This window comes from Salmo trutta, chromosome 14, assembly GCF_901001165.1.
Source record: "Salmo trutta chromosome 14, fSalTru1.1, whole genome shotgun sequence".
Taxonomy (NCBI): domain Eukaryota; kingdom Metazoa; phylum Chordata; class Actinopteri; order Salmoniformes; family Salmonidae; genus Salmo; species Salmo trutta.
Genome location: NC_042970.1, coordinates 54,142,226 through 54,264,121, shown reverse-complemented (window position 1 = coordinate 54,264,121; position 121,896 = coordinate 54,142,226). Strand labels below are relative to the sequence as shown.

Below are 121,896 nucleotides of genomic sequence, written 5' to 3'. Positions count from 1 at the left end.
AATCTGGAGCGTACCAAAACATTTTTTTACATTTCCGTCAGGTTTGCCCAACTATTTGCAAAGAGTGCCACTTCAGTCTGAAAATATTAACACCTGTATGGATCTATCTAATCATTGTGATCCAGGTTGATGAGTCAGAAGTGCATGATGGGAAATGGATTTGTGTAGTCTGACCTATAATGGCCCTCTCACAGTGCTTTGCAGCATAGGGCCAACTAAGGCAGGTGTTTACCAAACAGTTTGATACTACAGTAATGAAAATCCCCAATGGGAGTAATGTTATATTTTTTATTTTGTCTTGTTACAATTTTGTATTCATCAATATTGTTGTCACTTTCATTCCATCTGTTTTAGCCTCAACACTTTGGAGGGGAAATGGGTTTTGTGATGGTAACGTGGCTGGTTGATTGTTGGCACTGAAATGGAGAGGACAGTCCTTTTATGGCTGACCTCTACATTGAGAACAGTCTTGTTAGCACTCAAAAAGGCTGGCCCTTTAAGAGACGACCACAGGGCCCTAATGTAGTGGTAAAAAAAATAAGTAGGTAAATTCTTATTGCCAGTCTCGGTGAAAAAAGTAACACTCCCTATACTTTTAATGTATTTTTTCCACAAAAAGTGGGTAAACTGTGTTTACTTGCATTTACCCTCCACTACACCACTGATTGGAAGGCGATCATGATTAGGGCCCTGTGGTCGTCTCTTAAAGGGCCAGCCTGTTTGAGTGCTAACAAGACTGGCAGTCACTAAGTGTGCGATATAACTTCTCAAACTGCTCACATTTACACTTTAATATTAGACCAAATGAGCCACTCGCTGGAATTCTGTAAATGAATTGCCCTGGAGTGCTTGGAGAATACTGCCAGCCTTTTTACAGTATTCATTGTGTTTCAATGTTTCTGAAATGGCATTTTAACTGTTTGTGTGAGTTGGCAACTCCGCCCGTCCTTGAGCTCTTGCTGTTTTTCTTTTATGACCGTTTTACAGGAGAGCGTGATTTTGTGAGGTCCTAACAATTCTTTAAATGTCCCATAAACATTTTTCAACTTTATTTTCTCATTCTTTTACAGAATATGCACTGGCTCACACATCCAATGTAGTTTTACTACCTGGCCTGAGATAAAAAAAAGGGCCATATCTAGAAACTTGACTTGTTCTGGGAAGAACTTGACTACACTCATCGATCTTAGATCTTTCTAAAGTAAAGGTTACACGAAGAGAACCAGGCACTGCGTTCCGTTGACATGCTGACCCGCTAATAAACCGTGCTCTCTCTTCCTCTCTGAATTATATGCTGTACTATGTAGACCGGTCTGTCGTTCCCCTCGCCCCTTCTTTCCGGCGCCAGCTGCCTTTCCTTCCATCCACTGTGATGCAAGCAATTAAGTCGAGCTTGAATATGGAGTGGAACTGGAACACCTTGTTCTGAAATACAGAGAATCATTGAAAGAACACTATGAGCAACATGTTCACTATGATGTCTTAAATTGCTCTTCTGTGTAGCACATTAATGTTAAGTCTCGTATGTTACAGTAGTGCATGAGCCATTGCTATTGCCATTTGACTGGCAATTTAGGGATAACACTTTGCACAGAGTTGTCAATGGAATTGTTCCCCTTTCCTTTTATTTCCTCTTAGTGGCTTTCCCTTTTGCCAAAAATACAGAAATGGGCCACATTTTAACACCAGTTGTAAACTGGCCACTATGCCTCCCAGTTGTCTGTCCTTTCTCCTAATGTGTGTATTTGTTCACTTCCCTTCATGGATTTAATGACTGGTCTAAGAAATGTGTTGGAAACTCTCTTTGTATGCATTGTACACCAATCTAATTCAGTTATTTTAAATGAGTGTGGAGGAATATTCAAGTGCACACCGATAATAAGTGGACCGATAATTGGAATGCAAGGTGGGTCTCTTGAGGTTAAGTTGTCTTAGTGGCTTGTGTCCTTGATTTTTTTTATTGACCATTGTGCATTTTAATAAGTGTTGATAGTGAGTTGTGTAAATAGCAGGGTAGACTGTACATTCTTCAGGAATTTGTTTTTACAACCATGTCAGTGCAAAAATTGTCTTTATGGCAAGGGTTACTGAAATGTGATAAACAAAAATTCCTAGGGATTAAGGAGATTTATAATATGGTTATGTTACTTTTAGGTGTGATGTGTTGATTTCTGATCATCAATTCTTCAAAAGGCCTTTAAAAGTTCAATGTTAATGATTTTGTGGCATTTGAAAGTGTTCCTCAATGATTTCCACTTGAAATGATATCGTATTTCGCAAGGACAATGCATTTTTTTTAAAGGGACATTTATTATAGCTCTGGTACTTCTACAACTGCACTTTCAGATCAAGTATTTGTATTGATTTGTGCACCGAACCCTATCACATTTCAGGTATATTATTCCTGGTAGCCTAGTGGTTAGAGCGTTGGACCAGTAACCGAAAGGTTGCTAGATTGAATCCCCGAGCCGACAAGGTAAAAATCTGTTCTGCCCCTTAACAAGGCAGTTAACCTACTGTTCCTAGGCTGTCATTGTAAATAAGAATTTGTTCTTAACTGACTTGTCTAGTTAAAAATATATATATATATTATATATAAAAGTGGATTAATTGCCATTTTTTCTGAAGCAAACATATCTGAAAAATACTAACCAGACAAGTCCCAATACATCTTGCACTGTTTGAGTGAATGACCTTGATTCATTGTTTTTGTAATGCCATTGCATCACATGCTGCCTTTGTATTCCAGCAGTAATTATTTTACAGTATAGCTTTTTATTTTGCACTCTGTTGTAGAAGGTGGTGCAGCTACTCTGTACCATTTAAAAAGTAATTTTAATAACACATCATAATATCACTATTTCATTGCTCACATTTGTTCTAATGCTTAACGGTTGGAAAAGTGGGTATTTGTAATACATAAATAACAATGCAATGTCTAAATTGTACTGATTATGTCTGGTATGTGACAAGATAAACTTACTGCATTTGGCATATTATGAGGCATTATAGTGTTTAGGGGATATCATAGAAAGACCCCTAGTCTTACATGATGTCACGTCCTGACCAGTAATAGGGGTTATTTGTTATTGTAGTTTGGTCAGGACGTGGCAGGGGGTATTTGTTTTATGTGGTTCGGGCTGGTTGTGTTATTAGTTGGGTGTTTGATTTATTATTCCGGGTTTTGGGCACTGTTCTATGTTAATGTATTTCTATGTTTAGTCTAGTTATTTGTATTTCTATGTTTAGTTAATTGGGGATTGGACTCTCAATTGGAGGCAGCTGTTTTCTAGTTGCCTCTGATTGAGGGTCCTATGTATAGGTATGTGTTTGTTTCAGTAATTTGTGGGAGATGGTGCTGGGTATAGCTTTGTTGCCTTACCGGCCTGTTATTCGTCGTTGTGTTTTTTTGTATACGTGTTGTTTTTTGGTTTTTCCTTCTTTGTTCGTTTAATAAAGAAGATGAGTGTACATTTCCCCGCTGCGTCTTGGTCCACTTTACCCTACGACAACCGTGACACATGAATTATGTTTTGGAAAAATACCAAGTCTTGAGCTGGTCCTGGGAATGTGCTGCTGCAAAATCTATGTTTAAATTGTCTGTTTTTTAATGTAGATACCACCAAACATGTACATTGCACAAAAAGCAATGACTATTTAGCCTGTAAGATTGAATATAATTTATTGTACATTGTCTGAGATGCTAGACCTGGCATAGATAGACAACCACATGTACACTGAACCAATATATAAACGCAACATGTAAAGTGTTGGTCCCATGTTTAGTGAGCTGAAATAAAAGATCCCAGAAATGTTCCATACACACAAAAAGCTTATTTCTCTCAAATTTTGTTCACAATCTTTTTTACATCCCTGTTAGTGAGTATTTCTCATTTGCCAAGATAAGACATCCTCTCTTTATAGGTGTGGCATAACAAGAAGCTAATTAAACAGCATGATCATTACACAGGTACACCTTGTGCTGGGGACAATTAAAAAAAACACTCTAAAATGTGCAGTTTTGTCACAACACAATGCCACAGATGTCTCAAGTTTTGAGAGAGCATGAAATTGGCATGCTGACTGCAGATATGTTCACCAGAGCTGTTGACAAAGAATGTAATGTTAATTTCTTTACCATAAGCCGCTTCCAACGGCCTCACAACCACAGACAGGCATAACCTACAGGCAGGCATAACCTACAGACAACGAACACAATTGCATTTTATCGATGGCAATTTGAATGCACGGAGATACTGTGATGAGATTGTGAGGCCCATTTTCTTTTAATGTATCTGTGACCTACAGAGGCATATCTGTATTCCCAGTCATGTGAAATCCATACATTAGGGCCTAATTAGGGATTTGGGACATTTGAATGGCGCCGGAGGAGATGTCTGCCGTTTTTACAGGCTCCTAACCAATTGTGCTGCTGTGTGTTTTTTCACGTTATCAGTAACTTATTTTGTACATAATGTTTCTGGATATCAGGACAGCGATTACTCACTTCGTACTGGATGAAGATTTTTTCTTTAAGGAGTCGGACACAAAGTGTTTACTTCAGACACCCGACAAGGCCCAAATCCCTGTCTTTCATATGAAGAAGAGACGGAGATATTGAGGACTTAGGTCGGGGTGCCTTGTAAGTATCCGATGGCAAGTGAGTAATCCGCCTTTACCATCAGTCCTATAACCAACATGCAATCATTGGATAATAAAATGGATGCGCTCCGATCAAGACTATCCTAACAACGGGACATTAAAAACTGTAATATCTTATGTTTCACCGAGTCATGGCTGAACAACGACATGGATAACATACAGCTGGCTGGGTTTTCGGTCCATCGGCAAGATAGAACAGCTGCCTCCGGTAAGACAAGGGGTGGCGGTCTGTGTATATTTGTAAATAACAGCTGGTACACGAAATCTAATATTGAGGAAGTCGCTAAGTTTCGTCTGAGGTAGAGTATCTGCTGAGGTAGAGTATCTCATGATAAGCTGTAGACTACACTATTTACCAAGAGAGTTTTCATCTATATTTTTCGTAGCTGTCTATTTCCACAACAAACTGATGCTGACACTAAGACGGCACTCAACAAGCTATATAAGGCCATAAGCAAACAAGAAAATGCTCACCCAGAGGCGGCGCTCCTAGTGGCTGGGGACTTTAATGCAGGAAAACTTAAATCTGTTTTACCTCATTTCTACCAGCATGTTACATGTGCAACCAGAGGGGGGAAAAAACTCTAGACCACCTTTACTCCACACACAGAGACATGTACAAAGCTCTCCCTCACCCTCCATTTGGCAAATCTGACCATAACTCTATCTTCCTGATTCCTGCTTACAAGTAAAAACTAAAGCAGGAAGTACCAGTGACTCGCTCAATAAGGAAGTGGTCAGATGACACAGATGCTAAGCTGCAGGACTGTTTTTCTAGCACAGACTGGAATATGTTCTGGGATTGTTCCTTTGACATTGAGGAGTACACCCCACTGGCTTCATCAATAAGTGCATCGGTGATGTCGTCCCCACAGTAACCGTACGTACATACCCTAACCAAAAGCCATGGATTACAGGCAACATCCACACTGAGCTAAAGGGTAGAGCTGCCGCTTTCAAGGAGTGGGACTCTAACCCGGACACTTATAAGAAATGCCGCTATGCCCTCCGACAAACCATCAAACAGAAAAAGATTGAATCGTACTACGCTGGCTCCGATGATCGTCGGATGTGGCAGGGCTTGCAAACTATTACAGACTACAAAGGGAAGCACAGCCACAAGTTGCCCAGTGACACAAGCCTACCAGACGAGCTAAATTACTTCTATGCTCGTTTCGAGGCAAGCAACACTGAAGCATGCATGAGAGCATCAGCTGTTCCGGACGACTGTGTGATCACGCTCGCTGTAGCTCGATGTGAGTAAGAGCTTTAAACAGGTCAACCTTCACATAGCCGCAGGGCCAGACGGATTACTTCACTGACATTTTCAACCTGTCCAAGACCGAGTCTGTAATACCAACATGTTTCAAGCAGATCACCATAGTCCCTGTGGCCAAGAACACCAAGGTAACCTACCTAAATGACTACCGACCCATAGCACACACATCTGTAGCCATGAAGTGCTTTGAAAGGCTGGTCTTGGCTCACATTAACACCATTATCCCAGAAACCCTAGACCCACTCCAATTTGCATACCGCCCAAACAGATCCACAGATGATGCAATCTATTGCACTCCACACACTGCCCTTTCCCACCTGGACAAAAGGAACACCTACCTGAGAATGCTATTCATTGACTACAGCTCAGCATTGAACACCATAGGGCCCTCAAAGCTCATCACTAAGCTAAGGACCCTGGGACTAAACATTTCCCTCTGCAACTGGATCATGGACTTCCTGACGGACCTCCCCCAGGTGGTAAGGGTAGGTAACAACACATCTGCCACGCTGATCCTCAACACGGGGCCCCTCAGGGGTGCGTGCTCAGTCCCCTCCTGTACTCCCTGTTCACCCATGACTGCATGGTCAAGCACGACTCCAACACCATCATTAAGTTTGCCGATGACACAACAATGGTAGGTCTGATCACCGACAACGATGACACATCCTATAGGGAGGAGGTCAGAGACCTGGCAGTGTGGTGCCAGGATAACAACCTCTCCATCAGTGTGATCAAGACAAAAGAGATGATTGTGGACTACAGGAAAAGGAGGACCGAGCATGCCCCATTCTCATCGACAGGGATGTAGTGGAGCAGGTTGAGAGTTTCAAGTTCCTTGGTGTCCACATCACCAAAAAACTATTATGGTCCAAACACACCAAGACAGTCATGAAGAGGGCACGACAACATCTATTCCCCCTCAGGAGACTGAAACGATTTGGCATGGGTCCTCAGATCCTTAAGTTCTACAGCTGCATGGGCCAGTACATTACTGGGGCCAAGCTTCCTGCCATCCAGCACCTCTATACCAGGCAGTGTCAGAGGAAGGCCCTAATAATTGGCAAAGACTTCAGCCACCCTAGTCATAGACTGTTCTCTCTGCTACCGCACGGCAAGAGGTACCGGAGTTTCTAGGTCCAAAGTCTAGGTCCAAAGGGCTTCTTAACAGCTACGGCAGAGAAAACTGACTGATTATTATCATTTTTATTTCAGTTTATTTTAGTAAATACTTTCTTAACACTTGTTTTTCTTAAAACTGCATTGTTGGTTAAGGGCTTGTAAGTAAGCATTTCACTGTAAGGTCTACCTACACCTGTTGTATTCGGCGCACATGACAAATACAATTTTATTTTTATTTATTTATTTCAATTGACTGATTTCCTTATATGAACTGTAACTCAGTAGTCTTTGAAATGTTTGCATGTTGCGTTTATATTTTTGTTCAGTATTAATAATTCCACTAGTATTTTGCCATATATATCTTTCATACTTCTCATAATGATTGTAAATATAAATAAAAAGCCTGAAAACATTTGTTAGCAGTGTGTTGCTAAATGTCTAAAAGGGTTTACTACTAATAAAAAAAGATATTAAAGGAAGGTGCGTGTGGATACAGTCTAATGGGCTGGGCTGGGAATACTTTGGTGGTAGCTCTGGTCAAGGGCGTAGGAGCACACTCCTCTTCTAAGACAGTAGAGGAACACACTACCTCCCTGGACCAGAGCTACACTATATATACAAAAGTATGAGGACACCCCTTCAAATCAGTGGATTCAGCTATTTCAACCATACCTGTTGCTGACAGGTGTATAAAATCGAGCACACCGCCATGCAATCTCCATAGACAAACATTGGCAGTAGAATGGCCTTACTGAAGAGCTCAGTGACTTTCAATGTTGCACCGTCATAGGATGCCATCTTTCCAACGAGTCAGTTCGTCAAATTTCTGCCCTGCTAGAGCTGCCCCATTCAACTATAAGTGCTGTTATTGTGAAGTGGAAACGTCTGGGAGCAACAGCGGCTAGCAAAGTGATAGGCCATACAAGCTCACACAACGGGACCCCCGAGTGCTGAAGAGCGTAAAAATCGTCTGTCCTCGGTTGCAACACTCTACCGAGTTTCAAACTGCCTCTGGAAGCAATGTCAGGACAAGATCTGTTTGTCTGAAGCTTTATGAAATGGGTTTCCATGGCCAAGCAGCCGCACACAAGCCTAAGATCACCATGCGCAATGCCAAGCATGGTTGGAGTGGTGTACAGCTCGCCACCATTGGACTCTGGAGCAGTGGAAACGCGTTCTATGGTGTGATGAATCACGTTTCACCATCTGGCAGTCCGACGGACTAATCTGGGTTTGGCGGATGCGAGGAGAACGCTACCTGCCCAAATGCATAGTGCCAATTTTAAAGTTTGGTGGTGGAGGAATAATGGTCTGGGACTGGTTCGGGCTCGGCCCCTTAGTTCCAGTGAAAGGAAATCTTCACGCTACAGCATACAATGACATTCTAGATGATTCTGTGCTTCCAACTTTGTGGCAACAGTTTGGGGAAGACCCTTTCCTGTTTCAGCATGACAATGCCCCCGTGCACAAAGTGAGGTCCATACAGAAATGGTTTGTCGAGATCGGTGTGGAAGAACTTGATTGGCCTGCACAGAGCCCTGACCTCAAATCCATCCGACACCTTTGGGATGAATTGGAATGCCTACTGCGATCCAGGTCTAATCGCCCAACCTCAGTGCCCAAAGTCACTAATGCTCTAGTGGCTGAATGGAAGCAAGTTCCTGCAGCAATGTTCCAACATCTAGTGGAAAGCCTTCCCAGAAGAGTGGAAAGGGGGGACCAATTTGAGAATGAGATGTTCGACGAGCAGGTGTCCACATACTTTTGGTCATGTAGTGTACCTTGGAGGGTGTGTGTGCTTATATGCTTCAGGGAGATAGTGACAGTGTTAAGTGATAGGTCCTCTTGCTCCAGTGACAGCCAGCCCTCTGGCTATATATATACACTTCAGGTATGTGTATCACTGGGAGATGGTTCCACACTGCAGTTTGAATAGTGCTGAGGGCTAGTAATTTTAGTTATTTCAAGTAAACCTGTGTTACATGCATGTTATGAATTCACTACATGAAGTGACAATTGTTTAGGGGGATACCTAAATAGGTGCACCACAGAGCTGTGTATTGGGACTGTGACTTTTCCCACATTTGCAGAGATGGTTTACAGACACACCTACTGACATACAGACACATCATAAATTATATATCTGTCCTTTCATGAGTAAATCATTTATCAAAGTATTTTAATTATTAAAGTGTTATCAATTTACACTTGTCTGATAAACTGTACAGGATTAACAAAACTTAAAACATTGTAGGTTGTGTTAGAACTAGAAGTGTATGATGTATGGGATTAATTTTATGAAGCCATAACGTGGCAGGTAGCGGTTAGAATGTTAGGCCAGTAACTGAAAGGTTGCTGGTTTGAATACCCAGCCGACAAGGTGAAAAATGTTGACGTGCCCTTGAGCAAGTCACGTAACCTTAATTTGCTCCAGGGGCGCCGTACTACTATGGCTGACCCTGTAAAAACAACACATTGTCACTGCACCTATCCATATGTGACAAGCATCAGTGTGTCGAAGGGAGATTCCTATATGTGAGAAGAAAAAGCTGTATGTGTTAACTGTAGGGTTACCCATGGTGCTGGAGTGTCCAGTGAGAGAAAGGCAGTTCCAATCGGTTGCCAGGATCAGAGTAGTACAGAAGGTGTCGTATGCTGAGGCAGTGAAGAGAGTAGTAGAGGAAGATGGGTCCAGGGCGAGGGATCTTAAGAGGCTCCCTGTGAGTAGGCCAAGGCCAACAGACAGTGATAGGAATAACGTGTTTCAGTAAAGCTGTGTTCTTAGCGTTCATAGCCATGATTATCAACTGTAACGCAGAAATGGAATGTAAATCACAGAAAATATATTTTGTGGTGGCAGCTGCAGAGAAGTTCTTGGGTGTATGAGATTTTACTGCAGAAGAGTGGGTTGAACGATAGTATCCCATCCTCCCAGGCTGCCGACCTGGTGTAAGATCAGATAGGGCCAAGTAGTAGAAAAGTGGTGAGGTTTTTAATGGGTGTAGGGTTATTCGATAGGAATATTTTTCTTCCCTTATCCCCATCCTTTTTCCCTCCCCTTTTTGTATAGATGTATAAATACAGTAGGTGGCAGTGTATGCAACTCTTAGTTGGATGCGATCCGCCAATACAATTTAAAGAAGAAGAATACTCCCTCTCGCTTGTACCACAGTTTCTAAACATGTACCGTCTCTACTTACCTACTGTCTTTGCCTGTACTCCTCGCATCCCCGCTTCACTCCTCATAGAGAGCAATAGTAATGGTGTATTTTTGTTGGCACTAACTCTGCCATGGTTCGTTGGACAAAGCCTATGTGGAAATTAATGGAGTTTTTGGATAAACTAAGAAAATAAGGTCTGTGGTAAACACAGGCTTAGGAAATCTTATAGGTTTTGTTCTATGAGACAATCTTCATCAGCTAACGTCACTTTTAGTGAATTTTTAAGCATTCAGGTAATCCAAAGAAGCACATAAAGGCTTCATAATTCATAAAGGTCATGTTAACTGACTGATATTATCTCGTAGAACAAAACATAAAAGATCTCCTAAGCCTGTGTTAACCTCTGACCTTATTTTCGGCGTTCATCCCGAAACCCTATTCTTTCCCCATTCATTTTCCCCATAGGAATGGCTGAACGAACCAGAGGTAGCCTTACGTCATTTCCGTTTTTAGGACTACAAGTTTGCGAGCTATATATCATTTTGATTATACAAATGCTTCAAAATTCACAAAAAGTGGCATTAGTTGATGAAGTTTATCTCATAGAACAAAACTTATTAGATCTCTTAAGCTTGTGTTTACCACAGACCATATTTTTGGCGTTTATCCCAAAACCCATTCATTTTCCCATAGGCTTTGACAAACGAACCATGGAGTTAGTGCCTACAAAAAGACGCCATTACAATTTTGTGGCTATGCAGGGTCAGTGACGTCGCACGAAGCCTCTCTCACTCCCTTCCTGCTGCATCATCATCATCATCATCATCATCATCACAACAGCCGCTAGTAGCACCCTGTCTAATTGCGGTGACCGGGGGACTGGATAGTCATAACCAATTAGCATAATACTAACTCTAAACATAACACTAGTTAACATCACATAGTAATTTACGGAAACCATTTACATTGAGCTATCCCTTTGGAACCGCTGGGACATGGCCAGGCAAGATCAGGTCCTGCTCTTGGAGCCACAGCACGAACTGAAATTCCGAGGTAAGAGACTGAGGGGAGGGCCCAACTCTGAAGGGAGGGGGAGGTAGTAACAGGCCCAGCGTAATGAGGAGGGGGCACATCATACCCTTCATTTGTACAATCTTAATAGTGAGTTAAGGAGGATAATAATTTCGAATGAACATTGACTTGCGTTCGCTAGCTAGCTAACGTTTTAGCCAGTTTACGTTACCTTGACCAGGCAGGCCTGCTGGAAAAAGCTAACTAACGTTCTAACTGCAGCGCCCTGACATGTCTTTGGCGCTATTAATAATGTCTAGTTGACCTAGTATTTTAACTACTTAGCTAACGTTGGGGCATTATGTTTCACGTGCATTGTGCAATTGGTTTCCAGTAGGTCAGTCAGTCGTTTTATTATCGTGCTTGACTGACAACATTATGTCAGTGTAGACAGCCCTTTGAGTTAGCAAGCTAGCAATGAATGCCAGCTGATTGTCCCTACTTTCAAGCATAATGATAGCACGCTAACAGTAGTTTGTTTCCTAGCTAGTGAGTAGCTAACTTGTTAATTCGCTAGCTGTCATTATAATGGCTTGCCAGCTTTCAGATGGAACTAGGCATGAAATACCATTTATATCTGGAGGTTTTTCTCATCGGTGACCAGGTGTTGTTCTTGACCAGGTGTGGTAAGGATCACAATATGGCTCAGGGTGCCATATGGACAGTTTGTACTGAGCATCCTAAGAATTACAATGTGTCCAGGTAAATATTAATTTATTGACCCACTGAGTAGGAGCTTCTGTATGTTTCCTGAAATTAATTCTAGGTCATTTTTGAGATCCAAAATAATAAATAGCCTTTCATCTGTGCCTGTTGAATTAGTGTCTTTCTACAGACATTTTGAGATGCCCCACGGCCTTGGTAGACATGTCAAGCCAATATAATCCATTGCTTAAACTGCTCTGCTTGTTGTGAGGGTAGGCTCTTTATTTGTCTTGGCTCATTGCAAGCTGAGCCAACTAAGATAATTGCTAATGACAAGAAGTAGGCTAGCCTAACCTCAAGGAAATACCAAGCCACACAGGCCAGTTCAGGAGTATTCCAAACTTGAGTCCAGGGGCCCCTGGAGGTCTGCAAGGGGGTTTCAGGGTCTTTGGCAAAGTGACACAATTTTGATTTTACTCATACCAATATTTCATTCACAAAAAAGTCAAGACTTCTGTCAGGCAATTCACAATCATAGGCCTCTCCTATAAGCCTGATGTTGTTCTTTTTGTTATTTAGGGGTCCTCTACATGAAAAAGTTTGGGAACCCAGGGCCTAAGAAATTATCGTCTATGTTTCCTTTAAATTATGGCCATGTTTCGAGAACATTACAACACACCTGAACTAAGCGTTTCATTTATGCATTTTTGATTAGGCCTACTAGTAGTGAATTTCTATTTATAGCCTAGTGGGGTGAGGTAGTCTGAGATGGAGGTTGACATGGGAGTGAAAATCCATTCCTGTCCCGTCTTGTCAAATTTTCCCGTACTATCCTGATCCCGCAACCGTTCTATAATCCTGGAACTTTCCTGTCCCATCCTGATAAAAATCACTCCCGTCCCTTGCTCATTTTTACGTGCAGAAATCAGAAATAACTTCCTCCATTAGCTGCTCGTTTGTCTGTCCCCCGCTCTGCGTGTGAGTAATGTTACCCAGAGAAACTGCTCTGTTTGGCTGCTGCTCAGCGCTCACGAGACAGTTTCCTGCCCTGCACACACAGCTGATAACAACCACATTACAAGATTTTGGCAGTGAAGGCCGCCGTTCTACTTACCCAGAGTTAGATGAGCTCAATTCCAGTCTTGAAGACTTCATCATTCACTGACGTACAGCACATTGGTAAAGTAGTGACAGCGCAGTGGCCATGGCTGTAACTGGAGCAGGGCATTAGTGAGCAGACGGAAGGGGGGAATTTACAATTTATTTGTGATAGATCTTTATTAAGGTAAACTATATTAGGCCTACACACAGTTTATTTTTATGAAATGCTCCACACATGGCATATTGATAAGCATGTCAGTTTCCATTGCGCTGTAACACGTAATTGATTGTGATTCATTAAAGTCTGACTGGACAGGGAATCACATCACCTAGCATCTTAGGCTAAAATTGCCCATTGAAAGGTAGGCCTTTGGTGACAACAAATTCTGCTGTTGTCCTTCTGGGCTCAAGTGTTCATCAATGAGCTAGAGCATCATTAAATACTACTGGTCAAAAGTTTTAGAACACCTACTCATTCAAGGGTTTTTCTTTATTTTTACTATTTTCTACATTGTATAATAATAGTGAAGACATCAAAACTATGAAATAACACATGGAATCATGTAGTAACCAAAAAAGTGTTAAGCAAATCAAAATATTTGAGATTCTTCAAATAGCCACCCTTTGCCTTGACGACAGCTTTTCACACTCTTGGCATTCTCTCAACCAGCTTCATAAGGTAGTCACCTGGAATGCATTTCAATTAACAGGTGTGCCTTGTTAAAAGTTAATTTGTGGAATTTCTTTCCTTCTTAATGTGTTTGAGCCAATCAGTTGTGTTGTGACAAGGTAGGGGTGGTATACAGACGATATCCCTATTGGGTAAAAGACCAAGTCCATATTATTTAAAGAACAGCTCAAATAAGCAAAGATAAACAACAGTCCATCATTACTTTAAGACATGAAGGTCAGTCAATCCAGAAAATGTCAATAACTTTGAAAGTTTCTTCAAATCAAATTTATTTATATAGCCCTTCGTATATCAGCTGAAATCTCAAAGTGCTGTACAGAAACCCAGCCTAAAACCCCAAACAGCAAGCAATGCATGTGAAAGAAGCACGGTGGCTAGGAAAAACTCCCTAGGAAAAACTCCCTAGAAAGGCCAAAAACCTAGGAAGAAACCTAGAGAGGAACCAGGCTATGAGGGGTGGCCAATCCTCTTCTGGCTGTGCCGGGTGGATATTATAACAGAACATGGTCAAGATGTTAAAATGTTCATAAATGACCAGCATGGTCAAATAATAATAATCATAGTAGTTGTCGAGGGTGCAACAAGCACGTCCGGTGAACAGGTCAGGGTTCCGTAGCCGCAGGCAGAACAGTTGAAACTGGAGCAGCAGCATGGCCAGGTGGACTGGGGACAGCAAGGAGTAATCATGCCAGGTAGTCCTGGGGCATGGTCCTAGGGCTCAGGTCCTCCGAGAGAAAGAAAGAGAGAATTAGAGAGAGCATATTTAAATTCACACAGGACACCGGATGAGACAAGAGAATACTCCAGATGTAACAGACTGACCCTAGCCCCCCGACACATAAACTACTGCAGCATAAATACTGGAGGCTGAGACAGGAGGGATCAGAAGACACTGTGGCCCCATCCGATGATACCCCCAGACAGGGCCAAACAGGCAGGATATTCTTCAAGTGCAGTCGCAAAAACCAAGTGCTGTGATGAAACTGGCTCTCATGAGGACCGCCACAGGAATGGAAGACCGAGAGTTACCTCTGCTGCAGAGGATACGTTCATTAGAGTTACCAGCCTCAGAAATTGCAGCCCAAATAAATGCTTCACAGAGTTCAACAGACACATCTCAACATCAACTGTTCAGAGGAGACTGTGAATCAGGCCTTCATGGTCGAATTGCTGCAAGAAACGACTAAAGGACACCAATAATAAGAAGAGACGTGCTTGGGCCAAGAAACACGAGCAATGGACATTGGACCAGTGGAAATGTGTCCTTTGGTCTGGAGTCCAAATTTGCGATTTTTGGTTCCAACCGCCATGTCTTTGTGAGACGCGGTGTGGGTGAATGAATGATCTCTGCATGTGTATTTCCCGCCGTGAAGCATGGAGGTGTTATGGTGTGGGGGTGTTCTGGTGACAATGTCTGTGATTTATTTAGAATTCAAGGCACACTTAACCAGCATGGCTACCACAGCATTCTGCAGCGATACGCCATCCCATCTGGTTTGGGCTTAGTGGGACTATCATTTGTTTTTCAACAGGACAATGACCCAACACACCTCCAGGCTGTGTAAGGGCTATATGACCAAGAAGGAGAGTGATGGAGTGCTGCATCAGATGGCCTGGTCTCCACAATACCCAGACCTCAACCAAATGGAGATGGTTTGGAATGAGTCAGACTGCAGAGTGACGGAAAAGCAGCCAACAAGTGCTCAGCATATGTGGGAACTCCTTCAAGACTGTTGGAAAAGCATTCCAGGTGAAGTTGGTTGAGAGAATGCCAAGAGTGTGCAAAGCTGTCATCAACGCAAAGTGTGGCTATTTGAAAATGTCAAATATATAATATATTTTGATTTCACACTTTTTTGGTTTCATAGTTTTTGTCTTCACTATTATTGTACAATGTAGAAAATAGTAATAATAAAGAAAAACCCTTGAATGAGTAGGTGTTCTAAATGATTTGCCGCGTAGTGTAAATTTCCTTAATCTGTAAAAATGTAAATTTGGAACTGCACATTCAAGGTACCAAACAGTCTTGCTCTCCCTTATGTGTGTTTTTTCAGACGACATGACAGCATCAAATATATGTCCTTCAGAACTCTATTTTTGTTGGTGTACTTTTTCTGCCAGTTGGAAAGTATCCCAAGGCACTTTCAGGAAGTTGTAGATCAACTACACAGGAGTTAGCTGAGTGAGTTGTTTAATTGAAACCGATGTTCCACCAATTGTGAGGGTCTGAATTTCACCTCTGTCTTGGCTCAGTGTGCAAAGGTAAGTGTCAGTTGCTGTGGACATTTGTGGGGTGAAACTTTATCTAGAATCTTAGTGTATGTGCTAATTCCGACTGAGGCAGCTCACTTCCACATTTCCATTCACAATGCATCCGTCTTTCCCTCAAATGCAAGGCCTTCCTCCTCTATACCAGCTAGAAGGCAGGTGTGTTTTATTTTGGTAGCCTGAAATGGAGTCTTTCAGACTCAGATATTAATTTATCATCCCTCGAATCTCCCATGTTCTTCCTTTTAGTGCAAAGTGTTCTCTTGAGGTCCTGCGGAATGTTTAAGGCTAGTTTGTAAATCCAGTTGAGCAGTTAAATCCTGTACAGCTGTATGTTGCTCAATGTCAAGTGGCCAAGTGCTTTCCAAAGGCTTTTGCTTCCTATCAAACTGGTTTCACAGAAACAAAAGTGTAGCTGACCGGAGTCATTCTGTTGAGGATATCATTTTGTGGTCTGGCTTGTGAGTTCACCCACTTAATGCAACCATCATTGTAGAAAAGGCCCATGATTCAGAGTTGTAAAACAAAAGTGGTTTGATATTGAGCAATTCCACAACAGACATGTGGAATTTCAATGGAAGGTCACTCTTCAGTGAAACAACTCGGGTGGTGCAATATCATTTTGAAATCAGATTTGACTTAGTGTTGGCATTCCTGTAGAATAGCGTTCTCTGTAAGGTACTTGATCAAGTTGGGTGTGAATTTGAAGTCTGTCTGTGCAGAGGGATTTGACAGAGATGGCTAAGTAAAAAAAGGATCTGGTTGGATGTAGTGGCTTGAGGCTGGTAGTGTTCCTTCCTATGCCCCTGGTGCCTCAAATGTCCTCATGTTCTTCAAGGACAGCCATTAGCCTACCTTGTCCAGGCTATTTGTAGACTATTAGAGATTATTAGAAACAAATTGAAGGTAGTTGGAATCCTCAGCGATTCAAAGTATTCCACATAGTGTTTTCACCAAATGAAATAAATCTGTTACAATTTACCAAATTCATTTGATCTATTTTAACTGCATCTGGTTGGGTTACCGTTACAACCAGCTACGTCCTTCCTAATTCTCCTCCATAGCCGACTTTTCTTAAGATGGGGGCCCAGGCTACATGTTTTAGACTATACGGTTTAAGCAACTTTTCTTTTTGATGGGCCTAATAAATTAAAAAGGCCACATTTCTGTCGATGTGGCACCAGTGCCTTCTTTCAAGATGCCACTGATGTTATTTCTCTACAAGATCCTAGGCCTTCTCTTAGATGCCACTGTTTTTTGTGAGGTGAACCTAGTAGGGCTAGGCTATTTGTTTATCTAGGCTATCGGTTAAAAGTCCATGTTTTATTGTTCTGTAGCACGAGAGCCATTAGTCATGATACCACTGATAGCTAATCCTTTCTTGAAGTTAAAAAGCTGCTCTTGTATTACTCTTGTTGATTTTTTTGTAACTTTTTTTTTAAGAGGACTTGGATATTGATTGTTCATTGTTCGCTACCGCCGAGGAATTAATGGAACTAGACGAAGGACCCAAAGATGTGGTTGGCATGAAAAATGCTTTCTAATTAGGCTAGTCATGGCCTTAATAGCATCAGCTGCTCTACTTATTAAAATTGAGGGGAGATGTCTTTGACGTGACACAATCTGTGCTTTCTCTTTGAAGGTTTTTGACAGTAGCAAGAATTGTTGTTCTTGACTGATTTTAGTGAGGTTAGTAGAGTGAGGTTACTGTATTATTATTCAGACGATGACAAAAGGTTGGGGGTGCAATTTGGTGTTCGTATCTGGCCTAATGTGTCAGGATCCATACACCTCAAATGTGTGAATCAATCACATTTATTTATAAAGCCCTTACATCAGCTGATGTCACAAAGTGCTGTACAGAAACCCAGCCTAAAACCCCAAACAGCAAGCAATGCAGGTGTAGAAGCACGGTGACTCGGGAAAAACTCCCTAGAAAGGCCAGAACCTAGGAAGAAACCTAGAGAGGAACCAGGCTATGAGGGGTGGCCAGTCCTCTTCTGGCTGTGCCGGGTGGAGATTATAAGAGCACATGGCCAAGATGTTCAAATGTTCACAGATGACCAGCAGGGTCAAATAATAATAATCGCAGTGGTTGTCGAGGGTGCAACAGGTCAGCACCTCAGGAGTAAATGTCAGTTGGCTTTTCATAGCCGATCATTCAGAGTATCTCTACTGCTCCTGCTATCTCTAGAGAGTTGAAAACAGCAGGTCTGGGACAGGTAGCATGTCCGGTGAACAGGTCAGGGTTCCATAGCCGCAGGCAGAACAGTTGAAACTGGAGCAACAGCACGGCCAGGTGGACTGGGGACAGCAAGAAGTCATCAGGCCAGGTAGTTTTGAGGCATGGTCCTAGGGCTCAGGTCTTCTGAGAGAGAGAAAGAGAGAATTAGAAGAAGCCTAGCCCCAGATAATAATTTGATGATGATAATTAGGACTACTGCCATTTCAGTGAAGCCGTCATTGTCGGGATGTGGGTCATTAACACAGTTCATTGATGTCCCCAGTGAAAAGCGTAGGCCATTATAGCTCAAAGGTAGGCCTGCTATTCCTTTGTTTTGAAAGCCTAGTATTCAGACTTGTTGTCCCGTGTGGCTCAGTTGGTAGAGCATGGTGTTTGCAACGCCAGGGTTGTGGGTTCGATTCCCACGGGGGACCAGTACGGGGGAAAAAATGTATGAAATGTATGCATTCACTACTGTAAGTCACTCTGGATAAGAGCGTCTGCTAAATGACTAAAATGTAAAAATGTAAATGATGTCCTTAAGATGTGTTCCTCTACCATTACGTAATGTGCATCGCTTTAAGCATGATGTTTGTATTGGCACTTCCCTTTCTCTCTTCAAACTCCCCCCTTCCTCAATGGTGATCCAGCACATTTTTATGCCTTTTGATGTGCTGATTCAGTAACCCTATTCATTTGATTAGCTCATCATGTTTTCTCTACAGTTTGCATCTTTCCCATGCAGTAGTCTGTCTGCTTGTGGCAATTTCATACTCTTCTTTTTCTGTCATCGTTACCACCCATGAATCCAGATGTTATAGAATGTGATAGCCTTGTGCCCCTCATTGCCCCTCACTGTCTCAAAGCAAAGAATGAGGCATGCCCCCATTGGTCAAATCCGGTAGTGGCAGTCTTGTCAGATTTCTATTGTGTTGTTTTAAAATTGTAAAATGCTATTACTGAATCTACTTTTTAAGATAGTCTCCAATATTTTCTCTGTCAGTGTATAAGCCTACCTCTGTAAAATATTTATTTATATTTGATGGGAAAAAAATATTGAGACTCCAGCTTCTCTAACCCTTCCACTTTTTGGAACCTTCTTCTCCCACCACAGGTCCCTTCTCGGATGTGGTCAACACAACCTTAAAGCTCGCCAACCCCACAGACAGGAATGTGTGCTTCAAAGTCAAGACGACAGCCCCGCGCCGGTACTGCGTCCGGCCAAACAGCGGTGTCATCGACGCCGGCACCTCAATCAACGTCTCAGGTACGTATATGTGGATCTCACCAGGAAGTACGGTAGCAAAATTACATAAACTTAACCAAAGTTCCCAGGTTTTTCATAAATCCTGGCTGAAGGAATTGTGCAACCCTACCAGGCCAGGAAGTTTGTAGGCCTGAATGAGTGTTATGGTTTACAACCGTTTTCCATGTATTTCCTATTTAGAAGTTACTAACAGGTACTTTATGTAAGGTCCTTCCTAACCTACCTTGTGTCCGAGTGAGGCGTCTAACACTAGAACTACATTTTTTAATTACTCTGCCATTTTTAAAGTCATGTCCCCCCTGTCCTTGACTTATCCTAAATAAGTCTATTCAACACACTATCGTTGTTAGAATCTTGATATCACAGAGTTTTAGGAGGACATGACATTTCTTTTCTCCCTGCCCTCCTTTCACCCGACAGTTGGCTGCCATCTGACAATGGCCCATTAAAACTACACCTAAACTATATCAAAACTAATTTCACACAGGCTTATAATAAAAGATGAAGGCTGAAGAGAAGATTAAATTGACAGTAGTTAAATGTGACAATATTATCAATTGTCTTGTGAATGAAGAGACTGCGCAGGGTGTGTATTTGACAGAGAAGGGAAGAGCGCTTACCAAAACTTTTTCAAATCATCCTACAGAGGTTCATGCAGGTCAGATGTTTTGATTTCGGAAAGAGCAGATTCTAAGGTTTCTAAAACGCCTACATTTGCCAAACAACTCTCAAAAATGAGCGGATGAATTATATTTCAAAATGTATATATTTTTTGTAGAATAACCGCAATTCCACACGTGAGCACACACGGCAGCATATAACCTAAGCTACTATGCACAGACTAGTAACCAGTGATTGGAGTAAGGGGTTACAAAGTAACGTGTTAGAGTACCCAGTTAATTTTGTGTTAACGAGTAACTTAACGCTTTAGTTTTCAGGGATGCAAACTAGTCATCTTTCGGCAAAATTTGCCGTTTTGAATCCAAAATAGGTGACCTACGTGATTTGTGTGGACCCGATGAGAACGTTTTTTTTGGGGGGGGGGCTTTGGATCACTACTGGCTGTATCCAAGGCTCAGCCAATCATTCACATAACAGAGTGCAGCACGCGACTGAAGAGACAACCAATTTTCTAGTTACAGCATCAGTGCGTGCTCTGAAAAGACCGCAGAGAGTGGAAAGGCAGTTTCCCAGTTGCAGCAGCGTGTCCCCTGAACGATAACGAAGAGGTAGGTGAGACGCCTGACCACAGAGACGGGGGTGAGAAGGTGATGAAGCGTACTTCATGAGCTGTAACCGAAAAACAACTGGCATTTGGAAAGTTTGATGTGAGGGAGAAAGTGTGGTGGAACAAGTATTGTTAGCATTAAGTATCTTGCAAGCTGGATTGAATTCTCCTTTAGCTAGCCAGTGAAATGTTGAGCAATATTAGCCAACTTAACTGATCAAATAATTGAGTTTATGGTGTGAAAGTAAGCTTGCTAATAAAGGCAGACAGCTAACGTTAGCTACAACATCAATGAGCTAACGATAGTAACCTTACCAATTCGCTAGAGTATTAATTGGTATACAACTCCTTGCCGTAACTCAAATTATAATGCGTTAGTTGCTTACTGGACCCTGGCAATCTGTGTGAAATGTTAATTAGCTAACGAACTAACTACTATCTGTGAACTCATGTACATACTGTAGAGGGAAAACAGGTGAAAATGAAGGTGAAAGCCAGGTGAAAATTAAGCCAGGTGAAAATTAGGTGAAAATTAAGTGTTGTTTGTTAAACAAGTGGATTCAGGGATCAAGTGTAGCTGGAGCTGGGCCTGGCTTAAGTTGGATGCCACTATAGAGGTGAAAGGAACACCACCACTTTCCCTCTTTCTCACTTTTCTTTACAGTGGATAAAAAGGGGTATGCCAGTTGTACTCTCTACCTGAAAGAGATCAATTATGCCAACAAAGGGTATCTGGCTCTGCTGGCACATTGTAGAACAGATGTCCACAGGCAGAAAGTGTTCAATGTAATAATATGCAGTGTAGCCCAAATATATTACTGTTGTGTTGAACTTGACAGTAACGTGTGTGTGTGTGTGAGTGAGGAATTATTTTACTCAGTGAACCTTATTTTTGCACACAGGTAGCCTTGTGCACTTGATTGATGTCTACTATAGTGGCCACTATAATAGAGCAAAAATAGAAGGCCTGTTTGTTTCAATCTATTTCTACTTTAAGACAGCATTTATAATAGAACAGTTGTTCTATATTAGTGTATTGTTTTTTTCCCTCAATACTTAATTTTTTTTGCTGTGAGTTAGGTTCACATTAACCACTTTTTATTTTACACACAGAGATGGATCATGTAGAGCATATTCTTTGTTGTTTAATTAGTTAACCTGCATTTCCCTAGCAGGGATTTTTTTGTATGTTTCAGTGCAAAAAAAAAGTGTCACCTTTTTGGGCCCTCACCAGTTTGCACCCCTGAGTTTTTTAATTCTTTGTTGGCGCAAATAAAAAAGAAAATTCCTCTCCTTATGTTTGCTGCGGTTCTCAGTTATCTATCAGTCCTCTGCTGTTGATAAAAACAGTGCATTTTTTTTGAGGAATTGCTGAATTATTTAAAAGAAGTTATTTTTTATTTTATTTTTTACAACCAAATCTAAATTCTTGATTGTAAATCTTATAGAAGGGTCCATGCACCTTTTTTTTGTGATTTCTGTTGTTTTTGATAAACTTACCCCAAACAGCGAATCACTTCCTCCTCATCCTTGTTGTGCAGTATGTGGGTCCTGAAAAACATGAACAAAGGCTCCAAATAAGGTATTTTTGAAACTGCAAAGCTCTCAGTATAGTGATGCAGGTCTTTAGATCAGTGGAGGCTCCTTAGAGGACGAAGGGGAGGTCCATCCTCTTCAGTGAATTTCATAAAAGTAGTGAAACATTAAAGCTATCCTTTTTAGATAAAATTATACCAAATAATTGATTAACAGTTTGCAATGAAGGTCTACAGTAGCTTCAACAGCACTCTGTAGGGTAGCACCATGTTGTTTCTGTCCTCCTCTGTGTACATTGACTTCAATTCAAAACCTAGGACGGTCATGGTTTTCACCCCCTTCCATAGACTTACACAGTAATTGTGACAACTTCCGGAGTACGTCCTCCAACGTATCAGAGCTCTTACAACATGAACTGACATGTTGTCCACCCAATCAAAGGATCAGAGAATTAATTTAGTACTGAAAACATAAGCTACAGCTAGCTAGCACTGCAGTGCATAAAATATGGTGAGTAGTTGACTCGGAGAGAGAAAGACAATAGTTGAACAGTTTTACAAATGTATTTATTTAAAAATGAAAAGTGGGAGAGAGCGCTAGATGCATATATTTATATTATTATTTTTTTCTCACTTAGCTAGCGAATGCCGCTAACTAGTTTAGCCTACTCAAACACCTGGCTCAAACAGAGAGGGATGCTATGTTAGCTAGCTGGCTATGGCTATCCACCACTGGAACTCTTGCAAGTCAATTTAAGCTTTTGGTAACTGCTAAACTTCTTGCTAATTGTACACCTGTACTGCATGATTGTAGTGTGTTTACTAATGCGTTAGTTTTAGTAGCTATGTTGACTATGACATTAGCCTACATTGTCATCACCATATTAGCTGTATGTAGCGGATATGGTGTGGCTTGAAAAGGTTTTATCTCCTGGTCACAGACAGTGGATGTGTTGTGCACTGAAGTCCACAAGCGAAGGGAAAAGATGAGGGAGAGGAGGAGAGTGCATGGATGCGAGTTGGAATTATACAATGAGCAAAAATGATCATGCTGTTTGTATGTGGCTGCTATGAAAGTGAACTGCATTTGCATGTGATCAGGGGTGTATTCATTCCACTGATTCTGTTAAATTGGTTCTTAAATGGATGCAAACTGAACGAAACGGGGATAAACATACCTGAATTTGTCCAATAGAAACTCTCATTTGCAACTGTTGGACTAATTATTACACCCTAGATCAGCTAGATGCAGGCAAGAGTGGCCGTATTGAATGTGTCACTGTTACCTTGATTTCTACATTTTCTCTCAACCTGTGCACCTACGTTGTAAACTTTCATTCATAAGCTAGGTTGTACCAACCTCATGATGAGTATAGGGACAATGAGTATCATGTAGTCGCCTAAACTAGTAATCCGGAGCCTAAACTATTTTACGACAGTATTTTTATGTTTTTTGAATAATAAAAGTTCTAAATGCTCTTTTATGAGTAGTGTGTGACCCTGGGGTGGCAACACATACATTCTAAGTGATCTCAATGGTTCTTTCTCCATTCTGATTGTTTTATACTGTACAATTCAACTTGAACTAAAATAAGAATATTTGGAAGAACAGGTTTTTTTCCTTCTAGTTAGGCTATCTTGATCTCTGGCTCCCTCTTGAATCATTTCTGTGTCTTTTAATTATTTAATCACTGTGTGCTTAAAGCATCAGACAAGCTCATTAGCCTACATATGTCTATATCGGGAAAAATACATATTTAACAGATGACTCTCGGTCTACCTACCAATGTAAAAAAAAGAAGTAAAAAAAAAAATAATACAAAAATTGGGGGACAGCCCTAGTGGGTATGCTGAACCTTGCCACTGTGGCCCCTCATGATGTGTTCAGATTTCTTGTGGCCCCCACCTCCATCATAATTGCCCATCCCTCACCTAGGTGAAGACAATGTGGCACCCACGGCAAAATTTGTTTGACATCCCTGCACTACTTGGAATTAAGATGTATTCCAATTTTAATACAAGTGGCCCTCAGTAAAAAAATAAGAATATTGAAATCATTTGAGAATCCAGGCAGTTCTGCAGAACATTTATGCAGAGAGAACGGCTAGCGGTATGGCCCTCTCTATTTCTCCCTGGGCCAACAGCTGTGTTCTCACCCCGGTGCTGTAATTTTGAGGGAGACAACTCTACCCAGGGCCTTCATTAACACAGCTATTTGCTGCCACAACTTATTTTTTACCGGTTGGACTGCAAGTCAGCAAGGGAATCAGTAGTGTGCGACAAACAACCCCTGTTCAGACAGTCACAGTACCCTGACAGAGGCTTTTCCCTGTAATTGTGAACAGCGCAGCACAAAAGGCAATGTGGAAATCCACTTTGGCTAGACTGAAAGGAAACACTTTACCACAGGATACCTAAAATCCCTAACGTGTCATTTACAGGCTTAGTTGGAGATCCACATGGAGCTTTTGAAGTGTGACCCCCGCAAAACATTTTTTAAACGCACACCACAGAAGTGCTCAACTTGATTTGTAATTGTGCTGCGTTGAATGGGAAATTATGTAGCATGGATGTCTCAATCAGAGAAAGGGGCCCTTGTGTCAACAAATGTATCTACTTTGGGTTGAAGTCATAGGTCTTAATTGTCTCAAAGGCCTTTTAACCTCTCTAGGGTCGGCGGGACGAAATCGTCCCACCTACGTAACAGCCAGTGGAATCCTGTGGCGCGTTATTCAAATACCTTAGAAATGCTATTACTTCAATTTCTCAAACATATGACTATTTTACACCATTTTAAAGACAAGACTCTCGTTAATCTAACCACACTGTCCGATTTCAAAAAGGCTTTACAACGAAAGCAAAACATTAGATTATGTCAGCAGAGTACCCAGCCAGAAATAATCAGACACCCATTTTTCAAGCTAGCATATAATGTCACAAAAACCCAGAAGACAGCTAAATGCAGCACTAACCTTTGATGATCTTCATCAGATGACAACCCTAGGACATTATGTTATACAATACATGCATGTTTTGTTCAATCAAGTTCATATTTATATCAAAAACCAGCTTTTTACATTAGCATGTGACGTTCAGAACTAGCATACCCCCCGCAAACTTCCGGTGAATTTACAAAATTACTCACGATAAACGTTCACAAAAAGCATAACAATTATTTTAAGAATTATAGATACAGAACTCCTCTATGCACTCGATATGTCCGATTTTAAAATAGCTTTTCGGTGAAAGCACATTTTGCAATATTCTAAGTAGATAGCCCGGCATCACAGGGCTAGCTATTTAGACACCCAGCAAGTTTAGCCTTCACCAAACTCCGATTTACTATTAGAAAAGTTTGATTACCTTTGGTGTTCTTCGTCAGAATGCACTCCCAGGACTTCTACTTCAATAACAAATGTTGGTTTGGTCCCAAATAATCCATAGTTATATCCAAACAGCGGCGTTTTGTTCGTGCGTTCAAGACACTATCCGAAAGGGTAAAGAAGGGTGACGAGCACGACGCATTTCGTGACAAAAAAATTCTAAATATTCCATTACCGTACTTCGAAGCATGTCAACCGCTGTTTAAAATCAATTTTTATGCCATTTTTCTCGTAAAAAAGCGATAATATTCTGACCGGGAATCTGCGTTTAGGTAAAAAGACGAAAGAAAATAAAGCACGGGGTCGACCCACTGGCCCAGAGAGGTTTTGTTCAATCAAGTTCATATTTATATCAAAAAACAGCTTTTTACATTAGCATGTGACTAGCATGTGACTAGCATTCCTACCGAACACTTCCGGTGAATTTACTAAATTACTCACGATAAACGTTCACAAAAAACATAATTATTTTAAGAATTATAGATACAGAACTCCTCTATGCACTCGCTATGTCCGATTTTAAAATAGCTTTTCGGTGAAAGCACATTTTGCAATATTCTGAGTAGATAGCCCGGCCATCACAGGCTAGCTATTTTGATACCCACCAAGTGTGGTACTCACCAAACTCCGATTTGCTATAAGAAAAGTTTGATTACCTTTGCTGTTCTTCGTCAGAATGCACTCCCAGGACTTCTACTTCAATAACAAATATTGGTTTGGTTCCAAATAATCCATAGTTATATCCAAATAGCGGCGTTTTGTTCGTGCGTTCAAGACACTATCCGAAGGGTAAAGAAGGGTGACGCGCCCGACGCGTTTCGTGACAAAAAATTTCAAAATATTCCATTACCGTACTTCGAAGCATGTCAAACGCTGTTTAAAATCAATTTTTATGCTATTTTTCTCGGGAAAAAGCGATAATTTTCCGACCGAGAGTCGTTGTTTTCGTTCAAAGAGAGAGAAAGTAAACATGGTGTCGGCTTGTGCCAGCGCCTCCAGTCTCATTGTCCTCAGATCGACCACTTACAAAATGCGCTACTGTTTTTCAGCCATGGCCTGCAAAGCCACCATTCATCGTTCTGGCACCTTCTGAGAGCCTATGGGAGCGTTAGAAAATGTGACGTTATGCCAGAGATCCCCTGTTTTGGTTAGAGATGATCAAGAAAGCCAAGATATAGTCAGAGAGAGCGCTTCCTGTTTGGAATCTTCTCAGGTTTTGGCCTGCCAAATGAGTTCTGTTATACTCAGACACCATTCAAACAGTTTTAGAAACTTTAGGGTGTTTTCTATCCAAATCAAACAATTATATGCATATTCTAGTTACTGGGCAGGAGTAGTAACCAGATTAAATCGGGTACGTTTTTTTATCCGGCCGTGCAAATACTGCCCCCCCATCCCCAACAGGTTAAGGAGGAAGCCTTTGCAGCCTGATAGGAGGATGTTTTATGTACAATCCGGTCCCCAGGGGATACGAGTGTATTAACAGCTGGGCTGATTGTATTGACACCTAGAGGTAATACACAATGTCAAGAAGAACTACGCCCTCTAGAGGTCTCGGTTCTAAGTGTCTGCCTACCTGACACTGTACCCGTTTAGCTGGGCCTGCTATTTTGTCAAGCAAGCCACACTCTTCTTTACACCCCAAAAAAGTGCTTGGGTAGAAAAGTGTCTTGATTGTATATCATTTTTAAAATCCAGTTGCGGATAAAACACAGCTATCCTGTTGTCACAGATGGATAGAGGATTTTCTCCGCTTTCTGTAGGTGTACTTTAGTGATGGGGGAAAAAATCAATAGTTACATATGTGACCGACCGGCTCTAATCAGTCTTAAGGGTTGATCCAAGCATTCTGTATTAACACCAGTCAAGCACCCAAGCTTGCTAGCTATTTCCAGACACAAATGAGAGCACCCCACGCCCTAGCAGAGCTGGTTAGGCAACAATTTAATTACGCTTTTTTTTGCCAATGTTGACTGACACCGGCCCTATTCACCGGGTGTTGAGCATTCGTAAATTCAACAGTTTTCTGTGCTCTGGCACACTCAGAGAGTCTTTTGTTAAGACATGTAGCTAGCTAGGTAAACAATGAACCATAATCCCAACTCATGACGTTACTACCCTGCATGAATCTGCAGGTACCTAACCAACCAGGTTCAATGTTAGTTAGTCAAGCAAATGGTTCTGAGATACGAATAATATCATACACATAACGTTAGCTAGCGAGCCAGCCAGCTAACATTAGCTAGCTAACAGTACACTTTAACTTGAAATGAAAATACTTTGGCAAAATAAGAAACGTGTCATATCTGAAAATGCTGCTAGCTAGACTATCTTACCTGTGGTCTGAAATAGACTTACTAGCTGGTAAATGTCACTGCAACAACAGTTGTTGCAGTGACATTGCAAGTCAACAGTTACTGTTGATAGCCAGAGTGAATTCTATTGAAATGGATACTTGCATAGTGGAGTCTTGTTAAGACATATAGTTAGCTAGCTAAACAATTAACCATAATCCCAACTCATGTTACTACCCTGCATGAATCTGCAGTTAGCTAACCAACCAGGTTCAATGTTAGCAAGCTAACATTAGGCTATAACTAGTCAAGCAAATGGCTCTGAGATACGAATAATATGATCATACACGTAACGTTAGCTAGCGTGTCAGCCAGCTAACATTAGCTAGCTAACAGTACACTAACTTGAAATGAAACCACTTTCTGTTGTTTTGAAACGTGTACTATCCTAATGTAGCTACCCGTAAACATAATGGATGGACACGTCTCCTGTCGGATGCCATGGTTACCCTTAGTTTGAAGATGTAATCCGGAGACGGGTGATTTTCCATCTCCTTAGTTATCATACTCGAATTCCACTGATTTCAAAACTCGGTCCTCCAGAAAGTGGAGAGCATACACTTCACATTAGCTAGCGAGCCAGCCAGCTAACATTAGCTAGCTAACAGTACACTTTAACTTGACATTATGCGTATGCAGTTTTACTACGCGATACATTTATAAAAAGCCACATTAGACAGGATTACTTAGACGTACTGACCAGCTCAAATAGACAGAAGCGTGCTATATGGCAGATCAATCCAAACTCATCTCTCGGCATGTCCAGCCCACTCATTATCTCAGCCAATCGTGGGGAGGTTGCTGAGTTTTTCTGTGGCTAAGCCAACTAGGCTCGTAATTTAACAATTGTATTAGTATTTACAGATGGCATACAAGTTTAAGGCACATGAAAGTTTACGTTAGAGAAGGCATTTCAGCCAAAAAACGCATTTTGAAAAAGAAAATCAAAAAGTTTGTTCAAACGGCTCCCCTGTGAAGTAGTGACCCGCGACATATGCCTAGTTTACTGAAAAGGGACACATATCAACATTCAGTTTTTCTAGGCAGCATTAGCTAGCGCTAGTCAGTTGTACCTGCACTAAAACAATAGTATTTTTCATCCTATAGCATATTCTGCATCTTTTTTTTAAAATGGTGAGCCAACATATTTTCCACACTCATGCGTGCATACATTTGATGTTTTGCGCCACGCATAACTTTTGCGCCACACAAATTTTGCGGCATGCATACATTTTACGCGTCGTACATTTTTATTTGCATGACTGATCATGCGCTCTCTTGTCCTTCTGCAGCAGACATATAGTGAGAAATGAACATCAAATTGCAGTACATATAGAATCGTGAGAATCGCAATACATTGTATTCGCGGCTAAGTATCGTGACAATATTGTTAAGTCCCTAGCAATTTCCAGCCCTTGAATACTTTTTCTTCTCAACTTTCCATTTTTAGCTCAACAGCAACTATTTTACAAACTATTTATTTGATATGGTTTTGAGATACTGAGCCTGTGAAATGTGCATTGGCCATTGCCTCATTGGGCGGTAGGTTACAACTGCACATTTTTGGGGGGGGGGGCATTACATTTGCTGTTAGCCCTGTATTAATCTGTGACAATACCACTATCTCAATATTTATTCCATGGCGAAAAAGAGAACACAAAGCAGACCAAAATATTGTCTGCTATGAAAATAAATAAATGTGACTCTGGATGACATGTTTTGTTTCCAAAATTAGGGCTGTTTTCTTAAAGAAGTTAAATCCACTTTGTGTTTTGTTTCCTTGCCACGATACTAACGAGTATCGCGATACTGGTATCATCCGACTCCAATGGCTACTAGCAGGGGTTATTATCTTTAGAGTTAGCTATCTAACTACTGTGTTTACACTTACCTAGGTGTTAAATTAGCCCTATGGTATTACAGCACATAAAGATGCAGGCAAATGTATCTATTGACAAAAAAATTTACTGAAAATTCTGGAGCCCTATTTTAACATTAAAATATAACAACAATAGCATAATTGTCTACCCAAAATGCATAAAACAATCACTGGATTAGGTTGCACGTTAACCCTTTGACGCATACCAACACATGGGTGTGAACTTTCTACAGTGGTGCCTGCAGCTTACGCTCAAACCAGTGTGACCCGCGGGACACACTATTAAACAGCCAGTGAAATAGCAGGGCGGCAAATTCAAAACAACAGAAATCTCATAATTACACTTCTCGTTAATCCAACCACATTGTCCGATTTCAAAAAGGCTTTACGGCGAAAGCATAACGTTAGATTATGTTAGGACAGCGCCGAGACAAGGAAAAACCACAGCCATTTTCCAAGCAAGGAGAGGCGTCACAAAAACCAGAAATACAGCTAAAATTAGTCACTAACCTTTGATGATCTTCATCAGATGGCACTCATAGGACTTCATGTTACACAATACATGTATGTTTTACTCGATAAAGTTCATATTTATATCCAAAAACCCCATTTTACATTGGCGTGTAATGTTCAGAAATGTTTTGCCTCCCAAAACCTCCGGTGAATGAGCACATCAATTTACAGAAATAAACGTTGATAAAATATTCAACAGTTATTCAAAGAATTATAGATACACTTCTCCTTAATGCAACCGCTGTGTCAGATTTCAAAAAAGCTTTATGGCGAAAGCAAATTTTGCAATAATCTCAGTACCGCGCTCATATCAAAACAAGCCATATAGATACCCGCCATTTTGGAGTCAACAGAAATGACAAAAATTATTTTATAAATATTCACTTACCTTTGATCTTCATCAGAATGCACTCCCAGGTATCCCAGTTCCACAAATGTTTGTTTTGTTCAATAAAGTCCATAATTTATGTCCAAATACCTCTTTTTTGTTTGCGCATTTAGTCCACTACTCCAAATGCAGGAAGCGCGCGCAAAATGTCACAACGAAAAGTCCAAAAAGGTTATATTTACGTTCGTAGAAACATGTCAAACGATGTATAGCATCAATCTTTAGGATGTTTTTATCATAAATCTTCAGTAATATTCCAACCAGACAATTCCAATGTCTTCAAAAAAGAAAAGGAACACAGCTAACTCTCACGTGAGTGCGCGCCTCTGAGCTCATGTCATTTTCTCACTCATCTACTTCCAGGAGCTCTTATTCTCTCCCCAGTCACAGAAGAAGCATGAAACAACGTTCTAAAGACTGTTGACATCTAGTGGAAGCCTTAGGAAGTGCAAAATGAACCCTAAGTCACTGTATAGTTAATCACTTGAAAAACTACAAACCTCAGATTTCCACACTTCCTGGTTGGATTTTTCTCAGGTTTCTGCCTGCCATACGAGTTCTGTTATATTCACAGACATCATTCAAACAGTTTTAGAAACTTCAGTGTTTTCTATCCAAATCTACTAATAATATGCATATCCTACCTTCTGAGCCTGAGTAGCAGGCAGTTTACTACAGGCACACCTTTCATCCGGACGTCAAAATACTGCCCCCTACCCTAGAGAAGTTAACTACACATGGTTGATAATATTACTAGTTTGTCTAGCCTGTCCTGCGTTGCATATAATCGATGCGGTGCGCATTCGCGAAAAAGGACTGTCGTTACTCCAACGTGTACCTAAACATCAATGTCTTTCTTAAAATCAATACACAAGTATATATTTTTAAACCTGCATATTTAGTTAATATTGCCTGCTAACATGAATTTATTTTAACTAGGGAAAATGTGTCACCTCTTGCAACAAAGTCAGGGTATATGCAGCAGTTTGGGCCGCCTGGCTCGTTGTGAACCGTGTGAAGACTATTTCTTCCTAACGAAGACAGCCAACTTCGCCAAACGGGGGATGATTTAACAAAAGCACAATCGTTGCACGACTGTACCTAACCATAAACCTCAATGCCTATCTTAAAATCAATACACAGAAGTATATATTTTTAAACCTGCATATTTAGCTAAAAGAAATCCAGGTTAGCAGGCAATATCAACCAGGTGAAATTGTGTCACTTCTGTTGCGTTCATTGCACACAGAGTCGGCGTATATGCAACAGTTTGGGCCGCCTGGCTCGTTGCGAACTAATTTGCCAGAATTTTACGTAATTATGACACAATATTGAAGGTTGTGCAATGTTTTGACTTAGGGATGCCACTCGTTAGATAAAATACGGAACGGTTCTGTATTTCACTGAAAGAATAAACATTTTGTTTTCGTGATGATAGTTTCCGGATTCGACCATATTAATGACCAAAGGCTCATATTTCTGTGTGTTTATTATAATTAAGTCTATGATTTGATATTTGATAGAGCAGTCTGACTGAGCGGTGGTAGGCACCAGCAGGCTCGTAAGCATTCATTCAAACAGCACTTTCGTGTGTTTTGCCAGCAGCTCTTCGCAATGCTTCAAGCATTGCGCTGTTTATGACTTCAAGCGTATCAACTCCCGAGATTAGGCTGGTGTAATCGTTGTGAAATGGCTAGCTAGTTAGCGGTGTGCGCGCTAATAGCGTTTCAAACGTCACTCGCTCTGAGACTTGGAGTAGTTGTTCCCCTTGCTCTGCATGGGTAACGCTGCTTCGAGGGTGGCTGTTGTCGATGTGTTCCTGGTTCGAGCCCAGGTAGAAGCGAGGAGAGGGACGGAAGCTATAATGTTACACTGGCAATACTAAAGTGCCTATAAGAACATCCAATAGTCAAAGGTATATGAAATACAAATCGTATAGAGAGAAATAGTCCTATAATAACTACAACCTAAAACTTCTTACCTGGGAATATTGAAGACTCATGTTAAAAGGAACCACCAGCTTTCATATGTTCTCATGTTCTGAGCAAGGAACTTCAACGTTAGCTTTTTTACATGGCTCATATTGCACTTTTACTTTCTTCTCCAACACTTTGTTTTTGCATTGTTTAAATCAAATTGAACATGTTTAATTTATTTGAGACTAAATAGATTTTTATTTATGTATTATATTAAGTTAAAATAAGTGTTCATTCAGTATTGTTATAATTTTCATTATTACAAATATATGAATGAATAAATAAATCGGGCGAGTTTAAATCGGTATCGGGTTTTTTGGCCCTCCAATAATCGGTATTAGAATCGGCATCGAAAAATCATAATCGGTCGACCTCTAATTTGTAATAAATTTCCCAAAATTTTATTTTGTCATTATGGGGTATTGTGTGTAGATTGCTGAGGATTATTGTACTGTAACGTAACAAAATGTGGAAAAAGTCAAGGGGTCTGAATGCTTTCCGAAGGCACTGTATGTGTCCATTACATCTATGCAAAAATCGGACTGCATGATTTGTCACCAGTACTTGAAACCGTGAATGAAACAGTAAATGCATTATGCTCCATACATACGTACGGTGTGCTACATTATAAACAACAACACGATATACAGAGAATAAGGCACTTACTTTGATTTGAACGCACACATGTACAAAGTTATTCTTTGTAAGGAAAACTACAATGAAGGCAATGTGTGTGCCAGGGGGGAAAAGTTTGTCCTAGACTGCGCAAATGTCTGCGTAATTGATCTAGGGAAGTACTGGGGAGGTGTTTTGGCTCTCATCAAACAGAGAAGTATGTCTGGTTCAGTAAAGCCTCAAACATAAATTGTCCGCTACAGTGAAATGGGCTACTTCTATGTGAATTAATGAGGAGGCGGAACACACCTCAATTCAAACTGTTAGAAAATAATTTCAAATAGACAAGTTGAAATATAGCCTATAGATAATTAGCAGGCAGCGTGTGTCTTGGTTTGAGGGCAGTGCGGGTTAATGGTTCTGTTGTGTAACAATCACATTTAGGAACAGTGAATCTATTCTGACATCACGCGCATAAAAAAACTCACGCTGACTGTTAAAGATATTTGGAATTCACATGTGAAAAGGTAAAGTGTAATTGACAGTATTTTAGCAACATGAAATCTTATTAAAATCTGTTCATATACACCCCCAGGAAGAATGACACATTTTCTGACAAGCGAGCACTCATTTTCACGTTTTCATAAATTCTTAGAATGTTTGGGATTACATATACTAAGGCATTTGGAAAAATTCTATAGCAATATAGAGTGGGAAAGTGGCTGTGCATTTGGACAGTTAATTGTCACTGCAGTATATAAAACCTAATAAAAACATAGTCAAAATGTGGACACCTACTCATTCAAGGGTTTTTATTTTTGCTATTTTCTACATTGTAAAATAATAGTGAAGACATAAACTATGAAATAACACATGGAATATATATATATATATATATATATATATATATATATATATATATATATAATATTTTGATTTGTTAAAAAAAAAATATATATATATATTTGACATTCTTCAAAGTAGCCACCCTTTGCATTGCCAGCTTTGCACACTATTGGCATTCTCTCAACCAGCTTAACCTGGAATGCTTTTCCAACAGTCTTGAAGGGGTTCCTACATGCTGGCCACTTGTTGGCTGCTTTTCCTTCACTCTGCGGTCCAAGTCATCCCAAACCATCTTAATTGGGTTGAGGTTGGGTGATTGTGGAGGCCAGGTCATCTGATGCAGCACCATCACTCTCCTTCTTGGTCAAATAGCCCTTACACAGCCTGGAGGTGTTGGGTCATTGTCCTGTTGAAAACAAATGACAGTCCCACATAGCGCAAACTAGATGGGATGGTGTATCGCTGCAGAATGCGGTGTTAGCCATGCTGGTTAAGTGTGCCTTGAATTCTAAATAAATTAGTGTCACCAGCAAAGCACCATCACACCTCCTCCATGCTTCACGGTGGGAACTACACATGCGGAGATCATCCGTTCACCTACTCTGCATCTCAAAGACACGGCGGTTGGAACAAAAAATCTCACATTTGCACTCCTCAGACCGAAGGACAGATTTCCACCAGTCTAATGTCCATTGCTCGTGTTTCTTGGCCCAAGCAAGTCTCTTCTTATTAGTGTCCTTAAGTAGTGGTTTCTTTGCAGCAATTTGACCATGAAGGCCTGATTCACGCAGTCTCCTCTGAACAATTGATGTTGAGATGTGTCTTACTTTATCTCTGAAGCATTTATTTGGGCTGCAATTCCTGAAGCTAGTAACTCTAATGAACTTATCCTCTGCAGCAGAGGTAACTCTGGGTCTTCCTTTCCTGTGGCGGTCATCATGAGAGCCAGTTTCATCATTGCGCTTCATGGTTTTTGCGACTGCAACTGAAGAATCTTTCAAAGTTCTTGAAACATTCTGGATTGACTGACCTTCATGTCTTAAAGTAATGGACTGTCGTTTCTCTTTGCTTATTTGAGTTGTTCTTGCCATAATATGGACTTGATCTTTTACCAAATAGGGCGATCTTCTGTATACCACATTTTCCTTGTCACAACACAACTGATTGGCTCAAACGCATTGAAGGAAAGAAATTCCACAAATTAACTTTTAAAAAGGCACACCTGTTAATTGAAATGCATTCCAAGTAGCTACCTCATTAATTTGGTTGAGAGAGTGCCAAGAGTGTGCAAAGTTGTCATCAAGGCAAAAGTTGTCTACTTTGAAGAATCTCAAACATAAAATATATTTTTTGATTTGATAAACACTTTTTTGGTTATTACATGATTCCGTATGTGTTATTTCATAGTTTTGATGTCTTCGTTATTATTCTACAATGTAGAAAATAGTAAAAATAAATAACCATTGAATGAGTAGGTCTGTCAACTTTTGACTCGTACTGTATGTCCGGTGCACCACAGCCAATCTGAGCTACAGTAGGCCTTTATACAACCAAGCCATTTGCCACACAGGCCTGCCATCATTCACATTGAACTGGACTGTGTGTTTACAGGCAGTTGCAACAGTGTGAATTTAGATAATTAGAACGCATTCGCCAAAATACACCTGAATGGTTTCCTGCAAATATGGCAATACCATGGAAGTCCTCGTACTTTTGGGACCTTTACAGTCCTATGATCAAACAACCATGAAACGGTAGGCTCTCTCTCCCTCAGTTATGCACAACAACAAGATCAACAACTAATGCTAGCCAGAGAAAGATGAGCTAAAATCTAATGAAGGAACATTAGATATAGCTCTTTGACTTTTGCTGATATAAAAAGGGCTTTATAAATACATTTGATTGAAATTCGCTACTCTTTTTCAGCAAGTTGGCTATCAAAATTGCACTGATTAACGATGGGAAATTGTAGCCTACTCGTCCTTCTGCAGCTTGCCTGCAACCAAGCACCCAAACAACTTGGCTAAAATTGGCTAGCTTGCTACATAGCTACTTCCAGACACAAATGAGAGAGCACCTCACTCTGACCATTTTACTTGCCCTAGCAGAGCTGGTTAGCTATGCTGTTTACATATTATTTAGAGCGTTCGTGACTAAGTCATTTTTTTTTTCATCATTGTATGATGCAAGGAACCACTTTACAAAATATAGTGGTATTTTACCATAGAGAATAAGACACAAATGTAGTCTACACCAGGCCTTCAATTGTGTGGCCGTAATGCCCCCCCAAAAAATCCATACCTTGCGGCAAAAGTGACCGTTGTGCCCTTGGGTTGAATTTAATTGTTATAATTATAATGATTATAATTTAATTATTATAATTCCCAGCTGCCAGTCACCGTGCTCCGAATCACTTCTCACTCACATGGCTCTCTCTGATATCTCAATTCTTATTAGCCAATACCAGTCATGTAATCAGGTCCTTATCACAGTGCCGAAGTACATATCGGGGATGCAACTGTGCGTATTCTTATTGAATTACGAGGCACACATTGAAGATGTTAGAATAACTGCCACAGGTACTTTTCCAAAATCTACTATCCCCCGTAGTAAAAAAAAGTTTACCATTCTGTGCAAGAAATACATATTCCAAACAACTGTGGATGTGGAACTGGAGACGAGTAAGAGTTGCTGGGCGGGGGATAGATGGACAGTCAAAGATAAAATCCAAAGTCAAAGTCGACCTCTAGTTACAAGTTAAGCCATTTTTCTAGAATCTACTTTTATCGAATGTAATATATATATTACATTGGATAAAAGTAGACTGTAGAAAAATGGCTTAACATACACTGCATTTGAGGAACAATGGGAAAGTAATTCTGCTTTCAATGTTGCTAAACTTGTAACTAGAGGTCGACCGATTAGATTTTTCAACGCCGATACCGATTTATTGGCGGACCAAAAAAAGCTGAAACCAATTGATATTTTTTTATATATTTGTAATAATGACAATTACAACAATACTGAATGAACACTTTTATTTTAACTTAATATAATACATAAATAAAAATCTATTTAGTCTCAAATAATGCAAATATGAAAGCTGGTGGTTCCTTTTAACATGAGTCTTCAATATTCCCAGTTAAGATGTTTTAGGTTGTAGCTATTATAGGACTGTGTTTCTCTCTATACCATTTGTATTTCATATACCTTTGACTATTGGATGTTCTTATAGGCACTATAGCCTAATCTCGGGAGTTGATAGGCTTGACGTCATAAACAGAGCTGTGCTTCAAGCATTCCGAAGAGCTGCTGGCAAACGCAGGAAAGTGCTGTTTGAATGAATGCTTACGAGCATGCTGCTGCCTACCACCGCTGTCAGACTGCTATATCAAATCATAGACTTAATTATAATATATTAAACACAGAAATACGAGCCTTAGGTCATTACTATGGTCAAATACAGAAACTATCATTTCGAAAACTAAACCATTTACTCTTTCAGTGAAATACGGAACCGTTCCATATTTTATTGAACGGGTGGCATACATAAGTCTAAATATTGCTGTTACATTGCACAACCTTCAATGTTATGTCATAATTATGTAAAATTCTGGCAAATGAATTACGGTCTTTGTTAGGAAGAAATGGTCTTAACACAGTTCACAACGAGCCAGGCAGCCCAAACTGCTGCATATACCCTGACTCTGTTTGCACAGAAAGCAAGAGAAGTGACACAATTTCCCTAGTTAATATTGCCTGCTAACATGAATTTATTTTAACTAAATATGCAGGTTTAAAAAAATATACTTGTCTATTGATTTTAAGAAAGGCATTGATGTTTGGTTAGGTACCTTGGTGCAACGACAGTGCTTTTTTCACGAATGCGCTTGTTAAATCATCACCCGTTTGGTGAAGAAGGCTGTGATTCGATGATAAATTAACAGGCACCGCATTGATTATTTGCAACGCAGGACAAGCTAGTTAAACTAGTAATATCATCAACCATGTGTAGTTAACTAGTAATTATGTTAAGATTGATTGTTTTTTTATAAGATAAGTTTAATGCTAGCTTGCAACTTACCTTGGCTCCTTGCTGCACTCGCGTAACAGGTGGTCAGCCTGCCACGCAGTCTCCTCGTGGAGTGCAATGTAATCGGCGTCCAAAAATGCCGATTTAATCGGTCAACCTCTACTTGTAACCCCACTTTGAGGAAATGACCCTTGAATATTTTGGTACACCTACTGGAGAGCTCTTCTTTGTCTATACCCATTCAGCATCATTCACACTCTTTTAAGCCTTAGCCCAATCCATCTCTTTAGCTAAAGCTAACCAACTAGGTTCAATGCTAGCTAGCTAATATTAGGCTATAACTAGCAAGGCAAATGGTTTTTGATTCTGATAATATTTCTACACAGATCATACACAACGTTAGCCAGCGAGCAATCAAGCTAGCGAACAGTGTCGTTTTAATTACAAGTTAAAGCGTATTCTGACAAAATTAGAAACGTATCTAAAAATGTAGTTGGACTCTTACCCGTATATATGGATGAACGCTTCACGGCAGACTGGAAGCATTTAGCTCTGTTTTGTTTGTAGCTACATCTTGTTCAACCAGCGTTGCTGACCATGGTGTGTGCAGAAAGTAGCCCATCACAACTTTTTCCAACTGATCTGTCAATGGCGCTTGCTAAATTCATGGCATCAATGTTGTTGAGAAAAGTAGCAAAACTTTTGAATGAATTAACTATTGATGAACTCACAAGTAATTCATTTCTTGATAAATTCTGTTAGGGAACTTTTTATTCAGGGGGGATGGATGTGATTCTGTTGAAAGAGAGATGAATGAATATAATGTTACTTTATATAATGTTAATGAACAAAGCATGAGAATAATTAGGGTTAATATAACTTCCAATAGCACGATAAATTATTTTAGAAACTACTTAACATTTAGTAAATTACTGTGTGTAAAGCAACATATTAATATAAAAAATAAATATAACAACAGTTGTAACTCCAACTCACCTCTGTCCTCTCACTCCTCCATCATATACACTGAGTGTACATGAACACTTGCTCTTTCCATGAAATATGCAATAAAGTTTTGTTGGATTACATGGAAATTATATCCACATTTGTGAGTCCATTTCCTTGGCACTATCTTAATAAATTATTTCCATGAACACCTGTGCACAATCGAGCAGAAAGAGAGGCAGGAATGTCGCGTCTCAATTTGGGTTAGAGCATGTAATTTGCTAATTAGTTTAATAGGTGGCACACGTGAGAATTTAGGACATGCGTTATTTCACAATTATTGAACACACAGCTCTCGTGAATAGGTTGGCAAAGGTATTTCAAAACATTAACACGGCAAATGTGAGAGCAAAAAAAACGACAGCGCTTTGTCAGCAGGTGATGGGTTTGCTTGTGTAAATGCAGATCAGAGGTTGGCGCAGTGGTATTCTTTTTAAGGTTCTGCACACCAAAGTCTTACGCATTTCATAATTGATTCAGTGTTTGTTATTGATAACCACATTGCTATTAGCAACCTACTCATGAAGAATTTGGTGAATATTAGCCATAATAATATTAATGCTGATGCTCATTTAAACGAAAATCATGAATAATGAAGGTTTCTTACAAGTGTATATGGTTAAGCATGTTTTTAATCTGCGAGAGAAGCGCTACTCCTGGTGGAAAGACGCTGTACAGCACAAGAGTTGCATAATGCGTGCCGTACGTTACGTCATGACACAACGTACAGTGTCAGAGGGGTCCGTTTTTTTTTTTTCATTTTTCTAATAATATGGACCCATTACCATGTCAATCAACGCTTGAATAGAAACGTAGCTTACAACCCTGACTTTGATGCCTACACAGTCGCTACAGTCCCAATGGTTTTCTTTGCAGCCTTGTTTGAATACCGCAGTTATGCAAAATGTGTACGGAACACACAACTCCGGAGTTGCCTATCACATTTAACAAACCAAACTCTGAAATACCGTTATAGAAGGTAAAGTTTAAAAACCCAAACCGGTCCATGTGTCAATACCAGTATATAGTAAAATACGGTATACCGCCTAGCCATACCTGGAGGTCCATCCATATGTAGTAAGCTCAACACAGAGTGCATTGGCCAATTCATTGACAACTTCAGCTTTAGCTTGCTAATATAGAGAGGGTACTATCTGTTTGCTGAAATGGGTGTGAGATGGTGAAGTTCGTAACGTGGTTCGAGCAATTCATGAGGCGCTGAAAACCCCTATTATTCTTGACCACTGAGAATGGGCGCATATCCGTGGCTATAAACATACCTATCGCTCTTGTAATTTCTTTGGCCCGGTCAGAATCAGCTGCGAAGGAAGCTTGAATCAGAGGGAAGAGACAGTTCCGTCTTGCTCCAGTGGTAGGAATACTGGGGTGATGTCGGCGTAAATGTGTCAACATGTTTGAGTTGTTGGCAGCTGCATAGGATGTTCTCGTTGAGCAGTGGCGACATACTCTCTCTGTCCATCGCTGTTGTAATCTACTGGGAAGCCAACATTTTCCCAAACTGGAGATTTAAACAATGATGGAGAGAATCCTCCTGGTTTGTCGACCCCACCACTCACCATCATACAGAACTAGTTCCCGGCTGCACCTCACAAAAGGACAGTTTGCAATGCACCAATTAAGATTTTGAATTTTGATTACAACATGCGTATAGGCTGTAGTTGTTTTAACGGAATGGCCTGAAATTGTTAGGTTTTTTTTCAGCTCCGATTTACTCGAGGCATAGCCTATAGGCCAAGATCCCCATACCAAACAGTTCAGTACTAATATGTGTACCGTTACACCCGTAATAGACATCCTATGTCTTTCCATTGTGAATGGATCCACTAGCAGACTGCTTGGGAGATTTTGAGGTTGAGATGAATAATTACTACTGTAGTTTACTGGGGTCTCCAGGGACCCAATTAATTACAGGGAGGGAAGAAAAGTACTTCTAACTTCCTCTCCCTCTTCTAATGGCTCCATTTAATCAACAACCATTCAGGGAAAACTAGCAAATGAGCATGTAATGTTTTACTACAGTACGTTGACTACAATTAACCTCTCTGAATGTTGGCCCCTGTATGAAGATATTCATATAGCACAGGATTAAAAGGAGCTCTGTCAGGACCGGTTTAATTCTGTAGTTCAAAGAGTTAATTTTTTAAATCTTATTTGACAGTTGGGACCTATTTTAGGTTATTCAATGCACCTCAAAGAATTTGCACGCTTTCCTTCCCTCCGTTCTCAAATATTGTCCCTTTGAACCCAAGGTGGATGGCGGTGCAAATTGGGGCTGACTGCAACAGGACGCTCTGTCTGTTTCTGGTTTGCGATATTGAACTCGCTTGAGGTTTTTCATACTCCGGGAAGAATTTCATGTGCCATATATACCAGACCCGTCCTAATAGCCACATCTGAGAGCGCGAGCACTGACTTTGAAATTAAGAGGTCATTTGTTTTTAATGAAAGTTATCCCCCCGAAATCACGCACACAGTCTGCATTGATGTTAAATGCACAGCCCTTTGAATCCGAACAAGCTTCTCTTAAAAGAGTAATGAATAGGAGAAAAAGATTACCCATCAATACCCATTTTATTCTCTGCAAGAGCTGTTGAGACGCCGACCTAAGAAAGCGATCATTGTAAATCATTGAAGAAGCTTGAAAATATATTTTGGTCATTGGAATGACATCAAATAACACTCCATTGGAGGATGTGACGAGACGATGGGTTAAAGAATATTCAGACTCAAACCTGTTTTTTGTTAGGCCAATATGTAACGTTACAATGAAAAACAAGTAAGCTGTTAGAAAAATGGGTGTTCTGTACATCCATCAATGTTTTGCAGTCATGGTAACACGAACATGTTGTGTCCAAAATGGCACCCTTTTATATTACACTACTTTTGACCAGAGCCCCTATAGGAAAAAGTGGTGCACTATAAAATAAATAGGGTGCCATTTGGGACGTACCCATGGCCATAAATTACCTAATATATGGGCATTTAATACTTAAAATACTTAAAATCTCCTTCTAATCCGAGCACTTCAACTGGAACTCCGAATTAGGGAAATGTGCTGAAGAGTGATTTCATGAATTGCCAACATTTCATTAACATACATTGACTTTGAACACGCACATTTTGAATGGTCTTTTTCTTATTTTCCCCCACCAATCAAGTTGTGTACATGCCTGCCCTGATTCAGAAAAATAATTATTTATTCATGCGTCAACAAAAATAGCTGTTATCTTAACTACAGGTTAATGAAAGCCAGAGACAACCAAGTTATAGACAACCTTGCTATGGTCTGGAAAGGGATGAAGTAATATCAAGTCCTATATGCATATTGAGCGATTTTAGTGCCAACAGCATTTTTTATTTTATTCCATCATTTAGAATTTGTATTAAGGTATTGAATTTACAAGCCAATATAAGCATTTCGCTACACTCGCATTAACATCTGCTAACCATGTGTATGTGACCAAAAATGTTGATTTGAATGTAATATTTTGTTGAATTTGTAATGCACAAATTTAATCATTGAATAAAACATTTAACTTGTATTTCATGATTTGAAATGGAATTAATATTACATTTCAGTTTTAAAATTCATTGATATATTCTGTTTCAATATGGTAGATATTGCATTCAATGTCTGTATCAAGTTTACAAATTATCATTTAAAGTTGATATAAGTTTCATATATTAAACTTATCAGATGCGTTCAGATTCAATTATGCGTTCAGATTCAGTTCTCTAAATTCAGATTCAAAACCAGAGACAACATCCTGGTACTTTGCCAACCAGGAAAAGTAGAGGAGAAGAGAGAGAATCAAACACTCTTTGTGGTCTGAAGCCAATGTGGCATGTTACATTTATTTTCTTTTTATTTGGCTCTAGCGTTTAAACCGTTTTGCCTATAAGCTATTCCTAAAAGCTAAGACTCTAGAACATGGGTGTACCTTCTGTTCCCATCCTATAATGAACACAGGCAGCGCAGGACACGTTAGAAGGGAGTGTCACAAAACACGCCATTTGCCCCCCATAAGAATATTAGCTAAAGCCTATAGGGATATATTCAGGAAGTTCATGTAAAGGACGACACGCTGCTTGCTAGCCTTGGGCGGTAAACCATATACCGGGGTATTTGCAAATGGTTTTCAAAACCGTTGCATCTATTTCTTATGTTTTTCTTTATATTTTAATATTTGTAGCTACTTTTTTAAGTAAATACCTGCAGTCAACTTGTGCAATATGTTAGAAGATAAAGCAGTTTGCATTCTTCATTTCACCTGTCACGTTATTTGACATTATGAAGCTTACCATAGTTTCCCAGAACAGTTGAGTCAGTCACATGTTTGTTTGTAAATGGCACAACTGGAGAAAGCGGGAGCATGTGAGTCCAACTTGTGTATTGACGGGTCACGTTTTATATTGAAAGTCAAGTGTTTTTTTGCTTGAGTAGAGTGATCAGGGACATGCAACTATAGTTTTCCTTCACAGAAAATACATTCATGCAGCACATTCAGCAGAAAATAGCATAATTTTAATCTGATGGCAACACTATTTGGCTGGCAGCCACAGAAGTAGGCTAATTGAGTGTACAATGAAAAAGCAAGGCGTTTTTGTGGCCCCTTATGTACTAAGCTGGTAATACCGTAAATCCTGTAACGACGATATGAACATCTGGATACCCTGTTGCTTGCTTAACTTCTTATGGATCAGTGGATCACCTCGACAACTTCCGGTGAAATTGCAGAGCGCCAAATTAAAATTAAATTACTATAAATATTTAACTTTCTTGAAATCCCAAGTGCAATACATCAAAATAAAGCTTAACTTGTTGTTAATCCAGCCACCGTGTCAGATTTCAAAAAGGCATTTACGGCGAAAGCAAACCATGCGATTTATCTGAGGACAGCGCTCAGCACACAAAACATTACAAACAGTTAGCAGCCAAGTAGATTAGTCACGAAAGTCAGAAATAGCAATAAAATGTATCACTTACCCTTGATCTTTGCATGGTTGCACTCACAAGACTCCCAGTTAGACAATAAATGTTTTTGTTCGATTAAAGTCCCTTTTTATATCCAAAAATGTCCATTGTGTTGGCGCGTTTTGTTCAGTAATCCAATGGCTCAAATGCGGTCACAAGAGGCAGACGAAAATTCCAAATAGTATCCGTAAAGTTCGTAGAAACATGTCAAACGATGTTTATAATCAATCCTCAGGTTGTTTTTAGCCTAAATAATCGATAATATTTCAACCCGGACAAAAGCGTCGTCAATATAAAAGAAAAACAAAGAAAGGCGCACTCTCGGGATTGCGCACCAAACAGGTTGGGGACTTTCCACTGGCCTCTCATTGAAACTGCTCATTCTCCCTAATTTTTCTGAATAAAGGCCTGAAACAATGTCTAAAGACTGTTCACAGCTAGTGGAAGCCATAGGGAACGGAATCTGGGTCCTATCCCTTTAAATGGTGGATAGGCTTTCAATGGAAAAACACCCATTTCAAAATAATAGCACTTCCTGGATGGATTTTCCTCAGGTTTTTGCCTGCCATTTCAGTTCTGTTATACTCAGACATTATTTTAACCGTTTTGGAAACTTTAGTGTTTTCTATCAAGATCTACCAATTATATGCATATCCTAGCTTCTGGGCCTGAGAAGCAGGCAGTTTATTTTGGGCACGCTTTTCATCCAAAATTCTGAATGCTGCCCCCTATCCCAAAAAAGTTAACGGGTAGGTTACTGCTTCCACCTGATTCAGCTCATACCGAGACTCGAACTCAGGACCTCTGCCTCGCAAACATACGACTGCCCTTGTGAAGCATTCCAACCCACCGCGCTATTGAAAAATACCTTATTCAATTGTGCAAGGAGTGACACTTCAGGCTGATGAGTGAGTTGCACAGATCCCCATCTGCTACATTCGCCCCCCCCAAACTCAGTCCACAGTGACCCCAGTGGTTGAGCTCAGCACAACTGTAGATCCGTGTCCAGTGGCACCATTGTAAAGGGCGTCACGCTGCCTGCATAGCGAGTACCGCTTCCCCATCTACTACACTAATACAAGTCTTCAAGATCCAGCAAGGTTACTCATCAAAACAGCGTGGTTTGGTGATCCATGCTTATGTAATGAGCAACCTGAAGATGTGTTAGTTAGACGTGTTAGTTTCAAGTCTCCAGCAAAGGTACTCATTGTAAGGGTAGTGTGACTGACTGGGTTAAGACTGTGCTAGTCTGTTGAGCTGCCTAGGCATTGGTCCTGTTACTTGGATGGAGTTCTTCAAGGAGGAGGTCAAAGGGGGGTGAAGTGTAACCGGTGGTTAGGTGACCACACTTGTGTGATGAGTAATTTGCTGAGACATGAACAGTTGCATTGTCTGGTGCACAGGAGACCTGGGTTAGAATCTCATCAAACTAACATGTCTTCAGGTCTCAGGCAAGGTTGCTCATCGCATGGATCTGCAAACCACCTCTGTTGCACTCTCATTAAATGGGGTGCACAGATCCTTATGCTTCTCTTTGCCACTGAAAGTGTTGTTGTGCAGTAGGCCGGATTTCGAACCCAGTCAGTTATATTGGTGCCGCGATCTCTGAGTATCAGTACAAAGGGGCGTGAAATGGTTCGATAAGTAACCTTGCTGGAACCTTGTGTTAGCTTCCTGAACTCTTCCCTATGCGCTTTAGCTAAGTGGGCTAACAGTCTTGTGACATGCAGAAGATGATTCGAACCCATTCAGTCACAAGAGCAAGAATAAATAGTAGGGATGTAACAATTCACCAATACGCATCGGTCCCCGGTTCAAATGTTGAGTGCATCGGTCCGCAAGACCTCAAACCGATCTAAATGTAGCATGCTTCCGTCAGAAAAATCTGTTAAAATGTTACCAATCGCGGGTTCACAATATTTTTTGCTAATATACTTTATTTTTATTGATCTGAAAATAAGTAATCTTTGACAATTGATGTGAACCCTCCTTCAGTGTCGAACTAAGTATGTAACTGCGTTGACAGTCATTGATCTACAAGTCATTTTGCATGTCGAATAACCCTAGGCAATATCAGTAGCCTAGTCAAACTGTGCTCTATGCGCTGCTTTGCTTGCTGACCAAAGAGAGGTAGGCATATTTCTGATCAGGCATATCTGCGTGTCACCTTCAGCATTCAAATGCTGTTAAAATGGCTTGTGCAATATTAGGCTTTATTAGTTGAGTGACAACCACTGTAATTTGCTAGGTTGTTATCAAATGCGCTGTTGAAAATGGTGTTTTACCGGAATAAAAGTTAGCTACCAGAGGCCCAACTCTTATCTGGCTATAAGCTACCTGATGATCATAGCTTAGCATAAATTAGATTTTTACATAGTTCAGGTTCACAATCAGCAATTGTTTTGGTAGTTTTGCTTTAAACAATCAGTGTATATAGTAATTTTTAGATATACAGGGTAAAGTTAATAATTTCATAACGAGGACAGCAATCACTTTTGCGAGCCGCACTGCATGGCCGTAGCCGGAGGAGAAGAGAAACTCACTCCGTAAAAATGTAGGGGGTGAAGTCCAAAGTTGTGCTATATATTCATTGGCTATGTCATAGCTGATATTTTTTAAGATGAATATTAATACATTATCTCAAATGCTTTTAATCTTCAAAAACGAAAAGTAATGCTTAAATATATAAACCCAACATGTAACAATTTCAAATATTTTACTGAGTTACATACTGTACAGTTCATAAAAGGAAATTAATCAATTGAAATAAATATTTTAGGCCCAAATCTATGGATTTCACATGACTGGGCAGGGGAGCCAGCCAATCAGAAAGAATTTTCCCCCACAAAAGAGCTTTATTACAGACAGAAATACTCAGTTTCATCAGCTGTCCAGACGATCCCGCAGGTGAAGAAGCCGAAAGTGGAGGTCCCTGGTTGGCGTGGTTACACGTAGTCTGCGGTTGTGAGGCCGGTTGGACATACTACCAAATTCTCTAAAACGATGGAGGCGGCTTGTGGTAGAGAAATTACCATTTAAATTCTCTGGAAACAGCTTTGGTGGACATTCTTGCAGTCAGCATGCCAATTGCACGCTCCCTCAACTTGAGACATATTTGGCATTGTGTTGTGTGACAAAATTGAACATTTTAGCGTGGCCTTTTATTGTCCTCAGCACATGGTGTACCTGTGTAATAATCAGCTTCTTGATATGCCACACCTGTCAGGTGGATGGATTATCCTAGCAAATGAGAAATGCTCACTAACAGGGATGATAACAAAACATTTCATATAAATAAGCTTTTTGTGCGTATGGAACATTTCTGGGATCTTTTATTTCATCATGAAAAATGGGACCAATGCTTTACTTGTTTATATTTTGTACAGTATAATTAGTGGTTAATCGGAATTTCAGATCAAAAGTGGGGTGACAAAAGGCATACATTGCACCCCCACTGATAGTGGGGTGGTAGATGTCCAGTCTCCCTTTTAGTTCTGCTCAGGAACAGACATACATAATTTACACACACACACACACACACACACACACACACACACACACACACACACACACAGATCCAGCTCAGAGAGGCCCAGCTCATGAGCTCAATCAGCAGCAGATTTGAATTTAGAATGAAAAATGAATGTGGAATGAGACAGGGCTATTCAACTAATCTTATGTGGGACAAATTCAAATGCTAGAGCCAAATTCAATGGAAGACAATAAAATCAGCATTCTACATTGGCTTCAGAAACCGCCATAAGTTTCTGTTTACCACAGAGTGTTTGATTCGATCTGTTCTCATCTACCTTTCCTTACTGGCAAAGTATCAGGATGTTGTCTCAGATTTAGAATATGAATTTAGAGAACTGCGTTTTTAAACCGAATCTGAATGCGTCTGAGAAGTTTTATATACACTGCTCAAAAAAATAAAGGGAACACTAAAATAACACATCCTAGATCTGAATGAATGAAATAATCTTATTAAATACTTTTTTCTTTACATAGTTGAATGTGCTGACAACAAAATCACACAAAAATAATCAATGGAAATCCAATTTATCAACCCATGGAGGTCTGGATTTGGAGTCACACTCAAAATTAAAGTGGAAAACCACACTTCAGGCTGATCCAACTTTGATGTAATGTCCTTAAAACAAGTCAAAATGAGGCTCAGTAGTGTGTGTGGCCTCCACATGCCTGTATGACCTCCCTACAACGCCTGGGCATGCTCCTGATGAGGTGGCGGATGGTCTCCTGAGGGATCTCCTCCCAGACCTGGACTAAAGCATCCGCCAACTCCTGGACAGTCTGTGGTGCAACGTGGCATTGGTGGATGGAGCGAGATATGATGTCCCAGATGTGCTCAATTGGATTCAGGTCTGGGGAACGGGCGGGCCAGTCCATAGCATCAATGCCTTCCTCTTGCAGGAACTGCTGACACACTCCAGCCACATGAGGTCTAGCATTGTCTTGCATTAGGAGGAACCCAGGGCCAACCGCACCAGCATATGGTCTCACAAGGGGTCTGAGGATCTCATCTCGGTACCTAATGGCAGTCAGGCTACCTCTGGCGAGCACATGGAGGGCTGTGCGGCCCCCCAAAGAAATGCCACCCCACACCATGACTGACCCACCACTAAACCGGTCATGCTGGAGGATGTTGCAGGCAGCAGAATGTTCTCCACGGCGTCTCCAGACTCTGTCACGTCTGTCACATGTGCTAAGTGTGAACCTGCTTCATCTGTGAAGAGCACAGGGCACCAGTGGCGAATTTGCCAATCTTGGTGTTCTCTGGCAAATGCCAAACGTCCTGCACGGTGTTGGGCTGTAAGCACAACCCCCACCTGTGGACATCGGGCCCTCATACCACCCTCATGGAGTCTGTTTCTGACCGTTTGAGCAGACACATGCACGTTTGTGGCCTGCTGGAGGTCATTTTGCAGGGCTCCTCCTGCTCCTCCTTGCACAAAGGCGGAGGTAGCGGTCCTGCTGCTGGGTTGTTGCCCTCCTACGGCCTCCTCCACGTCTCCTGATGTACTGGCCTGTCTCCTGGTAGCGCCTCCATGCTCTGAACACTACGCTGACAGACACAGCAAACCTTCTTGCCACAGCTCGCATTGATGTGCCATCCTGAATGAGCTGCACTACATGAGCCACTTGTGTGGGTTGTAGACTCCGTCTCATGCTACCACTAGAGTGAAAGCACCGCCAGCATTCAGAAGTGACCAAAACATCAGCCAGGAAGCATAAGAAGTGGTCTGTGGTCACCACCTGCCGAACCACTCCTTTATTGGGGGTGTCTTGCTAATTGCCTATAATTTCCACCTGTTGTCTATTCCATTTGCACAACAGCATGTGACATTTATTGTCAATCAGGGTTGCTTCCTAAGTGTACAGTTTGATTTCACAGAAGTGTGATTGACATGGAGTTACATTGTGTTGTTTAAGTGTTCCCTTTATTTTTTTGAGCAGTGTATGAAGCTTTGATAAGCCTGAAATCAGTAGAGGTTCCTAAGAGGAAGAGGGTCATCCTACAGTGTAAAGAAATGTGTGTGTGTGTGTGTGTGTGTGTGTGTAAATAGTGAAACATTAAAGTTATAATTTTTAGATAAAACTATACAAAATACAGTTGAAGTCGGAAGTTTACAAAGTCATTTTTCCAGCAATTGTTTACAGACAGATTATTTCCCTTATAATTCACTGTATCACAATGCCAGTGGGTCAGAAGTTTACATACACTAAGTTGACTGTGCCTTTAAACGGCTTGGAAAATTCCAGAAAATTGGTTCATCCTTGGGAGCAATTTCCAAATGCATGAAGGTACCACGTTCATCTGTACAAACAATAGTACGCAAGTAATAACACCATGGGACCACACAGGCCCATACCGCTCAGGAAGGAGACGCGTTCTGTCTCCTAGAGATGAACGTACTTTGGTGCGAAAAGTGCAAATCAATCCCAGAACAACAGCAAAGGACCTTGTGAAGATGCTGGAGGAAACCGGTACAAAAGTATCTATATCCACAGTAAAACGAGTCCTATATCGACAGAACCTGAAAGGCCGCTCAGAAAGAAAGAAGCCACTGCTCCAAAACCGCCATAAAAAAGACAGACTACGATTTGCAACTCCACATGGGGACAAAGATCGTACTTTTTGGAGAAATGTCCTCTGGGTGGCAGCATCATGTTGTGGGGGTGCTTTGCTGCAGGAGGGACTGGTGCACTTCACAAAATAGATGGCAGGAAAATTATGTGGATATATTGAAGCAACATCTCAAGACATCAGTCAGGAAGTTAAAGCTTGGTCGCAAATGGGTCTTCCAAATGGATAATGACCCCAAGCATACTTCCAAAGTTGTGGCAAAATGGCTTAAGGACAACAAAGTCAAGGTATTGGAGTGGCCATCACAAAGCCCTGACCTCAAGCCTGTAGAAAATTTGTGGGCAGAACTGAAACTGTGTGCGAGCAAGGAGGCCAACAAACCTGACTCAGTTACACCAGCTCTGTCGGGACAAATGGGCCAAAATTCACCCAATTTATTGTGGGAAGCTTGTGGAAGGCTACCCGAAACATTTGTCTTAAGTTAAACAATTTCAAGGCAATACAATCAAATTCTAATTGAGTGTATGTGAACGTCTGACCCACTAGGAATGTGATGAAATAAATAAAAGCTGAAATAAATCACTCTACCATTATTCTGACATTTCACATTCTTAAAATAAAGTGGTGATCTTAACTGACCTAAGACGGGACATTTTTACTAGGATTAAATGTCAGGAATTCTTATTTTACCTTTCATGTAGTTAATGCAGGTCATTTAGTATTCAACAACCTGACTCAGAGACGAATGCTATTTATGTCAGCTAACTGAGTTTAACCTCTCTTGGCGCATGAACCGCTAGCGGGACACCTATGACAATATCCGGTGAAATTACAGAGCACAAAAATCGTAATATTAAACATTAATGAAAAAGCTTAACTTCTTGTTAATCCAACCGCGTTGTCAGATTTCAAAAAGGCTTTACGGCAAAAGCATACCATGCGATTATCTGAGGACTGCGCCCCACACCAAAATACTTTTTCAACCAGCACAGGCGTCACAAAATCACAAATAGAGATTAAATGAATCACTTAACTTTTGAAGATCTTCCTCTGTTTGCAATCCCAAGGGTCCCAGCTACACAATGAATGGTTGTTTTGTTCGATAGTCCTTTCTTTATATCCAAAATAGTTTTAGTTGGCGCCAATGATCTCAGTAATCCACTCGTTCAACATGCATACAAACGAATCCAAATCTAAATAAACGATAATATTTAAGCTGGAGAATAGTATGTTCAATAGGGAAGATAAATGACAAAGCGTGCGCACCTCATTCACGCGTCAACAAGACTACTTTTCTAATGAGACACCTTGGAGTTCTTCGAACTACTTGCTAATTTTTCAAAAAACAAGCCTGAAACCCTTTATAAAGACTTGACATCTAGTGGAAGCCATAGGAACTGCAATCTGGGTCCTATCTATTTGTATTTCCCATAGGCTAGCACTGAAATGGCCTGTGACCTAAAAAAAAAATAATTGGGTGGATTTTCCTTGGGTTTTTGCCAGCTATATCAGTTCTATTATACTCACAGACATTATTCTTTTCAGTGTTTTCTATCCAATGCTACAAAGTATATGCATATCCTAGTTTCTGGGCCTGAGTAACAGGCAGTTTACTTTGGGCACGTCAGTCATCCAAAATTCCAAACAAAAACCAGTCTCCAAAACAGGTTAAATGCATTTGGCAAAGGTGTATGTAAACTTCTGACTCCAGCTGTATATTCATATCACCAAATAACTGACTAAAATACACTGTTTTACAATGGTCTATAGTAGCCTCAACAGCACTCTCTAGGGTAGCACCATGGTGTAGCCGCAGGACAGCTATTTTCCATCCTCCTTTGGGTACATCAATACAAAACCTAAGAGGCTCAGTTCTCACCCCCTTCCATAGACTTCCGTAGGACGTCATCCAACCTATCAGAGCTCTTGGAGTATGAACTGACATCTAGTCCATCCAATCAAAGGATCAGAGAATGAATCTAGTACTGAAAACATAAGCTACAGCTAGCTAGCAGTGCATAAAGTGTGGTGAGTAGTTGACTCGGAGAGAGAAAGACAACAGTTTAACTAATTAAAGAGAAGCAGCAGAGCGAGAGAGAGCTAGCTGTATTTCGTTAGATTTTTTTCTTCTTATTTTACCTTTCACATAGTTAATGCAGGTCATTTAGTATTCAACAACCTGACTCAAACAGAGAAGAATGCTATTTATGTTAGCTAACTGGCAAAGGCTATCCAACTCTGCAACTCTTCCAAGTTATTGTAAGCTTTCAGTTTTATTTATTTATTGCCATCGGGACCCACCGGTGTAACTGCTAAACTGCTTGCTGTACATGGATTGGATTGTGGGTTCACTAACGCGTTAGTTCTAGTTTGTTGACTATAACGTTAATATGGTGACAACCAGGGGTTGGAACCGGTTCAGGGAACAGAACCAAAAAACGGAAAATAACAAACATTTTCAAGGAACAGAATCAGAACTGTTTTTCAGTCCCACAAAAAAATGCAACACAGTGCCTATGCAAAGGCCCTCTGTCACTCAAACGTATTCCAGTGTCTGCCTCACTGCCTGAAAATCTGTGTGTGTGTAGGCAACCAGCCTCTCCCCCTCGGAAGCATAGTCTAGTAGCCTACTGACGTTACAAGCATGATACAGAAATTAGGGAGATTTTTAATTGGAAAATAATGGATTAACCTTTTCAATGCTAGTTAAAGATACTATAGTTATCACGTTTCACAATGGATTTATTAAGTACAAAAAGGTAAGACGTGTTTTTATTTTTATTCTGGTGCTGCTCTGCACACACAAGCTTGTTAGCTAGCTAGCTGGTCCAACGTTAACCTAACTTTCTGAAGTTCAGACATTCAAAGTTCATTCATAGAAGCCGCTCCTCTGTAGGTATAATTATGTGGGCCTAATTCAGATGATGCTGTCATAACAACAACATCCCCTGCACTTCATGCCAAGTGTCCTCCTCCACCCTCTCTCGCTCTCTCCCCAAAATTTCAGTCGTCTGTCCAATGTATGTTAAAAGCTTGCCTGCTCCATAGCAAGCTGCTCGATCTGCACTGAATAGAAACTAAAAAATTAAATAAACTTGTTATAGTTTTTGCAACTGTTTGGACTAATGCTTATGCCCCAGATCAGCTAGATGCAGGCAATAGTGTTCAAGGTGGTATTGAATGTGTCATTGTCTGTCACCTTGATTACTCCAACTTTTGTCTCTCGAGCTGTTTGTTATAAACTTAATGATGTGTATAGGGCAAATTAGAGTATCAAGTATCATGTAACCTATCGACGTTACATTGAGCTGGGTGGATTGAATATGAATGATAGTCATCCATTTTGCTCTATTAGAAATAAGAAAAAAATCCCTCATCTTAAACGGCACCAATCGTCAATGTTTTAAAATTATCGTTTGTAAACTTGATACACAGACACTACAGTATTGAAACTGAATATATGGAATTTCAATATTCAATTGAATTTTAAAACTGAATGCAAAATTTATGAATTCAATTTGTGCATTACAAATTCAATATCCTAATACAAATGAAAATTATGGAATTGGAATACAATTTCTGTTGGCACTGAAATCGCTCCATACATGCGCACTACTCAGCTAAAGTGGCGTTCTGTTGCCCAAATTCTCATAGACCTACAGAAGGTTGTGTTCATTAGGGCACACCATAGGAAAACATTTTAAAATTCTAAACAAAAATATGTGTTTAATGGATAGGTCCAGGTAGTCCCTCCCTGTTTGTCTGTTTTTTTCCATTTGGTACCTAATGAACACAATTCTGTTAATGTATTTGTTTCTTTCTGCTGTGCCCTGTATTCCAGTGATGCTGCAGCCTTTCGACTACGATCCCAACGAGAAAAGCAAACACAAGTTCATGGTGCAGTCCATGTTGGCTCCCCCCGAAATGACGGACATGGAGGGAGTGGTGAGTGTGTCCCATCACCCGTCCTCACACACGCACACAATGACACACATACACATACTAGGGAAGAGATGCACCAATCTGAAAATCCGGGCTGATAATAATAACAGATATTTACCTGACCACATATGCTCTTATGGCTGATATATCATGCATACCTGATCATTATCTACCGATATAATGAATATATCGTGCATACCTGACAGTTATCTGCTGATACCAATATGACTGATATATTGTGCATACCTGACACACACACACACACACGCTTTGCGTCCCATAGAACCCAGATATCAGCCTAGGACCTAAGGTCACACCCTGAGGGAGATAAGGACAAAGAAGGGATAGGGGATCCGTGACCCTAGGCCCACAACCTGAGTGAGGACCTAGCAACAAACCATACAAACAGTGCATGCAATATCCACTGTCACCGCTTTGTGTGTGGTTTTGTTCTCTCTCACACAATATCTGTCTGTTTGTCTTTCAGTCTCGTTTGCATGCAGTAGTAGGCCTAATCAATCTCTTGTGGGCTTTCTCTGCAGTGACAGGACTCTTGAGAATTTGGTTTCATATTGCGATTAAGAAACACACACAGGAACACACATAGGAATGGTGAGAAACTAGACACCGCCGAGCCTGAAATCAAGCCGACGCTTTTGCCAAGCCCTCTTGATTGTGACAGAACAGAAAGGTTAGATAAACACTTCACACAAGTGGAGGAGGACAATGGGAAACAAATCTCACTGCCGGTAAACCACTGTCCAGTGTGGTTTCCCTTGCCGTTGCTGACAAGTCTTGGCTGTGGTCTCTCTCCCTCCATGTTTCTCTTCTTTGTGGCCTGGTGGATATGGCAGTTGGTGCAGACGGGGAGATGCTTTTCAGGCACGACCTCAGGCCCAGCTGTACCTCTCCCTACTCTAACCCCCATTTTCTCTCTGTCTCTCTCCACCATGTCTGTCTGCAGTGGAAGGAGGCAAAGCCAGAGGAGCTGATGGACTCCAAGCTGAGGTGTGTCTTTGAGCTTCCAGCGGAGAACGAGAAAACGGTGGGTTCCATAGTCTCTCTCACCTCGCCCTCTTCGTCTTCTTCTCTCTTGCAGTGTTTCTATATGTACTTGTCTCTTTGTCTACCTGCCTTTCTCTTTATTGCTTCCCCCTCTTTTCTCCTTCCCTCTTTCAGTGCTCCTCTCTGTTCTCATCTCCTTCTGTCGTCCTCTCTTTCCTCTTCCGCCTCTCACACACACTTATTTTTCTCTCCATCTCAGCCATTACATGCCTGTACAACTGGTGATTTAGTCGAGTGGAGAAAATCCCTGTCGGCCTGTCATCGGGACAATGTGCCGTGGAGAAGAGGCAGAGCTCCCCTTGCCAAGCCATAGCCATAGTTCCCTGGGCCACTCTCACTTGTCACACACAGTTTATTATTGTTCTGATTACTCTGCAAACCACACTCGGGTTTTAGGAGATAATTTCCTCCCGGGATGAGCAGAAAATATAATCCCCATAAACAAAATGAAGAGGAAAATGTGCTTGGGCTGTTGTTTTTTGTGAATTATGAATAGCGAGATACAAAAGCTGGTTTCCATTTTCACTCCAAACTATGTGGCACAACGTTGCTGCTCCCAGCAATGTATCTCTTTTTGGAAGCTCCCCGGGTGGATTGGGGGATTGCACAGCGTAGGATTGGGTGGGTGGGTGGGTGGGTGGGTGTGTACGTCATGACTGCAATCACTACCAGCCGGGCCTGCAGCTGAAGAAGTTACCAAATGCAGTTTGTAACATTCACCTTCTCCATATTGATTCCCAATTGTATGACATCACATTTTAAGTATGTTTCTGCATATGTACCGAGATGTTTAAATAAACTTAAACCCTCCTACCCCTCCACCCACAGCACCATGACATGGACGCCAACAAGATGATGTCGTCCAACCTGCTCAAGTCGGAGTCATCCACACTGTCCATGAAGTCTATGAGCTCCACCCTGGACGACGGCGAGGTGAAGAAGATCATGGAGGAGTGTAAGAGGTTGCAGATGGAGGCACAGCGGCTACGGGAAGAGAATAAACAGATCAGGGTAAGTTATTCTGCGTCCCAAATGCCCCCCTTTGTAGTGAAAAGGGTGCTATTTGGGATGGGGCTGGATAAGTAACCACTATCAAATTCACTGACAGGGATATGGATGCAATGACTCAATCAATGGCTATGTATCAATAATTGAAGAGTAAAACGATGTATGAATCAATCCCAGATTGCCTCTTTAAAGGGGAAAGGCGACGAGTGACTCAGAAGCAGCCCACTTCCCGGCGCCCGCCACCTCCCCTTTTAAGTAGTGCCAGAGGCGGAATGGCTCTTGGCAGCTCCCGTCCCAGGGCCCAGATTAAACTAACAGAGCCCCCCCACCCGCTGTTGGGAAATGAAGTGTGTTAAAAGCTGGCGCTTGGCGGAGTCCAAAGGGGCTTTGGTGACGATTTAGGATGAGGATAATACTGATGGTCATTCCCCCCTCTTTCTCTCTTTCTATATTTTTTTTCTCTTTCTCCATTTCTACCTCTACCCCCTCCCCATTTCTATTTCTCCATATCTGTCCCTCTCTCCCCCTCTATCCATCTCGCTCTCTTTCTCCTCTCTCTGTCTCCCCCCCTCTTCCAGGAAGACGATGGCCTGCGGATGAGGAAGAGCAACGTGATGTCCTCCCAGCACTCCTCCCACTCCATGGTGAAAGAGGAGGGGCTGAGCCTGCGCACGGTGGCCCTCATCGTACTCTTCTTCGTGGTCGGAGTCATCATCGGCAAGTTGGTCTTGTAAGAGCGAGTGGCAAGCGAGAGACGGCCAACCGCATGCTTTCGGGGGATTGAAACAAACGACGGATTTGGGATTTTTGGTATTCAGAAATGCCATATCAATGGGGTAGTTTTGAAATCGTTAATTTCTGTACTAATAAAAAAAGGAGATGCGGGAAAAAAAATCCATCATGTTATGAACAAACCAACGAGAGAGTTAAAAAAGCAATTGATCATTACATAATCATTCTGGCCTTCCTCACAAATACTTGCACCACCGATACAAGATGACGAGTAGGAGGAAGAAAAATGCAGATCATTAACCAGGTTTCCATCCAACTTTTTTTATGCGAGTAAAGTACGCTGGATAAATGTCACGACAAGCCGGATGGAAACAGCAAATTTGTCGGTAAACTTTCCAAATGTCGACAAACCAAAATACACTAGACAAGGTGGGATCTTTTTGTGTCAGTGAAATGGTGGTGGAAATGCCTTTATGCACAAATATTGATATAATGACCATCATTTCGAAGTAAACTTGGAGTCACGCGATGATCTAGTATGTGGTCCTCCGACTATGACTCGGGAAAGCATTCAGTTTATTAGGCTACAGGTGAAATAAGTTATGATGAACTTCACAGGGTGGTGAAAGTGCACGGTGATGAGCTTGATGCTCCTTTCCAACAAATAGAGGGGGGTCTTATTCTGGTGACATGATCATCGATGCTTGGCTGCTGTATGACAAAAATAATCTTGTTCTTTTGTCCATAATAATCTCATCATGTAGTAAGCTATACCCACACTGTATCTGCAAGATTTTGGCTAGAGTGCACGTGCCAAGACCAGAGTGGGCACATTCGCTAGGCTAGGTAACGCAACAGTTTTTGTGACAAAAAAACCATCAGTAGATTTGAAAATGCGATGGAAACCTATTCAAAAATATATATATATGTACAGTATATTCGGTACATGGGGAATTTAACTGCAAAAGTTATTTTTATGTGCCCTATGTCATCACGCACAGCCTTTTATCCGTCAATTTGATGGAAACACATCTCTGGTGGGAAAATGTGCATAATTATTTTAATGCGGATTTTAGAATATTCGCATGATTATCTGTCGCCAATTGGATGGAAACCTAGCTATTGATAGTAATTCAAAGCAAAGGATTTTCTAAACACCGGTGGGTGCAGTTGAGTCAGTTTCCGTTGTGTGAATGTCGTTTTCACATATTGTTTATTTTTCCAAGAGGCCGTGGGCATACTCAGTGTAAAGAATCGATAGTAACCCTCTAGTAAAGTGATGCAAGGTGCGCAGCACTCTTTTTGGCTCACCTCCTGTAGAAAATTATTGACAGCGATGCTTCAGAAAGTAGGTAACCCCACCTATTTCTGAAGCATCTCTGTCAATCATTTTCTACAGGAGGTGAGCCAAAAAGAGTGCTGCGCACCTTGCATCATATTACTAGAGGGTCACTATCGATTCTTTACACTGAGTATGCCCTCGGCTTCTGACAAAGAAGAATAGCTGCTGCTTTGGCAAAAGCTAATGGGGATCCTTGTAAACCAATACGCACAGGGCTATTGTCAACCAAACTGACTCCTCCAATCAGAGGCTTTGTATAGACCGGCGATTGGGGAATACCCTTAATCCATACAGCAAACCCCTCCCCTTTGATTGCAAATACCCAAGTTGGCAGTAGATTCTTGATTGCATGCGTCCAAAAGAGTTACATTTTGGGACATTTTTTATTTAATTGAATAGCTTTTATCATTGTAATGTTTCTTTTCAGCTGTAGGTTTGCACAACTCAATCTTCAGATTATTATTATTGTTTTTTTTGTAGCGTTTTTATGATTTGAAAGTTGTTTTTTTGTAGGGATTGAGGCATTATTTAAAAAATAACGCAGCTAAATGAACTCTGGGTCGGTTGGGACTGGGTTACTGGATATAATCCTTTTGCCTTGTGACCGCTATTGGTAAGTTATTCTATGGCAGGAAGGAAGTGACGAAACGGTGCATGTAGAAGTGAATGAGTTTTGGTGAGGTCTAACCCAAAAGTAATGTGCAATACTGCTGTCAGATTTAGGCCTGTGAGTCATATGTCAGGGATATTGGTCTGTTCCTGCTTTTTTGTTTTGTCAGGTTTTTTCCTTCTCCAAGCCATACATTTGTTGATCTTGTCAGGCAAATGTGTGTGAGTCATCATTTGAATGGTTTATGCTGTCCTTTCACCGTGCTGTGACAGTCCACTTAACTCTTAAAGAACACTTCTCCAACTATATGGTCATTGTCTTCATCAGCCCCACTAGAGTCATCATCAATAGGTTTTGATGCTTGTTTTTTTTGTTTCTCATTGAACTGTTATACCCATCACTGCACTGAAGTCATGTTAATTTGAATGCACTATATTCTCAAGAATGCTTTTTCCCAGTATCTATCAATGTAACTGTTTTGTTAGTTAGCCAACTCACAAAAAAAATGAAAGCACACAAAAGCTATATCCTGAAGGGACCATTCTTTACTATTTAAATGTTTTGTCCTTAACAGGATTCATGTCATACACTCAATTTATTTCATCTCACTGTTGCCTATTATGGATTAAAGAATGGGTAACTTGCAGGTATAGAGTTGAGGAAAGCGAGAGAGTGTAACCTACTGTATCTATCTACGTGTGAGCGGAGTGAAGGATAACTTGCTGCTTAGGGAGAGGGCAGAACAGGCCTGAGCTAAGTCTTCCTGACCGTGAGTCACAGCTCGCTGTGTAGTCATGTGAGTCACGTGTTAGCCAGGCTAGAGCTGAGCTACCATCCCAGGAGTTGTGGAAACACTACAATTGACCTGTCCTGGAGTATCTGACCATCACCGTGATTGATGTAAACAGTCGGGCAACTGTTTTGTATGTATATAAATATCTAAGAAAAATGCATATTCCTAGTCAAGTAGTCTATGGTGTATAAAAACCAACCTTGTTGGACTATGTAGCATCTTAATAAATTCAATGAATAAACCCTCTACCAAATTATGTGTGAAGTTATTTCCAATTTGTTCAACGAGCCATCCAGCCCATACTCCATCTGACTGAGGAAGATGAGTACAATACAGCCCTGTTGACAGGTTTCATCTAGCTAACACATTAGGTTGTCACAAGTCAAAGTTCAAATTTTTCTGGTGTTTGGTGTCAAGTTCATCACTGTGTCCGAAGGAGGACAGTTGGAAGACACCACTTTCCCAGTCAAATAATTTCTTAAATATTTGAAAGGGGGAAATGTTAGCATCTGAAATTAGCATTCCCCTCACAGCCAATACATCACCACTGATATCTATAGCTACATTAATGAGCTTGTTCAGTTTTGCTTTATTTGGCTGCGGTTCATTTATTTTTTACTTTGAAAATAAGGGTTCCTTCTGGTAATTAATGACCACTTGGCCTTTAAAGTGGTGTTGAATAAGACGTTTTATTCATATATTATTGTATTTTTAACACCCTGCAACTTTCTGTCAGCACTTGAGGTTTCGGTAGTTAAGCATGAGTTAGGTGAAGTGTGCTCTCAGGACAACCTCTGAGGTGCACCTGAAGTCTGTAGCAGCTGTGGAGTTTAAGTTGGTGTGGCCTAGGTACATCTGGAGACACCGTTGTGGAAATTACCCCTAATTTAAGTGTTTCAATTCAGCTTGGGAATTGTGTAATTTATAATAAAAATCGCAAAGGAATGTTCTCAACTGTAATAATGATAATCGACCGCATGCGATGCACCTGAAAGCGGGAATCAGAAATTCCCCTTAGCATTGGCACTGTGGGTTGACGTGACAATTTTCCATTGAAATGTTTATATACACTTAAAGGAGGAATTTACAACAGAATACTTGTCATAGAGATTTAGGAGGCAATGGATGTTTTCCAATAATTGACCTCACAGACTCTGACCTTAAGCTAGTCTGGTGGATGAAACACTACAGATGTTTTTTACCCATTGTGACCACAGGTAAACCACAGATGTTCTGTGTTTGAGTTTTGGCCCTTGCTTGGGTAAGTTGCGGTGTACAACATGGCTATTTGAATGCTGGCAGACTGACGGAGTAGGTCCCAGAAAGTTCCCGTCTATGGCTAAATTGCCTTTTAGGTCTGAATTATCTCAACCCTAGATTAGGTTGTGCTAATGTCGAAACCCATAAGCAAAACTCTAGGTAGCTAGCTGACTCAATTTATATATATATATATATATATATATAGTCCTCCAAGAAAATGTATCCTCTGTAGGATGAGACAATGAGGTGTGTTGCAGATCAGGACTGTATCCACTTGTGCTCCAGTTCAATGATTATCCTCCTCCTCCCAATCGAGGATTGTGACTTCAACAACAATGCGTAAAATTACATGGATAGTCAGATTTATTATAAGTTTGTTTAAAATGTTTACATGCTTTGCAAGAACAACCAATTCACTAATAATCCTGTTTATATGGACACATCTGAAATCAGGCTACCTGATGAAATAATAGCTGAAAATCGGCAATTAAAATAAACATTCTACTTGTGTTTTTTTTGCGAAGCCTATATGATTCTGAGTTCGGACATATAAAGTTTGTATGCGAAAACTATTTCTAAGATGCATACTTAAAATGTTTCAAAACTCACTTCGCTCGTAGATAAGGAGGCTTACGCTACCGGTGCTGGCACATGCAAAGATCAAATGCACCGCTGGAACTCTGATTAAGCCATTTACATGTCTTAATAATTCAAAAGATTGCTCAGAAAACCAGGTGTTATTCTTACTTTGATTTTGACCTCACCGATTAAGAAAATCAGAGTAGTGTTTACATGACTATTGCCATAATCGGTATAATATTGAATGATTAATGTGCATGTAAACTGACTCACTGTCTCTCCCACTGTATTTCAATTAATCTGGTACACATTGAGGTGTGTGCTATAAAACGGATGTATGGCTGTGTTTCTAAGTTGGAAAACATATAAAACATTACTGTCCAAGTACACTGCATTCAACTCTGCATCAAGCACACTTATTCCCCATCAAATAAGTTTCTTGGTGTTAACTGTATGCCATAATTAGTGTTGGCAAAGAAATGACTATTGTTTAACTTTTGCTCAATCTCATGGGGAAAATAATCCTCCTTCCAACAGCTTGAGCAACAAATAAACTAGCATATGTTCAGCTTTTATTTGTTTTTCCTTGCAGACCTGTAAGCTTAACCCTGAACATTTTGAATGGCCCTCAAGGCAGAATTATTTTGTTTGACAAAGAAACAGATTGCATACATACAACCCATTTCAACCTGTAAATATGGTCAAGTAAAGACCATGTTAAGTTCTTTGTGCTGAAGCTTTCTCCATTAACAGTAACAGAGCCCTCACAATAGATTGCTATTTTGGGGGGTCCTTCAATCCACCAAGTTTGATCTTGTTTCTCAATCGGAGACAACAGTACTGGCTGTTGACTAGTGGGACCTAATAGATTTGTTGAGAGTAACTTACTGAGGATTTCTCCTCCATTTTTCCAGATGAACATTAGGTAATGTTATACAGGACCCTGCTCCAGGCAACCAATGAGACGAGTAGAGTACGCCTAGGGCAGCAGTTCTGTGGTCGAACACTGCACTTTCTTCATTTGTTTCAACGAGGAAAGGAGTTTACATTTTATAATAGCAATGCATTCTCCGAGCCAGAGAAGCTAACATACAGCTGATGTTATTTTTATGGGACAGCTGTAGCTCATATACGCACAAAAATAATTGGATTTTCTTAACAGAGCTTGAAAGTGTGAGAGAGGAAGCCTATGGAAATCATTGGTGCAAACAGTGACGTAAAGCTTTTCACTACTTTGGCTTTGTTGTAAGGGTTAATGTATGGGCTCTGCTGCATATAGAGGATTAAAGGCTGCCAACCATAATGAATATGAGGTGAGATGCTCCAAAAACAATTTCAGTATGTTGGCCCTTGTTGCACATTTTTCTCAGTAGTCTACAATCAAAAGACGGGATGAAGTATTCTCTTACCAGGGCATTAGTAAGACAAACCCACTGAAATGGTTGAGGTTTGGAAACCCTGTTTCGCTGAAAGGAAACCTTTCTCAGCATTGTTTTTCTTGTCTTTTTTCCATGTATTTTAAGGTGCATTATTTTCCTGTAGTAATGCAGAAAGTATGAGACTTAACTGAGACCCCACTTCAGAATCCAAACTTTCCCACAGTTGGTGAAGCTCTCCAGATAATTGAATGTCTGAACACATTTTTAGATGCCATTTAGATGCCATTTTTAGATGCCATTTTTAGATGCCATTGCATCACAATGGAGTTCTGGTTTTGCTAAGCTTTCATCCTAAATCAACCTCTCAACGAACAGGCCGTTCAACAAACTCTGCAGCCAACATTGGACACAATGACACATGTCCCTGGAAGCATTCGGGGCGCCGCTGTTTCACCAAATGGGGATCTGTTAAAACATGTTTTTTTGTTTGTTTTTTTAATCATTTCTGTTTAATGATGCCTTTAACGAGCCACTGACTTGATTGCAAACAGGTTGGCCCGTAATTTGCCCTTGCCTGCCGCTCAATTTTTATGACGTGCAACAGAAACCGCAAACAGATTTATGAAAAAGCGTTCGTTCACCCGTCCTCCTGCCCTTCCTCAAACATCACCACCCTCCACCCAGCCAAATCCGTACACAACCAGGGTGGATCCATTTTTTGTTATTGGCCCAGTGGTGGAACATGGATTTAGGAGGCTTTAGAGTCCATTTAATGACAGATCCTGCACATTCGTTTTCTGATAAATGCCAGTCATCTTTTCTCTCCCTCCCTCTCTCGGTTTTCGTTAGATTCTCAATCCAAGACTGGAGTACACTTGCTCAAACCCGAAAGATTACCTCATGGGGCTAGCAGCCACCATCACTATTCTGACGGGAGTTAATCAGAACAGTATGTTGCCTTTGGAAGTACCTTAAATGCCTCTTTTCTCCTCTTCGGCTTTTTCTGCACCAGCGGGGCCAGCTACCATCTTTTGTCCGTTCTTTCACAGAACAGCTACAGTCTTCCTATTTTATTATTCCAATGCTGATTTAAAAATAATATAAATGGACAGGTCAACTACCAACCAAAATGATAATCGTCACAGTATCTATAAATCCTATGGATAGAGGCGAATAGTGAGACTACATTGTACAGTTCAACTTGTTGTTTTGAAGACTTTCAACGTCAGGTCATTAAGTTCGGAGAGAGGGCCGTTTTGCAAACAATTAGAGTTCGTCTGACCCATAGTTAAATGAATAGGAACATACTGCATTCTCTATAGTGCTTAGTCTTTCTCATTCAGGCAGTCTAATACGCGGTGGGCTGTATGTAGCAAGCTATCTGCTTTAGTTTTCAAGATGATTGATCTTTGTTGAGGGAGGAGCTGGTTTTTGCTTATTGTGTATATTCTTCTCTACACATTTCCGTTTGTTGGCAATGTCAGTTATTGAAAGGTTCGTTAGCTGGACATGCAAACGTCGCAGAGTAGTACACTGTGAACCAATCAAAACCTATGTACTATCCATCTTTGCTGATCACGTTCCCTAATCACGTTATCCGTAACTAAGGTAACTTAGTAGACAGCTGGTGACGGGTCGAAAGAGATCTCTGTCCGACAAACTGCTGTCAAGTAAAGATTTTTTTTGTAATCTATCTAGTTATAGAAACATGATACCATCAATGCAAGCTGTACATTTACTCCCAATTTCGAACGCAGAAACCTTTGTAATGTAGCTAGATAGCTAACTAGCAAACTCGTTACATCAAGTAGATATGCTGCTAGCTAGCAGGTGCAAATACTAGCTAGCATGTCATTCCCGGACAAGGAGTGCTTTAACTATCAGTTTATTCCAAGTAATAATTTAAGACTATAGCGCATATAGTCATCAAGGCAGGACTCACTAATTTCATTCATCCATTCATTCATACTGACAAATAAGAAATGCCACATTATCCCTGTCAATAGTTGGAGTAGGATGATTGTTGAGCACCCGGCCTCTGACTGTCAATGTTCATTTTCAGAAAAGATAACTGTCACAGGGTTGATGCCTAAGTGAATACATTGCATTCAATGGGTGGAAGATGAGTATCACAGTGTTGTTGCTTATGTCAATAGGAAAAGATGTGACGGTTGATGGGTATGTCAATACATTGCAGTCAATGGGAAAAGGTAAGTGTCATAGGGTTGATGCCTAAGGGAATACATTGCATTCAATGGGGGAAGATTAGCATCACAATATGGACACATTTTTTATTTTATATATTTAACCTTTTTAACTACTGTAGGCAAGTCAGTTAAGAACAAATTCTTATTTACAATGGCAGCCTATATCGGCCAAACCCAGACAACGCTGGGCCAATTGTGTGCCGCGCCCTATGGGACTCCCAATCACAGCCGGTTGTGATACAGTTTGGAATCGAACCAGGGTGTCTGTAGTGATGCCTCAAGCACTGAGATGCAGTGCCTTAGACCGCTGCGCCGCTCGGGAGCCAATAGAGAAAGGAATCACAGACAGGACACCCTATTCTCCCTCTCTCTCTTCTGTCTCTTTCTCTGTCCTATCTCTCGACAGACAGACATATGAACTCAGACAGGAAGACATCCACAGGCAGGCAGACACAGACTGACAAACATATAAACTCACAGACATACAAACTCTAAACTCAACCCTAGAAATAACCCTAGCTTCATGTCCACATCCAAGCTCAACTCTAGCCATAACCCGAACCCTCCACATCTTGGCTCTGCTTTTGGAGTTAGGACAAGTAGTTAGTGTTAGGGTTAAGCCAAGATGTTGAGATGAAGTGAGGGTAAGGGTTGAGCCAGGAGTTGATATGAAACTAGGGTTGGGGCTAGGTTTTGGGTTGAGCTGGGAGTGGACATGAAGCTAGAGTTGGGGTTGAGGCTAGAGGCTAGGTTTCGGGTTGATCTAGGATGTGGACATGAAGCTAGAGTTAAGGTTAAGGTACGGTTAGGGTTGAGCTGGGAGTGGAAATGAAGTTAGGGTTAGGGCCTCAACCCTAACCTTAATCCAATTAATTAATGTACCCCTCCCCCCACTACATGGCAGAAAGGTAGGCCTAACTTGAAGCCTGACCTAGAGTTAATGTTATTTTGAGTGACATCAGCAGAAGAGTTGAACCAAGATGTGGAGATGAAGCGAAGGTTACGTTTAGGGTCATGGTTAGAGTTAGGAATGAGCTGGGAGTTGAAATGAAGCTAGGGTTAGGGTTGAGGCTAGGTTTAGCATTGGGCTGGAATGTGGACATGAAGCTAGGATTAGGGCCTCAACCCTAGACATAACTCTAACCTTAATCCAATTAACCATGAATAAATGTGCCCCTCCCCCCACTACATGGCTGAAAGGTAGACCTCACTTGAAGCCTGTTATGTGCTTTTGAATGACAACCACAGAAAGGTTGAGGCTAGAAACAAAATGCACCCATGGGATTGTTCAACAGACCCTCCCGATGAATGCAAGCCTACATCTGACCATGTGAATTTGACTCTTCACAGTGAAAACTTGGTCCCATAGAGAACAAGGCTTTTCTTTCATAGACAAGCAACAGCCCTCACATAACCTGTTGACTGCGATTGAGCTAGCTAACCGTCCTTGCAAACAACCAATCGGGACCTTATGGGGATGCCCTGTATTGAGGTTCAACTGTGGAAACAGGAAGCATCTTAATTCATCCTCAACATGGTCCTTCATTCTCTCTGCAGTTACACAATTTCCCACTTCTGCTGAGGAGGGTACATTGTGTTATAGGCTGGCTTAACTGTGAGCATTCTAATCAAATGCATCAAAATAGATATTGCTCTGTGTTTTACTCTGAGTTATGCTCCAAAAGTTGGAGATAATGTGTGAGCCATATGACAGTTTAGTTATCAAATAGCAGCACTCCTATCCAGTAACTGGGCAGTCAAACTTGGACCATTGTTTGGAAAGCTTCTTTAATGGAAGAATCCCACCTTTACTGTAGTACTGAGGTGACTATTTTATCTTAAGGATTAATAATTGAGTATGATATGAACATTAAACATGATTAATAATGATTATCATTCATTTCACAATCATTATTTATGACTAATTATTATTTTCACAGACAACTCTTTTTTTCTTTTGAAAGTTTGGCATTAATGTATCATGATATAAATGATTTCTCATGCAGCTCAATAGTTAATCAATATAACACATCTAGTGGAAATATTTAAAAAGAGAAAGAAGCTCCAAGGACAGAAAGTATTCATATATAACAGATAAAAACATAGACACGAGTATGCAATAATTACAGCAATATCTTCTTTTTTAATATCAAAATTAGTAAATCAATGACACAAACCATATTTATTATGTCTTCTCTCTACAATGAGTTCACCAATGTTATATTGGAGGATATTGGGCAGCAGTTCGCTTGTTGGCACGCCAACATCGTGAGGAAAATGTATAATAGCATTCTGAACTAGGGTCCAGTTAGTGCACTGGTCATGTCTGGTTTTCCTCCTATCAAAAATGGACACGTTAGATCAGGACCAATGAGAATCAATGTGTTTCTTGTCAACCTGTTGACAGACACAAGTTTGCATTTCCTCCATGATATCCAGTTCCTGATTTGCACAACCTGAAGTCGATCGGAATGTCTGTTGCTTGTGCTTTGAAGGCATTGGTCAATATTGGTCTTGTTTTTTTTGTGCTTTGTTTGTTAGAAAATATACTGCATTATTGGTGGAATTCCGACCTGAGTTAAGTGTGCGTAAATGGAACATACAGTACTTCTCTTTTTTGCACTTTTCTCTCTACCCGTATTCTGACCTTAAAGTTAAGCATGAGAATAGCTTGCTATTCACCAGCTATTCGTTTGGGGTGGAGATCAAATAACTGAAGGTGTTGCAGAGGTGTCTACAGATACGCTGTATTCTGACCTTGACTTAACTAATAATTCAACCACATTTACCTGTGAGGAAACCATGAATAAGGTCTAGCGAACCTACTGGTTCCAAGTGGAAAAAGCATCTACTAGATTTCTTCTGATTGAAATAACAACATTCTCCATGCACTGTAATTTACAACTTGATAAGAGCTTGGTAAATGAGTAATCTGTTGAATAAGGTACATTTAAATGTCACTTTTATATCTATTTAACCTTAAAATCGCTGGAGAGATGTGAAACCAGTCCTATGGCAGAAAACTGAAGCATATAAACTTTCCCACAGTAAAGTTTATGAAATGCTGTGCCTTTTTCGCAGAATTTAAATTGTACGGCCTTTTAACTTGCAAGGATGGCATCCTGGTCTCATAGACTAGATGTAACATAGTAAACGTAAATCCTGGACACTCAAAATAGAATGATATATTACGTTTGGTAGGTTACACAAGACAAAATGTTACTTGAGGCAAGCATTTTAGTGGGGTGGGTGTATAATGCAAACGTCTAGCAACCCAAAGGTTACATGTTCAAATCTCATGGACAAGTTTAGCTAATCGGCAAGTTTACACCTACTTAGCATGTTAGCTAACCCTAACCTTAACCCCTAGCTTAGCTAACGTTAGCCGCTTAGCTAACGTTAGCCATCTAGCTAACTTTATCATTAGCCACCTAGCCATCAAGCTACATTTAGCCACAACTAATTTAATTGGTATCATATCATATATATTGCAAATTCGTAACAGATCATACGAAATGGATGATGGGCATCCACCAATTAATACAGTGCCTTCAGAAAGTATTCACACCCCTTGACTTTTTCCCCATTTTGTTGAGTTACAGCCTGAATTTAAAAAATATATTACATTTAGATGTTTTGTCACTGGCATAGACACAATACCCCATAATGTCAAAGTGGAATTATATTTTTCAAAATGTTTACAAATTAATAAAAAATGAAAAGTTTAAATGTCTTGAGTCAATAAGTCTTCAACTGAGTAAATGGCTGTGATAGGAGAAAACTGAGGATGGATCAACAACATTGTAGTTACTCCACAATACTAACCTAATTGAGTGAAAAGAAGGCAGCCTGTACAGAATAAAAATATTCAAAAAAATGCATCCTGTTTATTTATTTAACTAGGCAAGTCAGTTAAGAACAAATTCTTATTTACAATGACAGCCTACCGTTCAGGGGCAGAACAACAGATTTTTACCTCGTCAGCTCAGGGATTCGATCCAGCAATCTTTCAGTTATTGACCCGAATGCTCTAACCCCTAGGCTACCTGCCACCCCTGTTTGCAACAAGGCACCAAGGTAATACTGCAAAAAAATGAGGCAAAGCAATTCACTTTTTGTCCTGAATACAAAGTGTTATGTTTGGGGCAAATCCAATACAACGCATTAAGGAGTACCACTCCCCATATTTTCAAGCATAATGGTGGCTGCATTATGCTGTGAATTCAGGCTGTAACACAACAAAATGTGGAATAAGTCGAGGGGTATGAATACTTTCTGAAATGTATCATACTAATTGGAGCGCTCCGGATTTACATTTACTATGTTACGTCTACCCATGAGTCCAGGTTGGGGATAAACACTCTCGAATGTCTTTATTTTAGGCTACCCTGACATTCTCAGTTTCATATTTTCCTCATGTTAAATATTAGCCACTATCAGTATCGACCGTCAGTAAGCCTAATAACCACACACATTCAACTGCCAATTTACTGTTAGTTCCCTTCAGTTGGTATAGCCTACATTATCATTCCAATGAATTACATTCTTTCATTTACCTTCATTTGCTTCCTCTGTTAATGCCGTCATGGATCATTAGTAACAGTTGAGAATATTTAAAAGGTAGGCTAATTAAATCCTTATGGAATGGAGTACAGACCAAGCTGTAACAGTTTGAACCCATGTAATCACACAATTCCATGGTTAATACAGGCAATATATGAGGGTATAGCCTACTATTGTACAGTATTCTCCCTGTTATAATTATATGTACGCTAATCTTCCAACATTAACATGGGTTGATGATATGAATGTGGCAACTTTCAGGGTGAATCAAACCATTCTATTTTTTATCAATCGGTATACAGTACCAGTCAAAAGTTTTGACACACCTACTCGATGGTTTTTCTTTATTTTTACTATTTTCTACATTGTAGAATAATAGTGAAGACATCAAACTAGGAAATAACACATATGGAAATAACACATAGGAAATAACACATATGGAAGGAATCATGTAGTAACGAAAAAAGTGTTAAACAGTAGCCAACCTTTGCCATGATGACAACTTTGCACACTCTTGGCATTCTCTCAACCAGCTTCAAAGGGTGGCTACTTTGAAAAATATAAAATATATTTTGGTTTGTATAACACTTTTTTGGTTACTACATGATTCCATATGTGTTATTTCATAGTTTTGATGTCTTCACTATTATTCTACAATGTAGAAAATAGTAAAAATAAAGAAAAACCCTTGAATGAGTAGGTGTGTTCAAACTTTTGACTGGTACTGTATTTTGTGTGTAAAGTCTCTCCAAACCTGTTTTTTAAAATTATTCATAGATTATTTCCTAAACCTAAATAATCTACAAAATCTGAATATTTTCAATCTACCAATTGGTGCTGAAACAGATACGAATATGCATGTATTTAGATGGCTTTCTCATTGATCACTAATATTCGGAGCCCGTTCTCGCAATATGTTCTAGTGAGTCTGTTGACAAAATTCTAACTAAAAGGTACACCCAATTTAAAGGGATGGCCAGGGTTGGATAGGTTACTTTCTAATTGTAATCCGTTACTGTTACTAGTTATCTATCCAAATTTGTAATCAGTAACATAACTTTTGTATTACCCAAACTCAAACATTGTTACTTTTAGATTACTTTCCCCTTAAGAGGCATTAGAAGAAGACAAAAATGTATGTTACCAATTGAACGACATCTTTTGCCGGATAAATCAATGTTAAAGTTTACATAGCTGGCCATATATGGATGTTAAATTTTACTTTATGGGTTGGTTATGTAGGTTTCTTCTAACCCATCGCTTTCTACTACATATAATAATATGATTAAATCTTTACATTAAAAACAAGAATTCCAGTCAATCCAATAAGTGTTATACCCCTTAATTAATCTTCAAGAATAGGACTTGGAAATATGGAAATCTAGATTAGCCAAATTGTTTTACCTGAGCATGACCCCAAAACTAAGGATTTATTAGCCAGCCCAACTCTGTTGTTTGTGATTTTGTTGTCATGGAGGACTGATTGGGCTCATTGATTCGAGTTGAAAAATAAATGCAGCACTCATGGAATGGCATGCTTTGAGCACTACTGAAGAAAAAAAGCCCCACTTGTATTCCATAGGCTTGGATCCGCATTATGCAGCTGTTGCAAGAGCGCATTTTTCACTGGCTGTCCACTGGTTTCAAAAACAATGATTGATAGGCAGCTTAAACTTCTTGAATTCAGCCATTATTGGGTTCAAATACACATTTAGATTTGTGAACAGCCATCCACAACAACCACAATCCGTACGGCGCCAATAGCTATATGAGAGAGCAGCAGTGTTATTCACATCAATGCACTATGTAGATATCAATAATAAGTGATATTTGTATTGCCGTAGAGTACACCACTGCTGTCATCCTTACCTCCAAGCGTTTATTCAAGTTGGATAATCTTTGGATGCCGACAGCAGTCACACCATTGGAAGACATAGCTTGGACTGTAGCCTACAAAAGCCTATTCCTTCTCTTTTCCCGCGATCCACCAAACACCTTTGGTGTGTCATCATAGTGGTCTCTGACTTGTGGTCAGACTCGCTCAAGTGGAACAAACTTAAACTAACGCCTTTTTTCAATGCTGATTTGAATGTCATTGAGCGAACAGATGAGTGTCAAAGATTTTTCCGCAAACATCCTTTCTGAATTTAAAAGTAATCCTCGAAGTAATCATCTACAGTGAGGGAAAAAAGTATTTGATCCCCTGCTGATTTTGTTTGTTTGCCCACTGACAAAGAAATTATCAGTCTATAATTTTAATGGTAGTTTTATTTGAACAGTGAGAGACAGAATAACAACAAAAACATCCAGAAAAACGCATGTCAAAAATGTTAGAAATTGATTAGCATTTTAATGAGGGAAATAAGTATTTGACCCCTCTGCAAAACATGACTTAGTACTTGGTGGCAAAACCCTTGTTGGCAATCACAGAGGTCAGACATTTCTTGTAGTTGGCCACCATGTTTGCACACATCTCAGGAGGGATTTTGTCCCACTCCTCTTTGCAGATCTTCTCCAAGTCATCAAAGTTTTGAGGCTGACGTTTGGCAACTCGAACCTTCAGCTCCCTCCACAGATTTTCTATGGGATTAAGGTCTGGAGACTGGCTAGGCCACTCCAGGACCTTAATGTGCTTCTTCTTGAGCAACTCCTTTGTTGCCTTGGCCGTGGGTTTTGGGTCATTGTCATGCTGGAATACCTGGCTGATGGAAGGAGGTTCTCACCCAAGATTTGACGGTACATGGCCCCGTCCATCGTCCCTTTGATGCAGTGAAGTTGTCCTGTCCCCTTAGCAGAAAAACACCCCCAAAGCATAATGTTTTCACCTCCATGTTTGACAGTGGGGATGGTGTTCTTGGGGTCATAGGCAGCATTCCTCCTCCAAACACGGCGAGTTAAGTTGATGCCAAAGAGCTCCATTTTGGTCTCATCTGACCACAACACTTTCACCCAGTTGTCCTCTGAATCATTCAGATGTTCATTGACAAACTTCAGACGGGCATGTATATGTGCTTTCTTGAGCAAGAGGACCTTGTGGGCGCTGCAGGATTTCAGTCCTTCACGGCGTAGTGTGTTAGCAATTGTTTTCTTGGTGACTATGGTCCCAGCTGCCTTGAGATCATTGACAAGATCCTCCCGTGTAGTTCTGGGCTGATTCCTCACCGTTCTCATGATCATTGCAACTCCACGAGGTGAGATCTTGCATGGAGCCCCAGGCCGAGGGAGATTGACAGTTCTTTTGTGTTTCTTCCATTTGCGAATAATCGCACCAACTGTTGTCACCTTCTCACCAAGCTGCTTGGCGATGGTCTTGTAGCCCATTCCAGCCTTGTGTAGGTCTACAATCTTGTCCCTGACATCCTTGGAGAGCTCTTTGGTCTTGGCCATGGTGGAGAGTTTGGAATCTGATTAATTGATTGCTTCTGTGGACAGGTGTCTTTTATACAGGTAACAAACTGAGATTAGGAGCACTCCCTTTTAGAGTGTGCTCCTAATCTCAGCTCGTTACCTGTATAAAAGACACCTGGGAGCCAGAAATCTTTCTGATTGAGAGGGGGTCAAATACTTATTTCCCTCATTAAAATGCAAATCAATTTCTAACATTTTTGACATGCATTTTTCTGGATTTGTTTGTTGTTATTCTGTCTCTCACTGTTCAAATAAACCTACCATTAAAATTATAGACTGATCATTTCTTTGTCAGTGGGCAAACGTACAAAATCAGCAGGGGATCAAATACTTTTTTCCCTCACTGTAGTTTTTCAAAAGTATCTGTAATCTGATTACAATATTTTTGATGGTAACGTAACGGATTACAGTTAACGTTTTTTTGTAATCCCCATGTAATCCGTTACTCTCCAACCCTGGGAATGGCTTACCGTAAATGTATTGAAAACCCATAGATATTGATAGAGAACTCATCTTTTTATCTGTGCCATCATAGCGTCTGTGATAGCCTCAATGGCGCCGCCCATGCTATCTCCGTTTTGAAGTATTCTATTTTCTTCTTTATGATTGGCTGATCCCTCCTGATGACCTGGTTGGACATAACTCTAACGGGGTCACCAGGAGGGATCAGCCAATGAAGTTGGAAGTCCCACCAAGTTGACTACATTAAAATGGTGGAAGCCCCCAATGGCGCTCCCCATGCTTATAGGGCCTTTTGGCAGCTAGAAGCCTCTATCATTCTCTATGTGAAAACCCTATTGAATGACAATTCCATGAGAAAATCTGTTGGCCAGCAAGTGGGGAGGGTTTTCATTGGATGAATTACATTTATTGGGAGCGCGGAAGGTAGCCAAACCTGCAGAGCACGTTACGTGACGGAATAAGGTAAGTCTGAATACCAAATACTGAGAAGTACATAGGAAATGCACGCCTTTCCTAAGTATGAATCTGCCACTCTTTAGAAAAGGAGCGCTTACGTGACTTGAACATTTGCCAAAAGGCATCTCCGGTTTAAAAGAAAACAAAATGATACACATATAATATGATAGATATGCAACATGAATACACTGACAGTCTATGTACAGTTTTCTTGAAGATGGCTTTGGCCATCTATTATGTGGTCTGGCATTATCATGATATTGAGGAGGACCACATGGAGTTTCCTAATAGACCGCGTGCAGCTCCACCATCGTTTGTGTGTTCTTCTCCAATGTTCAGTTTGTCTCTAGAACACAGTACCAAACCCACAGTAAAGAGACCAGCACTAGGACAAAGCCAGGGAGCCGTGGTAGGTTATTGGTTCCACTAGCTGCTAGCTTGAGCTGGTTGGTGTGGCGTTGCAACGTGGGGGTGTCTTCCTCGCTACAATGCACCAGGGCGGCCTGGTAAGACGTGGGCCTCTTCTGGGGCCGGTCAGGGCTGGAGCCATCCGTCGGCCTCTGCCCGATGAACAGCAGAGAGCGCCGTCGATGGTCCAGCTCCGTCTTGAACAGCTCGTACTCCTTGTGCGGCAGCTTGATCCCCAGGACGGTACACCCATCCGTGGGGGTCACGTCCTGCTCCACTCCCACCTCCCACCCCCCCGCCTTCCCGCAGCTGCCCCGCCTGGTCTCGTTGAGCACCCTGGCCGTGGCCCCTTCCAGAACGGTGACTCTGACCCGGGTTACCTTGAAGACGAACTCAGTCCCTCCCGCCACTTTGGCTGAGGGGCCTCCCTGGGCGTAGTGGCCCGAAGCCCGCAGGGTGAAGGTGGGCTGGCTGCAAGTGGGTTCCGAGTAGTGGCGGTAGAGGCCTTCCCAGGAATGTTCATCTGGGCGGAAGGTGAAGTCTCGGGTGAGGAAGAGGACGGCGGGCCGGGCTTCGCAGCGTTGGCTCACCCATCGGCCGTCCAAGGACAGAGGCGTTGCTGCAGGGACATGGGGTAACACGGGGGGGCGCTGTTCTGATGCCCGGAACAGCAAGGCGCACGCTGGGCAGGGGTGGATGTGGTGCTGGTGGAAATAGAAAGATTAGGGTTATACAGTAGAACTGTCATCCAAAATGGCAGGTTAGTTAATATGAAGCCTTGTATTGACCATAAAGTAGTATGCTTGTTTGGAGGTTGGGACACTGTTTTATGTTTCAGTTAGTTCGTTTATCACTGTGGAAGGTATTCAGCATCAGATGAAGAATGGATAGAGAGAGAGAGAATTACCAAATTCACTTACAATGTCCTGAAATACATTTTAATAAAATCCCTGCCTTGATCTACATGTCTCTTATTAATGGGGAGTCCATAATCTCACCATAGCATTCTGCAGTGGCTGCTGGTAGCCCATTGGTCGATAGTATGTCCTCTGGGTCCAGTCTGTGTGCACGTCCCCAAGGAAGAGCTCCTGAACCAGACCTCCATGGGGCTGATGCTGGGTCTCCACTCTCACCAAGCCCAACTCCATCATTGAGTACCCCGAGGCACCCAGACAGTCCCTCCCTGCCCGGGCGTTGTACAGCTCGTACAGGCGCCCGGGCACCATGCCACCCAAGGTGAGGCCCACACACACGGAGGGTAGGCGGGCAGCCAGCTGGTGCATTGCACCTGGGCTGTGGATGACAATGCCCACTTTGTGGAGGTGGTGCTCGGTCTTGGTGGCACCCCGGGTGATCCAGGACGCTTGGCGCAGACGGAGCTTGCCCCGGACCACCAGAGAGTATGCGGGTTCCTCGCACCCACTGTCAGTGTAGTAGTGTTGCAGGGCTTTGAACAGGCGGCTTGGGTAGAAGGTGTAGGAACGGGTCAGGAACTCAGGGCCAGGCCGAACTTCACATCTACTCGGGAGAAAGAGGTTGAAGGGAGGTTGTCAGTTCCATTTTAGCAGCTAGCTGGGTGGATGATTGATTGAATGACCTTAATGATATGTGATGAAATAATTAATTATCTGGGTGTCTTATGCAAACAACAACCTTCTGATTCACCTTGAGGCTCATTGACCGAGCACACTTCCACAAAGACAAAAAAGATGACAGTTGTGGAAGAGTTTCCCATATTCATCATTAGATTGCAAAGGACGTGATAGACATAAATGGTACATATTCAGGAAATAGCCTGTACCGTTCTAAACTTTATTTGGACAACACTTGCCTTGTTGACACCCAGCTGCCCTCCAGTCTTGGGGGAATGTCGGCTGTGATTCTGATGCCGTCCTGCAGGTGGGGATACTGACACTGTGGCTCCCATTCCAGGCTAGTCGTGTGGTTGGAGAAAGATCCAAAGAGATCTATGGGTACCTCCCAGAGCGTACTACCCGACACAAGATCAGCTAGAACCAAGAAAAATAAGAACACTTCCAGTTATCACTCTGTCAATCGGATAAACACAGTTTATTTTTACCCCATACTGTTTATACGAAACAGAAATGCAAAATAACAATAAGCTTGGAAGATAATTATCAACCTCATCCATCATAAATCAGGGGTTACACACAGAACAACTAATAGCCAAAGGAAAATATTCACTCCCTGGGCTTTTCAGGTCCAAACAAGATTTGGTTGACTGGAAGCAGTTTGAGGGTTCACATTTCTGTAACTGTCCATGTAATGAGATGCGATGGGCTCCATTACAGGCCATATATAGATTTGAATCAGACCATGGCCACATCCACCAAGGGAACCTTTTCTAGGTTTGACACATCTATCAGCCAGCAGCTGGGCTCCAACTCACTTTTTTCCAATATGTGCGTGTGTGTGTGATATCTACATTGTGAAATTGAAGTTTCAGACATGATTTGACATGTTAGGTTGCAAGGAAAGATATTAAAGTATATGAATTAGACCCTTCTTTGACACTTTTTATGTACTTTCACTGTGTTGGAATTATCATAGCTCAATCAAGAGTAGCAAACACAAACATGACAGCATGGTACATTTACTCCTATCAACAGCAATATATTTTACTCAATTTTATCAACATAAGGGATCTGATGCATGTACATCTGCAATCTCTTTATTTTGACTGCTATAGCCACACATTGTGATGTATCTATGTACTCGTTTATGTGCATTGATTGGCCTGCCTTGGATGGAGCAAGGCCCACAATTTTAACAGAGACCAAGACAATCGTGCCCGAGTTGATTTCTTTGATTGAACCCAAATGATGCGAGCGTGAGGAGAGGGACTGATATCCAGCACGAAGATAACCCATTGGTAATAGGACGCTATGGCTCCTGTTTCAGTCTCCCCAGCCAAACGTCAAACAGCAAGGGGATGAGTCCCCATTGACACCCACTAGTTTTCCCTCACCCACCCTGTTCTTTCTCTTTTTCTATATCTGTTCCCCTCTTGTTCTGTGTCTTGTCTTCCTTTCCCTTAGTCCCTCTTCATCTCTCTCTCTTTTTTTGTCCCTATGCTGTCTCTCTCTCTCTCTGTGTCCTCATGTTGTCCCCCCTCTTTCTTTTGCTCTCGCTCTTTCTTTGTCCCTCTCTCTCTCTCCATTTCTTTGTCCCTATGTACATATTATATTCATCCCTTTACATTTGTGTGTGTATATATGTGTGTATAAGGTAGTTTGTTAGATTACTGTTAACTAGAAGCACAAGCATTTCGCTACACTCGCATTAACATCTGCTAACCATGTGTATGTGACCAGTAAAATTAGATTTGATTTGTCTTTGTCTGTTCTCCCTCTCTCCCCGGGGGTAGGTGGGCTTCGTCATGGCCCTTATGGACAGCTTTATGGATGTTCTCTGGGTCGGTTACCGGAAGTTCGTCTCTATGTCCCATGTTTGTCCCAGATAAAGCTCACTTCGCTTCCCGAGTCGCCACCAAGGCATCCTACTAGATGGCACTTTTCAGCTACTTCTTTGATTGGAGAGAAACCAATGTTTACTCAAAGTCAGCCAATCTACTTCCTTTTAAATCTTTCGGAGAGTAATTGGACAGCTTTTATTTTCTGTGGCAATGTCAGCCTAGGGATGTTTGTTCCTTAGATGTTGGAATGGTTTCTGCGTGCCATTGAAGCTGCCTTATAGGCATTGTGCGAGACTCACTTAGATACTCTCTCTGCTCAGCATGATGTTTGGTTTGGGAGATTTTTGTCTTGAGGCACTTTTTGGGGAAATAGTGATCAAAGTCAATTCGTTAATATACAAAATAATTGTCCAAAGCAGAATAAACATGGTTGCAATTTTCCCTCCCTGAAGATGTATTTGTTTATTCTCTGTGTCTCCATTATTGGCAAGAACCACCGTTAAACTGACTAATTTCGTTCCCTAGAGAGGACTTTGAGAGAAATACTAATCAGGATTAATGAATTTGTTCCTCTTTGGTCATCTGACAAGTCTGTTTCAAGTTAGTAGAGAAAATGTGAATCACCACACTCCATTGAATGGACAGGACTTATGAGATATGGCTGAAGAATCTTTTAGGGTGTAATATTCGGGCCTCTGTTTTTTTTGCCATATTCGGGCCTCTGTTTCTAGTGTTTTTCAGGTGAGCTGTCATTCTGTTTCTCTCCTTCCTTGGATCTCATTTCAATGGGACATATGGTTGCGTTTACCAAAAGAATAGAAGTTTAAAAAAATGTGCTTTATAAAAACAAAATTGTACAACCTGGGGTTTAAATTATTGTACTTAATCTAAAAGGGGTATTATAGCATGACTTGTTACAAGGTAATGTAGTAGTTTTATTTTCCACAGGTTTACAACATAATCTATTTTTTCTTAATTTAGATTATTAAGGTAGTTGTTTCTTAATTCAATGAATACCACTGATTCTTCACCTGTGGTCAGGGGAATATTCTAATTTGTTATTCAGCGACTCCTTGGTTTGCTATGAAGCTGAGGAATGGGGAGACATTTAAACCAACCACTTTCAATTTGGAGCTATGGATGCAAGGACTGACAGTCCATGAAATGAAAATTGTAGTATTGAACATGTTTTGAAGCTATGCATTGTTTTTTAACCCCAAAAAATGGAGTAAAACAACCTTATACTTTAGGTTATGATCTGGTAAAACTATTGGAATACTAATCTCATGAGGTATTTATAACTTATATTCTTCCAGAAGTGATGGCTATATACAGTATAATTCATTGTTATAGCCATCAAACATATAGCCATAAAGAATGCATGTATCAATCCCAAATTGCCTCTTTAGTTAAAATGATCAACAGCTGTACATATTGCAGATTGTACCTTAAATTAATGTAATTTCTGGCTGACTACCAGTCCTGGCTGTAACCTATGGAGGGTGCCAATGCACTGCCAATGAGCCTCTGCTCATCAATGGCCTCACCTGTAGTATCTGACCAGCGTGTGGTCACAGTTAGAAACTCCAGGGGACAATGCAGTGAATCAAGTGTGGTCTAACCCCCAGACTGCATTCCAAAGTTACCCTCCACAGCAAGGATCAGTGACATAACAGCAGCAACACTTTAATACGAGCTAAGAGACTGTGTACTACTTTTGACCAGGGCCCATAAGTAGACTGGTAGTACATTACAAAGGGAATAGGGTGCCATTTGGGACATTACCCTAGTCTATCAGCCCTACAGCTGCCACCCAGAAAGACAGGCATGTCTGAACCCCAGCCTAAGTCATCTATCTACCTGCCTGGAAATTCCATCACAGGATCAATCCCACACACTGCAGACGTTGATTTATAAAAGGGATGCCATTTATGATGGACCTCTGGGCTCCTATTTGTTTGTTTGTGTTTGTGATTAGGGTTTGGCAACTCGGGCTTCTCCATCTCATGTCTCATTCACCAACTACCGGAGGCCAAGCGAGCGCAAATACTTTTTATGTACCTCTCTATTTGGATCTGTCTAGGTGCAAACACACATGAGGTGGGATCCAGGCGGTTTTTAATCTGCCACCCACGTCTTGTGGGGGAGTTGAGTGCTCAACGCCAGCCAGCCAGTCTCTCAGCCAGCCTGCTGTCAGACTCGAGTGTTTCCCAGTGCCTGTGGCCACTGTTCTGTGTGTTTGCCTCGCTCTCTTTTTCTCTCACTGCTTGTCTTACTGCTCCAATGCTGGAGGAGAAAACCCACTTTAACTGTCCCTGAATAGCTCCTTCACACACTGCTACATGGCTTTTGTGTGGAGCTAGCACCTGCCTCTTGATTAGGGCAAACTTGATGAAAAAGCCATGTTTACGACTCATTTCTTTTGGATGGATTTCAGAATATTTTCTCTTTTCTTCTTTCTCTTTCTGTCTTTGTTTCTTTTTTTTTGTGTGTGTCCGGGTCTGATGAGGTGCAGTTGGTCGGAAGGAAAAGCGGAAAGCTTCTTCGTCTGGTGTAATGAGTCTCCCAGTCCCCTGATTACTGGGGGGAGTAGGGTAAAAGGGAAAGGGGATACCTAGTCAGTTGCACAACTGAATGCTTTCAGCCAAAATGTGTCTTCCCCATTAACCCATTCCCTCTGAATCAGAGGTGCGGGGGGCTGCCTTAATCGACATCCACGTCATCCACGTGTGTTTGTGGATGTGCGTGCATGCATGCGTCTGTAAATGCATATGTGCATCTGCCTGTATGTGCGTGTATGTGTGCCTGCATGTATGCGTCAGTGTGTGTGGGTGTCCGTCAGTGTGTGAGAAGCTTAAGTTGAGTGGTACAGTGCAGATACACTCTGTCTCCCAGGTTGAGTTGGCCCCGGCCCCATCAAGCACAGCTGCTTTTTCAGACACTGCTGCATTGGCCTCCACAGCAAGGATCAGTGATATAATAGCAGCAACACTTTAATAGAGGGAAGTATCTCACCGCCCATGTACAGATGGATAAAAAATATCCTCAGTTATCCTCATAGGGACAAGGCTTCTAACACATTAACATTTCCACTATATTCATACTCAACCTACTGGGCACAGACATCAATTCAACATTAATCCACGTTGGTTCAATGTAATTTCATTGAAATGACATAGAAGCAACATTGATTCAACCAGTGTGTACTGGGTGGGAATGTTGTGCATTCAGCAGTACACAACACTGATAGAAATATAATATGTAAAACAAACATGCCTCTCTGACATATAGAATCAGGAATCATGTCAGCTTTATTCATGACATTTCTATCTACAATGTTCTGTAATGTTTGCCTGAAGCTTACTCAGCATTTCCCAGGTGCTCTTTTATCCATCAGTGGAGGCTCCTCAGAGGAGGACCATCCTCCTCAGTGTATTTCATAAAAATAAAAATGGTAAAACATAGAAAAGGTTATCCTTTTTAGATAAAACTATACCAAATATATTAAAGTCACCAAATAATTTATTAAAACACACTGTTTTGCAATGAAGGTCTACAGTAGCCTCAACAACACTCTGTAGGGTAGCACTATGGTGTAGCCAGAGGACAGCTAGCTTCTGTCCTCCTCTTGGTACATTGACTTCAAAACAACACCTAGGAGGCTCATGGTTCTCACCCCCTTCCATAGACTTACACAGTATTTATGACAACTTCCAGAGGACGTCCTCCAACCTATCAGAGCTCTTGCAGCATGAACTGAAATGGTGTCCACCCAATCAAAGGACCAGAGAATGAAACTAGTACTGAACATATAAACTACAGCTAGTTAGCACTGCAGTGCATAAAATGTGGTGAGTAGTTGCCTCAAAGAGAAAGATAATAGTAGAACAGTTTTCAACAAATTAATTTCTTAAATGAAGGAGAAGCAAGCGAGAGAGATTTCGTAAGTTTCACTTACTTAGCTAGCAAATGCAGCTGGATAGTTTAGTTACTCAAACACCCGTCTCAGAGGGATGCTATGTTATCTAGCTGGCTATGACTATCCAACACCGCACTGGAACTCTTCCAAGTCAAGGTAAGCTTTTGGTTTTATTAATTTATTGCCACCGGGGGCCCTCTGGTGTATTTGCTTACTGAATATACATGTTACTGCATGATTGTAGCGGGTTTACTAACGCATTAGTTCTATTAGCTACGTTGACTAGGACCTTACTTTAGCTAATATGGGAACAACGATGTAGGCCGTGTGTAGCGTTTATGACATGGTTTGGTTTGGAAAGGTTTTTTCGCCTGGTCACGTACAGCTGATGCGTTGTTCATTGAAGTCCACAAACGAAGGAAAAAGGTGAGAGGAGAATAGTGCATACAAGCTAGAATGAATACAACGTGGCTGCTGTGATCAGGGATGTATTCATTCTGCCGATTCTGTTGAAAAACGTCTCTTAAACGGAAGCAAACGAAACGGGGATTACCATACCTGCATTTGTCCAACAGAAACTATTGTTTACAACTGTTGGACTAATGATTACATCCTATATACGCTACTGCAGGCAAGAGTGTGCAGGGCGGTATTGAATGTGTCACTGTCTGTCCATGTGTCACTGTCTGTCATCTCAAATGTTTCTCTCGACCTGTGTGCGCCTATGTTGTAAACGTTCATTCATAGGCTAGCTTGTAGCAACCTCATGATGAGTATAGGGAAAATGTATGTTTCATGTATTAGCCTAAACTACGATGTTACATTGAACTGCGTGAATGGAAATGAATGACAGTCATTCAACATGCTGTAATAGAAATAAGGCCATGTTCATGATTTTTGTTGTTGTTGTCCTCCTTCATCATAAACGGCACTAACCGCCACTGTTATCCATATAGCAGCTTAAATCAAATGTGACTTTGGTATAACATGTTTATCATATCAAATTATTAATTATTTTACTTGCCTTTATTAAATCAGGTAAGTTATTGGAAATACATGATGACCTTACATATGGGCACCTCTTATCACATGGGCACTATGGGACGGTCTGTGTGGTCAGTAAATACAACGACTGTGTCACAAATGGAACCCTATATACTATATAGTGCACCACGTTTAACCTGAGCCCTAAGGGCCCTGGTCAAAAGTAGTGCACTATAAAGGAAATATGGTGCCATTTTGGACGCATAAAGTTTCAATGTACCAACAGCCATTCATCTCCTCAAGCTGTTACATCCTCCTCGCGCTATAGCAGCCTCAGCCATTCAAATTCTCTCTCTCTCAAAGACATCCTCACTGGAAACAACAAAGTCAGTCAAATCGGGATGTCTTTCTGCACGGGTTTAAGGGCGTTTCACAGGGGGCACCAGGTCGGTTTTGTTTTTTCCCTATCTCGAGTGTCCCCTCAAGTCGTATAGCCACCCATTGTTGTCTTTTCATCAAAGTTAAACCTGACTTAATCCGGCGGCCCTGTTTATTTAGTCAAGGGATTTAGGGGGGGGGGGGGGGGGGGGGGGGGGGTGTTCTTCCAATAAGGCCTGCCAGTTCCCTTGTGGTTCACTCTGGCTCCTATTAACCCAACAGTACTCTGCACATTCCTCTCTACAGACACTACCAATATTCACCCACAGACACTGTGGTGAAGGCAGGAGCTTACCATCAAAAAGTCCAGTGACGTTATGGAACCAGACGGTGGCTACTGTTATATAAATATATACACAGGTGATATACATTTGAATGAATGAGGTCAGATGGGTTAGTGAGATGAGTAGGGTGATAGGAATGTTAGGGATGGAAGGGATGAAAGGCAGGGATGAAATCGGGATTCTGAGCTCTGAGAATTCAGTGGCTGTTATTGCAAGTCTACTCGAGCTCTGATTGGTGCTTTCACTCTGTCATTTGCATGTAAGTTCTACAGCAGGAGGGTCTTTAGGCCGTATAAACATAATTTATTTAATTTACAAAAAATGAATGTCCATTTTAGTAATTCTATTTCTATGGTTTATGCTACCTCCATCTTGCAAGACTTGTACTTTGCACCAGGAGGGTGGTTCTACTGAATGTACTCTAATAGGGATGTTTCACTCAGGGTCAGGGATATAAAACAGAGATCCAACTTTTCAAAGTTTGAAACGATCCCTAAGAGCAACAGTCAGCACCTGACATGCAATGCATGCTGGGCTACTTACAGAGCACAGTGGAGAAGATAACAGAGCGAGAGAGGGGGAAGTTGATTGTCTATTGACGTTATGGGGCTAGAGCTAATTGGTGGGTTGGTTTCATCTTAAATAGATAGTTCACTTCTCAAAAAGGTGAACTATCTCTTTAATTCTTTCTGTTTGGGTTTGGTGAAATTCTAACAGTTGCTGGGTGTCAACGCTTTTCTCATATGATATGGTGTTTATCACATGCAAGGTTCTATTTGACTCTATTTAGTCTAATTTAAATCCAGGGTTGCTCAGTCATATCTCGCCAATACGATTCAGGAGGAGGGGAGGGGGGTACAACTAAGAGAGAGGTGAGATCATTTGGAATTATGTAAATAAGCCAAGTATTGACATTGTTGGACATTGTTGCTGTGTTGTTGCAACGTTAAGGTAGAGTTGCCCAAAAGTCTCAATCAATATGGAAGATTCTTAGTCTAAAGGCCCAGTGCAGTCAACATTCTGTTTTTCCTGTGTTTCATATCATATTGTACAAGAGATGATAAAACGAACACTGCAAAAGTGTGAACAAATTTGATTCGTGTTATTTCCTGACATTTGCTGATTGAAAATACACTCTACAAAGGACCTTCTAATCAGCAGGTTGGCATGGGCGAAGTTTCAGCATTCCATAGTGACATCACTATGTGGTAATTGGTTAACAGACCAATAACAAAGAGAGTTCCAAACATGTCTGCTAATAATAGCACGTTTTCAGTTTCTCCCTCTCCACTAAGACCACTCACTCCCAGCCAGTCCTAGCAAAATTCTTGCTTGAGAAATAGTTTTTTGCTAAAAAGCAATTTTTGTCCATTTAAATGGAAATCTTTTACGCTAAGGTACTTTATTGTTACCAAGAAATTATTTGATATTTATATAAAAAAAACAGCTGCATTGCTCCTTTAAGTCATTGCTTAGGTTATTGTCTATTTGGAAACCCTTTCGAATGAAGTCGTCTTGCATTGTTTGCGTGGGATTGTCATGAGACTAACATACCACCTGTCACAAGCTTGATGTAATCATTGCGTGCTATGAATGTGGGACCAAATACAGTCTGCACTTTAACCTCATAGTCATTATATTATTTTTAAATCCAAAGTGCTGGAGTACAGAGCCAAAACAACAAACAATTTGTCACTCTCCCAATACTTTTGGATCTCACTGTATATGGTTCTAAATAACATAATTGCTTACTTAATTGTCTGCTGTGGATTCTTATCCTATATTAATTGTGTGATTTTCACACCAATCATTTTTGTCTCACTTCATAAACCTTTTGGAATTATGGTCACGGTCCCAATACTTTTAGAGCTTACTGTATGTCCAACCACTAATGAAAGTGAATGGGAGTTCCTTGGATAACAACTTTAATCTACAAACAATGAGAAAAAGTCCCTTGGGTTTTGGTGTAAACTAGACTCATGGCATGTGTCTGGGCCCAGGGACTCAAAAGCTCCTGTCTACCCTACTTGACTTGAGCTGAAGCAAAATGAAAAACAGCTCTTCAAATACCAATCTATTGGCCCTGAGCAGCGGGTGTATTACGATGATTATGAGTGGGCAGATGCCTCCCGCCGTCTCCTCGCGCATCACTTTAACGGGCCCTGACGGGCAAAATGCTTGTCTCCCCCAAGGCTACTGGGAGGAAAATCAACTCTAAACGCTATCCTGAGGTAGGTCAGTTAATGGTAGTGTCCTGTTATTCCATCTATTACCATAATGGCAATATTAGTTCCAGGACAACGCTTCCCTGCTCCTGGGGAACCATGCAAGGCTTTTCAAGAAGGCTTTTCAAGAAGGACTCCTGGGCTTACTATGCTGTTTGTCTCTCTGGAGAGAGAATGATAGCCTTTGATAACAGACTTATTCTTCACTAATCTAATTTCAGTAAGCAGTGTTTTTATAAGGTTATAATAACTTTAAATATGGGACTTTTTTGCAATGATTTTAATCTTTCATCAACAAGTTGCATCATTGCTAAAGTCCTCTGCATATTTATCTTAATTTAATGTCCACTCCATGCTCTTTCTGATAGACACACTGTTAGAGGCACTGTCAATTGTTCTCTGAATTTAACTTCATGTCAGACAAGTTTAACAAACATTTCGAAAGCAGATCAGCTGTTGTGAACCATTGGATGCTTTTAACTACTGCCCCTTAAACGGTGGATACCTGCTCAAAGTTTCAACAACTTCTGATACAGTGATTTCAAAATTTCAGCAATTCAACAGTTAGACGACAGCCCTAGCGGTAAAAATAAACGAGCTATTCGCTAGTTAATTTGATCACTGATTATGTATGCAATCATCCAGTTGTATTGCTTTGTTACAACTTTGGATGAGTCAACTAGCAACAAGTTGTTAAAGACAGGTCAAACATACATGATTCATATTTTTGTAAGTGTTTAAGCTATCCTTTAACACCTTGGTAAACAGCGGAGAAAAAGCAGTTCACCTTAGATTATGTTTTTGAGGAATCTGATTCTCAGCGATAGTTTCAAAGCAATGTGCTTTAGATATACGTGCTCATACATTTGTTAATCCATGTTAAATATATTTTTAAAGATCATAAACTGTATGGGTTAAATAAATAAACCATCAAAGTAGGCTTTCATCTGAAATCATGACCCAGTTCAGTGAATTAAATAACATGTAAATTAATACATGTAGCTTTTAAAATCGACTTCTGAAAATATTAAATTTTGGTGAAGATTCACCATAATTGACATAATATAAATCAGCTATCATCATGGAATCATATGCACATAATCAGGCTTCAGTTTCATTTGAAGCTTGGCTGTTAAAGCTGTTACTGTCCAGATGCACAGTAAGTGGACAAAAACTGGCTCTCGAGGGCAACCAGAGGACACAGACAGACAGAGAGAGAGAGCGTAAGTGTGAACTTACCTTGCCACAGCCACAGTACCCAAAGTCCTCTCAACAGGCGAGTGAAATGTCCTTTTGACATGATCCCGCTCACACACACACACACTCAGAGAAAGACCCTCAAAGTCCACTGTGGTCCAGAACAAGCAGCCTCTTCAATACGTGCTGGTAATTTAGGACATCACCATGCCAAAGATTGAGAGAGGAAAGCCCAATAATCCAGTTTGAAATGTGGTCCTTTACAGATAGTGTTCGTTGGTTTCTTCTTCTATTTCAGCTTGTCCTCCCATGGTATGAAATGCAGTCCACTCAGTCAGAATAAATTGCTTGAACCTCCTCACACTAAACTCAGTGGTAGAGAAGAGGATTTCTCTCTCAGTTGTCTCTCTCAGTTGTCTATCTTGGTCCTGGGCTGCACTCTGTTTGCGTCCTGTGCATGTGTGGCTGTGTGTGTGCTCCCGTCTGACTGTTGGTTTGAGCGGAGAGGAGTGAGTGTGCGAGAGAGAGAATAAAAGAGAGTTTAAAACTTCTCCAACTGAAGCCTCTGGGAGTTTTCAGAGTAAGTTGCAAAAGGGCAAAGAAAGAGCTGCAGGCTACAACACAAGTGAGAAACAATCAAATCCCCAACATGTCTATAAAGCGAAAAAGTCTTAATACTTGAGAGAATTACCATGTATAATGTTTTTTAGCGATTTCCCTCCTTTTCCGCTCGCCTTACTGTACGTTATAAATTATTATGCCTCTAATTTGTGGTAGCTACATACAACACAGTACACAGCCCCCAGATCACACCTCACTGCTGAGGCACACACACACACACACATTCAAAGGGCAGAGTTGACATTGCTGACCACTGCATAGGTAAAGTGGGGGTTTGCTGGGATTTCAAAGGTGGCTGCCAGGGCAGTGTTGGCAGGGGTTCTGGGATCCGTGGGCAGACTGGGGCTCTGGCTCAGCCCCACAGACGGGTAATAGAGGTGGATGGCTTTTGGGCTGATCCCAGGCCAGCCAATTGGTTCCCTGAGGAGGTTCTACCCTGGGTGTGAGGAGCTTTGATCCACTCCATGCAAATGGCTGGAATTTTCATACACTCGCACACACCAGTAGCGTAGCCAGACATTCATTGGTGGGTGGGCCTAAAGAGATTTGGGTGGGGGGACAGCTAACTTCCTGCGTTGTTTTAAACATAATCTCATGCTATTTTACACATTTTGCCATGAGGCTGAGAGAAAATGTTTCATTTTTATAGCTAATTAAAGCTAAAATATAGGTGTGTGACTGTGATAAAGCCACTGGATTATGAGCTGTCTTGTATGCTAAATTAACAAATGAAGTAGGCAGTGGAATGCACATACAGCCATAGAAGCACAGTGGCCTATGCCTTAAGGCAGTTATATTCATGGGGTCACGTCAACTCCCGCTCCCCTGCTCTGGCTCTCGATGTCACCGGTCGACTAACCACCGGTCCTGGCAACACATCTTTACGCACACCTGGCAACTATCATTACGCACACTTGCGTCTCATCATCAGTCATCAGTATATATAAGTGGTCGGCGAACAGGGACACCTACTTCATCAACACCATGACCAGCTGGCTCATTTGGGGATGGCTATGGATGAGGTCCTCCACGTTCTTCAACGAGTCGACATTACTCAAGGTGCGTCATCTCCAAACTACCACAAGTCGACCCAGCGTGCCAGTACCCCAGCCCATCCAGCAGTCCGTTCTGGACAGCATGCCCGATTGCCCCTCCCGGACAAGTATGACGGGGCTCTATTGAAATGCCGTGGCTTCCTACTCCAGTGCTCCCTCCACTCATCAGATAGGAGCCCCCACCACCGGTAGGTCCAAGGTTGCCACGGTTATTTCTCTGCTGACTGGACGGGCGTTGGAGTGGGCCATGGCTGTCTGGGAGAGAGGAAGAGCTGGGTTCCTATGAGAGGTCCATAGCTCTGTTCAGGGGCGTCTTCGACCATCCACCATAGGGCAGAGAGGGGGGTGAGTGCCTACTACAACTACGGCAGGATGGCCAGACAACGGCGGAGTACGCGCTCACCTTTCGGACAGTGGCAGCATCCAGCATCCTATTCAGAAGAGGATTGCGCAAAGAGGTCCAGACGCAGTTGGTGTGCCGAGACGTCAACCTATCTTTGGACGCCCTCATTGCGATGGGCATCCATCTGGATAAACTTCTTTGGGAGCGCCAGTACCCCCATCGCCTCTCTCCCTCCTCCGTTGATCATTCTGAGTCAGAGCCTGAACCCATGGAGGTCGGGGCCACATGTCTCTCTGCGGCTGAGCGACGCCGTCGTAGACAGCTGGGGCTCTGTCCTTAATGTGGACAGGAGGGGCACCAGCTTCAATGGTGTCCGGTACGTTCTAACCAGAGTTCCACAGGAGCAGAGAGACAGCCACGTGATCATCCGTCTCCTGGGTTAGGCGTGAGTATTCTATCATCACTTTCCGGCAAACCTTTCCTAGTGATGTTTTCACTGGCTTGCTGTCCTTCATGTTTTGTTTCTACAGCTCTAGTGGACTCTGGTACTACAGGGAATGTTATTGACCAGGCCCTTGCCTCCTCCCTTATCACCTCATACCCGGATCCCACTGGATAGTCAACCACTGGGATCTGGGAAATCACACACATCACTGCACCACTCACCTTCACCGTGGAATCCATACATCAAGAAAGCCTGCCCTTCCTCATCATCAGTGCACCCGTACACACGATCATCCTCGGGCCTCCCATGGCTTCAACGTTATAACCCCACCATCTCATGGCCGAGGATGAAAATCACAGACTGGGCACTTGAATGCTGGAAGATCTGCTTACCCTTTCCCTGCTTGCAGGCTCTGCCCCTTTGCATCTACCTGGCCGAAACCAAGGCTATGGAGAAGTACATCCAGGATGCTCTCCAGCAGGGTTTCAGTCACACGTCCACCTCCCCTGCGTCTGCAGGGTTCTTCTTTGTTGCCAAGAAGGACGGAGGATTGCGCCCGTGCATTGATTACAGAAATCTAAATTCCATCACCACGAAGTACCGGTACCCTTTCCCATTGGTGCCTCCCGCAATTTAACAACTCAGCAGGGCCTGGTTTTTCACCAAGTTGGACCTGCGGTGTGCGAGGCAACTGAACCCGCACCAAGCCAGGTGAGCCCTTTTTCTTTACCAGATTCGATTTCACACTGACATGTCACCCAGGTAAAAAAATTATCAAAGCCGATGTCCCGTCTCTAGGATTCGGGAGAGGTTCCTATCTTGAGTGCATCCATAATTTCGCCCTCTCGAGCCCCCGTGCTCTGGGACGTAGATGTGGACATTCACCAAACCCTGGAGAGGGAACCCGCATCTGCCACCTGTCCTCCTGAGCACACCTACATTTCCACTGGGTTAAGGGATCAGCTATTGACCTTGGCGCATACAGCTGTCATCGCTGGACATCCAGGTATCACCCACACCATTCAGTCCATCTCTGGAAAGTACTGGTGGCCCACCTTGGCGCAGGACGTCACTCGTTATGTCAACTCCTGTTCTGTATGTGCACATTCCAAATCCCCCCCGGAATGCTCCAGCAGGGAAACTCCTTCCCCTACCCGTGCCTCAGCGCCACTGATCTGTCCATTGACTTTGTCACTGATCTCCCCTCTTCTGATGGTTTTACCACCATTTTGGTGATAGTGGACAGATTCTCTAAATCATGCCTTTCATTCCTCTCTCTGGTCTCCCTACTGCTGTCCAGATCGCTGAGGCACTGTTCCAGCAGGTCTTCCAGCAGTATGGCCTTCCGGAGGATATCGTCTCCGATCGTGGCCCCCAATTCACATCACTTGTATGGAAAGCTTTCATGGAGAAGCTGGGGTCATGGTCAGCCAACTTCCGGGTACCGGCCTCAGTCTAATGGGCAGGTGGAGAGGATGAAACAGGAGCTGGGGAGGTTCCTGAGGTGCCACTGCCAGGACCGGCAGGGGGAGTGGGCCCGATTCCTTCCTTGGGCTGAATACGCAGAGAATTCATTGTGACACTCTTCCACCAGGCTGACACCCTTCCTGTGTGTTCTGGGTTATCAGCCAGCTCTGGCTCCATGGACTCCTCCAAGCCAGTCCGAAGATCCTGCAGTGGTTCAGGCGCACAGAAAAGGTTTTGAATGATGCCGATGTGAGACTCCAGCATGCCATCCACTGTCAGAAAGAGCAGGCGGATTACCACCACAGTGAGGCTCCCGTGTTCCATCCTGGTGATCGCATCTAGCTCTCCACCAGGAACCTCCCGCTTCGCTTGCCCTGTGAGAAGTTGAGTCCCCGGTTTGTGGGGCCATTCTAGGTCCTCTGGAGGGTCAACAAGGTAACTTACAGATTACAACTCCCCACTAACTTCCGGATCTCACCGTATTTTCATGTTTCCCTCTTCAGGCCGGTGGTTCCTAGTCCGCTGGCGGATGCCATCCCCCACGACACCCCTCTGCCTCCCTTGGACATTGAGGGTCGCCCTGCCTATGCCGCCAGATCACTCCTGGATTCCTGACGTTGTGGAGGTTGTCTCCAGTACCTGGTGGACTGGGAGGGGTACGGTCCAGAGGAGCGGTGACATTCTAGATCCCAACATCCTCCGAGATTTCCACCTTCGTCGACCAGCCGCTTCTCGCTCTCGGGGCCGTCCTCCTGGCGGGTGTCATCCTACGGCTGGAGCCGCGCATCGGGGGTACTGCACACATCCACTCCTGCTCTGGCGCTCGACGTCACCGGTCCTGGCAACACACCTGGCAACCATCATTACGCAAACCTGCGTCTCTTCATCAGACACACCTGGACTTCATTACTCCCTTGATTACTTACCCTTTATATAGCACTATTTTGTTAGCATTCATTAGGTAGTATTGTTTATGTTTCTATGTCAGATGCTTCTCTTGTTTTGTATCACGCCATGTTCGTTATTATTGAACTCACTAACTGCACCTGTTTCCTGGCTCCCTGCATCTACATTACACATGGCTTATTGGGGGTGTGGCTTTCAGTTAGTTATTTTTGAGCCACCATTCCCATGAGAGTGAATTTCATTCCAGTTCATCTGAATGTCATTCCAGTGCAATGCTTGCTATGAATTCTATCTGATGGCGTTAGCCATTAGGTAAAAAGACAATGTCCCGTTTACAAAGGTGGGTAGAGTACTGAAAATCTGTACTTTAGTAAAAGTTATGGCTTGGGGGTAGATTGTAATTTACTCAAGTAAAAGTAGCCCTCCTAAGAAACGACTCAAGTAAGAGTAAAAAAGTGTCCGGTCAGAAAACTACTTTGGGACTGTACATTATTTATAATGTGGGATACCTGGAGATGCGCTGATCCTGAACCCAGGGGCCCCTCAGGGGTGCGTGCTCAGTCTCCTCCTGTACTCCCTGTTCACTCATGACTGCACGGCCAGGCACGACTCCAACACCATCGTTAAGTTTGCCGATGACACAACAGTGGTAGGCCTGATCACGACAATGACGAGACAGCCTATAGGGTGGACGTCAGAGACCTGGCCATGTGATGCCAGGGCAACAACCTCTCCCTCAACATGATCATGACAAAAGAGATGATTGTGGACTACAGGAAAAAGAGGACCGAGCACGCCCCCATTCTCATCGATGGGGCTGCAGTGGAGCAGGTTGAGAGCTTCAACCGCCCTGGTGTCCACATCACCAACAAATTAACATGGTCCAAGCACACCAAGACAGTCGTGAAGAGGGCATGACAAAACCTATTCCCCCTCAGGAGACTGAAAATATTTGGCATGGGTCCTCAGATCCTCAAAAGGTTCTACAGCTGCACCATTGAGAGCATCCTGACTGATTGCATCACCACCTGGTATGGCAACTGCTCGGCCTCCGACCGCAAGACGCTACAGAGAGTAGTGCGTACGGCCCAGTACGTCACTGGGGCTAAGCTGCCTGCCATCCAGGACCTCTATACCAGGTGGTGTCAGCTGAAAGCCCTACATATGGCCAAAGACTTCAGCCACCCTAGTCACAGACTGTTTTCTCTGCTAAAGGCACCGGAGTGCCAAGTCTTGGTCCAAAAGGCTTCTTAACAGCTTTTACCCCCAAGCCATAAGACTGCTGAACAGCTAATTTAATGGCTACCCAGACAATTTGCATTGACTCCCTCCCTTTTTTTACTCGCTGTTTATTATCTACATTGCCTTCAGAAAGTATTCAGACCTCTTGACTTTTTTCACATTTTGTTACATTACAGCCTTATTCTAAATTGGATAAAATAAAATCCTCAGCAATCTAGACACAATACCTCATAATAACAAAGTAAACATTTATAAAACACTAAAAATAGAAATACCTTATTTACTAAGTATTCAGACCCTTTGCTATGAGACTTGAAATTGAGCTCAAGTGCATCCTGTTTCCATTGATCATCCTTGAGATGTTTCTACAACTTGATTGGAGTCCTCCTGCGGTGAATTCAATTGATTGGACATGATTTGGAAAGGCAAACACCTGTCTATATAAGGTCCCGCAGTTGGCAGTGCATGTCAGAGCAAAAACCAAGCCATGAGGTCGAAATAATTGTCCGTAGAGCTCCGAGACAGGATAGTGTCAAGACACAGATCTGGAGAAGGGTACATTTCTGCAGCATTGAAGGTGACCTCCATCCTTCTTAAATGGAAGAAGTTTGGAACCACCAAGTCTATTCCTAGAGCTGGCCGCCCGGCCAAACTGAGCAATCGTGGGAGAAGGGCCTTGGTCTAGGGAGGTGACCAAGAACCCAATGGTCACTCTGACAGAGCTCTTGAGTTCCTCTGTGGAGATGAGAGAATCTTCCGGAAGGACAACCATCTCTGCAGCACTCCACTAATCAGGCCTTTATGGTAGAGTGGCCAGACAGAAGCCACTCCTCAGTAAAAGGCACATGACAGCCCGCTTTCTCAATCCATGAGAAACAAGATTCCCTGGTCTGACGAACCTAAGATTGAACACTGGCCAGAATGCCAAGCGTCACATCTGGATGAAACCTGGAACCATCCCTACGGTGAAGCGTGGTGGCAGCATCATGCTGTTAGGGTGTTTTTTAGTGGCAGGGACTGTGAGACTAGTCAGGATCGAGGCAAAGATGAACGAAGCAAAGTACGGAGAGATCCTTCATGAAAACCTGCTCAGACTGGGGCAAAGGTTCACCTTCCAACAGGACAATGACCCTAAGCACACAGCCAAGACAACGCAGGAGTGACTTTTGGACAAGTGTCTGAAGGTCCTTGAGTGGCCCAGCCAGAGGCCGGACCTGAAAATAGCTGTGCGGCAACGCTCCCCATCCAATCTGACAGAGCTTGAGAGGATCTGCAGAGAAGAATGGGAAAAACTCCCCAAATACAGGTGTGGCAAACTTGTAGCGTCCGTCATACCCAAGAAAACTCAATGCTGTAATCCCTGCCAAAGGTGCTTCAATTAAGTACTGAGTTAACGGTCTAAATACTTATGTAAATGTGATTTTATTTTTTTTGTTTTATTATTAGACAAAAATTCTACAAAACAGTTTTTTGCTTTGCCATTATGAGGTATTGTGTGTAGATTGATGAGGGAAAAAAATATTTAATCAATTTTAGAATAAGGCTGTAACGTAACAAAATGTCAAAAAAGTCAAGGGTTCTGAATACTTTCCTAATGCACTGTATGCATCGTCACTTTAACCCTACCTACAAGTACATATTACCTCGACTAACCCGTAGCCCCGCACATTGACTCGGTACCGGTACCCCCTGACTATAGCTTCGTTATTGTTATTTTATTGTTGCTCTTTTATTTTTTACTTTCGTTTATTTTTCTTAACCAACCATGCAGTTTTAAGAAAAACATGAGTTAAGGGCTAAGGGCTTGTAAGTAAGAATTTCATGGTAAGGTCTACACCTGTTGTATTCGGCGGATTTGACAAATAACATTTGATTTGAAATGCCGAGCACTCCTGCCAGCCTATAGCTTGTCACAAATGCTTCACAATTGATTTCTTAAATGGCAGGTTATAGCCTTGAAATATAATAATAATGTCAAGCTTGGGTGTAGTGGGTGAGGAATCAAGCGCAGGAAGCAGCGATACAGGGTAGTGGCTTTTAATGAGCACAACGGCGAAACACAAGCCACCCCGACAGCGATCCAGAGCGCACACAAAACAATGTGCCCCAAACACAGGGGACAGAAAACAGTCGGCGCAAAACCACGCACTAGAGTATAAACACAATCAGCGTGAACACAAGCCAAAATACAGAGCAACACAATCACGTACAAAAACCATACATCCTACGCTAACCTAAATAACCCCCCCTTTCTAATGACTAACCCAAAACAGGTGCGTGCCTACCTAGACCTAACCAAACGAAAGTGAAACAAAAAGGGATCGATGGCAGCTAGTAGTTCGGCGACGACGACTGCCGAGCCCCGCCCGGCCGAGGAGGGGCGCCACCATCCGTCACAGTCGTGACAGTACTCCCCCCCTGACGCGCGGCTCCCGCAGCGCGCCGTCGCCGGCCTCGAGGACGCCCCGGAGGGCGAGGCGCAGGGCGATCCGGATGGAGGCTGTGGAACTCCCGGATGAGCGCTGGGACCAGTATGTCCTCCACCGGTACCCAGCACCTCTCCTCCGGGCCGTACCCCTCCCAGTCCACGAGGTACTGCAGGCCCCTCGCCCGGCGTCTGGAGTCCAAGATGGATCGGACTGTGTACGCCGGGGCCCCCCCGATGTCCAGGGGGGGTGGAGGGACCTCCCGTACCTCATTTTCCTGTAGCGGACCAGCTACCACCGGCCTGAGGAGAGACACATGAAACGAGGGGTTAATACGATAATAAGAAGGAAGTTGTAATCTGTAACACACCTCGTTTATTCTCCTCAGGACTTTAAATGGCCCCACAAACCGCGGACCCAGCTTCCGGCAGGGCAGGCGGAGGGGCAGGTTCCGGGTCGAGAGCCAGACTCTCTCCCCTGGGGTGAACACGGGGGCCTCGCTGCGGTGCCGGTCAGCGCTCGCTTTCTGTCGCTCCCTGGCTCGTTCCAGGGATGCCTGCACAGCGTTCCAGGTCTCCCTTGAGCGCTGCACCCATTCCTCCACCGCAGGGGCCTCCGTCTGGCTCTGATGCCATGGCCCCAGGACCGGCTGATAACCCAACACACATTGGAATGGTGACATGTTGGTGGAGGAGTGGCGCAAAGAGTTCTGAGCCATTTCGGCCCATGGCACGAACCTTGCCCACTCCCCTGGCCGGTCCTGGCAATAGGACCGCAGGAACCTGCCCACCTCCTGGTTTACCCTTTCCACCTGCCCATTACTTTCGGGGTGAAACCCCGAGGTCAGACTGACCGAAACCCCCAGCCGCTCCATAAACGCCCGCCACACTCGGGACGTGAACTGGGGGCCTCGATCCGAGACGATATCCTCGGGCACCCCGTAGTGCCGGAAGACGTGGGTGAATAAGGCTTCCGCGGTCTGCAGGGCCGTAGGAAGACCGGGTAACGGAATCAGACGGCAGGACTTAGAAAACCGGTCCACAACGACCAGGATCGTAGTGTTGCCCTGAGACGGCGGGAGATCGGTCAAGAAATCCACCGCCAGGTGGGACCATGGTCGTTGTGGAACCGGGAGGGGTTGTAATTTCCCTCTAGGCAGGTGCCTGGGAGCCTTACTCTGAGCGCACACCGAACAGGAGGAGACATAGTGCCTCACGTCCTTCACCAAGGTGGGCCACCAGTATCTCCCACTAAGACCACGCACTGTCCGCTCAACCCCTGGGTGACCCGAGGAGGGAAGCGTGTGAGCCCACCGAATCAGCCGATCGCGAACACCGAGCGGAACGTACTTACGACCCACTGGACACTGCGGAGGAGTAGGCTCCGTCCGTAACTCCCGCTCGATGTCCGCGTCCACCTCCCAGACCACCGGTGCCACCAGGCAGGAGGCTGGAAGGATGGGCGTGGGCTCGGTGGACCGTTTCTCGGCGTCATGGAGACGAGACAGTGCGTCGGCCTTAGTGTTCCGGGAACCTGGGATATACGAGATGTTAAACCGAAATCTCGTAAAGAACATCGCCCACCTGGCTTGACGCGGGTTCAGTCTCCTCGCCGCCCGGATGTACTCCAGATTGCGGTGGTCAGTCCAGATGAGAAAAGGGTGGCGCGCCCCCTCAAGCCAATGTCTCCACACCTTCAGGGCTCTGACCACAGCCAACAGCTCCCTGTCCCCCACATCATAGTTACGCTCCGCCGGACTCAACTTCCTAGAGAAGAAGGCGCAGGGGCGGAGCTTGGGGGGGGCGCCCGAACGCTGGGACAGCACGGCTCCTACCCCTGCCTCGGACGCGTCCACCTCCACTATGAAGGGCAAAGAGGGGTCCGGGTGCGCCAGCACCGGGGCGTCGGTGAACAAAACCTTCAGACGACTAAAGGCCCTGTCCGCCTCCGCGGACCACTGCAACCGCACCGGGCCCCCCTTCAACAGTGAGGTAATGGGAGCCGCCACCTGCCCAAAGCCCCGGATAAACCTCCGGTAGTAATTGGCAAATCCCAAAAACCGCTGCACTTCCTTCACCGTGGTGGGAGTCGGCCAATTACGCACGGCTGAGACGCGGTCACATTCCATCACTACCCCTGATGAGGAAATGCGATACCCCAAGAGAGACGGCTGGTTTGGAAAACTCACATTTCTCAGCCTTGACGTATAGGTCATGCTCCACCAGTCGCCCAAGCACTTTACGCACCAGAGACACATGCTCGGTGCGTGTAGTGGAGTAGACCAGAATGTCATCGATGTACACCACTACACCCTGACCGAGCAGGTCCCGGAGAATCTTGTCCACAAAGGATTGAAAGACTGCGGGAGCATTCTTTAACCCATACGGCATGACGAGGTACTCATAATGGCCAGATGTACTAAATGCAGTTTTCCACTCGTCCCCTCCTCGGATACGCACCAGATTATATGCGCTCCTGAGATCCAATTTCGTGAAGAAGCGCGCCCCGTGAAATGACTCCATCGCCGAGGCGATGAGAGGTAGTGGGTAACTGAAACCCACTGTGATGGCATTTAGACCTCTATAGTCAATGCACGGGCGCAGACCTCCCTCCTTCTTCTTCACGAAAAAGAAGCTCGAGGAGACGGGTGAGTGAGATGGCCGAATGTATCCCTGCCTCAAGGATTCAGTGACGTATGTCTCCATAGGCGATAGCCAAATCGGCATACTCTGAGGGAATGCGCACGGTGGAGACTTGGTCTGGACTCTCCACCGTAGTCGCACCGATGGAAACACCTATGCACCTGCCCGCTGTCTCCTCCTGAGACAGGGGATAAACGTGACTACGAGGAAGGGCAGCGCCCACCTGGAGGTTTATCGCACAGTCTCCTCGTCGATGAGGTGGTAATTGGGTCGCCTTCGTTTTACTGAAGGCGATAGCCAAATCGGCATACTCTGAGGGAATGCGCACGGTGGAGACTTGGTCTGGACTCTCCACCGTAGTCGCACCGATGGAAACACCTATGCACCTGCCCGAGCACTCATTTGACCACCCCTTAAGAGCCCTCTGTCCCCACGAAATCTTAGGGTTGTGAGTGGCTAGCCAGGGAATCCCTAGAACCACTGGAAACACTGGGGAATCGATGAGGAAAAGACTAATCCGCTCCTCATGACCCCCCCGCATTACCATGACCAGAGGTACAGTGACCTCCCTGACCAGCCCCGACCCTAGTGGTCGACTGTCTAGGGCGTGCACGGGGAAGGGTTGGTCCAACTGGACCAGGGGAATCCCTAACTTAGCCGCGACCCCACGGTCCATAAAACTCCCTGCTGCGCCTGAATCGACTAGCGCCTTAAACCGGGAGTGAGGGGAGAAACAAGGGAAAGACACTGACACATACATGTGACGTACAGGGGGCTCTGGGTGAGGCTGGTGCTGACTCACCTGAGGTGTCAAAGGAGCGCTCTGCCTGCCGTCTGGACTCCTAGGGGAGTCTCCCCAGCACCGGTCCACAGTGTGCCCTCTGCGACCACATGAGGTGCAGGCGCGACCCCCCCCTCCAGTCTTCCTGGCTGCTGCCCCCCCTATCTCCATAGGCGTGGGAGCAGGAGGGCTGGAGGGTGGAATGAGCAGGGCCCGGGTCGGACGTCCGCGGGCGGCCAGCAGATTGTCCAGTCGGATGGACAGATCCACCAGTTGGTCCAGTGTGTGAGTCGTGTCCCGACAGGCTAATTCCCGGCGGACGTCCTCCCTCAAACTACAACGGTAGTGGTCTATAAGGGCCCTCTCATTCCACCCTGCTCCCGCGGCCAGGGTCCGGAACTCGAGAGCGAAATCCTGCGCGCTCCTCGTCTCCTGCCTCAGGTGAAACAGCCGCTCACCCGCCGCTCTCCCCTCCGGGGGATGATCGAATACTGCCCGAAAGCGGCGGGTGAACTCTGGGTAGTTGTCCCTGGCTGAGTCCGAACTGTCCCACACGGCGTTTGCCCATTCCAGGGCCTTACCCGTGAGACAGGAGACGAGGACGCTGACGCTCTCCTCCCCCGAGGGAGGGGGACGAACGGTCGCCAGGTATAACTCCAACTGGAGTAAGAAGCCCTTACACCCAGCGGCCGTTCCATCGTACTCCCTGGGGGGGGGGGCGAGTTTCACCCCACTGGTACTGGGGGCTGTGGGTGCTGGGGGGGGCGCAGGCTGTTGGACTGCCGCGTTCGGGGGGCCGAGAGCGCGTCGGTCCCAGCTCTCCAGGCGCGCCAACACCTGATCCATGGCGTTCCCCAGCCGGTGGAGCAGGGTAGAGTGTTGGTCCACGGTTTCCTCCATGGACATGGCTGGCGCTGAAGCTCCTGCTGACTCCATTACGTTAAGGTACGTGATTTCTGTCAAGATTGGGTGTAGTGGGTGAGGAATCAAGCGCAGGAAGCAGCGATACAGGGTAGTGGCTTTTAATGAGCACAACGGCGAAACACAAGCCACCCCGACAGCGATCCAGAGCGCACACAAAACAATGTGCCCCAAACACAGGGGACAGAAAACAGTCGGCGCAAAACCACGCACTAGAGTATAAACACAATCAGCGTGAACACAAGCCAAAATACAGAGCAACACAATCACGTACAAAAACCATACATCCTACGCTAACCTAAATAACCCCCCCTTTCTAATGACTAACCCAAAACAGGTGCGTGCCTACCTAGACCTAACCAAACGAAAGTGAAACAAAAAGGGATCGATGGCAGCTAGTAGTTCGGCGACGACGACCGCCGAGCCCCGCCCGGCCGTGGAGGGGCGCCACCATCCGTCACAGTCGTGACAAATAATTCTTTTTTTCCCTTCTTAGGCTACCTGGTTTGCTCCTGACTGATTTAGAGTTAGTATGTTGTGTATTAATAGCATGTTGAAATGTCGAATGTTGATAGTGACAGAATCATTACTTCCCAAGTAAAGTACATTTTTGGTCTCCTCATTCTCGGCTATAGAAGGTTGCAGCGCAGCCTCTGAATGTCATAGAGACAAACCAAATATATCCCCTATGTATCGGAGTCACGTCTTTCCCCGGCATTTCACAGCTTGTTTCTAGCATAAAGCATTGCGGACTAAAGCGTCATTATAAATCGCTTTATATAATATATTATTTTAACTTAACACACCAAGCTCTTCACTGACACTGAGATATTTAAGGAGTGCACGGTCGCTGAAGGAATTGGCTGACAAAATCTATGGATAGTAGACTATAATTTGGTCTGTCAAACAGGTAGGCCTACCTCTTATTCTGCAGTGGTCCCTGTAGCTTACGATCAAACTGGTGTGATTAGAACGCTTATTTAGAACGTCCAGTTTTGAATGACGGAACAATCAGCATTTGAGCTGGCCACACTGTTTTTTCAGAAACATTTTGCACAAACACAGTCCTGACAAAGTTATGTCCAGAATGTGAGCAGTTTATTTTTGGATGCAATGTTCAGACATTCACAGAAGTAGCTACAGCATAACACAATCATCCTAACCGGAAAAATGTAGGCTACATTTGTCCTAGTGCTCACTGAGGCAAGATTGACAACACAAGCGGTCATATTTTTATAACTCTCAGCTGACAGAAACTACAATATGAATTAGAGGTCGACCGATTATGATTTTTCAACGCCGATACCGATTATTGGGGGACCAGAAAAATCCGATACCGATTAATCGGCCGGAATGTTTTGCAATTTTTTTTTAGATTTTTTTTTTTTTTTTTGTATTTGTAATAATGACAATTACAACAATACTAAATGAACACTTATTTTAACTTAATATAACACATCAATAAAATCAATTTAGCCTCAAATAAATAATGAAACATGTTCAGTTTGGTTTAAATAATGCAAAAACAAAGGGTTGGAGAAGAAAGTAAAAGTGCAATATGTGCCATGTAAGAAAGCTAATGTTTAAGTTCCTTGTTCAGAACATGAGAACATGTGAAAGCTGGTGGTTCCTTTTAACATGAGTCTTTAATATTCCCAGGTAAGAAGTTTTAGGTTGTAGTTATTATAGGAATTATAGGACTATTTCTCTCTATACGATTTGTATTTCATATACCTTTGACTATTGGATGTTCTTATAGGCACTTTAGTATTGCCAGTGTAACAGTATAGCTTCCGTCCCTCTCCTCGCTCTTACCTGGGCTCGAACCAGGAACACATCGACAACAGCCACCCTCGAAGCAGCGTTACCCATGCAGAGCAAGGGGAACAACTACTCCAAGTCTCAGAGCGAGTGACATTTGAAACGCTATTAGCGCGCACCCGCTAGCTAGCTAGCCATTTCACATCGGTTACACCAGCCTAATCTTGGGAGTTGATAGGCTTGAAGTCATAAACAGCGCAATTCTTGAAGCACAGCGTAGAGCTGCTGGCAAAACGCAGGAAAGTGCTGTTCGAATGAATGCTTACGAGCCTGCTGCTGCCTACCACCGCTCAGTCAGACTGCTCTATCAAATCATAGACTTAATTATAACATAATAACACACAGAAATACGAGCCTTTGGTCATTAATATGGTCGAATCCGGAAACTATCATCTCGAAAACAAAACGTTTTTCCTTTCAGTGAAATATGGAACCGTTCCGTATTTTATCTAACGGGTGGCATTCCTAAGTCTAAATATTCCTGTTACATTGCACAACCTTCAATGTTATGTCATAATTACGTAAAATTCTGGCAAATTAGTTCGCAACGAGCCAGGCTTCCCAAACTGTTGCATATACCCTGACTCTGCGTGCAATGAACGCAAGAGAAATGACACAATTTCACCTGGTTAATATTGCCCGCTAACCTGGATTTCTTTAAGCTAAATATGCAGGTTTAAAAATATATACTTCTGTGTATTGAATTTAAGCAAAGCATTGATGTTTATGGTTAGGTACAGTCGTGCAACGATTGTGCTTTTTTCGCAAATGTGCTTTTGTTAAATCATCCCCCGTTTGGTGAAGTCGGCTGTCTTTGTTAGGAAGAAATAGTCTTCACAGTTCGCAACAAGCCAGGCGGCCCAAACTGCTGCATATACCCTGACTCTGTTGCAAGAGAAGTGACACATTTTCCCTAGTCAAAAGAAATTCATGTTAGCAGGCAATATTAACTAAATATGCAGGTTTTAAAAATATATACTTGTGTATTGATTTTAAGAAAGGCATTGATGTTTATGATTGGAGCAACGTGTACCAAAGCGATTATATGCAACGCAGGACCGGCTAGATAACTACACATGGTTGATGATATTACTAGTTTAACTAGTGATTATGATTGATTGATAATTTTTTATAAGATAAGTTTAATCCTAGCTAGCAACTTACCTTGGCTTCTTACTGCATTCACGTAACAGGCAGGCTCCTCGTGGAGTGCAATGTAAAGCAGGTGGTTAGAGCGTTGGACTAGTTAACCGTAAGGTTGCAAGATTGAAACCCGAGCTGACAAGGTAAAAATCTGCCGTACTGCCCCTGAACAATGCAGTTAACCCACCGTTCCTAGGCCGTCATTGAAAATAAGAATGTGTTCTTAACTGACTTGCCTAGTTAAATAAAGGTGTAAAAAATTATAATAATAAAAACTTTTTTTTTTTTTAAATCGGGCCAAATCGGAGTCCAAAAATACCGATTTCCGATTGTTATGAGAACTTGAAATCGGCCCTAATTATTCGGCCATTCCGATTAATCAGTCGACCTCTAATAGGAATTAGCTAATAGCAATTACTATTTATAATTAATCACATCACAGGTGAGCTCACCATTGATCGAAATAATTCAGTAAAACACTTTCTCGAAATCGAAAGTAATCCGACAATGGGTAGTTTGTGCAGGCCGCCATGCTTGTTTTTTTTCGCATCAACCAAAGATGATAAGAGGAGACAAGATGAGTTTTGTTTAGTTATAGTATGCATGTTGAAGGGGGTGTGTCGTCTACGATCATCCACTTCCCTTCATTCAATTGCGGTTACTTTACCCGAAAGATGAGTGTACCATTCCTTCACCTCATGATAACATCTTTTGTCTGGCAGATTACGTGACACCCAGAATGCATTGTATGGTGTCAACAAACATAGCGCCACACATAGCTGACAAACAGCTTAGCTCATTATAATCAGTACAACCTTCTAAAAAGTATTTTGCACACATCATAGGTGTCCATTACAATATATGCAATAATCAAAATGCATTATTTGTCAACAGTAATTGAAAACGTGAATAAAACTGTAAATACATTATGCTCCATACATGCATACAGTTGAAGTCAGAAGTTTACATACACCTTAGCCAAATACATTTAAACTCAGTTTTTCACAATTCCTGATATTTAATCCTAGTAAAAATTCCCTGTCTTAAGGTCAGTTAGGATCACCACTTTCTTTTAAAAATGTGAAAAGCCAGAATAATAGTAGAGAGAATGAATTCAGATTTGTATTACTTTCATCACATTCCCAGTGGGTCAGAAGTTTACATACACTCAATTAGTATTTGGTAGCATTGCCTTTAAATTGTTTAACTTGGGTCAAACATTTCGGGTAGCCTTCCACAAGCTTCCCACAATAAGTTGGGTGAATTTTGGCCTGTTACTCCTGACAAAGCAGGTGTAACTGAGTCAGGTTTGTAGGCCTCCTTGCTCACACACGCTTTTTCTGATCTACCCACAAATGTTCTATATGATTGAGGTTAGGGCTTTGTGATGGCCACTCCAATACCTTGACTTTGTTGTCCTTAAGCCATTTTGCCACAACTTTGGAAGTATGCTTGGGGTCATTGTCCATTTGGAAGACACATTTGTGAACAAGCTTTAACCTGATTGATGTCTTGAGATGTTGCTTCAATATATCCACATAATTTTCCTGCCTCATGATGCCATCTATTTTGTGAAGTGCACCAGTCTCTCCTGCAGCAAAGCACCCCCACAACATGATGCTGCCACCCCTGTGCTTCATGGTTGGGATGGTGTTCTTCGGCTAGCCTCCCCCTTTTTCCTCCAAACATAACAATGGTCCGGAGACCTTCTCCCCTACCTCACCTCGCTCATCAAGTCCTCTTTGACCCCTCGCTACGTCCCTTCCATCTTCAAGAGAGCGAGAGTTGCATCCCTTCTCAAAAAACCTACACTCGATCCCTCCGATGTCAACAACTACAGACCAGTATCCCTTCTTTCTTTTCTCTCCAAAACTCTTGAGCGTGCCGTCCTTGGCCAGCTCTCTTGCTATATCTCTCAGAATGACCTTCTTGATCCAAATCAGTCAGGTTTCAAGACTGGTCATTCAACTGAGACTGCTCTTCTCTGTGTCACGGAGGCTCACGGCACTGCTAAAGCTAACTCTCTCTCCTCTGCTCTCATCCTTCTAGACCTATCTGCTGCCTTTGATACTGTGAACCATCAGATCCTCCTCTCCACCCTCTCCGACTTGGTCATCTCCGGCGCGGCTCACTCTTGGATTGCGTCCTACCTGACAGGTCGCTCCTACCAGGTGGCGTGGCGAGAATCCGTCTCCGCACCACGTGCTCTCACCACTGGTGTCCCCCAGGGCTCAGTTCTAGGCCCTCTCCTATTCTCGCTATACACCAAGTCACTTGGCTCTGTCATATCCTCACATGGTCTCTCCTATCATTGCTACGCAGACGACACACAATTAATCTTCTCCTTTCCCCCTTCTGATAACCAGGTGGCGAATCGCATCTCTGCATGTCTGGCAGACATATCAGTATGGATGACGGATTACCACCTCAAGTTGAACCTCGGCAAGACGGAGCTGCTCTTCCTCCCGGGGAAGGACTGCCCATTCCATGATCTCGCCATCACGGTTGACAACTCCATTGTGTCCTCCTCCCAGAGTGCTAAGAGCCTTGGCGTGACCCTGGAAACACCCTGTCCTTCTCCACTAACATCAAGGCGGTGACCCGATCCTGTAGGTTCATGCTCTACAACATTCGCAGAGTACGACCCTGCCTTACACAGGAAGCGGCGCAGGTCCTATCCAGGCACTTGTCATCACCCGTCTGGATTACTGCAACTCGCTGCTGGTGGGGCTCCCTGCCTGTGCCATTAAACCCTTACAACTCATCCAGAACGCCGCAGCCCGTCTGGTGTTCAACTATCCCAAGTTCTCTCACGTCACCCCGCTCCTCCGCACACTCCACTGGCTTCCAGTTGATGCTCGCATCTGCTACAAGACCATGGTGCTTGCCTACAGAGCTGTGAGGGGAACGGCACCTCCGTACCTTCAGGCTCTGATCAGTCCCTACACCCAAAGAAGGGCACTGCGTTCATCCACCTCTGGCCTGCTCGCCTCCCTACCTCTGCGGAACCACAGTTCCCGCTCAGCCCAGTCAAAACTGTTCGCTGCTCTGGCACCCCAATGGTGGAACAAGCTCCCTCATGACGCCAGGACAGCGGAGTCAATCACCACCTTCCGGAGACACCCGAAACCCCACCTCTTTAAGGAATACCTGGGATAGGATAAAGTAATCCTTCTAACTCCCCCCCCCCCAAAAAAGATATAGATGTACTATTGTAAAGTGGTTGTTCCACTGGATATCATAAGGCGAATGCACCAATTTGTAAGTCGCTCTGGATAAGAGCGTCTGCTAAATTACGTAAACGTATGGCCAAACAGTTCTATTTTTGTTTCATCAGACCAGAGGACATTTCTCCAAAAAGTACAATCTTTGTCCCCATGTGCAGTTGCAAACCGTAGTCTGGCTTTTTTATGGCGGTTTTGGAGCAGTGGCTTCTTCCTTGCTGAGGGCCTTTCAGGTTATGTCGATACAGGACTCGTTTTACTGTGGATATAGATACTTTTGTACCCGTGTCTTCTAGCATCTTCACAAGGTCCTTTGCTGTTGTTCTGGGATTGATTTCTGCTTTTTGCATCAAAGTACATTCATCTCTAGGAGACAGAACACGCATTCCGCTCCTTCCTGAGAGGTATGACGGCTGCGTGGTCCTATGGTGTTTATACTTGTGTACTATTGTTTGTACAGATGAACGTGGTACCTTCAGGCGTTTGGAAATTGCTCCCAAGGATGAACCAGATTTGGAAGTCTACAATTGTTTTTCTCTTTGCTGATTTCTTTTGATTTCCCATGATGTCGAGCAGAGGCACTGAGTTTGAAGGTAGGCCTTGAAATACATGCACAGGTACACCTCTATTTGACTCAAATTATGTCAATTAGCCTAAGCTTCTAAAGCCATGACATCATTTTCTGGAATTTTCCAATCCGTTTAAAGGCACAGTCAACTTAGTGTATGTAAAAAAACTACTGTCCCACTGGATTTGTGATACAGTTAGTTATAAGTGAAATAATCTGTCTGTAAACAATTGTTGGAAAAATTACTTGTGTCATGCACAAAGTAGATGTCCTAACCGAGTTGCCAAAACTATAGTTTGTTAACAAGAAATTTGTGGAGTGGTTGAAAAACGAGTTTTAATGACCCCAACCTAAGTGTATGTAAACTTCCGACTTCAACTGTACATACTGTATGCGCCTACAGTAGAAACGAGAACAGATATAAGGAACTTACTTTGATAGGAATGCACACATGTCCGAAGTTATTATGTGTAAGAAAAACAACAAGGAAGGCAAAGCGAGCGCCAGCAAGAAAATTTTCCAAATATATGCATTATTGATCTGCGCAAACATGAGTGAAGTGAGGTGGATTCTCTTGGAAGAGAGAAGTTTATCTGGCTCAGTAAAGCCTCAAACATAAATTGTCCGCAACACAGAAATGGACTACTTCTATGTGAATTAATGAGGAGGCGGAACACACCTCAATTCAAACTGTTAGAAAATACAACTTGTTAGAAAATAATTTGAAATTGACGAGTTGAAACATAGCCTATAGATAATTACAGATTCTACCCCAAAGCCATAAGCCTGAACCTCTTGTCAAATGGCTACCCAGACTATTTGCATTGCCCCCCCCTCCCTCCCCCTCCACACCACTGCCACTCTCTGTTGTCATCTATGCGGTCACTTTAATAACTCTAACCACATGTACATACTACCACTGTACCAGCACCCCCCTGTCTATATTTTTATTTTTACTGCTACTCTTTAAGTACTTGATACTTTTATCTCTTATTCTTATCTGTATTCAAACTGCACTGTTGGTTAGGGGCTCATAAGTAAGCATTTCACTGTAAGGTCTACACCTGTTGTATTCGGCGCTTATGACTAATACAATTTGATTGGATTAGCAAGCAGCGCGTGTTAACAGGACAGTTAACTGTCACATTTTGGAGCAGTGAGTGTATTCTGACTCACGTGCATAAAACAACTCACGCTGTGGCGACCGTTTGAGATATTTGGAACTCACATGTGAAAAGGATAAAATAAATAAATTAGGTCTTCTCGAATTAGCATACTTTCAGCACCCATGTGCTGTCCATCTCCGCTGCTGCCGCTTCATAGTAATGTATGTAAATTACTAGAATATGGCTTATTAAGAGGTCAATAACTCTGATAAATAGCTCCATTATGGGCAACGAAACATGTTGTTTTTATTAAAATTAATTGTAGCAATACCAAGTTTACCTTCCGGTCCTCCTTCTCATCTTCAAGCTCTCCCTCTCAAGCTGAACAGGACATCAGTAGGTCTAGTCCGCGCACACAGATATTGCTTTTGTTTTTACAAATGTACTTACCTCCTGAAGTGTCATCGTACACAGCACAGTCATTGGTTAAGCAGCACAAAAGGGCTTACATCAGCAAGAGCAGGGCAGGCCGGGGCTCATGATTGGGAATGCCTATCCATTGCATTGTGTAATTAAGCAATAAGGCCTGAGGGGGTGTGGTATTTGGCCAATATACCCCGGCTAAGGGGTGTTCTTAGGAACAACGCAAGGTGGAGCGGCTGGATGCAGCCCTTAGATGTGGCATATTGGCCATATACCACAAACCCCCGAGGTACCTTATTGCTATTATAAACTGGTTACCAATGTAATTAGAAGAGTAAAAATACATGTTTTGTCATACCCGTGGTATATGGTCTGATATACCACGGCTTTCAGTGCTATCAGCATTCAGGGCTCGAACTACCCAGTTTATAATGCACAGCCTGGTCTCGGAGGCGCAGGTAGCCTAGTGGTTAGAGTGTTGGGCCAGTAACCGAAAGATTGCTGGATTGAATCCCCAATCTGAGATGGTAAAAATCTGTTGTTCTGCCCCTGAACAAGGCAGTTAACCCACTGTTCCTAGGCTGTCATTGTAAATAAGAATTTGTTCTTAACTGACTTGCCTAGTTAAATAAATAAAATAGACTGTTTTACCTGTCTTTGTGCTTGTCTCCACCCCCTCCAGGTGTTGCCCATTATCCCCTGTGCATTTATATCTGTGTTCTCTGTTTGTCTGTTGCCAGTTCATCTTATCAAGCCTTCCAGCGTGTTTTTTGTACTCCTGTTTTCTTGAGCCGCTGTTTTCTAGTTATCCCGGTTTTGATCATTCTGCCTGCCCTGACCCTGAGCCTGCCTGCTGTTCTGGACCTTTTGACACGGCCTTGGATTACTGACCTCTGCCTGCCCGGACCCTGAGCCTGCCTGCCGCTCTGTACTTTACGGAGCCTGAGCCTGCCCCTGCCCTTCTTGACCTGTCGTTTTCCTGCCCCCTGTTTTATAAATAAACGTCTGTTATTCAAACTGTCTGCATCTGGGTCTGATCCTGAGTTGTGATATAGACTAGACATAACATAGTAAAGGTAAATCCGGGACACTCAAATTAGAATGATATGTTACTTTTGGTATGATTACATAAGACAGATGATTACTTAAGACAAAAACAAAAGTAGGGTGGTTGGTCACGTTGGATGGGTGGGTGTATAACACATCTAGCAATCCAAAGGTTGTGAGTTCAAAGCTCATCATGGACAATTTTAGCTAATTAGCAACTTTTCAACTAGTTCATACTTTTTTGCTGCTACCTAGCATTTTACCTAACCCTTTAGCTAACCCTTCTCCTAACCCTAACCTTATCCCTTTAACTCTAACCCTAAGCTCTGGCCTAGCTAACATTAGCCACCTATCTAGAATTCATAACATATCATACATTTCGCAAATTCAGAAAATATAAGAATTGTAAATCCTAACATATCATACTAAATGGGTGATGGACATCCACAAATTAATACATACCATACGAAATGTAACATATCATACTACATGGAGTGTCTCGGATTTATGTACAGAATAATACGAAACGCTGTGAGATCAGGTTGTAATGCAGTGTAGCCTAGTTTTATTAATACCATCCCAGCAGAGCAAAAACTCTGTACATTTTCTTAGAAATATAACTTTGCCCTGTGCTTCTCTGAGAATGCTCTACTTCTAGCCTAGGCCTATAGTATACTGAACAAAAATATAAATGCAACATGCAACAATTTTAACAATTTTACTGAGTTACATTTCATATTAGGAAATCCGTCAGTTCAAATAACTAAATTAGGCCCTAATCTATAGATTTCACATGACTGCGGTTGTGAGGCAAGTTGGACGTACTACCAAATTCTCTAAAACATCGTTGGAGGCGGCTTGTGGTAGAGAAATTAACATTACATTCTCTGGCAACAGCTCTAGTGGACATTCCTGCAGTCAGCATGCCAATTGCACGATCCCTCAAATCCCTTGAGAAATCTGTGGCATTGTGTTTAGCGACAACTGCACATTTTTGAGTGGCCTTTTATTGTCCCCAGCACAAGGAGCCCCTGTGTAATGATCATGCTGTTTAATCAGCTTCTTGATATGCCACACCTGTCAGGTGAATGGATTATGTTGACAAAAGAGAAATGCTCACTAACAGGGATGTAAACAAATTTGTGTACAACATTTGAGAGAAACATGCTTTTTGTGCATATGGAACATTTCTGGGATCTCATTAAAACGAGCGTGTAGGCCTTGGTCACAGGACAGTTCCAATAGTTTATCATCAAGAACCGGTGACAAACTGTGAGTATGATAGTGAACGGATTAAGCATCCACTGCTTTTCTGGGCATGGATCAGATTGTGAGGGGAAGTAATCCTCTAATTTGAGTTTTGCTCAGATGTGACCCCATCGATTTACGCATGTGATTCATGCCTACATAACCCACGCCCAGTGGCAATTTTAGCATGTAAATCTTGGTGGGGAAAAATACAAAAACAAGTGGGGTGCATGCCAGCAAAGCCATTATACAACACAACACTAAACAATACATTAATTGCACTATAATGATGACAAACAGTGCCCACAAACTGTTAGGGCCTACATAAAACTGTCCCAACAGCAGTCCCATCATCTTACCACTGCTACACCTGGCTAACAGTGGAGCCTTGTCTGGCAGCAAAACAGTTAATTCCGCCTCATTTACTGCCTTTAAAAAAACATAGCTGATATGTCTGACTTGCTTAAAAAAAATTGGTTTCTAACAACAATTGAGATGTACAAACTATGGCATAAGGGGACGACAAGCGAATTAGAGGCAATCCGTAATTTCGAGTAAGACATTAATGAGCGAGCTAGGACGGACATAGTCAATATAACGATTTGTTTAGCACTTTTGAAATGTACAGAGACAGAATTCAGAACATGGGCCGTTCTTACTGTACATCAAGTCAGAACCATAGGATAAATAAAGGGGGCATATAAGCATACAATGAAAGCTCTTACAAAATCCGATGATGACATTTCTCTAAAACAGTTTATAGGCTACATGTGTACCACCAAGTCAGAAGATTAGGTGAGATTAAGAGGGGTACATAGACCAAATTACTAGGGTGAGGCACATGGGCCACTAACAGCTTACTACACAACATACACTTTGCATTACTTTCGTAGCTACAGTATACATATGTCCCTGGCATATTACATCATTTATGCAGCCGCATACAAGACATTTTTGGACTCACCTTGTCGTGCTCACTTGAACAGGAAGGTGGCACGGCGGTCCTTCGTGGGCAACTTTTGTCATCAAAGTCTGGCATTCTCTGGATTTATGGTGCTTTCAAGACAACTGGGAACTCGGAAAAAAACAAGGTTGAATCATGATGACGTCATTGATCTTCAGGTCGTAGCTCTAGAAAGAGGCTAAATTTACAATTTCGAGTTGGATGACCGTTCAAAGCGTATTTCCCAGTTGGAGCTAGTTTTTTCCGGAATTCCCAGTTGTCTTGAACTCACTGAAGTCAAATTTTCGCAGTTCTGAGTTAACAGTTGTTTTGAGTGCGGCACAAATCATGCTTAATTGACAGCATGGCCAATGCTGAATGTTTATCATTTTAAACTTGGAAAAGAGCCCCTTAATCCCAGATTTGGGACCACACAGCCACTGTCACTGATTCCTTCCAAACCACTCATTGTTGAATTTGCGATTTGTTGTGTAATGTTTATGTCAAAAGGCCGATGAGCACTGATACGTTATACCTATAATTCCTCTTCATTATCTATTTTCATATGACAAGGATTAAAAAGGACTTGATACATGATGATGACTGCTAGCTAAGATTTTGAAAGTATGATGTTGACATGATCAGTCCAATCAAAGCTACTGTACATATAACGTGATTTGACGTCATTTTATCTGTAGCCAATGACCTTGAGCCTTCTTGGATGGACACTTCTAATGTAACCATATGGCAGCACCCAAGGGGCTAGAAATTTCGAGGTCTAACCTTAGACTTGGCGGTGACGTAGTGTCCCCATGAGTTACAGAACACTGAGCCAATCATGGTGCAACACTCCGTATTTTCTGCTGGCTTGCCCCACCACCACAGAAAGCACTGAGCTAGGCTGAAACACCTGCATTTTGGAGCTGCCTTACTCCATACCCAAACCGGACACGTGCGCCATTGTGCGCAAATTGATTTTGTTCACATCAAATGCGATCATGACACGCAGGTTGAAATATCAAAACAAACTCTGAACCAATTATATTCATTTGGGGACAGGTCAAAAAGCATGAAACATTTATGGCAATTTAGCTAGCTAGCTTGCAGTTGCTAGCTAATTTGTCCTATTTAGCTAGCTTGCTTGCTGTTGCTAGCTAATTTGTCCTGGGATATAAACAGAGAGTTGTTATTTTACCTGAAATGCACAAGGCCCTCTACTCCGACAATTAATCCACACATAAAACGGTCAACCGAATCATTTCTAGTCATCTCTTTTCCTTCCAGGCTTCTTTTTCTTCTTTGGACTTGGCGATTGGCAACTAACTTTCATAATAAGGTGCATTACCACAACCAACCTCAGTTCATCTTTCAATCACCCACGTGGGTATAGTTCCTAAAAACCAATGAGAAGATGGCATGTGGGTATATGCTTCTAAAAACCAATGAGGAGATGGGAGAGGCAAGACTTGCAGTGCGTTCTGCGTCACAAATAGAATCAACTTCTATTTTAGCGCCTGGCAACGCAGACACTCGTTGGTGCACGCGAGCAGTGTCTGTGCAATAATTGAATAACTTGTATGTGTACATTTATTTTGCAATGCTCGCGCACGTGACGCATCCGGATTGGGCATGGTGTTACTCAACAGAAAAAAGACCATGTTTGTATGCGGCTTTATTAACTCAATGATATCTTTTTTATTTTTTTGCATTGTTTGCCAACTGATATGGGACATGTATTAATGCCAAAATACTATGCAAAGCAGGCAAGCCCCTCCATGTCAGACAAAATTGATAATATGTGTACCATATCGAAAATGCGTCTATCCACACGGTCTCTCCAGATTTTTCTTGAAATCTGCCATCTTACCCTAGTCTAGTAGGTGTCCCGTGGACCAGGAGAGTAGTGGGTTATGTAGCACTAGCCATGGGTACCCTAGGATAAGGGCGTTCTCGGGAGCTGTGTTCAAAAGAAAAGTAAGAGTCTCACCCCAACCTGCAGCAGAATGGGCTTGGTCTGATATTCCACCTGGCTGGAGCCAATGGGGTGTCCATCGAGGGCTTGAATCTGCAGAGGGATGGGAGATTTCATACAGGGGATTTGTAATTCTCTGGCGAAGTCTTGATCAATGAAATTTTCTGCGGCCCAGGAGTCCACAAAGGCTTGAATCTGGTGCTGACAGTTGTCCCAGTGGAGGGTAGTGACAGACGGTGGCTGAGTAACCGGGAGGTAAATGCACAGCTCGTCAGGGTATCCCCTTGTCCTGGCGAGCCCTGGCGTTTCCTGTCAGCTCTGGGCATTTAGCACGGAGATGGTCAATACCTCAGCAGTAAAGGCAGCAGCCTTTGTGCATGCGCCTGCCACACTCCTGTGGGCTCAGACATGTGCATCCCAGTTGCATGGGCTCCTCAATGCTGGGTCCATTGGGCTTGGGGTGCTAACGAACCAGGATAATAGGGTGGTGTCAAAAACTGCTGTCTTACGCGTTCTTGGAGGCAGTTGGCTAGTTCATCCTTGATGGAGTTAGACAACCCCTGGTGAAAAGTGGTGACCAGTGCCTCTGTATTCCACCCACTCTCAGCGGCAAGGGTGTGGAACTCAATGCCAAAGTCAGCCACAGGTCCCTTGGCGGATGTTCTTGTCCGCCGACTGGGTGGTCGAAAACTCGTGGCAGCTCGGCAGTGAAGGCTAATATGGAGCTGCATGATGGTGGCTGCTGTTCCCACACCGCTGTTGCCCACGCCAGGGCCTTGCCTGCGAGTGGGGAGATGATGTAGGCGATCTTGGCCCAATCTGTGTGGAACGAGGAGGACTGTAGCTCGAACACCAGAGAGCACTGGGTGAGGAAACCCTTGCATCCTCCCGGGTGGCCGCCATACCGCTCGGGGGCTGGGATCTTGGGTTCTCAGTCCAGTTTCCCTGGAGGAACTACGGAGATGCCTGTAGCACTGGGTGATGAGACTTGGGCATTGGCTCCTCCTGTGTTGGGATTGGACTGTGGTTGGAGGGAGTAGGTAAGTGCCCAGAGAGTTTCTAACATCTAGAAGAGTTGTTCTTGCTGCCACCACAGCAGTGCTCCTTGGTGGGTTACAACATTCTTGATCTGGGTGATCTCTGCTGGGTCCATGTTGTGGGCTGAAGCTTGATGTGACATAGTAAGGTTGGACCCATGTGCAGAGAAGAGACCAGACGAGGAATCAGCGGTTAAGAATAAACATAATACTTTACTGAGAAACGGTAATGGAAGGATCACAGTAACACTGGGAAAACAACAAACACTAAGTCTCAAACTGTATTCAAACTCACTCAGGAGACAAACACACACAGTACATATTTCAAAGGACAACAGAAAACACACCTCTTTTAATGTTAACAGGAAAATTATAATGAGTAAATAGGACACACCTGAGCGTCGTTAATATCTCTAAGACGGTCTCTGCCGTCCTCTGGTAACAGGTGGAGCCATGACACAGCATCTCTGTGGAATGATTTTGACTCCTTGTAGCGTCCATGTCCTGACAAATTGAGGCTATTCTGAGGGCAAAAGGGATGCAATTCAATATTCTGAAGGTGTTCCTGAAGCGTGTGTGTGTCGGGAGGGAGGGGGCAGTCAAACTAAAAACTAAAGAATGGTACCAAAATGTTTTCAGCATAGCTAGTTGTAACGGCTGTCTTCTGAAATGAACCAAGGCGCAGCAGGTATGTGAATACTCATGGTCATTTATTGCCAAAAAAGGAGTAGAGCATTCACTTAACCTGTCTGGGCTAGGGGGCAGTATTGAGAATTTTGGAAAAAATATGTTCCCATTTTTAACTGCCTCCTACACCAACTCAGAAGCTAGAATATGCATATTATTGTTCAGGTTTGGATAGAAAACACTCTGAATTTTCTAAAACTGTTTGAATGGTGTCTGTGAGTATAACAGAACTCCTATGGCAGGCAAAAACCTGACAAGGTTTCAAGCAGGAAGTACCCTGTCTGACAAGGAGTCGTGCGTCTTGCATCTTTTTATTGAAAAGTAATGATCTTAGCTGTAACGTGACAATTCCCAGGGCTCCAATAGGCTCTCAGAGCCCGCGAAAAACCTGAAGGTTTACGAGGGAGCCTCAGGTTGAAACAGATTATCGCCTTTTGTAAGTGGATGCTCAGAGGACCTTTGAATGAGGCGCGTGCATGAGTCGCTCCCGAGGAGAAATTTTATTCGGCTGTTTAGGCTCAATGCATACTCCCGGTCGGAATATTAACACTTCTCTACGACATAAATGGCATAAAAATTGGTTTTAAACAGCGGTTGACATGCTTCGAAGTACGGTAATGGAATATTTAGACATTTTTGACACGCCAATGCGCCATGCGTGGGACCGTGAAGAAGCATTCTAGAACTCACGAACAAAACGTCGCTGTTTGGATATAACGATGGATTATTTGGGACCAAACCAACATTTGTTATTGAAGTAGAAGTCCTGGCAGTGTATTCTGATGAAGAACAAGCAAGGTAAGAACATTTTTCTTATAGGAAATGTGATTTTGGTGGAGGCTGACCTGGGTGGGTATCTAAATAGCTAGCCCTGTAATGCCGGGCTATGTACTTAGATTATTGCAAAATGTGCTTCATCCGAAAAGCTATTTTAAAATCGGACATATCGAGTGCATAGAGGAGTAATGTATCTATAATTCTTAAAATAATTGTTATGCTTTTTGTGAACGTTTATCGTGAGTAATTTAGCAAACTGTTAGTAAATTCAACGGAAGTTTGCCGGGGGTTATGCGTTTTCTGAACGTCACATGCTAATGCAAAAAGCTGTTTTTTGATATAAATATGAACTTGATTGAACAGACATGCATGTATTGTATAACACAATGTCCTAGGTGTGTCATCTGATGAAGATCATCAAAGGTTAGTGCTGCATTTAGCTGTGGTTTGGGTTTGTGTGACATTATATGCTAGCTTGAAAAATGGCTGTCTGATTTTTTCTGGCTGGGTACTCTGCTGACATAATCTAATGTTTTGCTTTCGTTGTAAAGCCTTTTTGAAATCGGACAGTGGGGTTAGATTAACGAGATTCTTGTCTTTAAATAGCTGTAAAATAGTCATATGTTTGAGAAATTGAAGTAATAGTATTTCTAACGATTCAAAAATCGCGCCACTGGAATTTCAGTAGCTGTTACGTAGGTGGGACGAAATCGTCCCACATACCCCAGAGAGGTTAACAACAAAAAAGGGTGACAACAGTGACAGTTCTACAGGCTAATACAAGCAGTGTAAAAAACAACCACCCACAACCCCACAAGGCAAAGTAGGCACCTTATGTGTGACTCCCAATCAACCACAACCCTCTACAGCTGTGCTTGATTGGAAGTCACACGGCCAAAATCAATGAAACAATAACAAACACACACTCCCTTCTGCCACGTCCTGACCCAACTACCCCCTCTACTGGTCAGGACGTGACAGTACCCCCCCCTCAAGGTGCAGACGCCGGGATGCACCTAAAAAAAAGGAAAACAAGAAAATCCCCAACAAAATTTAACACCTAAACAATAAGGGAGGGAAGGGAGGGTGGCTGCCGTCACCGACGGCACTGTGCTACACCCTCCCTCCCCAACCCACCTATCCTGGAGGTGGCTCAGGTGCAGGACGTGGACCTCGCTCCACCTTCGGCGTCGCCCACTTTGTTGGCGCCGATAGCTGCGCCGGGCAGACGGGCCACTCGGGCTGACCCTGGCAGACGGACCACTCTGGCTGGGTCGGAAGACATGCGGGCCACTCTGGCTGGGTCGGAAGACATGCGGGCCACTCGGGCTGGGCCGGAAGGCATGCGGGCCACTCGGGCTGGGCCGGAAGGCAGGAGGGCCACTCGGGCTGGGCCGGAAGGCAGGAGGGCCACTCGGGCTGGGCCGGAAGGCAGGAGGGCCACTCGGGCTGGGCCGGAAGGCAGGAGGGCCACTCGGGCTGGGCCGGAAGGCAGGAGGGCCACTCGGGCTGGGCCGGAAGGCAGGAGGGCCACTCGGGCTGGACCGGAGGGCAGGAGGGCCACTCGGGCTGGACCGGAGGGCAGGAGAGCCACTCGGGCTGGGCCGGAAGGCAGGAGGGCCACTCGGGCTGGGCCGGAGGGCAGGAAGGCCACTCGGGCTGGGCAGGAGGGCCACTCGGGCTGGGCCGGAGGGCAGGAGGGCCACTCGGGCTGGACCGGAGGGCAGGAGGACCACTCGGGCTGGACCGGAGGGCAGGAGGGCCACTCGGGCTGGACCGGAGGGCAGGAGGGCCACTCGGGCTGGACCGGAGGGCAGGAGGGCCACTCGGGCTGGACCGGAGGGCAGGAGGGCCACTCGGGCTGGACCGGGGGGCAGGAGGGCCACTCGGGCTGGACTGGAGGGCAGGAGGGCCACTCGGGCTGGACCGGAGGGCAGGAGGGCCACTCGGGCTGGACCGGAGGGCAGGAGGACCACTCTGGCAGATCCTGACAGGCCGGGCACCCTGGCAGATCCTGACAGGCCGGCACCTCTGGCAGAACAGGGCAGTCTGGCCACTCCGGCAGTTCCGGGCAGTCTGGCCACTCCGGCAGTTCAGCGCAGTCTGGCCACTCTGGCAGTTCAGCGCAGTCTGGCCACTCCGGTAGTTCAGCGCAGTCTGGCCACTCCGGCAGTTCAGCGCAGTCTGACCACTCCGGCGACTGTTGACTGGCGGGCAGCTCCGACGACTGTTGACTGGCGGGCAGCTCCGACGACTGTTGACTGGCGGGCAGCTCTGACGACTGTTGACTGGCGGACAGCTCTGACGACTGTTGACTGGCGGGCAGCTCTGGTGATGGTTGACTGGCGGGCAGCTCTGACTGTTGACTGGCGGGCAGCTCTGGTGACTGTTGACTGGCGAGGCTGGGCCGACGCACCAGACTCCTGATGCGTGGGGCTGGTACCGGGCGGACTGGGCTGTGCGTCCGTATCGGCGAGATGGTGCGTACCTCAGCGTAACATGGCGCCCTCCACCTCATACGCACCTCCCTGTAGTCACGGGTAGCTGGCTTACGGCTCTTCCCTGGCCTGGCTAAGCTACCCGTGTGCCCCCCCCAAAAAAAATCTTGGGGCTGCCTCTCGGGTTTCCTACCCAACCGTGTTCCAGCAAAACATTCCCGTTGGTCCCTCTGTCCAGCTGCCTCCACTCTCCTGAGTGCCTCCACCTGTTCCCATGGGAGGCGATCCCTTCCGGCCAGGATCTCTTCCCAGGTGTAGGCTCCCTTGCCATCCAGGACGTCCTCCCATGTCCATTCCTCCTTTTTTTAATCCTGTGGCTTCCTCCTCTTCTGCTGCTTGGTCCTGGTTTGGTGGGTGGTTCTGTAATGGCTGTCTTCTGAAATGAACCAAGGCCCAGCAGGTATGTGAATACTCATGGTCATTTATTGCCAAAAAAGGAGTAGAGCATTCACTTAACAACATAAAAGGGTGACAACAGTGACAGTTCTACAGGCTAATACAAGCAGTGTAAAAAACAACCACCCACAACCCCACAAGGCAAAGTAGGCACCTTGTGTGTGACTCCCAATCAACCACAACCCTCTACAGCTGTGCTTGATTGGAAGTCACACGGCCACAATCAATGAAACAATAACAAACACACACTCCCTTCTGCCACGTCCTGACCCAACTACCCCCTCTACTGGTCAGGACGTGACAGTAGTTCACTGTTTCTTAACAAAGTAATTTATTTTCTTGGTTATGATTTGTGTTGTGGTTTTGATTGTTCTTAGTAGATAAAATGTAGTGTAACTGCAGTGTTTGCCCTATCTATAAGCTGGCTAACTTGTCTTACCGTAGCTTGGTCTGTGCAGTAGCCTACGTAGCTAGTTTTGGAATGTCCATTGCATGCATTGTAAGGTAGTTAGCTAGCTGTGTAACAGTTTCCCAACATTTGGTGTTGGCTTTGAACCTGCTTTGAACCTATTTAGCTAGTTTTCTATGTTTTGTGGAAGAATACAGCTAGGATATATTATCAACATTAAGTTGTGGTACAGTCTTGCTGGCGTAATGTTGGATACCTAACTCGCTAGTTCGGTAGTAAACTTAAGCAATGCATCATTGATTATAGTTAGCACTAGCAATGCAAATTATCGTCTGCAGCGAGCAGATTCCCAAACGTTAGTTGCTAGCTAGCTAACGTTATCTAGCTATTTTTTGTGTAAGAAAGTATGATATATTTTGGTGCATGAACTGGCCATACGCATTAGCTAACATTACAGTCTTACATTGGCTAACATTACCTAGCTAACGTTCACTGACTATCATGGCTTCCAAGGATCTTTGCCAGTTAGGACTGCTTCACAACCTATTCATGCAGGGACTAGCAAGTGACATTTTCCAAGCAAATAAAATTGCAGATTTCAAGCAAATCGCGGCCCTATTCCGGTGCGCCGCAACTGATTTAAGCTCGGCCAGATGTCGTATTGAATGACTGCCTAGAATCGGCCCGATGATTCCGTCTGCCATAACTAAGCCGACACTTCCGATGCCTTGCCAGAATCTCCAGAAGTGGCCCGATACAAATCCACCACCATGATAGTTTTCAATTCAGTTGCATTGTACTATATCAAAATAAAAACAGCAGTAACAACCTTCAACAATGAACAAGTAGACATTTACTCATTGCTCTGAATTGTATTTTATAATTGTTTTATTTTAACAGGAAAGATGCTTCCCATGCTTCCCCATGCTTTGCGGTGATGACTGCTTGTCTAGCTTACTAGCTAAGATTTTGAAAGTATAATGTTGACATGAGAACTAGAGAACATTACCAACCCCTACACTACGTATTTTCCACTGGCTGCCACACCACCACAGAAAACACTGAGCCACACATGCAGAGATCATCACTTCACCTACTCTGCGTCTCACAAAGACACGGCGGTAGGAACCAAAAATCTAAAATTTGGACTCATCAGACCAAAGGACAGATTTCCACTGGTCTAATATCCATTGCTCGTGTTTCTTGGCGCAAGTCTCTTCTTCTTATTGGTGTCCTTTAGTAGTGGTTTCTTTGCAGCAATTCGACCATAAAGGCTTGTTTCACACTGTCTCCTCTGAACAGTTGATATTGAAATGTGCATGTACTTGCATTTATTTGGGCTGCAATATGAGGTGCCGTTAATTGCCGATTTTTGAGGCTGGTAACTCTAATGAACTTATCCTCTGCAGCAGAGGTAACTCTGGGTCTTCCTTTCCTGTGGTGGTCCTCATGAGAGCCAGTTTCATCACAGCACTTGATGGTTTTTGCGACTGCACTTGAAGAAACGTTCAAAGTTCTTAAAATGTTCTGGATTGACTGACCATGTCTTAAAGTAATGATGGACTGTTGTTTCTCTTTGCTTATTTGAGCTGTTCTTGCCATAATATTGACTAGGGCTATCTTCCGTATACCGCCCCTACCTTGTCACAACACAACTGATTGGCTCAAACACATTAAGAAGGAAAGAAATTCCACACAAACTAACTTTTAACAAGGCACACCTGTTAATTGAAATACATTCCAGGTGACTACCTCATGAAGCTGGTTGAGAGAATGCCAAGAGTGTGCAAAGCTGTCATCAAGGCAAAGGGTGGCTACTTTGAAGAATCTCAAATATAAAATAGATTTTGATATGTTTATACTTTTTTGGTGACTACATGATTCCATATGTGTTATTTCATAGTTTTGATGTCATCACTATTATTCTACAATGTATAAATTGTAAAAATAAAGAAAAACCCTTGAAAGAGTAGTTGTCCAAACTTTTGACTGGTACAGTATAAATGTTTTTTAGCTAAACAGGTGGGGCTCTGTCTGAAATTGAAAAAGCATGACCCTCCCCCATTTCCCGCCAAGTACTCTCTCTTAAGTACTTGTTACAAATTTAGTTTGGTAATTTTAGTTTGGTATTTATTTTACACCTAATGGCAAACTGGAACAACAAACCAAAAGAACAACAACTTATTTCAATTGATTTGACATTAATTTATATCTTGTGGACCTCAGGAAGAGTAGCGGCTGTGTTAGCATCGTAATAAAAATAATACATTACAGATGTCCTCCACACAGGTAGTCTCCAATGAAGACTGACATCAAACAAAGTCCATAGGCTGTACAGTTTCAATTACGGTCTTATTCAAAGTTGACTTAATATTTATCAATGTGCTCAATTTCACAAAAAGGTAAATGGTACTGGAGACATTGGAATAATTTCACAATTTCAATAGCATTAATGAACATTTATTTCACAATATAATTTCAAGTACATGTGATGGTGAATGCGTACTAAAGATATTTACACTAAGTGGAATGTTTTACTCGATTAAATATCAAGGAGGATAAGTGTTTAAACCAGTGGTTGGAACCGGTTCAGGGAACAGAACTGAAAACCGGAAAATAACTACATTTTTCAAGGGACAGAACCAGAACCGAGAAGGAAAGTGATCTATACGGTTTTGGAAAATAACCGTTATTTTAAAAGCA

General features: G+C 42.8%; 2 protein-coding genes and 1 long non-coding RNA gene across 3 annotated transcripts; 1 reads left to right on the top strand and 2 right to left on the bottom strand.

The window, feature by feature from the left end:
- Positions 1 to 1,034: 1,034 nt before the first annotated feature.
- On the bottom strand, positions 1,035 to 13,187 carry LOC115208387 (uncharacterized). The gene is made up of 3 exons (XR_003881156.1): positions 13,055 to 13,187; positions 9,638 to 9,781; positions 1,035 to 1,425 (listed from the first exon to the last, which is right to left on the bottom strand). It is a non-coding gene; the product is annotated as an uncharacterized LOC115208387 (long non-coding RNA).
- Positions 11,023 to 60,096, top strand: LOC115208386 (vesicle-associated membrane protein-associated protein B). The gene is made up of 6 exons (XM_029776411.1): positions 11,023 to 11,277; positions 19,339 to 19,491; positions 54,190 to 54,293; positions 55,255 to 55,335; positions 56,184 to 56,366; positions 56,942 to 60,096. Exons 1-6 carry the CDS (start codon positions 11,220 to 11,222, stop codon positions 57,095 to 57,097), a joined length of 735 nt encoding a protein of 244 aa, XP_029632271.1. The 5' UTR covers positions 11,023 to 11,219; the 3' UTR covers positions 57,098 to 60,096.
- Positions 60,097 to 73,652: 13,556 nt separating this feature from the next.
- On the bottom strand, positions 73,653 to 87,879 carry LOC115208385 (protein APCDD1-like). The gene is made up of 4 exons (XM_029776409.1): positions 87,088 to 87,879; positions 76,394 to 76,571; positions 75,561 to 76,080; positions 73,653 to 75,266 (listed from the first exon to the last, which is right to left on the bottom strand). The coding sequence occupies exons 1-4, from the start codon at positions 87,146 to 87,148 to the stop codon at positions 74,490 to 74,492; spliced, it is 1,536 nt and encodes a 511-aa protein (XP_029632269.1). The 5' UTR covers positions 87,149 to 87,879; the 3' UTR covers positions 73,653 to 74,489.
- Positions 87,880 to 121,896: the final 34,017 nt, after the last annotated feature.

What these genes read in the sequence shown, in the direction of transcription:
- LOC115208386 (XM_029776411.1), top strand. Translation starts at nt 11,220, where the DNA reads ATGGCCAGGCAAGATCAGGTCCTGCTCTTGGAGCCACAGCACGAACTG. An exon ending in TGACGGACATGGAGGGAGTG is followed by an intron (nt 54,294 to 55,254) that starts GTGAGTGTGTCC and finishes GTCTGTCTGCAG; the next exon opens with TGGAAGGAGGCAAAGCCAGA. An exon ending in CAGCGGAGAACGAGAAAACG is followed by an intron (nt 55,336 to 56,183) that starts GTGGGTTCCATA and finishes CTCCACCCACAG; the next exon opens with CACCATGACATGGACGCCAA.
- LOC115208385 (XM_029776409.1), bottom strand. Translation starts at nt 87,148, where the DNA reads ATGTCAAAAGGACATTTCACTCGCCTGTTGAGAGGACTTTGGGTACTG. An exon ending in GGCAGCTGGGTGTCAACAAG is followed by an intron (nt 76,081 to 76,393) that starts GCAAGTGTTGTC and finishes TCTCCCGAGTAG; the next exon opens with ATGTGAAGTTCGGCCTGGCC. An exon ending in AGCCACTGCAGAATGCTATG is followed by an intron (nt 75,267 to 75,560) that starts GTGAGATTATGG and finishes TATTTCCACCAG; the next exon opens with CACCACATCCACCCCTGCCC.